The 144179-nt window shown below is 41.4% G+C and overlaps 2 protein-coding genes across 7 annotated transcripts in view; one reads left to right on the forward strand and one right to left on the reverse strand.

The window, feature by feature from the left end:
• The first annotated feature begins 1733 nt into the window (after positions 1-1733).
• On the forward strand, positions 1734-110500 carry naxd (NAD(P)HX dehydratase). Of its 5 annotated transcripts, none has more exons than XM_028799207.2 (11): positions 1755-1888; positions 27825-28205; positions 49737-49887; positions 62188-62233; positions 62344-62432; positions 81056-81164; positions 94036-94086; positions 97613-97717; positions 100579-100699; positions 102927-103047; positions 109105-110500. In XM_028799207.2, the coding sequence occupies exons 1-11, from the start codon at positions 1837-1839 to the stop codon at positions 109253-109255; spliced, it is 1377 nt and encodes a 458-aa protein (XP_028655040.1). In that variant the 5' UTR covers positions 1755-1836; the 3' UTR covers positions 109256-110500. The 5 variants fall into 5 exon arrangements, with proteins under 5 accessions (XP_028655042.1, XP_028655040.1, XP_028655041.1 ...); XM_028799205.2 differs by lacking the exon at positions 1755-1888 and adding an exon at positions 2165-3305; XM_028799206.2 differs by lacking the exon at positions 1755-1888 and adding an exon at positions 2167-3293.
• Positions 110501-120481: 9981 nt separating this feature from the next.
• cars2 (cysteinyl-tRNA synthetase 2, mitochondrial) overlaps positions 120482-144179 on the reverse strand; it is a 134679-nt gene continuing 110981 nt past the window's right edge. For both annotated transcript variants that reach the window (XM_051926344.1, XM_028799569.2), the window contains exons 13-15: positions 142600-142698; positions 123995-124231; positions 120482-120789 (exon numbers count right to left, since the gene is read on the reverse strand). In XM_051926344.1, coding sequence (XP_051782304.1) covers positions 120718-120789; positions 123995-124231; positions 142600-142698 — 408 coding nt within the window. In that variant the 3' untranslated portion in view covers positions 120482-120717. The remainder of the gene's footprint in view (positions 120790-123994; positions 124232-142599; positions 142699-144179) is intronic.

Genomic DNA, 144179 nt, shown 5'->3' on the forward strand with positions numbered 1-144179 from the left:
TCCGGCTGAGGACCATGGTCTCGGATTTGGAGGTGCTGATTCTTCATTTTTGGAGTCATGAGCTCATATTTTTGTCTAAAAAATTCATTAGTGTCAGAAAGGTATCTAATCCCTATCTGCCAATCCCCCTTAGTATATTGTTCTATATAGTGTGTATTGAGTGTTGAAATTTGGCCTGAATGTAACTCTTGTGCAGTAGGCATCCACTGAAAAAGGAAAAGGGGAGGAACGATCTTCTCAGTCTGTCAGTGGAGCAGGACGGTGACAGCAGTCTGTCACTGAAGCTGCTCCTCTGTCTGGAGATGATCCTGTTTAGTGGATGCAGTGGATTTTCCATAATTGATAGGAGCCTGCTTAGCGCCCGTCGCTCTGCCACAGATGTCAAACTGTCTAGCTCCATGCCAACAATAGAGCCTGCCTTCCTCACCAGTTTGTCCAGGCGTGAGGCGTCTTTCTTCTTAATGCTGCCTCCCCAGCACATCACCGCGTAGAAGAGGGCACTCGGCACAACCATCTGATAGATCAGACTGCTGTCACTGTCCTGCTCCACTGACAGACTGAGGAGATCGTTCCTCCCCCAAACTATGCGACTCTTCAATTCCACCTGGGGGGGTAAACGTTAACATTATATAAAGTTATTGTCTGTTTTTACCTGCATTGTTATCAATCTTTAATTTAATTTTTTTTTTTTTGTATCAGTATGCAGTGCTGGAGTATGTGAATTTCCCCTTGGGATTAATAAAGTATCTATCTATCTGTTTATCTGATTAAACAATTAGAACACCTAGAAAAGTAGAATGAAAATCAAGATGAAAATACTGTTAAAAAAATATACATTATTCCTATATAACTGCTTGGTACATTTTAATATTTTTTTTTAGCAAACTTGTTTTCTAATTTCTATATTGTTCCCTAAACACAGAACTTGGGAAATATCAGTTCACTTAATTAGCCCAGGAGTTCAATTAAAAACAGAAGCTGGTTGGAACAAAAACCTGCAGCCACTGCGGCCCTCCAGGAATGAATTTGCCCACCCCTGTTCTAACCCAATTGTTTCGTGAGAAGTCATTTAACCCTCAAGTGCCATTTTTCTGCTTTATTTTAGTGGTCTCTCTTTGAACCCTTAATTGCTTATTTTCGCCGTTTTTAGTTTCTCGTTACTAACAATAAGATGCAAATAACAAAGGTACCAGGAGTTCTCCGTGTGTATTTATTGTGCAATATTTGGTTTAATAAAATACTTAGAAGGAAACTGAAGAGACGGTGAAGAACTAAAAATGACTCCTCCGTTTTAGGCTTCAAATCATTTGGATATCATTAGAAAGGAAAAAAACAGAATGGTCCGACATTGCTGCGTTTAAACATTAACAAGCCATGGAATTGAACAAGATCTACGTATTATTGGCAAGGAATGTTTTCTAATTAAGCAACTGGGTTGGAACAAAAGCCCTCAAGGACCAACGTCGATCACCCTTGACTTACTCCTTGACCGAGTAACGTTCAATCACTGCGGTACGAGGTAGCCGCAAACAATGATTTTGCTTGCAAAGCGCACAAATACTATTGCTGAATTATATGAATACTCAGATAAACTTTGATCTGAAAAGCTTACGTGACTTCTTCTTTTTAAAGAAAACACACGCACTCTGCTGAGACTTTATTTACCTAGCCTGCCAGGAACGTCGTGAACAGACAGTTTGCGCAGCCGCCGTGGCTCCGACAGCTCGACCTTTGAACTTGGAATTGCGCAAGGCCCTTCCTGTTTGGTGCGGTAGTGTAGCGTAGGTGTCTGGCAGGCGGTGAGATCTGCTACGTTCCGCGGCTCTCCCGGTCCTCATGAGCCCGTGTACCGTTACTCTGGCTGGATTGTCGCGCGGTGCAGCTCTAGGTAAGGTGCCGCTTGTCCACTCCACACCACCCCCGCCCCCTTTCCCTTCAGCAATCCCAGAGCCAGTGTCTAGGAGAGCCGCTAAAACGGAGACTTCATCTAGAAGAGACCCAAACAGGAGATCCCCCACCCCAGAAAACCAAAGCCATGTTTGGGGGCCCACGGAGTGCAGTTGCGTGCCTGGTGGTGCTGCTCGCAGCGGTGACTGTGGCGCTCATCTGGCGCTACGCCGAAGGTACAGACACGACTGCAGCCGCTACGCTCACTTCGCAGTGCATGTCGCCGTCGCCGTTGGGCAGCTTATGTGATCAGTAGGGTCATTGATTAGAAATCGAACGACAGTCGTACGTACACGTCCCGTGCAGAATAAGAGCGACAGTCCCAGCAAGCGTCCACTACTCCCTGCGCCCGTGTGGCCAGTACAGGGCAGAGGCGGAGCGTAGGACCCGGCGAACGCGCGTCCCCTTCGCCCAGTGATGTAGTGCACAATGGGCTGTGACGTCGCAGGAACCGCGCACTCGGGAGTAGTAAGCAGCTTGACTCGGTTGTGAGGGTATCATTTCATTGTGGTCTAAAAAAAAAAAAAAATGGTGTAAAATCGTTTCGGCCGGCTGCAGCGGTGATATTTCCAGGGATTTTCCTCTGCATGATGGGGCTCATGGGCGAATCGAGAGATTCTTCGGCCTGAGCGGATTTGGCAAGCGAGGCCTTGGTCGTGCAGTGGCACCACACACTGATATGCAAATCCAGGTGTAACTTTGTGCATTTTGTGCACCGTGCCGCACGCTCACTTGCTGGGACAGAGAAGGAGCGAAGCAGATTGTGATCCAAGCAAGGACCGGTGGCCGCAATTTCACCATCCGTTCTTCCTCCCCCAGTTCATGCGCCACCGCCTCAACTATTATGCTAGCAAACACGAGGGGCTTCCTGTGGTCGGACGTGGAGACCCGAGCACTGTTGGACATCTGGGGCGAGCAGGACGTGCAGACTGCCCTGGATGGAAACTTTCGCAATAGTCACGTTTATAGAGACGTTGCCTGCAGGTTGGGAGAGATGGGCTTCGAGCGGACCCCCGAACAGTGCCGGATTCGAGTGAAGGGCTTAAAGCGGCAGTATTACCAGGCGAAGGAGGGTATGAAAAAGAACGGACACTACCGCAAGATCTGTAAGTTCTATGATGAAATGGACAGGATTCTCAGCAACAGACCGCACCTCGACCCTCAGGACATGATCGACAGTGTGGCCGTGGGGGACGACGCCATGGACGGCACGGAGGAGGAGGCGGAGAGTGGCGAACACTCGCACGAAGCCTATATGGAGGGCACCGGAGGCGAGTGCTCGTACGCGGAGCACCCAGTCAAGCTGGAGAGCCCATCCTTCCCCATTACGGTGCCAGCGTGCAACAGTGAGTATTGTAGTGAGTATTGGCGCCTTCCGGGGTAAGGGTGGGGGTGGCATTAGGGAGGGCGAGACAAACAAATGGATTGAAAGACAAACAAACAAGCGATATTTGTAAACAACACGCAGCCGCCAGACCACAATGTTTTATAGAAACATTTCAAACCACAAAACACTCGGAGGGGCCTCAACATGGACTGCCAGCCCACAGAGCGGCGCCCCTTTGATCGTACAGATAGGCGGGCATACAAAGCAGCAGGCGACGCGACGATCCCAAAAAGTTCATCCAAGGACGTCGGCTTCTGACGGGATCTCTAAATCACACTGAACAAGCCGCTAAGTGCTTTACATTCCGTTAAAATGGCTTGAGTTATAGGCCGTGTAACGCACGAGGTGTCGCGGCACCGTTAATGCTCTTCCTAAAAGTTGAAAGCCTGTGAACCCGAGCAGATAGCAGTGGCGAGACTAATGGCCAGAAGACTGTCCGCAGCTTACCGATGGTAAGGTGTGCTCATGCATTTTTATTACTTCGTTTCATTTTCACCTGTTTGCCTCCTGTCTGTTAAAATTTTAAGTATCTGTTCAATTTTATTGTCCTAAGAGAGAAATTTGGTTTGTCAGTAAATGCAGAACACAGCCATCAAACATAAACTTGGTACAAGAAAATAGATGTAGCAGTGAATATAATATTTTAGATCGTAAATATTACATTTACAGAATTAAACCAACATCGATTCAAATGATAACCATTCATCTAATGATTTACAGTGGGTACGGAAAGTATTCAGACCCCCTTCAATTTTTCACTCTGTTATATTGCAGCCATTTGCTAAAATCATTTAAATTAATTTTTCTTCCTCATTAATGTACACACAGCACCCCATACTGACAGACAAAAAAAAGAATTTTTGAAATTGTTGCAGATTTATTAAAAAAGATAAACTGAAATATCACATGGTCCTAAGTATTCAGACCCTTTGCTCAGTATTTAGTAGAAGCCCCCTTTTGAGCTAATACAGCCATGAGTCTTCTTGGGAAAGATGCAACAAGTTTTTCACACCTGGATTTGGGGATCCTCTGCCATTCCTCCTTGCAGATCCTCTCCAGTTCTGTCAGGTTGGATGGTAAATGTTGGTGGACAGCCATTTTTAGGTCTCTCCAGAGATGCTCAATTGGGTTTAAGTCAGGGCTCTGGCTGGGGGCCATTCAAGAACAGTCACAGAATTGTTGTGAAGCCACTCCTTCGTTATTTTAGCTGTGTGCTTAGGGTCATTGTCTTGTTGGAAGGTAAACCTTCGGCCCAGTCTGAGGTCCTTAGCACTCTGGAGAAGGTTTTTGTCCAGGATATCCCTGTACTTGGCTGCCTTCATCTTTCCCTCGATTGCAACCAGTCGTCCTGTCCCTGCAGCTGAAAAACACCCCCACAGCATGATGCTGCCACCGCCATGCTTCACTGTGGGGACTGTACTGGACAAGTGATGAGCAGTACCTGGTTGTCTCCATACATACCGCACATCTCCTCAGTGCAAGACACATGACAGCCCGCATGGAGTTTGCTAAAAGACACCTGAAGGACTCTGAGATGGTGAGAAATAAGATTCTCTGGTCTGATGAGACCAAGATAGAACTTTTTGGCCTTAATTCTAAGCGGTATGTGTGGAGACAACCAGGCACTGCTCATCACTTGTCCAATACAGTCCCCACAGTGAAGCATGGCGGTGGCAGCATCATGCTGTGGGGGTGTTTTTCAGCTGCAGGGACAGGACGACTGGTTGCAATCGAGGGAAAGATGAATGCGGCCAAGTACAGGGATATCCTGGACAAAAACCTTCTCCAGAGTGCTAAGGACCTCAGACTGGGCCGAAGGTTTACCTTCCAACAAGACAATGACCCTAAGCACACAGCTAAAATAACGAAGGAGTGGCTTCACAACAACTCTGTGACTGTTCTTGAATGGCCCAGCCAGAGCCCTGACTTAAACCCAATTGAGCATCTCTGGAGAGACCTAAAAATGGCTGTCCACCAACGTTTACCATCCAACCTGACAGAACTGGAGAGGATCCCCAAATCCAGGTGTGAAAAACTTGTTGCATCTTTCCCAAGAAGACTCATGGCTGTATTAGCTCAAAAGGGCGCTTCTACTAAATACTGAGCAAAGGGTCTGAATATTTAGGACCATGTGATATTTCAGTTTTTCTTTTTTAATAAATCTGCAACAATTTCAAAAATTCTTTTTTTGTCTGTCAGTATGGGGTGCTGTGTGTACATTAATGAGGAAAAAAAATTAATTTAAATGATTTTAGCAAATGGCTGCAATATAACAAAGAGTGAAAAATTGAAGGGGGTCTGAATACTTTCCGTACCCACTGTACATCGGTGGATGTAAAGTTGAATTTATTTATATGATAAATAGCAGTTAGTATGAAAGGAGTATTACAGCTAGGTGACGGCCAGTGCAATTGTCTATGCTGTGGTGTCATGAGCTGGTAACATCACTTCGAGAGAGGCCCACCAAATCAATAAGCTAATTTTAATAATAATAATTCATGTAGAGCTTTTCTCACTACTCAAAGCGCTCATCAGTTGCAGGTTAAGGGCCCAACAGAGCAGAGTCCCTTTTGGCATTTATGGGATTCGAACCGGCAACCTTCTGATTGCCAGTGCAGATCCCTAGCCTCAGATCCACCACTCCGCCTAAATTTAAAGGGTGAGCTCAGTTATAGGATGCATTCTGGATCCCCTGGAGGTAGTAAGAAAGAAGAGAATGGAAACAATACCATTATGAACAATGCTGCACATCCTCTCTCTGACACACGGACACCAAGGAATTTCAGCCGAAGTGTGCAAAGAAAAGCGTCTGGTGCACCTTTTATACCAACAGTAATATGCCTGTATAGCTCCTGACTAAGACTGTTAAGTCAGAAGATTTCTTTGTTTTTAATTTTCTTGCTTTTTAGTCGTTCTGGTGTGTGTTCAGACCATAGTGTGTTTGTATGTATGTATTTATTTAAAGGGCTTCTGTGAAAAACCAAATATTCCTATTGGGACAAAAAAAGTTTTGTTTGAACCAGTTGCTTTTTAGCCTTGGGACCTGAGACCTAGTGGCAACAGCTGAGATTGAGAATGTAATGGGCGAGTCCTGTCTGACAAAATACACTCTACTTTCTGCAGTGCAGTCATGCACAGACTTCTGGCCAACCGAGTTGAGGCTATTCGTACTTCCGGCCAAGGGCCCTTGGAGAACAGGGTAGTAACATTCAAGAAGTTGCCAAACCCAGTCACAGTAATAAATCTTACGCAGTTGTTGTTTTCATAGGCTCTTGCATGTTTTTGGACTCTTGTGGGTCCCTGTTCTGCCCTACTAAAGGTACATAAGTAAGTTGCACACAAATGAGAGCAGGAAACAAAAAGAGAACATTAAACCATCTAAAAAAACACTACATTTATTTTCAAACAAAACCTCACAGAATATGGAGACCGTTGCACACAAAACAGAAGCAAGGTAGGAGGACCACACTAACTTAGCCATCTAGAATCCATACGGGTAGACACAGGCCAGCTTAAAACAATGGCATTTCTTTTAACAAGCACACAAAAAAAAAAAACCAAAGCCAGGCAAACCCACCCTAACTCTCCATACCTTGCTGTGTTAAACCCAAATCCTCTCACCCCAAATTCCAAACAAGCTTCTTTTATAACCCACCACACCCACAAACTCAGGTGATTTAATCACAGTAGGCAACTTGATAGGTGGGTAATTAGGGCAGGACTCAACGAAGTCATCTGCACCAAAATAAAGAAAACAAGCCCTGTTTTCATCAGTGCTGTTCCACATGGCACATTTTTATACGGTACATTTGGCCCATACTGCCTTATTTACACCAGTGTGTCTCAACCTTTATGGTCCTGCATCTCAGTTTAGCGTTTTTTAAATTCATTGGCAACCCCATCGCAGCTCACTTAGAAATGGGGACATGCATCACACAGTCCTACCAGTCACTTGGATGCCCCACTCGGGGAATCAATGAATGCAGCCCGCGACCTAATGGCCGCAATTATTGTCACTACCAAGTGGTTGTGAAAGACTGGCTTAGGCAACCCATTCATGAACCAACAACGCAATTCGTGATGCACTGCCAAAGCAGTCCAGTGGTTAAGAAGCGTTACCTTACACTGGCCTGGAGCCTCATGCATAATGGCGTGTGTAGAATTCACCCTAAAACATGGCATACAGGCAAAAGTGGGAATGTGCGTACGCACAAAAAATCCAGATGCATAAATGTGTGTGTACACCAAGCTTCATGCACTTCCCCTTTACGAATCCTAACGAACGTGAAATTTAACACCTGTGCACATGCCCACAGCCCCACCCCAAATCTCCCAGAATTTGAATATTTTAATATGCAAGTCAATATTAATATCTCCTTCTGTTGAGTGTTTGGTTAAAAAAACAATGGAATAGGCATGTGAAAAAAGAATAAGTGAAGGTGAAGTGGAGGCAAGGAAAAATGTACTATTTGTTGGCTTACACTGTGGTATAAGCAACAAAAGTGTGACAGAAAAACTTGAAAGTTCAAGTTCAGAAAGTCGCACAGTACCCAGAAGGAAAAAAGTGGTCAGATTTCACAGTCGACGTGAAAAGGCAGCCCACCATCTGTTTATTTTGTATCGGTCAGTACAGTGATCCCTCGCTATATCGCGCTTCGCCTTTCGCGGCTTCACTCCATCGCGGATTTTATATGTAAGCATATTTAAATATATATCGTGGATTTTTCGCTGCTTCGCGGGTTTCTGCGGACAGTGGATCTTTTAATTTCTGGTACATGCTTCCTCAGTTGGTTTGCCCAGTTGATTTCATACAAGGGACGCTATTGGCAGATGGCTGAGAAGCTACCCAACTTACTTTTCTCTCTCTCTCTCTTGCGCTGACATAGGGGGGTGTGAGCAGGGGGGCTGTTCGCACACCTAGACGATAGGGACGTTGCTACCTTCTGTGTGCAGCTGCTTCCTGAAGTGACATGCTGCACGGTGCTTTGCATACTTAAAAGCTCAAAGGGCACGTATTGATTTTTGACTTTGTTTTTCTCTCTCTCTCTCTCTCTCTCTCTCTCTGCTCCTGACGGAGGGGGTGTGAGCTGCCGCCTTCAACAGCTTTGTACCGGCGGTGCTTCGCATACTTAAAAGCCAAACAGCCCTATTGATTTGTTTGTTTTTCTCTCTCTGACGCGCACTCCTTTGAAGAGGAAGATATGTTTGCATTCTGTTAATTGTGAGACAGAACTGTCATCTCTGTCTTGTCATGGAGCACAGTTTAAACTTTTGAAAAAGAGACAAATGTTTGTTTGCAGTGTTTGAATAACGTTCCTGTCTCTCTACAACCTCCTGTGTTTCTGCGCAAATCTGTGACCCAAGCATGACAATATAAAAATAACCATATAAACATATGGTTTCTACTTCGCGGATTTTCTTATTTCGCGGGTGGCTCTGGAACGCAACCCCCGCGATGGAGGAGGGATTACTGTATTACAAAAGCTGGCCCCCATGCTATGCTCAGGTGCTGATGGTGCTGCTTTTTTGAGCACGTCTTCGGGCGCTATTTGCACACACCTCTGCCTCGGAAACTACTGGGAGGCCATCTGGCTGTGTGCTGACAGACGCTGTTCTGGAGTCACAAAATGCAGTAGTGGATGCTGTAAGAGATGTGGCCAATGAACTAAGCAGTATGAGAGCTGTACTATGTTTTACTGACCACAAATTAAATTAATTAAAAATTAAAGGCTGCATCTGATTAGCTGTTTTTACATTCTGCTAATTACATTCAAATAAAGTTGTAATGCTGTCTGACTTTGCCGATTGATTGGTGGGTCAGGTTCATTATAGCACATTTCTTCAGGTACATGCTTGCAAACTTTGACAGTTTCTGTGGACTGCAGGGCAGCACACTAATAGAGTGGAAATGCTTTCTATTTACATAAGCAAATTCACTCGCTGAAGGTGCCTTTATATTGTAGTGCCGGCACTGGGTGCCACAACAGATCGATTCTCTGCTCTTTTCTTTGAGGTGATTTGCTGTCCTTAAAAGGACTGCTTGCCTTTTGCTGCACTAGTTAGGGAAAAAGCTCCTGCGACTGTACAGAGCTGTTGTTTTTATAGGTTCTCCAACTATACAGTCCGTCCATCCATCCATCCTCTTCCGCTTATCCAAGATCGGGTCGCGGGGGCAGCAGCTTGAGCAGAGATGCCCAGACTTTCCTCTCCCTGGCCACTTCTTCTAGCTCTTCTGGGAGAATCCCGAGGTGTTCCCAGGCCAGCCGTGTGACAGTCTATACAGTATCATATATATATATATATATATATATATATATAATATATATATATATATATATATAATATATAAATCTGTGTATGTATGTGCCCTGCCTGGGATATGTTTTCCTGCCTTGCGCCCTGTGTTGGCTGGGATTGGCTCCAGCAGACCCCTGTGACCCTGTAGTTAGGATATAGAGGGTTGGATAATGGATGTATGCATGTTCCAGTATCACTTCCGAACAGCTGGAGCGATTTTCACGAAACTTGGCACACGTGTTTCTCATTGGTCGACTTAACATACTGTAGGGTGAAATCAGCCCTAACCCACCTCCTCCTGCGTTGGGTGGGGGGTGATCTTGCAGTCATATATGCATTTTATTATCCAGTTGACACTCTGAATGACCACCAGAGGGCGAACTGCAGGTGACTGCCAGCATTCTTGATGTTTGTGCTTCACTGGCCCCCCTGTTGCTTTTGAAATGAAATAGAGTCGCTCTATTCCGAGCGTGAACTGGATGATAACATACATACAAGACCGCAAGACAAACACATTAGAGAGTCTTCATTGTTTAATTTATTTTAATTTTTAAAGTTGTTTTTTTTTAATTTTTCTCAAATAATTAAAAAAAAACAAAAAAACACTATTTTCCTCCCAGGCAATGCTGGGTAGTTCAGCTAGTATGATATAAAGCCCGCTCATTCTTTTGGTGATTCATCCCTGGCTGATGTAACTTGTCTGATGCTATTGCAACTGCAATGTGTGTGCAGCTGACCACTCCATTTACATTTGGAAAACTGGATGTTGCTGCGAATTGCGCTTTGATGTTTTGCAGTTCAACCACAGTGTAAGGAAATCTTATATATCTGGATGACAAGCGGATAATACCATCCTATACAGCTGGCATGGTGCAACTCGTTGACGTTTGTGAAATACCCGATGGGTCAGCAAATTCACGTTGGAAAGCTCCTGTAGTTAAAAACCTGAGAGTTGGCAGAACTTGCAGAGGAGCAGGTAGAGCACAATTCCTCAAAAGTCTGCATTTGTAAAGCCAGCAGCAGATCAGCACACAGCTCCAAGAGGATAGCTCCTGGAAATCAAAATCAACTTAGAAGCCAGTCATCATCATCATCTATAAATACGCACTCTCTTCTAACATTAAAGCAGCTATGGTAGTTGGAATAGTTTGGCCATTCCTTGCACCATTATATTGCTACAGAATGATTTCAGTTGGGTGAATTAAATTTGTATATGATATGCAGTTAATTTCGATGTATTTGATACAGCCCACATCATTGATGCGAATAAGAAAAAGAAAGGTAAATGACACAGAAACTGTAGCACTCCTTTGCACTGGGTGCTGCCAGTTTGCAAAACTGAGCAGAAACATGCGTACACAAGGTAGGGGGCTACCATAAAAATGTGCGTGGCTTTACGTCAAGTTTAGTTTTTATACATCTCAAAGTGTGTGAGGATACGGGCGAACACAACATTTTGTGCATATGCACTGTTTATACACAAGGCCCCTGGTGTGTGGCTGCCGAGACACAAGCATCAGTTTGTGCTACTCCATGCCGGCATGTAATGAATATATACTGGTGACCCGCAGAACCTCAGTTACAATGATCTGTACACTTTGTGAGCCTATGGCCAAACAGCCAGTCCCAAATAAAGCCATAAGTCAGGTGCATGACAGTATTTGCTTATTAAACAGGTCTGCCAGATTTACTACTAAGACCTTGTTATTTTTACTGCTTCATTTTCCAATTTGATTTGTTCTGTTTCTGTTGATGGCCTTGTGTGGTTACAATTTTAGACAATTTATTTTTGTATAGTGCGCCTGTCAGAGTGCAGGCACAGAGCGCTGTGACAAATTATAAGGTAAAATGCAAGTATAGATTATACTAATTACTAAATGCAGAACTGGTACATGTAAAGATACAGATTTGTTAAAACACACAAAGCAAAGTTGGAACTGATTAACATAAATGGAAACCAGCATTATCTGTTAATTAATTGTTGAACTATGGCCAACTGACAACTGAGTATACGAAAATTTTAAGAGAGAAAAGTCAAAGACACAGTCATGGAACTTTGAGTGGATTATGATGTTGCAATGGCCTTTTACGTTTCCCCCAAGTTCTAGGGGAACACCTGCCAACTATGCTGGACTGATTATTATGGCCAGAAATGTGACCTGATCTGTGAGGCAGCGGTGCCAACCACTGTGCCATGTTGCCTTCCTAAGATAAAGATATGCACAGGGTCCTTGATCCCTCTCTGCATCTCCCGAGCTCCTATTACTATGACTAACAAATACCCACTGAGCCTGTGCTGCAAGGTGTCCGTGTTATGCCAGTTCCATGATTTTTCTCACCCAGTTAGGTTACTTTTTTTTTTTTATCATTGTCTGCCAGGTTGAAATGGGCTTTCGTGAGTTGCGTTTTGTTTTTTTTTTGTGGATTTATTTAAGACTGCAGTTTTACCTTTTTTTTTTTTTTCATCCATCTGGCACTCATTCCCGTGCTATTTGGATTTTTGTTTTTTACCATTGCAAAATCACCAACCACCCTCCTATCCTGGTTGTGTGATTGTATATACCCATTCTGTCACTCTGAAATATCTCTGAGGGGGCACCTGTCTTGTGCTTTGATGGTATGTACTTAATCCTTCTTGCTCTGACGCTGCCCCCCTCTTTCTGGTGTGTCATTTTCTCTACCTCAGGTATCGGGCAATTTTTTCTTTGGTCAAATTTGCTATTTTTAAGCTGTCCTTGGGCTGCATGGCAACTCTTGACTCTGGGGACTGACTGTACCTGTCTCTACTCAATCTGCGCTACATAGCAAATACAGGGTCAAAGTCATGTTAACATTTGAATGGCGGAAACAGTTTATTCACAAAACATACATCATATGTGCAAGATGATTTACAGGAATGTCTCCACCTGTTGATCATCATGTTCAACACATGGCGCATACCTTGTCCACAAAATTGTATAGGGTGGTCCAGATCTAACTATGCAACTTTTAATGCAATGCAATAATTGCATAATTAGATCTGGACCACCCTGTATATAAGTATAACATAGCAGTTCCATTAGTGTTAACATAATTTTGACTCGCCCTGTAGTTTAACATGCTTAATCTAGCAATGAAGACACAGCATACAATGAATCTGTGCAGAACAATAAACTATTTTCATAGTACTCCCATTATGGTCAGCTAATGTACCTCTAATAAAAAGACTGCAGTTTTCTTTTTGTTTTTTTAACACAGGCTGGTTGCAAATCGAGTTGGATTATAGAGCAGATACAGACATCACACATAGGTGTATACAGGTGCTGGTCATAAAATTAGAATATCATGACAAAGTTGATTTATTTCAGTAATTCCATTCAAAAACTGAAACTTGTTTATTAGATTCATTCATTACACACAGACTGATATATTTCAAATGTTTATTTCTTTTAATGTTGATGATTATAACTGACAACTAATGAAAGTCCCAAATTCATCCATCCATCCATTTTCCAACCTGCTGAATCCGAACACAGGGTCACGGGGGTCTGCTGCAGCCAATCCCAGCCAACACAGGGCACAAGGCAGGAAACCAACCCTGGGCAGGGTGCCAACCCACCACAGGACACACACAAACACACCCACACACCAAGCACACACTAGGGCCAATTTAGAATCGCCAATCCACCTAACCTGCATGTCTTTGGACTGTGGGAGGAAACCGGAGCGCCCGGAGGAAACCCACGCAGACATGGGGAGAACATGCAAACTCCACGCAGGGAGGACCCAGGAAGCGAACCCGGGTCTCCTAACTGTGAGGCAGCAGCGCTACCCACTGCGCCACCGTGCCGCCGTCCCAAATTCAGTATCTCGGAAAATTAGAATATTGTGAAAAGGTTCAATATTGAAGACACCTGGTGCCACACTCTAATCAGCTAATTAACTCAAAAAACCTGCAAAAGCCTTTAAATGGTCTCTCAGTCTAGTTCTGTAGGCTACACAATCAGGGGGAAGACTGCTGACGTGACAGTTGTCCAAAAGACGACCATTGACACCTTGCACAAGGAGGGCAAGACACAAAAGGTCATTGCTAAAGAGGCTGGCTGTTCACAGAGCTCTGTGTCCAAGCACATTAATAGAGAGGCGAAGGGAAGGACAAGATGTGGTAGAAAAAAGTGGACAAGCAATAGGGATAACTGCACCCTGGAGAGGATTGTGAAACAAAACCCATTCAAAAATGTGGGGGAGATTCACAAAGAGTGGACTGCAGCTGGAGTCAGTGCTTCAAGAACCACCACGCACAGACGTATGCAAGACATGGGTTTCAACTGTCGCATTCCTTGTGTCAAGCCACTCTTGAACAAGAGACAGCGTCAGAAGCGTCTCGCCTTTGGACTGCTGCTGAGTGGTCCAAAGTTATGTTCTCTGATGAAAGTAAATTTTGCATTTCCTTTGGAAATCAAGGTCCCAGAGTCTGGAGGAAGAGAGGAGAGGCACAGAATCCACGTTGCGTGAGGTCCAGTGTAAAGTTTCCACAGTCAGTGATGGTTTGGGGTGCCATGTCATCTGCTGGTGTTGGTCCATTGTGTTTTCTGAGGTCCAAGGTCAACGCAGTCGTCTACCAGGAAGTTTTAGAGCACTTCATGCTTTCTGCTGCTGACGAACTTTATGGAGATGCAGATTTCATTTTCCAACAGGACCTGGCACCTGCACACAGTGCCAAAGCTACCAGTACCTGGTTTAAGGACCATGGTATCCCTGTTCTTGATTGGCCAGCAAACTCACCTGACCTTAACCCCATAGAAAATCTATGGGGTATTGTGAAGAGGAAGATGCAATACGCCAGACCCAACAATTCAGAAGAGCTGAAGGCCACTATCAGAGCAACATGGGCTCTCCTAACACCTGAGCAGTGCCACAGACTGAGCGACTCCATGCCACGCCGCATTGCTGCACTAATCCAGGCCAAAGGAGCCCCAACTAAATATTGAGTGCTGTACATGCTCATACTTTTCATGTTCATACCTTTCAGTTGGCCAACATTTCTAAAAATCCTTTTTTTGCATTGGTCTTAATTGATATTTTAATTTTCTGAGATACTGAATTTGGGACTTTCATTAGTTGTCAGTTATAATCATCAACATTAAAAGAAATAAACATTTGAAATACATCAGTCTGTGTGTAATGAATGAATCTCATATACAAGTTTCACTTTTTGAATGGAATTACTGAAACAAATCAACTTTGTCATGATATTCTAATTTTATGACCAGCACCTGTACACTGATGTATACACTGTAAATTATTCATGCATGCTGCAAGCCGATTGGGCAGCACCATAAATACGCTTTAGAGCAGGGGTCTCCAACCTTTTTTCCCCTGAGAGCTACTTTTACAAAATGAAAATGGCCGAGAGCTACTCATCTTTTCTAACGTTTATTCTCATAGCTTATTTCAACCCAAACAAACTGAATAGGCTTGTTTTGCCTGAACATTTACAAAATGGTGGTGTCCACAACTCACATTTTGCATTAAAACATCACAAAAAATATTTAGTTCACCTGCAAGTGCATTTTGTTTGTCTGTATGCATTTTCTAGTGTATCTCACACTATTAAATTAAAACATGAATGCTGTCAAAACAAACCAATGCAACTCCAAATACACAGATATGACTTACTAATTTGTCATTTTGTTTCATGTCACTGTGTCACTTTATTCACATGTCCAGTTGCGTGTGTGATGTGTTTTTTTAGTTAGTCAGATTACTGGCACTGCATGGAGTCAACAAGAGAGGCAGGTGTATGGTGGAGTGGAGGCACGTAGGTTCACTCTTATGGAGTCATTTAAATGTTCGTCTGTCAGTCTTGTTCTGAACTTTGATTTCATGACATTCATGTCAGAAAAGGCCGACTCACAGAGGTATGGAAACCAACATTTTCAGAGCTGCTTGGTGAAGATTCTTATAGTTATCTGACTCTGCTAAGCTCCAGAAATGCTGAGAATGCTGTCGAGACATTAACTGCACATTATTTGGAGCACTAATATATAAAATCCAATGTCTGTCGGTCTGTATGTCTGTCCGCTTTTCACGAGAGAACTACTTAACGGATTTAGATCGGGTTTTTTTCTATAATTTGCTTCGACATTCCGGTTGATTTTGCGACTTCTCTCATTTTGCTATGTATCATAGTTCACTTGCAGTACCGATTTATTTTTGCCAATCTGAGAAACACTCATTGGGGCGAGGAGAGGGGCCTTCTTCACTCACTCGCCAGCTTCCGGGTGTGGTCCTTAACTCCGCTTAGCTAGCAAATGAGAGAACAATTGAATTCAACTTTGTTTGATATTTAAAATAAAGTGTTATTTAGGTCTTGATAAGTTTGAGTCTGGATATTCTCTTAAGTGTATGCCGCATTGAAAAGATAGATTACAATTCAGATTGTGGATCACGATATGCTGTTTTGGAAAGATGGTTACTCCTAATATTTGACTTATCAAGTTTTCAAATTTATGTAGGATTCATTAACCCTTTGGCTAGCTACTTGGAAAGGGGTTGCAAGCTATCGGTGGCTCACTGGCGACATGTTGGAGACCCCTGCTTTAGAGTATGTATGTATGAAAGTTGTGCAATTCAAACCGGGCAGTGTATTACAAGTCAGTTAGTGATGTCCCTATCCAGTATTGGCTCAATGATGTCAAGCTGAGATAAAGCATTTCAAAGAATCATGGAGCACACAAAAGATTTTGGATAACAAGGTCACTTCCACACCCAGCAAATTCACTGTGAAAAACACTTTGAATTTTGCTGAGGAACACTTTCAGGTACAAAGGCAATACATTTCAAAGTCTGCTGTAATTTTTGTTTCATCCCATTCTTCGTTCTGTTCAACTTGTGAATCCCTTGCATTAGCAAAATGGAAGCAGTATTTATTGAAACAGAAGTGCCTCTGATCCCAGATTTGTTTAGAATCCGAAATCAGTAGGGTTCTGCTGTCACAGAATTGTAATTTTGATTCCAAGATTTGATTACAGTTGGTAAATTTTTTCATAAGGTCTGGATGCCACAGACACATTTAAACACACACACAACACATTATGCATGAAGGGTAATGTTTTCTTCAGACATGTCAGAGTGGTACTCATTTTCACACCATTACTGTATTTTTTTCCTATACCACGTGTAGAGAGGTTAAAAAAAAAAAAAAAAAGTTGCCCTAGTAATTTTTTTTTTTTTTTTTTTTTGCATATGGGACAGAATAATGTTTTACGTTCACTACCTCCTATAGCAAACGTATCTCCCTCTCAGATAGTAAAGTCTATCTAAGCTAATAGGATCCTTGGTTTGATTTCAACACATTTTTTTTTATTAAGCCCATAAGTCGTATCAGTCAGTTTATCAGTACTGCAGACAATTTCTTTCATAGCAAAGTTATAACCAACTTTATACTTTAAACAAACATGCACATCATTCAACTTTATGGAAGCCGAGAGAGGATATACAGTATCGTATTTTTTTTCAATTGTTTTCTCGAGATAACGGAGTAATTTTATTGAGATTTTGAGAAAACGAAAATTTGTTTTCTTGAGATAACAGAATTTTATCGCGATGTCGATAAAACGAAACTCAACAAAGTTCGTTTTCTCGAGATCTTGATTTAGATAGTGTCTTATCTCAAGGAAACAATTAAAAAAACAAAAATAACGATATTGCGAGTCCTTGTGACAACGCAGGTTCTACTTCATGCTCCCATTCAGCTTCTGGGAGCTCTTGAACCCGACACCGTCGGTAATGTCACTGATGAGCTGGACAGTGAGGCACAACAATGAAGCAAGGGGATGGTGCAAAAAGTGCAAAATGCTTTTATTAAAATCAGCAAAATCAAAATTGTTGAAATATAGTGCAGTCAGTCAAATAAATAATCCAATAAAAGCTGGGGAAAAACGTGGAGGTTAAAAATCCAAAAAGTAAATCCTTTTAAAACACAAGGTTAAAACAATGGCTGGAAGCTGTCCTTTTTAACACAAAGCCTGATGCCTTCTCCTACTGGTGACTCCCCTGCTTCTCCCATCCAGGCTATGTACCAGGGGAGCCACCCTACCTGCAGCTGACCTTCTTCACTTGACTGGTCTAGAAACTTTTCGGTCCCTGGCTCCATTCAGCTCTCACTAGACTGAGACTTGGGCTCCTCAGTGACCAGGACGCTCACACTGGGGCTTCTACTTCCCAAGTCCCTGACTCCCACTGCGGTGAGCCAACCTTCTCCCGGTCTCTCTTGGTCCCAACAAATGCTCAGCAGGTATGACCACTACCATCGGCCCCGGGTGTTGGCCATACACCTACTAGGGCTCGTCTCTTCCAGCTGCCTGCTTACATCCGTGAGACTGCGCTCGCTCGCTGTCACTGGCTTTCTCCGTCCTGCTTCCTGCCGCCTTCCTCACCCTTAACCTCCGTTCATTCTTTTCTTGTCGTTTCTTCCCTCTGTTTCCTCTTTCCTTCTCCCTTCCTAGCCGCCTCGCACTTCTATTTATTACGGGGACGTGGATCAGATGTGGCAATTAGCAGCTCCCGGCACCAATTACGGATGCAAACGACTCCTTACCTGTGCATTTAAGTGAGGACCGTCCACATCATGCATCACCTGGGAACCACTCAGCCACACATACCACGCACCCTCTCTAAGCCATGAGTGCTGCGATTTTATTTATTTAAAAAGTGGCCTTTTTGATGTGAGCTATGGACCCGCTACACCACAGTCCTCTCTCGGCTTCCTTACACATCTTGTGTTTTTTTTTTTTGTTTTTTTTTTCCCACTTTCTCAAACTCATGCATGTTCAGAAAATTGTTGATTGCAAATTTGCCCAAGGTGATTGTTGAATGTGTATGGGAAAAGGCTATAAAATAGAAATGGCACCCTCACTAGAGCTGTTTTGTGCCTTGTCACCAGTTTCGTCCAATTAGGTTCCGGCTCCCTTGCCCTTGAAGTTTGTTTATTTGTGTGTTCCTCCAGGCACAGAATTTCTTCCTACTTTCACAAATATTTGTGTGTGTTCAGCAAATTGTTGATTGCACATTGGCTGCACGTGAAGTGGATTGTGGGTGTGTACTACATTGGGTTGTAAAGTGGGTGTGGCATCCTGTTTAGGGATGTTTTCCTCCCCTGCCTATAGTGTTAGGTTCTCACTCACGAATGCCAATGCTAACGTAAACCTTATCAGGAAAGGTAGAGTGAAAAACATTATAAAGGGTGAGTCAAAATTATGTTAACACTAATGGATTATTTTTATCTCGACCACACCTTTTCAAGTCAATGGATAGGTCGTCTGCCATTCAAATGTTAACATAATTTTTGACTTGCCCTGTATTGTTAAAAAGGAGAGCTTTAGGCTCTAGCCACACTGTGTTTTCATTTAAAATATTTATTTTTAAATTTTGAGAGATCTTCATCTACACTGGTGTGTTAACATCATTTACGAAAGTATCACTCTAAAATGACAGATAATACATCTGTAGTCGCTTATATGGAGCATGCATGCATCGGTGGAAAAATCCTAGAAGGGATGATAATGCCACTGGCCACAGGATTCATTGCAAAATTGTACAGACTGGTAATGAGCAGAAGCCAATCCGGGAAGGGGTAACTTAATAAGCATGAACCAATTGGAGAGCGATTAGGCCCTGCCTTTTCAAAGTTTAGTGTTTTCACTCATCCACACTGCAGTACCAAGCTGGGGTTTTCAGAAGTTTCCAGCTCTGGAAAGCGTTTTTGGGAATTAAAGATCTAGGGGTAGTGTGGATGAAAAGGCAAAAACAGACCATAATATCTGTGTTTTTAAACAAAAGAACGTAGTAATGTGAATATAGCCAGATTTTTATGCAGAAGTACAGACCTGGTGAAAAGTGTTGGTGCCCTTTCAGTATTTTAGAAAAGTTCATGGAAAAATTGTGATTCTAAATTGACAAAAGCAATTCGCATTCACCATTTCTTTATTCAGTATTATACAGTTGACACTTTGCTTTTGATTCAGGACTTACTTTAAAAATAAAATGAATGAAAATGGCATGGGCAAAATTAGGGGGACCCCTTAGAAGTTATAGGACATAACTGGATTGTAGTGATATCTCAAGCAGACTAGTTCCTCTGATTAGTATCACAGGTGACTTCAGTCACTTTGACTATTTGAAAGGAGCAAAGCCCTCCCTTAACATTAGAATTACCAAAGCCTACGAAAACACTTCTAAAACCGTCCCACCTTAAATCCCTTTGCACCTCGCGCTATAGCAGAGGTGAACTCAGATGATGAAGAGGGTTCTGCATCGGACAAAGAATGCACGTCGCACTTTTGCTGTCGCTGTACTTTGTATATGTACACAGGAAGCACTGCAGTCTACTTGTGACTTTACGCTGTAGGAAGATAAGTAAATAAATCAAGGTAAATAAAGTAAATAACATTCGATAAATTTAATACATTTACATCGGCTGTTAAAGACTCAAATCAAATGTATGTTTTTATTCTAAAATAGTAAGAATTGGAGCAGTTCACTTCTCAAAACGGAATTGTGTGGGATCGAACTCGTGATCTTTTGATTACCAGTCAGCAGCTGTTACCGTTACGCCACCAATGCAGTCGGGTTAAAGACGCGTCAATGTCGCACCTTAATGCGGGTTCTTTTTCTGCAGTTATATTCTTGAATAAAAGCACACTTGTTCTGTTATATTTGTACCTTTTGTGAAAGTGTTTGATATTTGGACTTCAGGCTTCACACATTATATGCTTCATGTCTACAGTTTTTCAATTATTACTAAAACATGAAAAACGTTTCTGTTTTAATGATGTGTTTACTGTACATAGATTGTTGTAGACACGGAACACACATGAAATGCATGTGTTCCAAATAACGATGTAGTATTTACTCTGGTCTATACAACTCTTAAGCAACTCACACGCAGGTAAAAAGACTTTGCACAACCTTGTGCGGCGTTGGGGGATATGAGAGCAGGCTGCTTGCTGCTTATCAACACATTTAAAAGACAAAAGACGCTGACGGAGAGGTGTGAAGGGATTTAAGGCTTTGGTAATTCTAGTGTTAACTGTGTTGTCATTGTGTGTATCACACTGAACATGGACAATTGAAGGAAAATTATAGAGACTTGTCTGAGTAGGAAAGGAAGAAGGTCCTAGCCAAGCATTGGCAAGGAAAAGGCTACAAGACCACCTTCAAAAAGCTGCTTCATGTTCCTGTGACCACAGCAGCTAATGTTCTCAAGACATTTAAGCACCATGGGACCGCAGACAGCTTCCCTGGATGTGGTTGCAAGAGATTGGAGAGAACTATAGTTTGAATGGTGGAGAAAGAACCAAACAAAACATAAAGACACAGGTGTGCTTTATACACCTAAGTATCTTTGATTGATTGTTATCTGTGTACCACATTGGGGGCACAGACAATCTGTGGGAGCCAGAATTCTGGCTGGGTTGAAGGGGATCAAATACTTACTTTTCTCAATGTCATGCAAATCGATTTATAACTTTTATGTATTTTTTCTGGATTTTTGGTTGATATCCTGTCTTCTCTCTGTTAAAGTGAAACTACCATAAAAATTAGAGACTGTTCATTTCTTTGTAAGTGAGCAAACCGGAGGAGCGGAGTGGTGGCTCTGAGGCTAAGGATCTGCGCTGGTATCCAGAAGGTTGCCGGTTCGAATACACGTCACTGCCAAAAGAGAACCTACTCTGCTGGGCCCTTGAGCAAGGTCCTTAAACTTTAATTGCTCCAGGGGCGCTGTACAATGGCTGACCCTGCGCTCTGACCCCAAGGGGTATGTAAAAACTAACAAATTCCTAATACAAGAAATTGTATAAGGTGAAATAAAGATAAAAAGATAACCTACAAATTCAGCAGGGGATCAAATGCACACACATACAGTGGGAGAAATAAGAGTGTGTGTATGTATATATATATATATATATATATATATATATATATATATATATATATATATCTACACACACAATGGGGCAAAAAAGTATTTAGTCAGCCACCAATTGTGCAAGTTGAGAGAGGCCTGTAATTTTCATCATAGGTATACCTCAACTATGAGAGACAAAATGAGAAAAAAAATTCCAGAAAATCGCATTGTCTGATTTTTGAAGAATTTATTTGCAAATTATGGTGGAAAAAAGTATTTGGTCAATAACAAAAGTTCATCTCAATACTTTGTTATATACCCTTTGTTGGCAATGACAGAGGTCAAATGTTTTCTGTAAGTCTTCACAAGGTTTTCACACACACTTGCTGGTATTTTGGCCCATTCCTCCATGCAGATCTCCTCTAGAGCAGTGATGTTTTGGGGCTGTCGCTGGGCAACACGGACTTTCAACTCCCTCCAAAGATTTTCTATGGGGTTGAGATCTGGAGACTGGCTAGGCCACTTCAGGACCTTGTAATGCTTCTTACGAATCCACTCCTTCGTTACCCGGGCGGTGTGTTTGGGATCATTGTCATGCTGAAAGACCCAGCCACGTTTCATCTTCAATGCCCTTGCTGATGGAAGGAGTTTTTCACTCAAAATCTGACGATACATGGCCCCATTCATTCTTTCCTTTACACGGGTCAGTCGTCCTGGTCCCTTTGCAGAAAAACAGCCCCAAAGCGTGATGTTTCCACCCCCATGCTTTACAGTAGGTATGGTGTTCTTTGGATGCAACTCAGCATTCTTTCTCCTCCAAACACGACGAGTAGAGTTTTTTCATCTGACCATATGACATTCTCCCAATCCTCTTCTGGATCATCCAAATGCTCTCTAGCAAACTTCAGACGGGCCTGCACATGTACTGGCTTAAGCAGGGGGACACGTCTGGCACTGCAGGATTTGAGTCCCTGGCGGCGTAGTGTGTTACTGATGGTAGCCTTTGTTACTTTGGTCCCAGCTCTCTGCAGGTCATTCACTAGGTCCCCCCGTGTGGTTCTGAGATTTTTGCTCACCGTTCTTGTGATCATTTTGACCCCACGGGGTGAGATCTTGCGTGGAGCCCCAGATCGAGGGAGATTATCAGTGGTCTTGTATGTCTTCCATTTTCTAATAATTGCTCCCACAGTTGATTTCTTCACACCAAGCTGCTTACCTATTGCAGATTCAGTCTTCCCAGCCTGGTGCAGGTCTACAATTTTGTTTCTGGTGTCCTTTGACAGCTCTTTGGTCTTGGCCATAGTGGAGTTTGGAGTGTGACTGTTTGAGGTTGTGGACAGGTGTCTTTATATTGATAACGAGTTCAAACAGGTGCCATTAATACAGGTAACGAGTGGAGGACAGAGGAGCCTCTTACAGAAGAAGTTACACGTCTGTGAGAGACAGAAATCTTGCTTGTTTGTAGGTGACCAAATACTTATTTTCCACCATAATTTGCAAATAAATTCTTTAAAAGTCAGACAATGTGATTTTCTGGATTTTTTTTTCTCATTTTGTCTCTCATAGTTGAGGTATACCTATGATGAAAATTACAGGCCTCTCTTATCTTTTTAAGTGGGAGAACTTGCACAATTGGAGGCTGACTAAATACTTTTTTGCGCCACTGTATATAAATAAATATAATAAATGATTTTGTTCTTGTAAAAGTGAAAGGAGAATCCCTTGCCATTTAGGTGATGAAAAGCATATAGGTGTGAAATGTAGCATGTTTGACAAACCCGAAGATGCTGTAAATCAGGGGGACCTGCTCTTAATGAAAAGCTAGAGTGGCTTCTTTTCAAGGACAGTGCATGAATTTGGAAAGAAGGGTTACAACTGAAATTTCAAGTGGAAATGGTGTGCTGATAAAGCAAAAACAGGATCAGTAAAATGGGCAGCAGACCGTGGAAACCCATCCCCCACCACCGCTCATGCTGGCAGATTATAGTTTAAAGGTTGGACTGCAGTAAACAGATTTGTGAAGCTCAGCAGTCAAAGGTTTCTTTCGAAATACCAATGCAGTCCTAATTTTGCTATTAATATAAAAATTGGAGTGGCTTGTTGAAACAGTACTCTCACATGAGACGTTTATCTTCCCATAGAGCCTTTGATTTGCTGTGCTTATTTAAACATAACATTCCCAAACCTGATTAATTTAAAGTATTTTTTACTCTCCAGACTGCAGGTTGGACCAAACTATCTGATGGATTGCATATTTTGTACCCTTGCCATATAGTTTGAAGGAATGACCAGTAAAGACATGAAATGTAAGGGCTGCCATTACCATCATTATGTGGTATAATCTGTTTCATATAAGGGGCCAGTTTTTCTTCTGGTGCATTGGCCAATAATCCTCCATCGCAGTTTTTAACAACTTATTTAGTTTAGGGTCAAGGGAAGGCCGCGCCTATCTCAGTTAGGCTCAAGGCAGGAATCAACTGTTTACTGGATACCAGTCATTCACAGACCACACCTGTCCACAATCTGATATAAGGTAATGTTGCAGCAGTGCAGTTACCGATTTCATTTGCTACTTCAACGACAATTAATTTAAAACCAGCTTCATATTTTCTTCTGATCGAACGCTCCATCATAGAGAAGGGATGCTCTTACGATAAAGGTGTATGAGGGTGTGAGACGCACAGAACAGTGCAAATGTTGTTTCAGAATAGTTTGGGTATTACCGTGTGGTCATGTAGGCACAACAGAGAGAGGTTAGGAGAACACACTAATAACACCACATTGCCGCACCCACATACAGTCATGGCCAAAATTATCTGCACCCCTGGAATTTTCCCAAAAAATGCACCATTTCTCCCAGAAAATTGTTGCAATTACAAATGTTTTTGTATATACATGTTCCTATGCACATAAAGGAAATAAACAACACAAAAAAAACAGCGGAAAAAAAGCCAAATCTGACATCATGTCACACACAACTCCAAAATTCTGCCGGACAAAATTATTGGCACCTTTTCAGAATTGTGGGTAAATCGTTTTATTTGAAGAATATGATGCTTGTTTGAACTCACCTGTGGCAAGAAACAGGTGCTGGCAGTATAGCAATCACACCTGAAGCCAGTTAAAATGGAGAAAAGTTGACTCAACCTTTCTGTTGTGTGTCTGAGTGTGTCACACTAAGCATGGAGAACAGAAAGAAGAGCAGAGAATTGTCTGAGGACTTGAGAACAAAAATTGTGGAAAAACATCATCAACCTCAAGGCTACAAGTCCATCTCCAGAGATCTTCATGTTCCTTTGTCCACTGTGCGCAACATAATCAAGAAGTTCACAACACAAGGCACTGTAGCTAATCTCCCTGGGCGTGGACGGAAGAGAAAAATTGATAAAAGACTGCAACGAAGGATAGTCCGAATGGTGGATAAACAACCCCAATCAACTTCCAAACCTATTCAAGCTGTTCTGCAGACTCCGGGTGCAACAGTGTCAGCTCAAACTATCTGTCGACATCTGAACGAAATGAAACACTATGGCAGGAAAGCCAGGAGGACCCCACTGCTGACACAGAAACATAAAAAAGCCACACTGGAGTTTGCCAAAATGTACTTGAGGAAACCAAAATCTTTCTGGGCGAATGTCTTGTGGACAGATGAGACCAAGGTAGAGCTTTTTGGTAAAGCTTATCATTCTACTGTTTACAGAAAACGGAATGAGGCCTACGAAGAAAAGAACACAGTACCTACAGTCAAACATGGTGGAGGTTCTAAGATGTTTTGGGGATGTTTTGCTGCCTCTGGCACTGGATACCTTGACTGTGTGCAAGGCATCATGAAATCTGAAGACTACTAAAAGATATTGGGGCGCAATGTAGGGCCCAGTGTATGAAAGCTGTGTCTGCGTCAGAGGTCATGGGTGTTCCAGCAGGATAATGACCCCAAACATACCTCTAAAAGCACTCAGAAATGGTTGAAGACAAAGCGCTGGAGAGTTCTGAAGTGGCCAGCAAGGAGTCCGGATCTAAATCTGATTGAACACTTATGGAGAGATCTCAAAATTGCTGTTGGGAGAAGGCATCCTTCAAATCTGAGAGACCTTGAGCAGTTTGCAAAAGAAGAGTGGTTGGAAATTCCAGTTGAGAGGTGTAACAAGCTTGTTGATGGTTATAGGAAGCGCTTGATTTCAATTATTTTTTCCAAAGGGCGTGCAACCAAATATTAAGTAGAGGGTGCCAATAATTTTGTCCAGCCCAGTTTTTGAGTTTTGTGTGACATGATGTCAGATTTGGCTTTTTTCTGTTTTTTTGTGTTGTTCCAATGCACATAAAGGAAATAAACATGTGTATACTAAAACATTTGGTAATTGCAACAATTTTCTGGGAGAAATGGCGCATTTTCTGGGAAAATTCCAGGGGTGCTGATAATTTCGGCCATGACTATAGGAAAAAAAGGCAGTGTGCTCCATGGTTACTCTGTCAGGTGTGTGTTCGCATATTATAATCTCTTGGACCGATAGCGTGAGTTTTCCGCATTCGACTTATACGACTGACATTATAAAACACCAGAAATTATACGATAAAATCAAGTCCTGACTTATTCGAGGGAGAACTTATCCTTGAGTATATATGGTAAGTACTTGATAGCATTCATTATAGCATGAAACATATACAGTAATTTGTTAAATCAAATGGGCAGAAGTACTTCTCCAAGACATGTTCCCAGATTACCCGCCTGTTATACAGCAGAACTCTTTACACTCCTGTCAGTTTATGAGAACTACAGACAATTTCTTTCATAGCTAAGTTATAACCAACCTATAGTTTAAAGAAACAAACATATAATGCACATCAGTACTTGAATGAAACTCGGAATACTATCAGAAGCGTGCTGTAATTAATGTGTACAGTGACACTTTTCTCTTTTAATTTTGGACTGTTGATATTAAGAAAAGTGCAGGCATTTTAACTTAGTGGACTCTTATGAAAAATGACAAAAAGGTTCACCTGCCTGTTAAAATGTTAATAGCTTTAAAATTTGTGGCTAGTCATGACGTGCTCCATGGCTTGTTACTTTCGAAGAGCCTTCGTGTACAGCTCCTCTAGAGCTAGAGGTGTCCAAATTTAAGATCCTGTATGTTGTGCTTACTTGGCTGTTAATGCTAACTTGTGGGTGGATGCTGCTTTTAGACTTTATTATGAGACATTTCACATAATGTAGCAATATATATTGCACTCTACACCATTTTATTTGCGTGGTTTGTGTTTTCTATCCATTTGTTTGTACTATTTCTTCTTGTGTTACATGTTTGGTTTTGCCATACAGTGGAACCTCGGGTCACAAATGTCTCGGACCACGTACAAATCGGGTTACAACCAAAAAGTTCACCAAACTTTTGCATCTGTTCACGACCACACACTCTGGTTTCCGCACATGTTCAGTCTCTCCTTGTACATTCCCGAGGGAGGGAGAGGGAGAGAGAGAGAGAGAGAGAGCCCAAGCAGAAGAAGTAAGCAAACATTTAGTTTACTATTACATTGTGCATTCTATGGTATAATTAACTATTTCTGTGCTTAAAAATCTTTCAAAAAATATATATTTACATACAGCTCGTACGGTCCAGAATGGATTAATTGTATTTACATATAATCCTATGTGGGAAATTACTTTGGGTCACGACCATATCGGGTTGTGACCAGAGTTTTGGAACGAGTTACAGTTGTGACCCAAGGTTCCACTGTATTTTTATTTTAAAAAACTGCAGTAAATAAAACTCTTTTCAGTGACACAGTCAGAATTAATGAGAGGCTTATAGCTCATGTGACATATACTTATAAATAGTTTGTTATACACAATGAAGAAAGTACTAACAAAGGAGGACTTCTCCCCACATCTTTCCTCCATACATTTGTTTCCGTGTGCTTTACCCCAGTAGTAACCACAATGAAGCCTCTTTCAGGGAACTCTATGGTCATACACACTTACTTTTGGGTTACTTTTTTTTTTTTTTTTTTTTGCATATTTTTATCTACTTGGCACGTTGCTTCCAATAAATATAATTCACTAGTACATTGTAGATCATGTTTTATATTAACTCACTCTAGGCCTATGGTAAGGAATGCTTCGGGTTGGAACTATGATACACTCCTTTGCTTTATCCAGTAGGCCATGCTAACTACCTTTAGGCTCATGAAAATATTTCTGATTACAGAAGTATCTGTAAAACTGTTCTGATTTAAAGAAATACTGCTGAATGTTTAAGAATGCAATGAACTGACTTTTGTCTCAGTTTTTCTACTTTGTACTTGCAGGTGTGCTACAGAGACAGAACAATGCTCAGACCAACACTCCTCCAATGGCACGACCCAAGAGATCGAAGAAGCGCTACACCAATTTGTCACTGGATAAGCTAATGGAAAAATTTTTGGAACAGAGCATGGAGGCAGAAGAGAATTTTTATAAGTATGAAGAGCAGCGATTAAAAGTGGAAGACAAACGGCGAGAAGCAGAACATTCACGTGAGCTCCAGATGCTGCAGGTGTTGGGGCAGATGTTTGCTGGCATTGCCACTTCATCACCTGGCATCCAGCACTCTCAGACTCTTTCCTCTGCCACGTTACAGCGTCAAAACAATCATCACCACCCAGACCACATCAGTCAGAATGTGGCAGCTGCTCCAGCTCAGCCCTTAGGTACCTGCCATTTGCGTTGCTTGCTAACATCGCTGGAATGTTTTGCACCAGTTTGCCCCTAGGAAAGTAGTTATTATCAAATCGATTAGTCTTTGAATGAAACAAATCCAACAAAAATTGAGATTTACTTGATATAGGTCAATGCTTTGTCACAAGGTCTTGAGTGTAGTTTGAATTATTGTTTATTTTAGATTTACTTTTAATACATATTGTCAGTTTTTTCATTGTTATCATTTTTTTCCTTTTTTCTATCAAGTATTTCACAACTCTGAGTGCAAAAATTTGTAATTTTTTAAGATATTTTTATATGTCAGTCATGCCTTAGGCATGGATTGCCATCTCACTTTTTTGTGTACTACTATGATTAGACTGAATATCATTTTCTTAATTGTCCCAAAGGCATTCACTGATGTAGTTACATGCAGTTTCCACAATACATTTATGTTGTGGTGTGTTGACCATCTAGTTGAGGCTCCATCTCTCTGGTGTGTTGTAAAATTACATGGTGAATTGAAGGAAAGTGCCTTCCAGAGAGTGAGTGGTTCATCCATGGACTATACTACAATTAAATTGCGCTGTTAATTAATTAATACAATGTTTACAATACTAGTAACTTGATGCCCAAATCAAAATTGGTGAAGAAATCTGATCAGATGTCTATGGTGTTTACATTACATAGTATCGGTGCGGCCTGAGCATTTACGTATATATTCACCTTATGTGGTGTGTATGTGCTGAGCATGCATTGATGCAGGTATGATGTAAGCTTAAATCCTTGCATCTTTTTTTCTGCTGATGTTCTACGATTTTCTACATTTTAAAAGCAGAACTTTTTTTTTCCTAACGTTACATCCACACTACTGCATTTTATTAAATGAAAATGATCTCTTTCCGTAGTAGCATTTTCAGATCGTTTAAAAAACTATCTATGCCCTTTACTAAACGACCAAAAATACATATGACGTAACTCTTCGCATATACTGTCCATGCTTGCATCAGCGGAATCTTGACTTTCAGAAAGCATTTGATAAGTTGCCAAATGAAAAATCGGCATCCTCACAGAGGTGGAAGTTCAGAGTGTGGTGTGTAGATGGGTGCAGAATTGGCTCAGACACAGAACACAGAAAGCAGATTTTGATGGAGTAAGGAACCTATTGGAATCGGCTGATGTTAAGAGTGGGGGTCAGTGCTAAGGCCACTGCTACTTTTAGTTATATATATATATATATATATATCCATCCATTTTCCAACCCGCTGAATCCGAACACAGGGTCACGGGGGTCTGCTGGAGCCAATCCCAGCCAACACAGGGCACAAGGCAGGAAACAATCCTGGGCAGGGTGCCAACCCACCGCAGGACACACACAAACACACCCACACACCAAGCACACACTAGGGCCAATTTAGAATCGCCAGTCCACCTAACCTGCATGTCTTTGGACTGTGGGAGGAAACCCACGCAGACACGGGGAGAACATGCAAACTCCACGCAGGGAGGACCCGGGAATCGAACCCAGGTCCCCAGATCTCCCAACTGCGAGGCAGCAGCGCTACCCACTGCGCCACCGTGCCGCCCCTATATATATATATATATATATATATATATATATATATATAAAATATAATATATAAATATAAAGGGCGGCATGATGGTGCAGTGGTACTGCTGCTGCCTCGCAGTTAGGAAATCTGGGTTTGCTTCCCGGGTCCTCCCTGTGTGGAGTTTGCATGTTCTCCCCGTGTATGAGTGGGTTTCCTCTGGGTACTCCGGTCTCCTCCCACAGTCCAAAGACATGCAGGTTAGGTGCATTGGTGATTCTAAATTGTTCCTAGCGTGTGCTTGGTGTGTGTGTGCGCCCTACCTGGGGTTTGTTTCCTGCCTTGCGCCCTGTGTTGGCTGGGATTGGCTCCAGCAGATACCCATGACCCTGTAGTTAGGATATAGCGGGTTGGATAATGGATAGGTGTGTGTGTGTGTGTGTGTGTATATATATATATATATATATATATATATACAGTATATCTATTATAAAAAAAATCCTGGAAAGGAAAAGCAGGAAGACGAGACGTGATCTTCTCGGAAAACAATTAAAAGACCCGCGAGACGCAAACAATATCAAATAACAGCACAGAACACTCAGTCATGTAAAGGCATGTAGCACACACAGATCCTGTGCTCTCAGCACATATAAAGCGTATAAGGACAATACATTCTAGATGAAACGTCAATGACTATGGAATTCGAAAGGCTCAAACAAATGATGGCGCGATACACATGCAGAGAAAGGTAAAGAATATGAAAGCAGTAAAATTCGAAAGTATTGTAGCGTCCCAGCCAGGTTGATGCCTTTTTTGTATTAAGTGACTTGTTAGGTGCGCTTGAGGGAGGGTGGAGTACAGCACGGAAGACTGATAGCAGCAGATGATCCGACAGCACCTCCTTAGCATGCGTTCAAGAGCCCTCCACCCCCGACAATGCGAGCAGCGTTACATGTCCTGAGAAAGAGATTTAACCACGCCCGGGGCCAGAAATAAAGGACAAGTATTGTTTTTTTTTTTTTTTTTTTTTTTTACAACGTCACGCGAGATACGGCAGTGAGCCATCATTTAAAACAAGTCTATGGACATCTAACCTAGCAGTTGTTGGACTGCTGTTGGCAGACACGCTTCATGTACTCCAAGCTCTTAAAACGACAAGAGACAAGCAAAACACGCAGCTCACCAGCAGCAAAAAGCCTGCAGGTGATCAGACTGCTTCTTCTTAGCGTGCGTTCAACCAACCTAACCCTTGCCACCATGCCCCCCCCCCCCCTTCACAACTCGAGTGACAGAGATGCGAAGTGGCAAAAGGACAGCTGCTGTACAGACTTTGAAAAGATCGGGCAGCGAGACAAGCAGAACAGGCAGCTCGCCAGCAGCAGAAAGACAGCAGATGATCTGACTGCATCTCCTTACCGTGCGTTCAGCTGCACCCCCTTCACAACGTGAGCAGCGTTATACGTCCTGCGAGAAAGAGATGTAACCACGCCTGGGGCCAGAAATAAAGTATTGCTTTTACTACAGTTTTACAATAAAAGTGGAAATAATGCATATGCAACAATTCCCATGAAACTAACAATCTCTTTAAATTGTATATCCGGTAAACCAAACCCGGGGATGGGCAAGTGAAGCGAGCAGGGCACAGAGCCCCCTAGTTTATATATAATATATATACTAGCTGATTTCCCAGTGGCTTCGCTCACTGAATGCAAGGGAAAAAAATAAAATGTAGTCTATAACTTATTAAACAGTAACACATTAACATTTTAAGAAGTAAAGTTACATTGAGCACTACTGGAGTGGTTTGGGGTAAACTACATTTTAAAGACGCTATAACACAACAGGTAAGTAGAACTAACAGCAGCTAATAAGTAGTACTAACAGCAGCTAAAATGTATTTGGATCATCTCTCAGTAGTAGATCCCTTTTGAAAAGCGCTGCACGACGGCTGTGGTATAGAAATTACATTTTCTATGTGAACGTCCAAATTTCTGCCTGTGGTAATGTGCCTTACTGGAATTACCAGCAATTAAAGAAAATTAGTTTTGTGTCCTTTGCAGTGTTAAGAGAGAAAGGCTTTGGTTTGGGATAAAGGAAAAAAGGTATAAAGAAAGGAAATTTGCCTTTTTCTTTTATATAGTGTAGAGAGACGTCTTCGCTGACAATATGAGTGCCTTTTGGGGAGCGTCGCGGCGGGTCTCGCGTAGACTGGAGAGACGGCCCTGCCATTAACCGGCCGGGATGGCACTGTCGGTCCTCCACTCCTGTGCGTGCCTCCCGCAATCTATAACCCTATACATGCAAAAGAAAGTGCGAAGCGCCTTAATATTAGTTTGCCACGGTCTAGAAAGGGGATCCCGTGTTTGCAGTTGTCTGGGACATAGCTCAGGGGAAGGAGGAAAAAAATTAAAAGTGCTTACTTTCACTTAAGGCAGAAGCGTAGTCACCGTCTCATCGGCTGATCAACTTTTATAGTATTTTTGCAGGGCAGGAGACACCACCTTTTGCAGACACGTTCACGTCATCGCGTGCCTACGGAGGGATGACGTGGAACAGGTTAATTGGTCGGTGCGAGGGCGGCAAATACAAAAAGGAATTACAGCGCCTGACAACCTTGCACTATGTGCCTGTGATTCAAGAGAAAAATAATTCTGATAAATGTGGACGCTGCCCTTCCGTGCTTAATGGGCAGAAGGTCCAAACAATTCCCAAGTCCAACACTTTACTTGAAGAAGTCTGTACATCTTCTTAGATGTAAACTCTCCATCTTCTTAAAATAATTGATTACAAAAGCAACCTTGAATGTTGCGGGGTTTTAGTGACCTGAACTCACCTTAAGGGATAGTAAGTAGTCGTGCAGGGCAATTTACAAACAGAGTCCTGCTTCGATGGCGCCGTTTACACTCATTCGCAAAGATTTCCACTCTCCCAGGAGCTGACGGGGCACTTGAAGTGTCACAAACAGTGCGAGAAGAGAGGACGCTGCCCGAAACTGTGAAGCTCTCGACCTGGCAGAGCAGCCCGATATTCCGTGCCTCCCAGCGTCCACTTTGTTCTCAACATAATTTCCGTATCGCGTGGTCATACGTCATTTCCGTTTCAAATGTGAAAAGAATATATATATAGATACACATACAAATGTATACTCATTTTTTCTGTTGATAACCCTTCATGATGAAATTCTTCAATAAGATTTGGGCTTTGTCTTCTTTAATTGGGGACATAAAGTGAGGAAAACATAAATATTTATAAGCGCTGATAGAGCAGAAACTGTGTCTGTCAAAAGCATTCACATGAATGAGAGGTGAGATTACCTTGTACGTGGTTGAAAATGGTTGAGAGGAGGATGTGACTTGAAAAAATCTCTTCAAAAAGTCTTGTCTTGTCGCAGGATTTTTTTATTACGATGTAGAGATTTGAAAAGGATATATAAGTAACAAGCTGGTTAAGTTTGCAGATGATACCAAGCTAGGTAGATTGGCAGATAATCAAGAATCCATTGAATCATCACAGAGGGACTTGGACAACACATAGGCTTGGGAAGGTTTCTGGTGCTAACAATTAATTTGGGAAGTTATCTGAACTATTCTGACCTTTATCAGAGCCTTGAGAATGTTTTGTGAAGTTTTCTGTGCAGGCTTTCTTAAAATTTGTGTGTATACACTAACATTTTTCAAGTGGAAGTTTTAGCCAGGCAAGTTAGAGTGCTAAAGCAATTATTAGACTATCCAAATTTTCACTTTGTGTCATAAGCAAAAGCAAGTAGCATTGTATAAGCTTTTTAAGACACCAAGTAAAAAGTTGTTTTCAGTTTTAAAAGTAGTTGAGCATAAAAATGTTTAATTCCTAGTATGAAAACAAACTCAAAATTATAATTATTTTATGGTGAAAGTGGAAAATAACACCCATTCAGTTCAATTCATTTTTGCATATTGCTGTTCATGACATACATGCTTGGAGCTGTTGAATGTGTCGATGGCCCTAATGCAGTAACAGAAATAATTAAAACATACATCATGTACTGTACACACTTGAACACAAAGTCAAGTTACAACTATTTTAATTTGATGAAGAAAACAAATTATATTAATAGAAGTCTATTAACATGTAATTTTCAGCTGCTCCTCCCAACAGAGGAGAACAACACAAAATCATTCACAGCGTATCCTCCTCAAGGATTCAAAACTGCACAGCATTTGTCACTGATATAAAACAAACAGAATGAAAAAGGAGAAGTGGGTTTTGAAAAATTCTAATGTGAAAGCTGGTTCTCTTTTGTAGGTGTCAGTCAATGAGAGTTTCATGTGTAAAGTGCCTTTCATAGCATACATTATCTCAAGTCACTTGAAAAAACAGGTCATGGTACGATTTAAACTAATAAAATTGCATGTGCAGGACATTTGCACATTGATTTCTTTAAATGTTAAATGAATATTATAGAATCCTTTTAAATATGTTTTTTTTATCTCTGTTTTGTGCTAATAAAATGACAGAATCATTGACAAATCAGGAAAGATTGACTGGGCAAAATATGAATATACTAGTCGCACTACCTTTTGAAAACAGGTGATAGAATAAATAAAAAGTATTTGCCACCTCTTGCCCTACGTGTACCTTCAGCACCTTTCCACTGTATCCGTGGCATTCCTTCACTCAAGTGTGTTCCTGTAAAACCTGCGTTTCATTATTTGCGAGGCACCTTTCTCACCTCCCATATTTGAAGATGACTGTCAGCGTGCCTCTTACGGCTTTACTCCTCCTTGTGCGTCTCACACTCGCCTCTTTTGTCACATTACCATAGCCATAGACTGGCCAGTCAGATTTCTAAGGAGGACTGGAGACACAGACCTTAGGGTTTTATTATATAACTAGTCATTTAGCCCGTTACAATAACGGGCGCTAGAACAGTAGCTCATAAACATTAGTAGGAACAGTCTATATTAAATGGCAAGGGACTTTGACCTCATTCTTTTTGTTGGTCGTATTTTTCTTTCTTTCAGCCTTTCTTTTGTTGATGTTTACTTGCTGAGCTGACCGTTCTTCGTGGGCTGCCGCCGTGTATTGTGTGTCTTTAATTTTCTGTGACAGTAATACTGTCTTGTACGGCTCTATTCAGTAAGGGCGCGCACAAAAAGGCGAGCTTCAAAAGGGCGATGTCAATTGAGCACGGCGAATAAAGGCGTTCGTAGATAATTTAGTTCAAATGGTTGTGGAATATGTGAAGAGCAACAGAGGTGCAGATCTTTATTTTCACGCGCCTTTATTTGCTGCGCCCAATTGAGGTCGCCCTTTTGAGGCTCGCCTTTTTGCGCGCGCCCTTATTGAAGGATGCCGTCTTGTACGTCCGCTGGCTTGTACGTCCGTAATATACCTTTAATTTTCTCTGGCAGTAATACAGGCGTGCGCGTCGGTAATATGCCTTTAATCTCCTCTGACAGCAATACTGGCTTGTATGTGGCTGAAATATGCGTCACTGCATTGTGTACCTTTAATTTCCTCTCGCAGTAATACTCGTTTGTATCTCCGTAAAACGCCTCTAACTTTCTCTGACAGTAATATCGCGCATCGCACCGTGCCCCGCGCATGCGCACTTCATCAGAAGACACACACACACGGACACCTGGACGCACATAGGGATTTTATTTATATATATATATAATATAGATAGATAGATAGATATATAATATAGATAGATAGACTAGCTGAATACTTGTGCTTCGCTATGGGATAGCATCAGGAAAAATGTGTTCTAAAATGTACAGAATGACAGTATATGTTCTGTAAAGGTCATAAGGCAAGATTTAGCACATAAATGAAACAAAATGGGTTACTAATTCTTGAAATGGTTTACTCAAATATAAGCTGTTTTAAGTATATACATTTCGGAGAGGTAGTGAGGCTTGCTGTGGTAGGTGTCGCTGGTCCGTGTTATGGTGTACGGCTTGAACCTCCACCAGTTATTAGAGACGTGGCTAAAAATGTCAACCCGCAACTGAGTATCCAGAGAGGAGGTGCCACTCACAAGGGAGGCCAGTGAGGAGAACAGGCACGCGCAGTCACTGCTCATCCGCACCCAGCGGTGGTTGACCATTACTTCGTCAATATAAATCCTTTCTTCCTTTTTACGGGTTTATTTAAAGAGGTATAAACTTAATAGAAGAATTTGTGAAGAAAGTATGACAAAGAATAAAATTTTGAAAGTATGAAAAAGTATGAAAATCAAAATCCTAAAAAAAAATAAATAATAAATTTGCTTTTATACCTTGGAATAATCTAAATTATTTTAAAAAGACAAGTAAATGGTAAATTATAAACGCTTTGTGGAAACTGTAAAATATCTAAACAAAACTTGTACTCTTCAGAAAAATGAAAGTATTTTTAATTTACTTTAAAGAAATTTATTTTAGAAAGAAATGGAGTGAATGGGTCTAAAAAAAAAACTAGAAGAAATTTCGCGCTTGGACCACAAAATTTTTTAAACCGTTTCTTAGTGAGCACCTATGGGCCAAGGGTAACCTACATTGCAAATTTCAAGTCTCAAGTCGTCCTGGTCCGGCAGATTTTGTGATGAGTGAGTCAGTGGTATTGGCTTTTATGTATATATAATAGATAAGCTGTTTATGAAATGTAAAAAAGTGTGCTTTTGTTGAATATTCTGCTTCTTAAAGTGGTTAACGTTACGGCTGCACTAGAGTACATCAATACTGTGGGTTTTTTTTTTTTTTTGTTTTGTACCATGCAGTTTATACAGATGATGAAAATAAGGCATTATTTCCTATCACTTGTGACTGTTAAGCAGGCACAAATTGTATGTGTCAGCAAGACTCTCTGCTCACTAAAATCATATGGCTGCTGACTTATTGTCTTCTATTATTCATCCTCTAATCTCCTGCAGTAACTGTATATGTTTTCAACATATGAACTCATTGATTCCTAAACCCAATGTCAGCCTGAAGCCCATCTCCATTGCAGAACTGACATCATCCAAGGTAATTCTTTGTGTTTTTGTGAGATTGCTCTTTTGAAGTTGCATTTAAACTTCCAAAGTTGGTCCTTCTGGTTGTAATTCAGATACACTATGGATGAACGTGTAATTTGTGATTTTAATATACCCTAACCCAGCGTTTCTCAACCTTTTAAGAATTTGAGGCCCGAGTTTTCCTAACAGTTTTCATCGCGCCCCCCAAACGTTTTTTTGAAACCCTAATAAAATTTATTCCTATGTTTTTTGCTGCCGATACACTGCTACAAGTTTAAAATTTCCGTACGAATAGCGAAATTACACCACATATGGCAACATTCGCGCCCCATTTTTTGTTACTTCCCCACAGTTTGAGAACCGCTGCCCTAACCCCTATCTTCTTGTATAATATGTTACCGTGGCTGTTAGTTTGTTTGTCCAGGATTTTAAATCACCTGTAGCTCGCAAACCATTTGACCAATTGACCTGAAATTTGGTACACATATACTACGTTAAGTTTACTATCTGCTTTCAGGGGGATGATTTTTATTACTCTTTTTATTTTATTGTAGAATCAACTCTCGGCAGCACGCAGCTGTGCGGCACATGCGTACTGGCGCCATTCTCATCGCTACCACCTTCGCTGTCACTTCCCACAGCTCTTCATATCTTAAATCACTCTTGAGGCAGATTGAAGACTTAAGTGCCAGCATAAGTGAAAAATTAAGAAAAACATACTAAGTCATTGCAACACAAACACTGACTTAATCAGTTTTAACATGAGAAGGAGCAGGCCGCTAGGGTGGAGAAAAGAAGAGCTGCTCAGGAATCAGCAAGCGCATCAGCCTCTGAGCAAATGAATGATAAACATACAGAGAAAGAGGATGAAAACTAGGAATGGTCAGGTCAAGTGTATTCTGTGCAGTGCAACGTTACTGGTACAGCAGAATACACCTCACTGGGAGGTTGGATTTAACATACGTTGTGTCAGACTCATGATCATGTAGTGATCACTTGTTTCTGTAACTCAAATCTACACTTCGAACAGAAGAAATTTGACAAATGAGAGGAGACCATTCAGTCTGTCAGGCTCGTTTGTGTAGCTAATAGCTAAGCTCTCCCAACATCTCATCCACATACTTAAAGGTTGTCAAAATTTCTGGCTCAACTCCACATCTTAGTAGTTCGTTCCAGATTTCCAAAACTATTTACATGAAGAAGTGCTTCCTGGCTTCAATCCTAAATGCATTTCCGTTTAATTTCCACTTGTGTCTAAGTGTGCGATTCACTGTTAAATTGAAAGAATTCTTATGGATCTACTTTATGGAATTTTGAAGACTGGATGATGCCTTTATGCAGTCTGCTCTGCTCGAGACTAAACACATTTAACTCTGAGTCTGTCACAGTACTTCATGTCATTAGTTCCTGGGATGCCCGTAGTTGCTCTCCTCTGCAGAGCTTGAAGTGCCACTCTGCCTTTCTTGTAGCATAGAACTGCACACAAAACTTTGAATGCGTTCTCACTGGTGCATTATATAGCTTATACTCAATGTCCCTAAATTTATATTCATTTCTACAATATAATGTAATATTGCATAGAAAAAGAAACTGTCAACTTAAATTCGTAAATCTTTTTCAGAGGTTGCTTCCTGTAGCTCAGTGTCTCCATCTTGTATTTATAATTGACATTCCTTTTGTTCACGTGTAGCACTTTGCACTTTTCTACTTCAGCATTTACCCCAAATTTTCTGAATTCTTTTTGTTGTCTCCGCACTGTCTTCCATTCCTCCAGTTTTATTTTTAACGGCGATTTCACAGAAATACTTGCAATACCACAATCTGTCATTAATATCAGTTACAAAAAGTAACAAACCCATGACAAGACCCCTAGTGCTCGACACTGATGACCTCATTCCACATGATAGTGATGCACTGATATGATGATTCTGGGCAATACCAATAACCAATATGTTTTCTCCATCTTTTCCAATACCGCTAACCAATGGCTGATTTAATTTTTTTTCTTGTTTACTTCAGGTTTGAATATTTTAGTTGTGCTGAAAATGTATTATGTATGATCAAAGAAATAGCAGCAGCATGTGAAACAGAGATGAACACCTTGCTGACTTTTACGCTCTTCTTTGCTATAGATTCCAGTTCATGTACAAAAATCTGCTTAACATAAGCATTCTGGGTAATTTAAGTACATCAAGATACCATGCAATTACACAACATGGCATTGGATATACAAACAAAAAAATGAATGCATATTCTTTGTGCGATAATCTGACACATTATTTTAAGTTAAACTAAAATGAAAGATACAATGAGGCCAGTACCCCTGGGCTTAAGTTGGCTTCTTTAAAAGCACAATTTGTGTGTTTTTTTTTTTTTTTTTAATAAAATGTAGCATTTCTGCCTTTTCACCAGAAAGTCTGATTCTCTTTTCACTCACTACATTTGACACAACTGAAAAAATGCATTCACTGTCTACAAGGTGCTGATAGGTACTTGATCACTGCCTTGGCTAAGGTGTGGAAATGGGCCGCATTGCTTTTCCAATATTGAAGGGGCGCATTTATTTTTGGAAGATCTACAGGACGGTAGTGAGACCAGCTATGTTATATGAGTTGGAGACGGTGGCACTGACCAGAAAGCAGGAGACAGAACTGCAGGTGGCAGAGTTAAAGATGCTAAGATTTGTGTTGTGTGTGACGAGGATGGATAGGATTAGAAATGAGGACATTAGAGGGTCAGCTCAAGTTGGACGGCTGGGAGACAAAGTCAGAGAGGCGAGATTGCATTGGTTTCGACATGTGCAGAGGAGAGATGAGAGGTATATTGGGAGAAGGGTGCTAAGGATAGAGCTGCCAGGGAAGAGGAACAGAGGAAGACTTTATGGATGTGGTGAGAGAGGACATGCAGGTGATGGGTGTAACAGAACAAGATGTGGAAGATGATCCGTTCTGGAAACCCCTAACAGGAGCAGCTGAAAGAAGATGATTTATTTGTGGAGATGGGGGCTCGCTGAGATAGTTAGTTATTCAGCTGAAAGAAATAAAAAACCAACAAGTTCAGAATCATTTGCCTATATTTTAATACAAAATAATAAATCATTATTAGGTTGGCCAGTTTTGTGGTAAAGAAAAAACAGGACAACCTCTGTACCAACCACCACCATTAATAAAAAGATTTTGAAAGCTTGATGTATAATGATTTAGGTAATATAATGGGCATTCTGTATGCACTTTTAAGACCTGTTCCACAATTAAACACTTTGTACCGCAAGTGTGCCTTGAAATATTGAGAGAATGCTGTATATTTCAGGGTGATTTTATTTTAAAACATTAAAACTGGAGTAGATCTTGTTTTAGATAGATAGATAGATAGATAGATACTTTATTAATCCCAATGGGAAATTCACATACTCCAGCAGCAGCATACTGATACAAAAAACAATATTAAATTAAAGAGTAATAAATGCAGGTTAAAACAGGCAATAACTTTGAATAATGTTAACGTTTACCCCCCGGGTGGAATTGAAGGGTCGCATAGTTTGGGGGAGGAATGATCTCCTCAGTCTGTCAGTGGAGCAGGACATTGACAGCAGTCTGTGGCTGAAGCTGCTCCTCTGTCTGGAGATGACACTGTTTAGTGGATGCAGTGGATTCTCCATGATTGGTAGAAGCCTGCTGAGCGCCCGTCGCTCTGCCACGGATGTCAAACTGTCCAGCTCCATGCCTACAATAGAGCCTGCTTTCCTCACCAGTTTGTCCAGGTGTGAGGCGTCCTTCTTAATGCTGCCTCCCCAGCACACCACCGCGTAGAAGAGGGCGCTCGCCACAACCGTCTGATAGAACATCTGTAGCATCTTATTGCAGATGTTGAAGGACGGCAGCCTTCTAAGAAAGTATCTTGCACAGAGAATCAGTATTGGCAGTCCAGTCCAATTTATCATCCAGCTGCACTCCCAGGTATTTATAGGTCTGCACCCTCTGCACACAGTCACCTTTGATGATCACGGAGTCCATGAGGGGCCTGGGCCTCCTAAAATCCACCACCAGCTCCTTGGGTTTGCTGGTGTTCAGGTGTAGGTGGTTTGAGTCGCACCATTTAACAAAGTTAAATTTTAGTTAAAGTTGTTTTAAAATCCTTTACAGTTTGGATGCAGGGGACACGTCATTTCACAAGGTACATAACTTGAAGCTGCATTTTAGCATTGTGACCACTAAATTAAATTCCTCCTACTATTTTCCCGCAGCAACGCGACTGTCCAGAATGGAAAAACCCACGAAGTGCGACACTACGACAGTTTTATAGGCAGTCTGGCAAACATAAATTGTAAGAACCTGATGAAAAAGGCGAGGTGTTCCTTTTCATGTCGGCTAATGTTTGTCCTGCACTCTTAGGTTATACATGGTCCCAGCAGGCCACCTCACAGTGCCCACTGTGAGTTAGTAGCATTTGCACAATGATGCTGATTGGATATTTGGAAGCTACAGAGGAGGATTTGTGGGTTACAAAAAAAATAAATAATCCATAACAAAGTTTTATTTTTTTGTTTGTTTGAGATGCTTGGTCAACGTAATTATTATGATTATTATTAATAATTTTATGATTCAGATATTTTACCCCTGCAGCAGTTGAATGTAATTTTGGAGCCACATATGAATTTACTTCAAGAATTTCTTCATACATCTCCAACAGCGAAGCAGCAATATCTCTCCATGTGCAAATCATTTTCTCTTTAATTTTGCTGTTTCTCTCTGCATCTCCTTCACCAGGTGACACCTTGACCAGTTGCTTCTTGTGCATGTTTTTTGGTGTCTTGGACAAAAAAAAAAATCAATTTTCTGCCATTGATTAAGGACAGTAGATAGATATTATAGTAACTTGAAGAATGCGCCACTGAAGCGTTTTGTGACAACCTCTGAAAGTGTGTTTATTGTTGTCTGAACTCCGGTATCTTGCCACACTTGCTAAGCAGACGTTTAAGCACTTCAACAGACAGAATCACATCCACAAAGATGAATGTGCAATCATGTCTTTAGTAAGTTGTTTGGATGGTTCAAGCAGAGTAGAGTAGTCATGTTTTCCACAAGTCCCCACTGATGCTGTATGAGAGATGTAGGAAGCTCATATTCAGTACCATACTTGACAAGAGTCCCTTCTGATCAACCAGACTTTTCAGCTTACAAGACATGCTATTCCAACAAGTCGGGACATCTTACTGAAGCATTCTTGTTGGGCTATCTAGGTCTGTTTGTATTTCTATCAGCCTCAAAATGCCAAGTTGTGAGTGCTTAAAATGAGTAACTATTCGTCTCTCAATGGGTCAGAGACGCTTCTTTGGCTCAGTAAGCCTTCATTTATAGTGAGCTGCAAAGTGTGAGCCATGCAGCCTAAACTTTTAATGCTGCAGCACTTTCTTCAATAGCTTTTGCCATGTCGTGAGCATTGTCATGAAGCACACAATGTGCACGTTACTTTTTGAAATGTTCCACTTTGCTAACCTGGAATTGAAAGCTTGTGCGATGACAGTTGCTGAATGAGGACCGGAGAACTCATTCGCATGCAAATCAATCCAGTGTTCCTTTAGACCCAACATGCTCATGGGGCTGACCTCTGAGCTCCATGTATCAGTAGTGAAGCAAATGCTGGTGACAGTGTTTCTTAAAAGCTCGTGGATATGTGTAGCAATTAAATAATGCAAGCATTGACACATCTGCAAAATATCGCCGCCTTGAACCAATGTGCCAAGGTTGTAAATGGTGCAGTGGCCAACAAAATCCCTCATCCTCAACTAGGGATAAAGGTTTGCCAGCGAGTGCAATCATTTCCATTATTTTAGTACTTATACCTTTAGCTCTGGTGCTGTCTTGAAGAAACGTCTTCCCGTTTTGAAGGCTCGGCTGTATGAGACTACTGTTAGCGAGTTTGGTCCCGTCTGATTTGACTTTTGTTTTGGTAGCATTAGCTGCTAGAAATTCTGTGTTTGATTTGCTATGCTGGTTTTTCAGTCGGGTAATTAAATTTGTGGTGCTGAATGATTTAATTCTGCAGCCTCCTTGCGTTATCTCATTTTTGAAGGTAGAGCAGATAGCAACTCTGTTTTCTTCTTTTTCACAGAAAATTTAACCACGCAGCTGATGTGCTGCTTTAGTAATGATAGTTGTCCTGCAAATAAACACATATAGTGCCTGTGTGTTTTTTGTGTGGAGTGTATGTAAGGGAGTGTGCTTGCATGCTTGTTTTTCTGCAACTTAATCTCTGCCTCAACGATCAATGAAGAAAAATTAAATTGTTTAGTGAACGGACAAGGTTGGCAAACCTAAATTGTATCGGTCAGCAGTATTGGCTAAAATGTTGTCATTTTTAATTAACATTGGCCTATAACAATATAATTCCTGATGTATTGTGCATCTCGGTTCTCCTCTTATCAGTAATCTTTGTCTTCTGTCAGTTAATCAACCATTTTTTTTAGGTTTAATTCCAGTTTCGTTCTCTGCAACAAACCCTAAAAAAGTTATTTTTTGTATGGCACTCTTCACTGAGTGCAGATGCAGAGCGTGGTGAACAATTCTCAGTTTGAATACAAGTATAGGTTTTACTGGTTACTAAATACAGAACTGGCACAAATATAAATGTAGATTTGCTCAAACCCACAAAGAACAAGATAGAAACTAATTAAACCTAAATGGAGGCAATCACTATCTGTCCATTGGTTAACTGGTGAAACAGGGCCTGTTGGCAATGGTGGAGATTTAAATTGTAAAAGAGAAAGTCAAAAATAAAGTCACAAACCTGGAGACCTCAGCCAACTGGCCGCTGTACCCGCTCCTGGGTTTTCTATAGCAGAGTCTGTTCTGGCCGTTCAATCGGATGAGAGAATCTTTCCAAGGATTCCAACACCCTTTTATGCCAGATGACCTTTCCATATGCAGGAGAACAGCCACATCCAGATACCGGGAAGAGAAACCGAATAAAGGAGGGTTAGTAACAGTTTAAAAATATTGTTGTATTTCTGTACAAATGACTAACAAACAGAAGTGCAGTATTCACAGCTAAGCAAGTTACGGTATGTTGGATTAAATTCTTGAGTCTTCAGCCTGATTTAAAAGCTGAAGGGGCATCTCTTATAGTAGCAGGCACCCCATTCCACAGCTTCAGGACCTTGTAACTAAATGTTTGACCTACTACAGTTATAATATTAATTCTGGAAGTTTGTAAATAATGATAAGCACAGATTAGTAATCAGGGTCTTGGCCATTTAAGACTTTCTAATTTAAAAGGAGAATTTTGAAATCAATTCTAAACTACACTGGGAGCCAGTGTAAGGATGTGAGAATTGGGGTTCAGTTTGTATTTTTTAGTTCGTGTAATAATTCTTGCACCAACATTATGAATTAATTGGAAACTACAGTGATCCCTCCTTGATCGCTAGGGTTGCATTCCAGAACCCCCCGCGAAAGGTGTAAAAACCATATGTTTATATGGTTATTTTTATATATTTTAAGCCCTTATAAACTCTCCCACACTCTTCTAAATATTTCCCACACAGTTATACAGCATAAACACTTTGTATTCTCTTAGATATTAGGTAAGATTCATTGAAATTATGTATGTAAACACACTGTTTCGATACAGTAAAACCTAAATATTATTTTAGATATCGAGCGTCTCCGATATTACATATGTTACAGCCATTATGATAGACAGGCCACCAGCAATAAATTCATACAATGCAAGAAAATTTGTATACAGTAAAGTGTGTGTACAGTGACACTAAATGTACGTAAATGTACTAAGTACTGAACGTATAAAATTATAGTTACCAACAATGACACGACGACTTGTCCAATAATGATGAGTTTAATTTTACTGCACAACAAAGGAGAGCGTTACAGCTCTTCTAAAGGAACCTCTTCAGGCAACTGTGTAGCACCACCATTGTTCTTCCGGCAGTCTTCAATCCAAATCCCTAAAGCAGATTCCGTCCGTACTTCCGCCTTATTACGTCCACTTACAACTTGTTTTGCGCCCTGGTTAAAGGACACTGTGGCCGTAGATCTTATATTCTTTTCCTCCTTTTTAAATAAAAAGAATCGTGGACTCATTGATGCCGTAGTGGCACCCTACAACGGTGTAGCTGTTCCCTTCCTTCAACATATCCAAAACTTTTACCTTTTCGGCAATCGTTAGTATCTTCCGTTGGTGCTTGGGCACGGCCCCTGAAGCAGCAGCAGGAGCAGATCGATTTGGAGCCATAACGAAAGGCTTGACTGTGCACAAAGATAAAAACAAAATAGCACAAAAGTTAACTCTTTACACAGCGAAATACGTTGATGCTGAATGAGTGAGACTAGACTTCCTGGTCAACGCAGCGTAATCGAATTTGGCACTCCATCGCTGAGCCAATCAGCGCACAGGAACTTAACTGCGTGCTCTGATTGGGTAGCTTCTCAGCCATCCGCCAATAGCGTCCCTCGTATGAAATCAACTGGGCAAACCAACTGAGGAAGCAAATACCAGAAGTAAAAAGACCCATTGTCCGCAGAAACCCGCGAAGCAGCGAAAAATCCACGCTATATATTTAGATACACTTACATATAAAATCCACGATAGAGTGAAGCCGCGAAAGTCGAAGTGCGATATAGTAAGGGATTACTGTACATAAAGAACTATTTGAACGGCCAGTAAAAAATTATCCCAATCAAAATAGAATTGTGACAAGAAAAGTTATTTTATTTCCCCTAACTGAATGAGAAATGAAATTTTGATCAGTGATATCTCAGTTTTTGATTTGTTCCAACCAACCTCTGTATTTAACTGGACTCCTGGCCTGATTACGTGAGCTGTTGTTTCCCAGTTTCAGCATTTTGAAACCAATGTAAAAGTAACAAAACTTTAAGTTTGGTACGTTTTTAGTAAAATGTACTAAGCAGTCATATGGGGACAATGTAGTTTTTACTTTTTAGCAATGTTTTCCTCCTACTTTTCTTGGTGTTTTTATTTGTTTAATCCATTATTTACTAATTAGTGGGCTTGACAGTAAAGGAGTTGCAGTCTTTCATCATTCATGCTGCTTGCCTGGGTCTCTACTCTGCTGGTTTTTAAATTATCTTTGTTAGGGTACAATGAAGGGAGCAAATTAAATGAAAAAAGGGCACAAAAAACAGGAAAACAATGACACAGAGTTAAGCTAAAGCTTAAAGCTACGAGGGGGCTTCACTCGCCAACCCTCCAGCCCCAGCAGATGCTACGCACCTGCCACTTCGCATCTCTGCTGCTCACGTTGTGAAGAGGGGGGCTGAACGCACCCCAAGGAGATGCGGTCACTCCTCCGAAAACCTCTCTGAAACGGTGATTCAATGGGAAACACACAGTTTATTTATTTATTTATTTTTTTACCTCCTCTTTGCTCAATCAGCTGCTGGTTTGCTGCTGTGCCACGTGATCTGCATCTCGCGCTGCGCTCTTCTGACATCACCTATGTCCATATATTCGATCTCTTTTTGCTTTTACCTTTTCATCAATATCGCATTGAATTTTGATTCCGTGTTTGGAATTACATCATGACAACGCAACAATAACTACCAATGAGTGAATATCGTTTCTTTCTCTCTCCAAGAAATATGTCTGACAATAGCATTCACACAAATGAGAAATGATTTCTCTCACAGGATTTCACTTTCACCAAACAACAAATCTTTTAATTCTCGTGGATACGCCTCTTCATTGGGAAGAAACACTACATTTTTTTTCGACTGATGGCAACACAAATTATACGATCTACAAGTCTCCGACTTAAAGTTTAAATCTGAACAATATATTCGATCTCTTATCACTGTTCCGTTATTTCACTGAGTGATGATTTCCGTTTGTTTGAACTAATTCGATCTTTACTATCCTTTTTTTTGAGATTATTCAAATTTTTGTGCTTCCATTATCTCTAACCTGCTCTGCATGTGTACCGTGCCAACATTTTTGAATTCTTTATGACGTTCTACTTTGTCATCGACTGTTTGTTTTATTTCCGGCCCCGGGCCTGGTTAAATCTCTTGGCACAAAGTCTTGTGTCATGGGACTTGAAAGTGTCTCTCTGAGAAAATCACGTGTCGTCTCCTTCCAACCTTCCAAGATTTTTTTTTTGTAATGGAGAGATAGCAAAAATTGTAATATTTCTAAATGTTCTATAAATATAAAAGTCATACCGTTGTGCTTTTATGAATCCCGAATAAGAGAAGAGAAAAAAGGCAAGCTAATTAAATGGGATCAGTTATTATCGCTGATTGAGAATCTGGTTGGAACAAAATCTTGCAGCCACAGTGTGTCCCCGGGACCGAGTTTGGGAACCACAGCTCTAGGTGAAGAAGACAAATTTGGAAAACCCCTATGGCATCCTTCCTTTCATTTCATGTACAGAAAGCCACCCAAGAATCTCCTTAGTGTTGAGGTGTGGTTTCACTACAAGATTTGAGGTTTGAATGCATGTCTTGGCATAACTTAACAGTGTTTTAGTGCATCGTGGCAAAATCCGTTGCTGAGAATGTTGTATCTAAAGGGTTTCGTACAGTCTATGCACTTTAAACTTTCGGGGTTGTGGTGTTCCATTTCTATTCATTTGGTAGATCAGTGGTTCTTTTAAACTTGTTTTTTCTCCTGACCCAATTGATTTTTTTGTCTTGGTATCTACAATTGGGGAATCAACTTGAGGACCTGTTATCACTTTATCAATAAGAAGTATTTTTTTTCTTTTGATCAGCATTACTAAAAAAATGTAATACAATAAAATGTAAGAACTTCCAAGTGGTGAATCCCTTTTTTTTATTAATATAGGTACTGTATTTAGCTGGTAACCCACTCCTGTCTGTACTCTAATACTCTGTTTTGTCACTGAAATATTTCATCACCCTACACATTACAGGTGAACATTTTATGGGCTGTTGAAGAAATGGCTTATATGCAGCTATGAATATCCCCTATTAAGACAAAAGGCGGTAGCTGTTTGCTTGTTGGGAATACCAACTGAATTTGTCCTTTTTCCACCAGTGTTTTGGATTCTTTACATTTTTTGATTCAGAACACATATTTTGAAAGCCTTTCTAAGATGAATATACATCATTGAACGAAACATAAGACAGCACAAGAAACACTCATGGAGTTCCTGTGCGAATGGCTGTTTAGATTTGTAGAATAAACTACCCCTGAATGGACCTTAGTGAAGGAGGGTTAAAAGTCCATGATGGCTGAAGTTCTTTATGATACTGTTTCTTTTTAGAAGGTAGCACGTATTTTGTACAATGGAATTAGTGCCTGTCTCATATTATGTGTGTCTTGAATAGAAGGCAGCTGTGTGCCAGCAGTATATTCATGTATCTGAATTTCCCCAAGGGATTAATACAGTTCATCTAATCTATGGTATATACTCGCGTATAAGTCGGGTCTTGAAACCTGAAAAATCGATCATAAAATCAGACCACAACTTGTATGCCCGTTCAAAAATTTGACACTTAATTTTTTTTTTTTTTTAAACATCTTCTTGCCTCAGATCTCGCATGAGTTTCTCAGACTCATCAAATTTTGTTGCAGCAGTGCAGTTACCAATTTCTTTCGCTACTGCAACAACATTTAATTTAAAACCAGCTTCATATTTTCTTCGGATTGAACACTTCATTTTACATAAGGGATGCTCTTACAATAAAGGTGTAGGAGGGTGTGAGATACAAAAAACACAAAACCGTGCAAACGCCGCTTCGTAATAGTTTGGGTATTACCGTGTGGTCACGTAGGCACAATAGAGAGAGAGAGAGAGAGGTTAGGAGCACGTGTTACCGCACCCACATAGGAAAAAAAGGCCGTGTGCTCCATGGTTACTGTCTCAGGTGGGCGTTAGCATATCGTAATCTCTTGGACCAATAGTGTGAGTTTACCACATTTGATTTATACGACCGGCGTTATAAAATACCAGAAATTATATGATAAAATCAAGTCCCGACTTATCCGCAAGTATATACGGTAATTTTGTGCCAAATTCAAAACTCCCTGTAGTAGAGTTTAATTCAGTCAGCGCGGATGGATCCTGCTGTGCGCCTGTATATGTAGAGACATCCAGGCTTTCCACAGGTGTCTAAGGAAGTAAAGGTCTTCTTGACGATAGACATGATGATTATTCTTCCAAGCTATCAGTGATTTTTGACTCCAAGAAATGTAAGACAGCTTTAGCTTTCAACATATGGCAGTGTATTCTCTTTCCTGTAATCTGTGACCCAAGCTTTCACTTTGCTAACATTAAGAAAGAGATTGTTGTCCTGGCAGAACTGAGGCAAGAAGGAAAATGAATCTCACTAAGCTGTGTCATCAAAGTTGGTGATTATGGACCTTGGCATACTATGACACTGCACTTCAGACTTCAGAGACCTGAGCGTACTGGGATGCCTGTGTTTCCAGTCCATTTGTAGTAAATGATATTGACAGTCTGCTGGTTTCTGCCAATTAGGAAGTCCAGAGTCCAGTTTCAAAGGTGGCAGTAAGTTCCATTTGAGGTGATCAGCTTAAAAGGTGCGACAAAGTGAAATGCTGAGCTGCCCCCTCTTAAAAGCCCTCATTATGCGGTGACGGTATAGTTAATACTTTGAAATACAAATTTATATTACTGTCTCTTAAATTAGTCAGGGTAAACAGAGTGTAGTTTTCCTGCAGTGACTGCTTGTTTTCACTTGTGGCTCAATGACAGATGGTAACATCAGAAGCCTGCATTGTAGTATTGTGTTAAAAGGCATAAAGCTGGAAACACACACAAAAAAAAAAAACCTGTGACCCAGTCTTTGTTCTTAAAGGGAAGTTGTTATTTCTGCTTCATCTGTGTGCTTCAAAAGCCTTCACACTTTAAAAAAGGAACTTCTGTTTTAAGTTCTAATTTCTTGTGGATCGGGTGCACTTTGTACAGCGTGTTTTATTTTTTTTCTCTCTCCTTCCTCCCATGCTATTTGCAAGACTTTAACAATATGTATAATATGTTTGTTTTGCAGTAATCGAGAGAGCCTTCTCGCTCAGTAATCCACATGCAACGAGGACCATGGAAAACCTCCTTCCCCTTGTACGAAACGTCATACCTCCTCTGACATCAAAAAAACACAAAGGTCAAGATGGACGGGTTGGTATCATAGGGGGATGTCAAGAGTAAGTTATTTATCTATATATTGTGCTGTCTCCTGAAATGTTCTTGAATGCTGCATTGTCCGTTGTTTTCTCCCTGAAATGCAGTCCAGAGAAGCCAGAAAAACCTTTTACCAGAATCTGGTGCTTTTATGACTTTTTCTCACCTGTGTAGCTGATAAGCCACCATCCTGTTCATAGGTTACACACCTTCACCTTTTTGTCCTTTCCCGAGATTTGTGCTGTGTCTCCACAGACAGGTTTAGGCTGAGTCGAGCGTGTGCCAGGTTTGGTCTTGAACTGATGTTCCAGGCTGCTGGCCTCCACCATCCTGCTGCTTTGGTGTTATTCTGTCAAAATGCTGCAGGTGTATCCAGATTGCAACCCATTTAAAATCGGGAGCACCTCTTGCTACATTATTTTTTTAGTGGTGTGAGATCAGTTGATATAATAGATTCTGAAAGTGTTCAGGCCCCTTGACTTTCTGCACAGTTTACTGTGTTGTAGATCTAATTTTAAGAGGATAACTTTGCCATTTACACCCATCCCTCGGTAGCCCATAATGATAAATTAAAAACATGCATTCAGAAAGGATTGCAAAAATATTAAAAATCAAAAACTGACGTCTGAAATAATATGGGTGGCTACTGAGTGTACAGTAGACTAATGGGCAATAATGCCAGATGTATCCACTTAACACAATAAAAGTGTGCAGAAAGTGAAGGAATCTGGATATTTTCTGAATCTACTGTATTTTGATGGTGGCACATAAGAAGAACTTTATTTTCAGAGTATTGCAGCCAGCAGCTTCAATGTGTCTATTTTGTTTAAATTACCTGTATATAACACTGTTATTGAAAGTTAGGTTTTAGCCATGTGCAGTGCGCTCCACTGATTTTGGTACCCCTGTGAAATAAAAGCAAAATGGGCTATGAAGAAAACCTCCTCTTCCTCCTCCTCCTTCTTCTTCTCCTCCTTCTCATTCTTGTTCTTCTTCTTTCAGCAACTCCCATTTAAGGGTCACCACAAAGGGTCATCCGTCTCCATCTATCCTTGTCTTTTTTTTTTATCATTTTCTGCCACACCAACTGCCTTCCTTCACCACATCCATAGCCCTCCTCTTTGTCCTTCCTCTTTTCTGCTTGCCTGGCGGTTCCTTCCTCAACATTCTTTTCCTGATGTTACCCCCCATCACTTCTTTGCATCTGCCTGAACCATCTCAACCTACCCTCTCTCTCACTTGGTCTCCAAATTGTTGTAGCTGTGTTGTCCTTCTAATATACTCATTCCTATTCCTGTCTACCCTCGTTACTCTGAGTGAAAATCGTAGCATCTTCAACTCCACCACTTCCAGCTCTGTCTCCTGTCTGTTCATCAGTGCCACCATCTCCAAACCATACAACATACCTGGTCTGACCACCGTTTTTATAGACTTTCCCTTTCACTCTTGCAGTCACAAATCACTCCTGCTACTCTTTCCCCACCCAATCCACTCAGATGCACCTCTCTGCCACACTCTCTGATGCTTTGGACTATTGAATCCAACTGTTTAAATGTGTACACCTTCACCATGTCTGCTCCTCGCAATTGCACCCTTCCATCATCTTCCCTCTCATTCACTCACATGTACTCCATCTTACTCCTACCGACTTTCATTCCCCTTCTCTCCAGTGGTACCTTCAGGTTCATCTCAACCTGCTGTCTACTCTCACTGCAGATCACAATGTAATCTGTGAACATCATAGTCCACGGAGACTTCTGTCTAACCTCATCTGTCAACCTGTCCATTACCATTGCATAACTCCTCTTTTGGCACCTTAAGCCCACAAACACGCAGTGCAGTTCTTTCTGACCTTATCAGTACTTCTCCATCAACACTATTAAAGCAAACATCGCATCTGTAGTATTCTTTCCTGGCATGAAACCATAGTTCGGCTCACAGATCACCACCTCCTCTCAGCCTAGCATCCATCACTCTGTCTATTCTCTTGATGTTTGTTAAAATTTTGAATGAAATATTCAACTGAAGTAAAAAAAAAATTGAAAGGAAAAATAAATTCTTTTCAAAACTTTACATTATTGCACCCCAAGAAACTCGTATGAGTAAAATTTAACTAAAGTTTATTCCCATTCATATGTATTTTTAAGTTCATCTGAGTGAGTAGGAACACTTACGTGGTCATCCTCAAGATAAACACAAAAATGGTTAAGTGATCACAAAATCAGGGTATTGCCGTGGCCATCACATTTCCCTGACCTGAACCCAAACCTGTGGGGTGAGCTGAAGAGGTGAGTCGTCAAGCATGGGCCTAGAAATCTGGACGATCTGGAGGAGTTCTCTATAGAGGAATGGCCTTAGATCCATTGCTGTGTTTTCTCCAGCAGCCATACCACATGTGCTTCAGAACAGGTCATCTACCTGAAGCTAAGCATGTTCCGGCCCGGCCAGTACTTGGATGGGAGACCATGGCCTGGTCATTCTGCCCCCCTAATCATCCCCTGTCTCTAACTGGCTGGCTCACCACTTCACCACCTAATTGTTAATGTCTGGTTTGTGTACTGGTGCAAAAATGGCTGCTATTTCATCATCTAGGTGGTTGAAGTGGCTCCCCACTCACTGAAGCATTTTGAGCAGTGAGAAACTTCCTATATAAATGTAAAGAATTATTATTATTAAACACAGAGACACAGAATTCAGTAAAGGAATCCCGATAATTCTATTTGAGAAAAATATTTGTTTAATGATAAGAATTAGCTGTGGTGCCTGTTGAAGACTAATAATGGAAAAATTTAAAAATATTTGCTCTTTCGCTATGCGTGTAGTTTCAGCGCCTTTCCTCTGTATCCGTGTGTGACTGAGCCTTCACCGGAGGAGTCTCTCTCTCTCTATCTCGAGTTCATTCCCTTAAAGCCTGCTTCTCAATTTTGAGGCAACTTTCTCACGTCCTGTTCGCTTTTATACTTGTCATCTTTGAAGGAAATTCTCTCAGTATGTGCATCTCAGACTCACGAATCCTCTTTCATTTGCAACACCAAAGCTAAACTGACCAATCAGATTCCTACAAGGAACTGGACGCCCAGACCTTAGTGTTTTATTAGTTAGTAGATTTATTTTACTTCAGTTAAGGGTCAGATATGTTTTAATATTTTGAATGAAAGATCAAGAGGAGAATACTGAACTTTTTTCACAGCCCATTTTGCTTTTATTTACTAAGTGTGCCAATATTAGTAGAAGGTACTGTAATTGACAAAATGAAGGAAATGTAAATTGCCTAGCCATAGTGTTGGGGACACTATGAGCTTCCTGGACCATTTCAGTTACTCAGTTCCTCAAGCATCTTGGAAGTGTTATTACAGGAGTGCTATATCATTCTTTCATAAGGAACTCCATCATTTGGAGCTTCGATGACACTAGTGGAAAATGTTCAAAGAATACAGAATCTCCCATAAGAGCTCACTTCAGTTAAGATCTGCTGAATGGCTCACATCATTGTTAGGCTTTTCAAAATATTCATTGACCACACATTTACTATAAATTATTGTCTTCCTGTGAAATTCCATTGCTGTCAGGCCAGAAGTGCATTATCATTGGATAAAACTTACCAATACTAATTGTAGTAATCTTTTGTCATTTTCTTTTCTCTTTGTGAGAGTCGTTTGTCTAAAAACAAATAGGAAAGTTAATCCCACACTAGATGAGTTCAAATACATGTATAGGAATGGATTTAGGACAGCTTCCACAGGTAGTAGACAGATAGATAAATCAAATGGCACTTATTCCTATTTAGTGGTTTCCTTAGCATTTTTTTGTTGAAAGCAGACCTGGCACATACTAGCAGTGTAGCAGTGGCAAAAAAGGGACCAGCTTTCCAAAGGCACACCATGTATGCAGTGTTAGGTCAGGCTGATCAGCCTGGCATCAAACCAGCAGCCCGACATTTTGCACAGAAAATGTGCATCCGATGAGTACCATTCAAAACGCAGTAAAACACTAAGGCGTTACATTTTACAAACATCACCTACAGTCTGTTTTTCATTCTTTATATTTAAAATTTGCAGTGGTTGTATTGTTGTTTTTTTTTTAATTACTGGTTTCTCAGTTTTTCAAATCAAACCATTTCAGAACAGGTCCACTAGATACTTTCACTGAGGGAACACTGTGCACCAAACGTACAGACTTGTTCTGTTGCGGGTCACACATCATTTTTAGGCCGTCGTTTTGTGAATTTCCCCCTGGGATTAATAAAGTTGTCTGTCTGTCTGTCTGTCTGTCTGTCTATCTATCTAATTTTGTGCAGGAAATGAAACCCTTATGATAAAGAGTAAACCAATGGGTGTCTTCAGCAAGAAACGACCAGAAGGACATGAAGTTTCGTTTAGCATATCAGCTGACCCCAGGGGTTCACCTGCTAATGGGATGTGGGTTTCACAAAACTTTGAAGAAAATTTGCTGATCACAAATATAAATAATATTTTTAATATTTGATTCTTTACTGGTGGTACTAACCCTTTAAGAGCCACTCTCAGAAGGTTAAAAATTATAAATCTCAAACATAAGAACATGGGGTATTGTTTTACCATTTAAGACTATTTCAAGGTCAGTGATTATGAATGTGGTGTTATTTATTTATTTACTAGCTGTGTAAGCTCATGCTGTAAAAAGCCCGGGGTTCCTAGAAACTATAGAAATCATCAGAAAAAAAAATTGAAATATAGAGATGTCAGGTAATTGAAAGGATCAGGTCTAGATAGATAGATAGATAGATACTTTATTAATCCCAATGGGAAATTCACATTCTTCAGCAGCAGCATACTGATACAATAAATAATATTAAATTAAAGAATGATAATAATGCAGGTGAAAAAACCGACAATAACTATGTATAATGTTAAATGTTAACGTTTACCCCCCCCGGGTGGAATTAAAGAGTCGCATAGTTTGGGGGAGAAACGATCTCCTCAATCTGTCAGTGGAGCAGGACAGTGACAGCAGTCTGTCGCTGAAGCTGCTCTTCTGTCTGGAGATGATACTATTAAGTGGATGCAGTGGATTCTCCATAATTGATAGGAGCCTGCTGAGCGCCCTTCGCTCTGCCACAGATGTTAAACTGTCCAGCTCCATGCCAACAATAGAGCTTGCCTTCCTCACCAGTTTGTCCAGACGTGAGGCGTCTTTCCTCTTAATGCTGCCTCCCCAGCACACCACCTAGGTGTGTCTAGGCGTCTCTCTCCTAGGAGGTTTCGTTTTTCTGATGTGCTCGCCTCGCTTGTTTATTAGCGGCGGGAGGAAAAGTAAAAGGGATACCATTTTGCAGATGTTAGCGGCTAAGCGACTTTGTCTTTCTTCGGAGGTTTATTTTTTTAGACTTGCTCGCCTTGGTTGTTTATTAGCGGCGGGAAGAAAAGTAAAAGGGATGCTGTTTTGCCGATGTTAGCGACTTTGTGTTCCTTCTGAGGTTTCGTTTTGCAGATGCACTCACCTCGGTTGTGTTATTAGCAGCTAAGCGAGTTTTTTGTTTCCTCGGAGGCGGAGCCCTTTACCCCAACTCCACCTCTCACTTCCGGGCCAAACAGACGCACACACTTCCACACATAGACGTTTATATATAAGATTTAATTTTTTCTATTATAATTAGACTGTATACATTTGAAGCACACATTCTAATGTTTCACATATTTGACTTGGCTGTTCTTGTTAGTTATACTTCTACCTTCTGAAGTAAATCATTATATTTTTAATGAACTCCGAATTAGTGCGTCTTACAATAATTCAGATTTTTTTGTGAATATTGCTGTTTCTGGTCCTTGCCATTTTAAACGTAGTTTGTTGACCACAGCCATATTGTTGATTGAGATAGCTTCTGCTGCTGGTCATGTGTCATTGCACCGCTACTTTGAAAACATTACACGCACACTATTTAAGATGTAAGGAGCTGCTAAGATTCACACTGTCAATGTGACGATGATTTATTTATTTTAGTGGAGGAGATCCCAGGGACAATCCCAGCCTTGGATCGACCCACACACACTCACAACAGAGACCCAATAAAGCACACTGGGGAAATGAAACAATAATATAATGAAATTAAATTAAACAAATGGAAACAGTAATACCAACCCTGACCCCTTCGGCGATATTACATTTAACATATAAATACAAACAACACAACGCAAAGTCCATGTAAAAACCAAACCGGATGAAATGAGAGGTTACGAAGTTAAGTCCAGCGATCTGTATGTTGGAAGGGTGAAGGAAAACACAATCATACTGGTAGTTACTGAAAGGATGAAGTCAGATGGATGGATCAGGAGCGCTCCTTTTCTTCCGGGAAAGCCAATGGATCCAAACACAGTCCTCAGTGCACAGGTAGACAGACGATCCAGACCCCAACAAATGAATACAGTCCCGGACTCAATGATTAAATAAGGCTCAATTAACACTGGAATTACCAGAGTCTACGAAAAAACTCGTAGATCCAGCCCACCTTAAGACCATTCTCACCTCTCTTTTGTCTTCTAAATGTGCCGATTAAGACGAGCAGCAAAAAGCCGGCTATTCCATCCCCCACCATCGCAAAACGTTCACTAAGTTTTCCCAGCTCATGCCTTGTTTGATTATCTGGGAGTGACTGAACTGGAGTTTTAGAGTGGAAATAATAGATCGTTATTTGGAACACACGCATTTCATGTGTGTTCCGTTTCTACAGTAATCTCTGTTAACACATTGTTAAAACAGAAACTTTTTCATATTTTAGTAATAAAATGTTACAAAATGTAGGCATAAACTATAGAATATGTGAAGCCTGACGGCCAAACATCAAATAAACACTTTCACAAAAGGTTCAAGAATGTCACAACACCTTATGTGGTGTAATGCTGAGATTTGCTGACTCGGAGCACGGCAGTCCTGCCGCGCCGTAGAGACCCAAGTTCGATTCCCTGCTGTGGAGGAAGTGTTTTTTTTTTTTTTTTTTTTTTTTCTTTGTAGCCTCAAATGGACGTAAAATTTATAAATTGGTATGCACTGTAAATCATTAAGTTTAAAATGTTGATCGCGGTTATTTCTGTTGATTAATTCATGCTTTTTTACAGAGTCAGAACAGGAGCTTATTCAGCTTCTGATCTGACTCTAAGTAACAGCGCCAGTATAAATCACACCCAATCTGACGCTGTTCGTTTTCAAATAATATTGCATTACTTCGACGATATTTTCTAATTGGTACTATTCGCTTCATAAAATGATTTCTTCAAAATGTCACATATATTTGTTTTGAGATAATGAATAGAGCTGCAAATTACAGGTAATAGGAACCACAGCACAGAGAGGCGTGTACACTGTAACAAGTACACATGTCGTAAATGTAGGAAGGGCGCTCCTTGGGTGAGCTATAGCGCATCTTTATGTGAAAACAGCAGTGTCAGATGGGGAGTGTCTGATGATTGCATATATCGCTGAAGTTACTGCTCTTTACTATGCTTTCCTCTGCATGTCCTGGAGTACAAAAGAAACCGCATACAGCAACATGTGGGGACTGGCAAGATTGGGGGGAAAAAAACACGGCCGTATGTATCGTGATACACTGCAGAGCTATAGTGCGTCTTTATGTGAAAACAGCAGTGTCAGATGGGATAGGGAAGGATCCTGAACGCGACTGAGAGAATGAAAAGTAAATTTAAAAAAACAAAAACAAAGCTAACCTTTACAAATATCACAAGTTACACCAGCTGTTACAGACTGAAATTAAATGTATCTTTTTATTCTAAAATAGTAAAAATAAGAGCAGTTCACTTCTCAAAAGGGAGTCAAACTCGTGACCTTTTGATTCCCAGTCAGCAACTGATACTGTTGCGCCATGGGGCCGTCGTAATAAATGCGTGTCAATGTCGCACACTAAGGTGTTTTTTTTTTTTTTTTTCTGCAGTTTTATTTTTGAATCAAAGCCCACTTGTTCTGTTATATTTGTACCTTTCGTGAAAGTGTTTCTTTGATATTTGGACTTCAGGCTTCATACATTATATAGTTTATGCCTACATTTTGTCATTTACAACTAGAATATGAAAAACATTTCTGTTTTAAAAATGTGCTTACACAGATTACTGTAGAAATGGAACACACATGAAATGCGTGTGTTCCAAATAACGATCTATTATTTCCACTCTAAAACTCCACTTCACTTCCAGATAATCAATCAAGGCATGAGCTGGGAGAAGTTTGTGCACATTCTAAGTCGGTTGTGGGATGGAATAGTCGGCTGTTTGCAGCTTGTCTTTATCTGCACACTTAGAAGACAAAAGACAATGGCAGAGAGGTGCGAACGGATTTAAGAAGCGATTTAAGGTGGGATGGATCTACGAGTTTTTTTGTAGGCTCTGGTAATTGTGAATTTCCCCTTGGGATTAATAAAGTATCCTATCTATCTATCTATCTATCTATCTATCTATCTATCTATCTATCTATCTATCTATCTATCTATCTATCTATCTATCTATCTATCTATCTATCTATCTATCTATCTATCTATCTATCTATCTATCTATCTATCTATCTATCTATCTATCTATCTATCTATCTATCTATCTATCTATCTATCTATCTATCTATCATATACTGCCTTTTACATTATCATTCTATCTATCTATCTATCTATCTATCTATCTATCTATCTATCTATCTATCTATCTATCTATCTATCTATCTATCTATCTATCTATCTATCTATCTATCTATCTATCTATCTATCTATCTATCTATCTATCTATCTATCTATCTATCTATCTATCTATCTATCTATCTATCTAATTGTAGCGTTAACAGCGGCAGTATGACAGATAAACGTAACACACAACGTACAACAACAAAACCTTTTTTCTCCTTTTGGCCACCTGCCCGCCTTTTAACCTCATTTGACCACCTTTGACCCCTTCAGCCCCTGCATGGACTGCTGGGAGATGCAGTTCTTACTGATTACAGCACTGCTACAGCGGTATAGTGAGATCGAAAACTTAAAAACAAATCCTTACCTGTGAAATTAATAAGTTATTAAATGGACTCTGGTAAAACTTCAGCAGTGTTCTCTTTGGATGTGGGACTCTGCCAGGACTTTAGTTTGTCTCGTATCCTGTTTGTGATTTTCATGGACAGGATATCAAGGCACAGCCAGGGAGGGAGGAGCTCCAGTTTGGTGGTTTTAGAATTGTCACTTCTTTTTGCTGTTGTTCTATTGACTTTATTGGGCTCTGAGCTCCAGCATGCATTGGAACAGTTTGTGACCAAGTGTGGAGCAGCAGGGATGAGGATCAGTACCTCTAAATCTGAGGTCATGGTCCTCAGTTAGGATAAAGGAGGACTGTCCTCTCCGTGGGAGTGGGAGGTGAGTTACTGCCTCATGTGGAGGACTTTAAGTACTATGGGGTCTTGTTCACGAGTTAGGGGAAAAGGAATGGTGAGACTGACAGACAGATCAGAATGGCATTGCAGTTCTCTGGTGGGTATACTGATCCATAGTGGTAAAGAAATAGATGAGACAGAAGGCAAAGCTCTCAATTTATCAGTCGATCGATGTCCCTACCCTAACATATGGTCATGAGCTTTAGGTAATAAGTGAAAGAATGAGGTCATGGGTAGATTTGGCCGAAATGAACTTTCTATGAAGGTTGGCTGGGCTCTCCCTTAAAGAAATGGTGAGTAGCACCGACATTCAGGACAGGCTAGGAGTAGAGTTGCTGACCCTCCGTATCATGAAGAGCCAGGTGAGATGGTTTGACACCTGATACAGAAACATCCCGGATGCTTCCCTGTGGCCATTTTACAGGCACAACCAGCTGGGAGCAGACTCTGGGGAAAGACCCAGAGCTCGCTGGGAGGATTATATCTCCCAGAAGGCCTGGAAATGCTTTGGGATCCCACCGTAGGAGTTGGCAAGTGTGGCTGGGAAAAGGGATGCGTGGGCCTCACTGCTTAGACTGTTGCCCCCGCAACCTGGCTTCAGATAAGCCGTGGAAAATGTATGGAATGAAATTCTAGATACCCAGGAACTTTGCTCTTAAATTTTCATACAAGATGTTTGCCTGACATTCATGATCCGTTTTCTATTGTTAATTCCTGGTTTTGACTCTTTTGTTACTACTTTGACCATTTTCTTGCTTTTGCCTCTGCGAGTTATATCTTCATTTCTTGGGTTTATGTGTTATTTACTCTTCTTTGGATGTGCTTTTCATAACGGAAGGTCCCTGAACATGGGTCATCTTAAAAATGACTCATGTACTGGAAAATGACAGCCTTACTTAAGCAATCAAGACCAAAGGCAGCTGTTAACATCAGGAGGCTTTCAGGTCCACTTTTCCATCCGTTTTATTTTGACAACTGCAAGTGTTAGTGTTAGATCTGTCTTTCAGTACTGACATATGGTATGAAGTAATGGCTTGTTAATGGGGCAGACGGGGTAACTTTCTCTTTTCTGCACTACCCACTACATTTACAGGTGCTGGTCATAAAATTAGAATATCATGACAAAGTTGATTTATTTCAGTAATTCCATTCAAAAAGTGAAACTTGTATATTAGATTCATTCATTACACACAGACGGATGTATTTCAAATGTTTATTTCTTTTAATGTTGATGATTATAACTGACAACTAATGAAAGTCCCAAATTCAGTATCTCGGAAAATTTGAATATTGTGAAAAGGTTCAATATTTAAGACACCTGGTGCCACACTCTAATCAGCTAATTAACTCAAAAGCCTTTAAGTGGTCTCTCCGTCTAGTTCTGTAGGCTACACAATCATGGGGAAGACTGCTGACTTGACAGTTGTCCAAAAGACGACCATTGACACCTTGCACAAGGAGGGCAAGACACAAAAGGTCATTGCTAAAGAGGCTGGCTGTTCACAGAGCTCTGTGTCCAAGCACATTAATAGAGAGGCGAAGGGAAGGACAAGATGTGGTAGAAAAAAGTGGACAAGCAATAGGGATAACCGCACCCTGGAGAGGATTGTGAAACAAAACCCATTGAAAAATGTGGGGGAGATTCACAAAGAGTGGACTGCAGCTGGAGTCAGTGCTTCAAGAACCACCACACACAGACGTATGCAAGACATGGGTTTCAGCTGTCGCATTCCTTGTGTCAAGCCACTCTTGAACAAGAGAGAGCGTCAGAAGCGTCTCGCCTTTGGACTGCTGCTGAGTGGTCCAAAGTTATGTTCTCTGATGAAAGTAAATTTTGCATTTCCTTTGTAAATCAAGGTCCCAGAGTCTGGAGGAAGAGAGGAGAGGCACAGAATCCACGTTGCTTGAGGTCCAGTGTAAAGTTTCCACAGTCAGTGATGGTTTGGGGTGCCATGTCATCTGCTGGTGTTGGTCCATTGTGTTTTCTGAGGTCCAAGGTCAACGCAGCCGTCTACCTGGAAGTTTTAGAGCACTTCATGCTTCCTGATGCTGACGAACTTTATGTAGATGCAGATTTCATTTTCCAACAGGACCTGGCACCTGCACACAGTGCCAAAGCTACCAGTACCTGGTTTAAGGACCATGGTATCCCTGTTCTTGATTGGCCAGCAAACTCGCCTGACCTTAACCCCATAGAAAATCTATGGGGTATTGTAATGAGGAAGATGCAATACGCCAGACCCAACAATTCAGAAGGGCTGAAGGCCACTATCAGAGCAACATGGGCTCTCCTAACACCTGAGCAGTGCCACAGACTGATCGACTCCATGCCACGCCGCATTGCTGCAGTAATCCAGGCCAAAGGAGCCCCAACTAAATATTGAGTGCTGTACATGCTCATACTTTCATGTTCATACCTTTCAGTTGGCCAACATTTCTAAAAATCCTTTGTTTGCATTGGTCTTAACTGATATTCTAATTTTCCGAGATACTGAATTTGGGACTTTCATTAGTTGTCAGTTATAATCATCAACATTAAAAGAAATAAACATTTGAAATACATCAGTCTGTGTGTAATGAATGAATCTAATATACAAGTTTCACTTTTTGAATGGAATTACTGAAACAAATCAACTTTGTCATGATATTCTAATTTTATGACCAGCACCTGTATATTACCAGTTGTAGTCTTTGAATTTGTGCATAACTTCTTGTGTGTTTAATTGTAGTCTTGACGTAACAGTGGATTAGATTATCAAAAAATGTGTGCTGTTTTAGGATCCTATTGCTTTCTTGTTCCTTCAAGTAAAGAAAAAAATTATGCAGTACTTTTTATTAAAACATTACATCAGATAAAAGGCAGCTGTTGAAGATTAACACTTGATAAAATTCCCAATGAGCGTCTCACGTCATGTTTCACCTCCATCTTTTCACAGATACACAGGAGCACCATATTTTGCAGCAATATCTGCACTTAAAGTGGTAGGTACCTCCAGAAGCCATTCATTTTAAAAATGTGCTTTAGTAAAATGTTTTTTTGTTTTCATTTTCTAACTTCTTCTGTTTATTTCTTTTCTTTATGGATTTTCTAGGGTGCAGACTTGTCACATGTTTTTTGTACCAAAGATGCTGCAACTGTTATAAAGTCCTACAGCCCTGAACTCATCGTACATCCAGTTCTGTAAGTTGTGTCTCTGCTTCCTTTTATTAATATGCATCACTCTTTTAGAATTGTAAATGTCCATCTTATGGAGGAAGGATAAAGCTGAAATCTAGTGGATTCAGAAATTGTGCTGACCTCTTCACATTCTGCACCCTTTGAAATTAAATCTACAACATAGTAAAAGGGGTAAGTGTGCCATTTTTCCCCCCATCAGTCTATACTAAATAACCCAGAATGACAAAGTGAAAATATGTTTTCATAGAAGTTCGCAAATTTATTAAAAATCATAAACTGAACTTTCTCATTTGGAGACATATTCAGACCTTTGATTCAGTCGTATTGTACAAGGCACTTTGGCACCAATTCCAGCTTTGAGTCTTCTTGGTTACGACATCCTGCCCACTGTAGGGCTGGTATTAACTCTTTCAGGGCTGATGTTGACTCACCCTTACGTTTTAGTTTGACTCTGTTTGCTAGAAGGAAAGTTACATAGCTTTGTTGATTTGACCTCGATTCCCAATGCATGCACAAGTAGCGAAGAGCAAACAACCTCTAAAATGGCACCGACTGGTGAGAGACTAAAGCGAATGTGCAAAGCAAAATACTCCATGGACATTTTACATAATTTCGTTGAATAGGACTCTGACTTGTCAGACTCTGAGTTTGATGCAAGTGATCTGGAGGTGGCCCTCAAAAACGAAAGTGAGGTACCAGTATCATCTGATCAGTCCCCGGCTGATCGTGGTGATGACTAGAGGTACAAACCATATTGTTGTCACACTGCGACTGCCACCCACCTGCTGTGTGAAGACAGCCAGACAGCTGGCCCACCATGCATTCCTGCTGACCATCAAGGTGCCCCCACATAGTCACTGCCGCCAGAGATGCCGGACATGCGCCAACAACAGCCACAGCACATGGCAAGAGACGTTTTATGTTAACTTATGTGTGAAACTTTTGCTTTGTGAGCTTTTCAGAAAACTGAGTTTTTTGGAAAAAATATTCAGCCTTCAAAGAGTTGAGCAGTGCCTGGTCTTCACCAGACATAGAGTTTGCAGTTCTGCCCAAAGAGTTCAGTTTTTATTGTCGAACCAGGCGATCTTTCTCCTCACAGTGCTTACAGTGTCCTTTGGAAAACTCCCAAGTAGGTTGCCATATGCCTCCCTTGAGAGTGGCGTCCATCAATCATAAAGGCCTGGTTGATATGGAGTACTGCTGAGATGGTAGTTCTTCTGGCAGGTTTTCCCACCTCAGCTGTGTTAGAGAGACCATTGAGTTCTTGACGACCACCTTGACCAAGGCCTTTCTTGCTTGATTACTCAGTTTGGCCAAACAACAAACTCTGGGAAGAGTCCTGGTGCTTCCAAGCTTCTTCCATTTCAAAATTACTGTGGCCAGTGTTCTCCTGTGAACACTCAAAGCTTTAGAAATGGGTTTTATATCCTTGTCCTGAATCTGCGCCTCACCACAATTTTAGCACGGAGGTCCACAGAGAGTTCCTCGGACTTCGTGGTTTGTTTTTTGTCCTGACATGCTGTGTGAGCTGTGTAACCTTCTGTACACAGGTACACGTGTGCTAGGGATGTTCCGATTGATTGGCTGCCAGTCTAAATTGGCCGATTTTTACTTTCTTGTATACAGAGTGTAGAGAATGTATAGGAATCATGAAAAAATTGACCTTGAGATTTTGATGAATCTTGACATTTTAGACCTTCCTGAGTCCGAACATATCATTTTTGAAATCCTGTCTGTCTGTGTGTAAACACGTTTAACTCGAAAACACTTTGACCGCAGTCAATGAAATTTTGTACACCTGCTTTATATCAAAAATAAGGAATCCTGTCAACTTTTGGGCCACTTCTGGCACCTGGAAGTGGTACTTTAACTGAAATACTTTCACGAATTTTCAAGTAAATTTATTGTTATAATTACAGATAGATGATTCAAAATATATATATTGTGATACGCAGCCTGGACACAGACAGACGGACACCATGTTAAAGTCCACCACACGTTTATTTACACTATATGCACAGTCCTTAAATGCACAACCCCAGTGCCGCAGCACCAATCACCCCAATAGTCCAGACCACTGTCCACAATGCCTTCAGTCCGCCTCCTTCTCTCTGCTCTCAGACCTTGTCCTCTTCCACCCGACTCCAGCCCCGAATGAAGGGAGGCGGCCCCTTTTATAGTCACCCGGATGTGCTCCAGGTGGTTCCCGGCAATCTTCCACCAACACGCCCCTGTGTGGCGGAAGTGCCGGTTGTCTCTCCGGAAGCAGTCTGGGTGTCTCATCTCTTTTCCCCCCCCAGCACTTCCTAGTGTGGCAGAAGTGCTGGGGTCTCGAGTCCTCCAGGCATGGAGACGCCCCCTGGCGGTGACCACGGGCCCCTACAGGGTTGAGCTTCCAAGCCCCGTACCCATGGCCCCCAATATAACCAGGGTGGTTGCCCCCTCATGGTCCAGAGGAGGCATGAGCCCTCCTCCTGTCCTGCTGGGTGCCACCCCCAGCCGCGTGCCACAATATTTATAATGATAAAAAGCAAACAGATATGAAATGGGAGAAAAATGACTCAACCGGAGTAAGTATTTTTATTTAAACAACCATCTGAATTTTTTGTATCATGGAAATATAAATGTGTACATGATATTAAAAACTGTATTCAATATAATGCATATTCTTTCAATAACTATTATTTTAATTTGTACATCATCAATTTAATAATAACATGTAAACATTTAACATGCCATGTAAATATAAAGATGTAATGGGAACTATAAATTGCTACGTCCCCATCATCTTCCTGGTAATACATTTAATCTTTTTTATTATTATTATTAAATGTAGCTAAATGCAGTTTTACCTCTAGAAATTTATTGCAACAAATATTATATAATACTGACACTTTTTTTTTTTTTTTTAATGTCTTTTGGTGACTATAACAACAATCATAAAAAACTTCCGCCACAGTTTTTGACCTCTCGAAGTGCAAAAATATCATTTTAATAGATAGACAGATAGATAGATAGATACTTTATTAATCCCAGTATGAAGTTTGATTATAAATAGAGGTAAATGTTTGTGTATTGTTATTATCAATTAGTTATGATGAGAAACAGAGATATGATATTTGAAAAATATTGTGCAGCTGGAAGTGGTTCTGATGAACTTTCCCGCAATCTCCATATACAAGAAAGTCGAGGGGAGCACACGCCTGATTTTTACTAAAAAAGACTCGACTGATAAATTGGCCGATCACAAACAGTATTTTCAGCCCCTGCTTTTCTAAGCATCATGGTAATTTAGTTGTAGTGCTCCTTTATGCAAGATATTATTGTTTTAACAGAGAGCGAGAGAATGGATTATTAACCTTTATGTTTAACAAAGTGGAGTAATAAACTGAATATGGGAATCGGAGAATTTCTGAATTAATTAAAGTAGCTTTTCTTGCCTTGCTATTGTGTCCTTTAAATTAAAACGGACACCGTTCTGAGTTTCAACAGTGAGCTGTTTTTTAAATGCAGCAGCCTTCATTTTTAATTGGGGAAAAAAAAAAATAAATCAAATTTGAAATTGCTGCTTAGTAAACAATAGGTTTTCTTAAAGATTTGTACCATGTTTATTATTTGTGTAACTAAAATGGTAATCCATATTTATAATTAAACCTCAAGAATTGGGAATGTCTGGCAGATACACTGAAGAAAAAAAACACTTGTTAAATATAGTGTGTGTGTGTATATAATATATATATATATATGTATGTATGTATGTATGTATATATATATATATATATATATATATATATATATATATATATATATATGTGTATGTATATATATATATATGTGTATGTATATATATAATATATGTGTATGTATATATATAATATATGTATAATACACATACATACATTTATACATGCAGCCTTCAACTTTTGGTGGTCTATGTGAGTTAGAAGCTGCAGGGCGACTATTTCATTTTTCCTTTAAGATTTATCGTAATGGCATTCTTTATGTAAAATGGGTGTTGAAGGTCATCCCGTGAGACGATTACGGTTTACACACATCCTCTCAAGTGGTCGCGGGCAATATATATATATATATATATATATATATATATATATATCCATCCATCCATCCATTGTCTCCCGCTTATCCGAGGTCGGGTCGCGGGGGCAGCAGCTTGAGCAGAGATGCCCAGACTTCCCTCTCCCCGGCCACTTCTTCTAGCTCTTCCGGGAGAATCCCAAGGCGTTCCCAGGCCAGTCGAGAGACATAGTCCCTCCAGCGTGTCCTGGGTCTTCCCCGGGGCCTCCTCCCGGTTGGACGTGCCCGGAACACCTCACCAGGGAGGCGTCCAGGAGGCATCCTGATCAGATGCCCGAGCCACCTCATCTGACTCCTCTCGATGCGGAGGAGCAGCGGCTCTACTCTGAGCCCCTCCCGGATGACCGAGCTTCTCACCCTATCTTTAAGGGAAAGCCCAGACACCCTGCAGAGGAAACTCATTTCAGCCGCTTGTATTCGCGATCTCGTTCTTTCGGTCACTACCCATAGTTCATGACCATAGATGAGGGTAGGAACATAGATCGACCGGTAAATTGAGAGCTTCGCCTTGCGGCTCAGCTCCTTTTTCACCACGACAGACCGATGCAATGCCCGCATTACTGCGGATGCCGCACCGATCCGCCTGTCGATCTCACGCTCCATTCTTCCCTCACTCGTGAACAAGACCCCGAGATACTTGAACTCCTCCACTTGGGGCAGGATCTCGCTACCAACCCTGAGAGGGCACTCCACCCTTTTCCGGCTGAGGACCATGGTCTCGGATTTGGAGGTGCTGATTCTCATCCCAGCCGCTTCACACTCGGCTGCGAACCGATCCAGAGAGAGCTGAAGATCACGGCCTGATGAAGCAAACAGGACAACATCATCTGCAAAAAGCAGTGACCCAATCCTGAGCCCACCAAACCGGACCCCCTCAACACCCTGGCTGCGCCTAGAAATTCTGTCCATAAAAGTTATGAACAGAATCGGTGACAAAGGGCAGCCCTGGCGGAGTCCAACTCTCACTGGAAACGGGTTCGACGTACTGCCGGCAATGCGGACCAAGCTCTGGCACCGATCGTACAGGGACTGAACAGCCCTTATCAGGGGGGCCGGTACCCCATACTCTCGAGTACCCCCCACAGGATTCCCCGAGGGACACAGTCGAATGCCTTTTCTAAGTCCACAAAACACATATATAAATACAGTGGTGTGAAAAACTATTTGCCCCCTTCCTGATTTCTTATTCTTTTGCATGTTTGTCACACAAAATGTTTCTGATCATCAAACACATTTAACCATTAGTCAAATATAACACAAGTAAACACAAAATGCAGTTTGTAAATGGTGGTTTTTATTATTTAGGGAGAAAAAAAAAAATCCAAACCTACATGGCCCTGTGTGAAAAAGTAATTGCCCCCTGAACCTAATAACTGGTTGGGCCACCCTTAGCAGCAATAACTGCAATCAAGCGTTTGCGATAACTTGCAATGAGTCTTTTACAGCGCTCTGGAGGAATTTTGGCCCACTCATCTTTGCAAAATTGTTGTAATTCAGCTTTATTTGAGGGTTTTCTAGCATGAACCGCCTTTTTAAGGTCATGCCATAGCATCTCAATTGGATTCAGGTCAGGACTTTGACTAGGCCACTCCAAAGTCTTCATTTTGTTTTTCTTCAGCCATTCAGAGGTAGATTTGCTGGTGTGTTTTGGGTCATTGTCCTGTTGCAGCACCCAAGATCGCTTCAGCTTGAGTTGACGAACAGATGGCCGGACATTCTCCTTCAGGATTTTTTTGTAGACAGTAGAATTCATGGTTCCATCTATCACAGCAAGCCTTCCAGGTCCTGAAGCAGCAAAACAACCCCAGACCATCACACTACCACCACCATATTTTACTGTTGGTATGATGTTCTTTTTCTGAAATGCTGTGTTCCTTTTACGCCAGATGTAACAGGACATTTGCCTTCCAAAAAGTTCAACTTTTGACTCCTCAGTCCACAAGGTATTTTCCCAAAAGTCTTGGCAATCATTGAGATGTTTCTTAGCAAAATTGAGACGAGCCCTAATGTTCTTTTTGCTTAACAGTGGTTTGCGTCTTGGAAATCTGCCATGCAGGCCGTTTTTGCCCAGTCTCTTTCTTATGGTGTAGTCGTGAACACTGACCTTAATTGAGGCAAGTGAGGCCTGCAGTTCTTTAGACGTTGTCCTGGGGTCTTTTGTGACCTCTCGGATGAGTCGTCTCTGCGCTCTTGGGGTAATTTTGGTCGGCCGGCCACTCCTGGGAAGGTTCACCACTGTTCCATGTTTTTACCATTTGTGGATAATGGCTCTCACTGTGGTTCGCTGGAGTCCCAAAGCTTTAGAAATGGCTTTATAACCTTTACCAGACTGATAGATCTCAATTACTTCTGTTCTCATTTGTTCCTGAATTTCTTTGGATCTTGGCATGATGTCTAGCTTTTGAGGTGCTTTTGGTCTACTTCTCTGTGTCAGGCAGCTCCTATTTAAGTGATTTCTTGATTGAAACAGGTGTGGCAGTAATCAGGCCTGGGGGTGGCTACGGAAATTGAACTCAGGTGTGTTACACCACAGTTAGGTTATTTTTTAACAAGGGGGCAATTACTTTTTCACACAGGGCCATGTAGGTTTGGATTTTTTTTCTCCCTAAATAATAAACACCATCATTTAAAAACTGCATTTTGTGTTTACTTGTGTTATATTTGACTAATGGTTAAATGTGTTTGATGATCTGAAACATTTTGTGTGACAAACATGCAAAAGAATAAGAAATCAGGAAGGGGGCAAATAGTTTTTCACACCACTGTATATATATATATATATATATAATATATATATATATATATATAATATATATAAATACAAAATATATATAAAATAAAAATATATCAAATGATATAATAAAAATCGTATATCATATTCTAATCAAAATGAATATAGTATTTTGCTTCATATTTCAACTATATTTCACCCAGCCTCAACCACTGGTCCTAGAAACATGACATTTGGAGGATACGTTCCTTTTATGACGTAGGCACTCACTAAGAGAGGATTTTTTCAACTTCTGCCCCTGAGGCGGTGAAAAGGCAAAAGTATATTTTTTACAAATTTGATCATCATACATTATAAAGTAATAATTTTTTGAGAAAATCTAACAAGCAACTTTAATAAACAATTATTGATGAAATTTGAAATATGAAAAATTCAATAAAAAAAGATTAATCTTGATAATAAAAAGTATAAAAGGACCCTTATGGAAACGATGCAATCAAATATGATTTAGTACATATAACCAGAAATATAAAGACCTGATATATTTTCAAATATTAAAAATATACTATGTGAACTTGAAATTACGAGAAACATTTTCTTTTATACCATGTGTATTCTACAGTAGGTAAATATTTTTGTACATATTTTATTAGAGTATGTATTGTAAGGATATTTTATCTATTGTATTTTTATGGACACTGAACAATAAGCCTACACAATTTAATTTTGTTAATAAAAAAATAGAAGTTAACACCTGTGGTCTATAGTTTAATAATATAAATACCAAAGTTAACACTTTAATATATGACATAACAGATCTATGTGTCTGGTTATGTAGGATCTTAGTGTAAAAAGTTTTTTAAAGGGACAAAGGAAAGAAAATCTGAATCAGTCGATCAAGTAACATGAAATCAGTGATCGGTCTCGGCTTTTAAAAACCTGACGTGAGCATCCCTAACATGTGCCCTTCTAAACGATGTCCAATCAGTCCAGTTTGCCACAGGTGGACCTGAGTGAATTTTGAGTACCACAGCAAAGGTTCTAAATTATTATTGGAATAAGAGATTTCAGTTTTTGATTTTTAATAAATTTAAAAACCTTTCTGAAAACGTTTTCACTTTGCCATTAGGTTATTGCGTATAGATTGGTAGGCCAAAAATGAAGGGGGTTTAAAACACTTTTTGGATCTTTTGTATGGGAAATATATAAGGTCATGCAAAAAGTGCTTTTCTAGTGTGTTTTCTTTATTTCATGAAGTCTTTAAAGATTAACCTCATCAAAGAGGTGGGATGTATTAGCCTTTAAATGTCTTAATCCACTGAAATCTGTTCAGATACACTGAATATCATGGAAATGATGCTACTCAGTCCTCACCTTGACTTTTGTTCCTGGATAAATTTATCATATTAGACTGACCAGCTCTTTTAGGCCGGGTATACATGGAGACTTTTCCTTTTGTGTTGTGATCAGGTGCCTTCTCTCATTTAACATCTCACTTGTACTGATAGCTGATTGTAAGTACAGTGCATCCGGAAAGTATTCACAGCGCATCACTTTTTCCACATTTTGTTCTGTTACACCCTTATTCCAAAATGGATTAAATTCATTTTTTCCCTCAGAATTCTACACACAACACCCCATAATGACAACGTGAAAAAAGTTTACTTGAGGTTTTTGCAAATTTATTAAAAATAAAAAAATTGAGAAAGCACATGTACAGAAGTATTCACAGCCTTTGCCATGAAGCTCCAAATTGAGCTCAGGTGCATCCTGTTTCCCCTGATCATCCTTGAGATGTTTCTGCAGCTTCATTGGAGTCCACCTGTGGTAAATTCAGTTGACTGGACATGATTTGGAAAGGCACACACCTGTCTATATAAGGTCCCACAGTTGACAGTTCATGTCAGAGCACAAACCAAGCATGGAGTCAAAGGAATTGTCTGTAGACCTCAGAGACAGGATTGTCTTGAGGCACATATCTGTGGAAGGTTACAGAAACATTTCTGCTGCTTTGAAGGTCCCAATGAGCCCAGTGGCCTCCATCATCCGTAAGTGGAAGAAGTTCGAAACCACCAGGACTCTTCCTAGAGCTGGCCGGCCATCTAAACTGAGAGATCGGGGGAGAAGGGCCTTAATCAGGGAGGTGACCAAGAACCCGATGGTCACTCTGTCAGAGCTCCAGAGGTCCTCTGTGGAGAGAGGAGAACCTTCCAGAAGGACAACCATCTCTGCAGCAATCCACCAATCAGGCCTGTATGGTAGAGTGGCCAGACGGAAGCCACTCCTTCGTAAAAGGCACATGGCAGCCCGCCTGGAGTTTGCCAAAAGGCACCTGAAGGACTCTCAGACCATGAGAAAGAAAATTCTCTGGTCTGATGAGACAAAGATTAAACTCTTTGGTGTGAATGCCAGGCATCACGTTTGGAGGAAACCAGGCACCGCTCATCACCAGGCCAATACCATCCGTACAGTGAAGCATGGTGGTGGCAGCATCATACTGTGGGGATGTTTTTCAACGGCAGGGACTGGGAGACTAGTCAGGATAAAGGGAAAGATGACTGCAGCAATGTACAGAGACATCCTGGATGAAAACCTGCTCCAGAGCGCTCTTGACCTCAGACTGGGGTGATGGTTCATCTTTCAGCAGGACAACGACCCTAAGCACACAGCCAAGATATCAAAGGAGTGGCCTCAGGACAACTCTGTGAATGTCCTTGAGTGGCCCAGCCAGAGCCCAGACTTGAATCTGATTGAACATCTCTGGAGAGATCTTAAAATGGCTGTGCACCGACGCTTCCCATCCAACCTGATGGAGCTTGAGAGGTGCTGCAAAGAGGAATGGGCAAAACTGGCCAAGGATAGGTGTGCCAAGCTTGTGGCATCATATTCAACAAGACTTGAGGCTGGAATTGCTGCCAAAGGTGCATCAACAAAGTATTGAGCAAAGGCTGTGAATACTTATGGACGTGGGATTTCTCAGTTTTTTTATTTTTAATAAATTTGCAAAAACATCAAGTAAACTTTTTTCACGTTGTCATTATGGGGTGTTGTGTGTGGAATTCTGAGGAAAAAAATGAATTGAATCCATTTTGGAATAAGGCTGTAACATAACAAAAGGTGGAAAAAGTGATGCGCTGGGAATACTTTCCGGATGCACTGTAGGTATACACTTTGCAATTTTACAGGCTCGTGAACGGCAGGAAACAATTTGAAGAACTCTGCACGATTACGTGGTGAGGCTTTAAGGTAACCATGCGATTTGACACTGAACAGTGACCTGATTTTTCACTGTCTGTGTTTTTATGTTAGACTAGATAGATAGATACTTTATTAATCCCAAGGGGAAATTCACAATAGAAAAGAGAAGAATAAAAGTAGAAAAATAAAGTCGTACACGGAGCTGCTGAAAAGGCTGCCACTCTCGGCGGCGCCTGAGTCACAGTATATGACTAAATGTACAGTAGCTTAGCTCGGTATCCGTATTTGCTTTATTACCATGAATCTTATGACTAGCGGACTGTATAACTAATGCTAATCTGTTGTCACAAACATGCAGTTCTACCTGGAATTTGTAGCTGTAGGCCCTTGTCCCCTTTTAGATCTTCTTTGAAAGTCATGTCATATTTCTTGGACAGAATATCATATAGGGGGTGGTTTTCTTGACGGATCAGTCCGTCCTCTTTCCCATACGTTCACAAATGTTTTGTTGCTGTTCTTGCAAAAAGTATAAATATGGGGCCACTTCCTGTTTGTCAATAAAAATGGAAATGCTGAATAGGACCACCTACACCTGATGAACTCGGGCTGAAAGTGCCTACAGTTTTTTTGTTTTGACATGTTACTAAACTTTTGGGAGTCCGTATGCCACTTGGAACACATCTCATGCATTGTGAGTTTCAACTTTACAACTTTCAACCACTTCCTTGTGGTTCTGTGCCAAATTTAAAAAAAAATATATTGGATGTCTGTAAGTCTACTTAAAATTGCTTAAATATACGCTCATCCCGAGTGACATTGGAATGTTTGCTTCTCTACAAAGTGCTTCTAGGAATTTTCTTCTAGGAAGTGGTGCTTTTTCTTTTTTTTTTTTTTTGATTGGTTGATGTGTTATAGAGACTGCAATGAATGAGAGCCCGGTCTTTATGATCTTCTGTCTGTCGCTCTTATCTCTTCACATACTCAGTCATTTTTAATTTAAATCTGAGTGTTTGTTAGTTTAGCATATGATTAACTGAACAGTGCCCATGTACATGGTGTTTTGAATTCTATTAACCAGGTAACTTTGATTTTGCATTAATGTCGCCACTTTCCGATCAATCGGACTGCGTCTGCTGTTCTCTATAGGGACGTTGTAATTATTGCACTTTAACAGGTGCATACACTCGACATTCTTGAACTTTGTTCCATTTGAGTTCATTGTCTCTGACAAAGCGAGATTGTTTGCTCTGCCGCAATTTCCCCAAAAATTAGGTTAATTCTTGTCACCTCTAAGACCATCACTCACCTGAGATCAGTTTATCACTCACGCCCCGAATTTCTGAATCGAGTCAAGCTGGCTCCAAAGTGTGAGCATGTATTTGAGGTGAGAGTTATTCGTCATTTGTCAGAAAGCATTGTGTCAACAGAGTCACTCTAGTAACAACACTGGAGATTTAAATAATTGTTAAATCACAGAAACTGAGTGAGTTCAAACTGGTATTACTCTAAAATACGTGTATTTTTTAAAAAAAATATTGTTACATACATCAATTCTGGAAAATAGTCTTGTGCACGACATTGAAGTACATTTAAATTAAGCCATGCTTTTGAATTGAGGCCCCTACTAACTCCCAATGTCCAGTTTAGATAGATAGATAGATGTGAAAGGCACTATATAATAATGTGGAAGCTGGCCCGGACACAGACAGGCAGACAGCGATGGTTCAACCCACACACGTTTATTATACATAATTTCTATTTACAGTGAAGCACACAACCCCAAATAACTCCCCCAAAAGTCCAAGCCTTTATCCAATGCCTTTTTCTTCAGGCCGCCTCCACTCCTCTCCAACAAGACTTGGTCCCCTCCTCACCCGACTCCAGCCCTCGAATGAAGGGAGACGGCCCCTTTTATCCCCTCCCGGATGTGCTGCAGGTGCCTCCCGATTAGCTTCCGATTAGAAGCACTCCGGGTGTCCCTGGTGGTCTTCCCCCCAGCACTTCCGGGTGTGGCAGAAGTGCTGAGGGCCAGGGCTCTTCAGGCATTGGGGCGCCCCCCCTGGTGGTGACCACAGGCGCCTATAGGATTGAGCTTCCATGCTCGGTTCCCGTGGTCCCCAAAGACACCAGGGCGGTCGCCCCCTTGTGGTCTGAAGGAGGTGCAATCCCTCCTCTGGTTCTTCTGGGCATCCCAGCTGGGTGCCACCCCGAGCCGCTTGCCACAATAGATAGATATGAAAGGCACTATAAAATAGACAGGCAGACAGACAAATAGACTGACAGATGTACTTTATTTGTCCCCAAGGAGACATGGCTATGGCCATACCTCAAGATGTAATATGGCGTAATCATAACATAGCAGCAGTGGCAAATTTACAGTTCACAGGGCACTACGGTCAGAACTCTGTGTTAATTCATTTTCCACCACTTATGTGAAACATGGCTGCTGGAGCAACAGTCTTAGCAGTGAGGCCTAAACATTCTTTTTCCCCTAAACACATTTGCCAACACTTGGAACCGCATACTCTCCCAGCACTCTCTGAATTAATTATTATTATTATTATTAGACATTTTTATCTAGGGAGATTTACAATATTTGAGATACAGCAGCTCTTTAAATAAATGAATACATAAATATATATATATAATATATATACACCCACTATGGTTCGAGCACACAACAGAATGAATAAAAAGGAAGAAAATGTAAAAAAAAAAAAAAAAAGAAAACTTTTGCCTTGGCAGTCCCAGTCCCAGTGAGACATTATACAGAAGTGTTGCTGTTGGCATAAATGATCCCCAGTCATGTTTCTTGACGCACTTCTGCTGAATAATTCACTCACTGACAGTCCTCAATGTTGGTATGTCACAGAGAGAATGTGCACAATTGTTTATAAAGGCACTCGGTTTTGTTCTAATTCCGTTTAATTGGCTTTCTAATTTGGTGGACCTCTCTTGAAGTGATGTGACCAGCCCAGCCCACTACAATGTAGAAAATCACTCTGGCCATGACTGAGTTGTAGAAGATGTGAAGCATGTCACTTCCCACATTAAACAAATACACTGTTCTAATTTCTTACATACGGTGGACCGGGTTCAGAACACAGAGGAGCTGTCATTGATGCAGACCCCCAAAGTGCTTTTAATTAGTCCGGAGTCCTGTCTTTAATTTAAAAACTTGTTTGAGCAGTTATGAGCATATGACGGTAACACAAGTTATGTGACTTTTTTTTTTTTTTTTCTCCAAGGACTCGGCGACCACTACAAATATTATAAATAACCAGTAATGGCATATCATGCAGTGAATACACTCGACTTGACCATTCCTAGTCTTCATCCTCTTTCTCTGTATGTTTAGCATTCGTTTGCTGAGAGGTTGATGTGCTTGCTGCTTCCTGAGCAGCTCTTGTTTTCTCCACCCTAGCGGCCCGCTTCTTCTCGACTTTCTTCGGCATCTTTTTGCATTAAAACTAATTAAGTCAGTGTTTGTGTTGCAATTACTTAGTACGTTGTCTTTAATTTTTCACTTAAGCTGGCACTTAAGTCTTCAATCTGCCTTAAGAATGATTTAAGATATGAAGAGGTAGTGGAAGTGACCGCGAAGGTGCTAGGGATAGATGCAAAGAGCATACAACTAGACTAGTCATACGCTGAAATATTGAATCAGTAACATATCAGTTACCATTTAAGTGTTAAGCACTGTACTGTATGTTGTTAAATTAATATGTATAAAGTAAATAACTAAAAATGGGAATACTTTGTTGGATAAAACCATTAGTTAATAAAAAGGATGTCTTTATCTTGAATCCAGGATTCTTCCACTCCCTCTGTATATCAAAACACTTCTTCACACCAGGCCCCTGCTAATCTTATTGATGGTTTTCTAGATTTCAGCCGATTTAAGGAGACCCTTGGGATGGCGTGGAGTAGAGTTAGCTGCACATTACCAATGATTTTCCTATACGTGAATTTCCCCTTGGGATTAATAAAGTATCTATCTATCTATCTATCTACCTACCTACCTATCTGCCTGCCGGCCGCCCATAGGGAATGATTACTTTTTTCATGATTTCAAAGTGAATTCAACTGTCTGTTGATATATATATATATATATATATATATATATAATAAATGTAATATACATACATACATACACTCACCGGCCACTTTATTAGGTACACCTGTTCAACTGTTTCTTAATACAAATATTTAATCAGCCAATCACAAGGCAGCAACTCAGCTCGGCATGTAGACCTTGTCAAGATGACCTGCTGAAGTTCAAACTGAGCGTCAGAACGGGGAAGAAAGCTGAATGTGGCATGGTTGTTGGTGCCAGATGGGGGGTCATAGTATTTCAGAAACTGCTGAACTATTGGGATTTTCACGCACAATCATCTCTAGGGTTTTACAGAGAATGCTTTGAAAAAGAGAAAATATCCAGTGTGTGGCAGTTCTCTGTGTAAAATTGTCTTGTTTATGCTTGAGATCAGAGGAGAATGGCCAGACTTGTTCGAGCTGATTGAAAGACAATAACTCAAATAACCACTCATTACAAGCATGGGCTTAACCAAAATTGGACAATAGAAGACTGGAGAAAACATTGCCTGGTCTGACAAGTCTCGATTTCTCCTGCGATTTTCGTATGGTAGGGTCAGAATTCGGCATCCTCAACATGAAAGCATGGATCCATCCTGCCTTATAACCATTGTTCAGGCTGGAGGCGGTGTAACGTTGTGGGGGATATTTTTTTGGTATAAGCCTACCTGAGTATTGTTCCTGACCATGTCCATCCCTTTATGACCGCAGTGTCCCCATCTTCTGATGGTGCTTCCAGTAGGATAATTCACCATGTCAAAAGGCTCAGATCATTTCAAACTGGTTTCTTGAACATGACAATGAGTTCACTGGACTCAAAAGGCCTCCACACTCAACAGATCTCAATCCAGTTGAGCACCTTTTGGATGTGCTGGAATGGGAGATTCTCATCATGGATGTGCAGTCGACAAATCTGCAGCAACTGTGTGATTCTATCATGTCAATATGGACTAAAATCACTGAGGAATATCTACAGCACCTTGTTGAATCTGTGCCACGAAAAATTCTGGCAGTTCTAAAGGCAAACGGGGGTCCAACCCAGTACTAGCAAGGAGTACCAAATAAAGTGGCTGGGCTCTGTGTGTGTGTGTGTGTGTGTGTGTATGTGTGTAATATATATACAGTAATCCCTCCTCTATCGCGGGGGTTGCATACCAGACCCCTCCGCGAAAGGTGAAAATCCACAAAGTAGAAACCATATGTTTATAGGGTTATTTTTGTATTGTCATGCTTGGGTCACAGATTTGCACAGAAACACAGGAGGTTGTAGAGAGACAGGAACGTTATTCAAACACTGCAAACAAACATTTGTCTCTTTTTCAAAAGTTTAAACTGTGCTCCATGACAAGACAGAGATGACAGTTCCGTCTCACAATTAAAAGAATGCAAACATATCTTCCTCTTCAAAGGAGTGCGTGTCAGGAGCAGAGAATGTCAGAGAGATATTGAGAAAAGCAAACAATCAAAAATCAATAGGGCTGTTTGGGCTTTTAAGTATGCGAAGCACCGCCGGACAAAGCAGCTGCAAGGATGTACAATGTAAAGGTAGTCTTTCAGCATTTTTTAGAGGAGCGTCCGTATCCTCTAGGCCAGTGTGCGAACAGCCCCTCTGCTCACACCACCTCCGTCAGGATCAGAGAATGTCAGAGCAAGAGAGAGAGAGAAAGAAAAGCAAACAATCAAAAATCAATACGTGCCGTTCGAGCTTTTAAGTATGCAAAGCACCGTGCGGGAAGCATGTCGCTTGACAAAGCAGCTGCACAGAAGGGAGCAATGTGAAGGTAATCTTTCAGCATTTTTAGACGAGCGTCCGTATCGTCTAGGTGTGCGAACAGCCCCCCCTGCTCACACCCCCTCCGTCAGGAGCAGAGAATGTCAGAGCAAGAGAGAGAGAGAAAGAAAAGCAAACAATCAAAAATCAATAGGGCTGTTTGATCTTTTAAGTATGTGAAGCACAGTGCGGGAAGCATATCGCTTGACAAAGCAGCCATATGTTAGCCCAGCAAGGAAGAGAGCAATGTGAAGGTAATCTTTCAGCGTTTTTTGAGGAGCAGCCGTATCCTCTAGGGGTGCGAGCAGCCCCTCTGCTCACAATATATTTGAGGAGTTTTATTTAATACGTAATATGCGCTGTGGTTGGGTAGCTTCTCAGCCATCTGCCAATAGCGTCCCTTGTATGAAATCAACTGGGCAAACCAACTGAGGAAGCATGTACCAGAAATTAAAAGACCCATTGTCCGCAGAAATCCGCGAACCAGCAAAAAATCTGCAATTATATATTTAAATATGCTTACATATAAAATCCGCGATAGAATGAAGCTGCGAAAGTCGAAGTGCGATATAGTGAGGGATTACATATATATATATATATATTCATTGGTCTGAATTGCAATTTGAATTGTTACCTACCAGGTAATGCTTGTGGTTGGTTGGCCAGTGGGCAAACATTTGCCTCATTCTCTCAGTTGTGAGAAACAGATCATAAGTACTGTATGTGATTCAGTCCCTGCCAAATAATACAAAGAGTACACGACACGTGTTTTGCCCTAATTGAGGCCCCCTTAGGTGTACACACCTTCCCCTTATGGGCGCTGATGTCCAAGGTTTGATCTCAAATATTCATATATATATATATATATATATATATATATGTATATTGTGGAACATGACCCGGACACAGACAGGCAGACACGTTTAAATCGCCCCACACACGTTTATTTACAAGGTGCTCCATATTTACAATTAAGTGCTCACAGTTCCCAAAGTCCTGGCCACAACACAATGCCTTCTCTTCAGGCCGCCTCCTCGTCTCTCCTCCCAGACCTTGTCCTCTCTTTACTCCCGACTCAAGTCACCGTATGAAGGGAGGCGGCCCCTTTTATATGCTCCAGGAAGCACACCGGGTGTCCCTGCTCCTCTTCCCCCCCCCCAGCACTTCCGGGTTTGGTGGAAGTGCTGAGGTCCAGGGCTCCCAAGGCACTGGGCGCCCCCTGGCGGTGACCATGGGCCCCTACAGGGTTGAGCTTCAAAGCTCTCTACCCATGGCCCCCATAGCAACCGGGATGGTCACCCCCACGTGGTCTGGGGAAGGCATAAGCCCTCTTCTTGTCCTCCGGGGCGTCCCGGCCGGGTCGCCCCACCAGCCACCTGCGACAAATATATATATAGAGAGAGAGAGTAATGTGCCCAGGAAGATTATGGGTTCACTTCCCGGTTCCTCCCTGTGTGGATAGCGCTTTGAGTACTGTGAAAAGCGCTATATAAATGTAATGAATTATTATTATCATTATTATTATTTACTGCTAATCGAGTTGAGGTACTTTGTACTTAAGGCCTAGGGTAAATGTCTGTGTCATTCAAAATGATGGGGCATCACAAACATTTTTAGTAATAAAATGCATTGCCTTTGTCCTACCGACAGATGGTGCATCACAAACATTAACGCTGCTTTCATGAATGCCATTCCAAATGACATAACAGACACACATGCATTGCATGATGCACTGCAAACATTAATGCTGAAGTCAATGTTGATTACAGCAGGGTAATAATGTTCTAGAAATTGCTAAAACCATCCGCAGTTACATAAAATGTTTTGTTCTGAGACCCTGTAAAATAATATTTTTTCTACCTCTTGGGGGACCCTTGAAGATTTGTTTTCGTGGACGCTGCTCCACATGGCTAATTCTTATTCATTTAGTCTGCACCACCTTTTTTAAATTCTTAGACTACCACTAGCAGCTATTGCAAACTGGTACAATCTGGGATTCTCCTTGGTGAAACAAGCTCACTTAGAAAAGGGAAAACATATCCTGCAGCGATCCTGATCAGTTAGACAACCCACTGTGACCCATTCATGAATCAACAATGGCAACCTGGATCGTGACCCAGTGGTTGATAAACCCTGCCTTGCACTGAGCCTGTGGGTGCTGAGACTTAGATTGGTTTGTGCTGCTCCACACTGTCAGTTAAAGTATGGCAACCGGTGACCCACAGAGCCTTATTTTCAATGACCTGTACACTTTGTAACCGACTTGGAGCCACATGGCTGATCCTAAATGTATCTGTATGTCGGCACATGACTGTACTTATACATACAATTATCTCTATACAGTTATATTGGCTTTTGACTTGCTTATATGTGAAGTTATCCTGTAACGTGTGCTATTTCCATATTATAACATATAAAGGATATTTGAAGTATTTGTTGATTTGTTTACAGCAATTACATATGCAGAATGGGTTAATGCCATTGGTCCCATGTAACCCTGCGATGCTGCTGTTCTCATGTAACTGATTATCATTTTCTTTTCCTCATAAGCCTGTGATAATTTTCCAGACTAAGAAGAATAATTGTGATAAACATATATTGAATTGAGATTTCAAAACTACAAACTTGATTTTTTTTCCCCTCTTTTTGTAGATGTTGTGCAAGCTTCTTATTTGCACACCATCTGAAGTGCTGTAAGCAGTTAACAGTTTGACTTTGCTATCTCTTCTCCTGTAGAGACGCCCCTAATGCTGTTGATGAAGTTGACAAGTGGCTATCTCGGCTTCATACGATAGTAGTAGGCCCGGGATTAGGCCGCGATGAACAGCTACTTGAAAATGCCAAGGTAATGTCATCTCATCTTAGTGTTAGAGTGTCAAAGTAAAAACCGCCCACGGCTCCTTTAAAGGCCACACGAAAACTTAAGTCGCTGTCTTGCTGTATACGCTGACTGGAAGTGAATGTAGTTTGGGGCCATTTTTGATGGACTGAAATCATAAGTTGTGTATCTTTATATAAATTAAGAATGTTTACACAGTAGGAGATTTCTTTATTCCAAAAATTGATATTTTAAGATAAAATAAAATAGGCATTGTTGTATGAATGAGATGTTAAAGGGGCTCATGTCTACTGCATTCCGTTACTAACTTTTCCATTCTGCTTGGTCTGCCATTTCTAAATCTCAAGACCACTCAAAACCTGTACAGTAAACTATAGATAAAATGCAAAATTCAGAATGTCTAGAGTCTTGGCCAAAGTCTAAAGTACAGGATGGGCCATTTATATGGACACACCTTAATAAAATGGGAATGGTTGGTGATATTAACTTCCTGTTTGTGGCACATTAGTATATGTGAGGGGGGGAAACTTTTCAAGATGGGTGGTGACCATGGTGGCCATTTTAAAGTCGGCCATTTTGGATCCAACTTTTGTTTTTTCAATAGGAAGAGGGTCATGTGACACATCAAACTTATTGGGAATTTCACAAGAAAAACAATGGTGTGCTTGGTTTTAACGTAACTTTATTCTTTCATGAGTTATTTACACGTTTCTGACCACTTATAAAATGTGTTCAATGTGCTGCCCATTGTGTTGGATTGTCAATGCAACCCTCTTCTCCCACTCTTCACACACTGATAGCAACACCGCAGGAGAAATGCTAGCACAGGCTTCCAGTATCCATAGTTTCAGGTGCTGCACATCTCGTATCTTCACAGCATAGACAATTGCCTTCAGATGACCCCAAAGATAAAAGTCTAAGGGGGTCAGATCGGGAGACCTTGGGGGCCATTCAACTGGCCCACGACGACCAATCCACTTTCCAGGAAACTGTTCATCTAGGAATGCTCGGACCTGACACATTGAACACATTTTATAAGTGGTCAGAAACTTGTAAATAACTCATGAAAGAATAAAGTTACGTTAAAACCAAGCACACCATTGTTTTTCTTGTGAAATTCCCAATAAGGTTGATGTGTCACATGACCCTCTTCCTATTGAAAAAACAAAAGTTGGATCCAAAATGGCCGACTTCAAAATGGCCACCACCCATCTTGAAAAGTTTCCCCCCTCACATATACTAATGTGCCACAAACAGGAAGTTAATATCACCAACCATTCCCATTTTATTAAGGTGTATCCATATAAATGGCCCACCCTGTAGATCAGTCTGAGGTGGAAAGGTGAATAAACAGCTGCAGGCTATAAAGCAGCAATAGACCGTGCCCAAACATGAATATTGGAATATGGATTTTGACCATTTTAAAGAGATTGTTATTGATCACTGTGAATAAAATATTGAATGCATATGGAGAAATGATGCGGACGAACGTGAGTGTGTAGGGTCATGCAGTAATGGCAGGAACACAACTTTACCACACAAATTAATAACCTAGAGAAGAATTTTTTATTAAACTCAAACTTTGTGGTAAAATTCATGTATTGTGAGTATCCTGGTGAAATAAGGAGGAAAACAACATGACTGTCTTGTGTCTAATAAATTTCAAAGTATCCTGAAGCAAGTTAGTTGATAATTCATGAATTCTGTATGAAAGAGAGCTATCTGTAATACCTGGCTCGCTGCACTACCATGATAAGGTAAAATTTTTCTTCCTTGCAAGAAAAGATGATCAGAATTCAGAAGTTTAGCCTGATGGGAGAGCTGAATGTCTAGGATCAGTGGTAGCCCAAGATGGAGAATCCACACTAAGTTTGTAGTATGGATAGAACAATTGGAAGAAGGCATTTTTTCAAAAGAATTAAGGTGAAGGTTAAAGGTCAAGTTTTTAAGACAGTGGTAAGGGCAGCAATGATATATGGAGCCGAGACAAGAACAGTAAAGGGAAGCACAGGAGAAGAAGTTAGATATGGCATAAATGAGAATGTTGAGATGGACAGCATAAAAAAATTAGACAATCGGAGGTACAACAAAACTGGGAAAGATATCTAAGAAAGCACATGAAGGTTGGTTGAAGTGGTATGGACAAGGAATATATTAGCAAAAGACTGGTGGGAACGGAAGTCCAGGGGAAGAGAATCAATGGAGGCCTAAGCGGAGGTAGAATAGATATTTGTTGTTTTTTCAAATACAGTGCCCTCCATAATGCTGAAATGGGTGGGGGGGGACAATGTGTGAAAAGTGTTGTGTGACCGAAATGTTTGCAAATCCCTTTGAATGAATGTCTGCCGTGTTCACTTTAATTATGTCAGAATTGTGTGATTTGCAATTTTAAAGTGTGGAGCAGGAGGGGAACTCAAGGAAAAATGGGGGTTTGTCCCAAACATTATGGAGGGCACTGTATTTTTGCCTCTTTCATCTTTAGATACTCTGTATTTTTAATTCTTTATCAAATTAATATCTTGTATATTAGGCCTGTAAAAATGTATTTTTTATTATTTGTATATTATTATCTATTACTTAGCAAGAAATAGGACATAATAGTAGTGTAGCTCTCATGACTTTGAGGGGCATTAGAAACTATCTGGATTAATAGCACAGAGTTTGTATTTGTTTGAATGTTCCATGTTACGAAACACAATAAAAGGAGAATTGTAACAGCCCACCCACACCGGCAGCTACCCTACCAAAACTATTGACTTGGCTACTGAGGCTTCTCAAGATAACAACAAGCCCGTACTCCTTACAAATAGTCCTTTTTCACCCAAACGACAAAATGACAGGCACTACAAGTCAGCAGTGTAAAATCAAGTGCAGATATACTGACAGTGGATAAATATCTACAAGGACAGACAAATTCTCAGTCCATACAAATAAAAGGCAAAGCCCTCACCGACTCCTCACTAATTCTCCCACTTTCCATATAGGTGGGAAGCTGAAATTTAGTGTGCGCATTCCTTGCAGTGCACTTACAAAAGTTAGGTATGTTTCATGTCCTATCGCAACACCCAAGGGGGGGGGGAAACACCTGTACCCCCTAAACTGTATATATAGATAGGGGAAACCCCTCCTCACTATTTCTGCGACTTCCAATATATGTAGGAATCCCAAATTTCTCATGCCCATCCTTTACACTGTAATTACAAACATTAAGTATGTTTCATTTCGCGCATAACAAACTTTCAAAAATAACATCGTCTTTTTGGCGGTTCTCACCATTATGCCGTAAGGAACTTTCGGAACTGACCTCTCCTTTTGGCGGTTTCATTCCTTATTTCAGTTAACAGATGATTTATTTCACAGCAGAGACGCACAATGGCCGCCCCGGTCCCCCTTCCTTTTTCTGCACGGCTGCTGTCCGTGGTTGGCTCCCTGCCTATACACATTAACGACATCCCGCGCTCATGTGCCTCCTCACTCGCTTCCTTACTTTCCTCAGCTGTTCGTCGTGCTCACTGCTCCCTTCTTCTTTAGTCCACCACTTCAAGCCTGTTATTGTTCACCTTGCTTCACGTCTTCCTGCTGGTGACTCCTGCCTTTTTCATTTCGTTTCTTCACACTCTTAAACCTCTGGGCAGGCCTTCGCATACTCTACTTTTGAAAGTCGGCCCACCAATTATGTTACTATGAAACTTATAACCACCAAAACTTTGTAACAGCACCAGGCTTGAGATCAAATCTCTGCACAAGAACCTCATTGAGATTGGATTTATTCCTCACATCCCTCTCTTACCTTCTGACCTCCCATTCCAATTCAAACGCCTCCAATTTCCAGTAAGGGTCTGCTTGGCTATGACAATAAATAAGTCACAGGGCCAGACTCTAAAAAAGGTCGCCATTGACTTGACACAAGATTGCTTCTCCCGTGGCCAACTGCACGTTGCATGCTCAAGAGTAAGCTCAGCAGACAGCTTGGTCATTTTACAGCCCAAGGGCAGAACTGCAAACGTTGCTTACAAAGAGATCCTTACATCCTAAAATGTGCATTTCTCATACACAACATTTACAATCATGAATGAAACTCTTGACAATCCTCATATTCACTGTCAATACTGAAATAAGCCTACGACAATTACATTGACAATTACGTTATTTTTAAAATGTTTCCTTTTTCATAACTTCTTTAACACACTACTTCTCTGCTGTGAAGCGCGGGTATTTTGCTAGTACTATATATGTGCACACAATTAACCACTATCCCAAAGGCACAAGTGATTGATTATACAGTATATATATGTGTGTGTGTGTGTGTATATAATGAACACATGAATAAATAATAATAATATTTACAAAAACCCTCCCTTGCCCCTAAACAATAAATGAATAGACACGGAACACAAACACAGATTAATGATAAATGGCAGTAGAAGTGTAAGTGGTAAAGGAGTCCAAAGCTAATAAAGTATGGCGGTAATTGAATGTTGGCTAAAGTGATATTTTGCTTCTTCCCGAAATACAAAACGACCTCACAGTGAAAGTCCATGGCAGTGGGGTTGGTAGGAATCCAAACCCCGAGGTTTGTCTACACTGTTGTCGTGATAATGATCCGGATACAGAAAAAGCAAGCAGTGGAACTTCACAATGAACGGACGTGATGAGTTGGAAAATGAATGCGTAAATCGGCTTTCTTTCTCTCTCTCTCTCTCCACTCCTCTTGTTTAAAACTGAATGTCCCGGATGTCTTTGGTTGATTAAACAGGAAATTCCCGTCATGGGGTTGCGGACTCCCTTCATTGTCCTTCCCAACGTTTACTTACACACACATACATGATAGTAAACGGGACGATGAAACAATACCTAGAATTATGTAGCCCCACTACAGAGCCACCATTTTGCCTCTTAATTTTGCGTATTTGGAAGGAATGTATAAACTAAAAAGTCTGTGCAAAACAAAGTTTCATTTACAATTCTAGCATAAAGTGAACCTAAGCAAAGATGAACTGAACACAACAGTGGAATAGTTGAGCAGCCAGAGACATCAGAACTACTCCATTTATATGGCTGGATGGCTGTAGAGCTAATGCGTTTTTGTGGAATGAGCCAATGACTAAACAAGCTGCAGGGCGAACGTCACGGAGAGGATGGCTAACCTTAGTTGTGATGGTCTCTGGCTTTGCCCGCATCCTCTCTAATTTGGCCTGTGTGTCCAGGGTCAGTTCTGTAAAGCTGCTGGCTTTCCTGTTCGGTTTATTCAGTCTTCTCATGTTACTCCCTCAGCAGGCCACGGTGTTCAACAGTAATTAAGTGATTAATGGGTGATATCAATAAAAGGAAATAAGAAGATAATACTGTGTGCAGTTCAAATCTCACAAGATTTCTAATATTTGTCGTTAGTCTTGAATTAAGACGGCAGATCACACAGCTCTATCTTTATAAAAAAAGAAAAGGTTAAAATCTGTGAAAGATCTCGCACATCTGAAGATGAAGCAGGTTTAGAGTCTGGCACGCTTTTCAAGATGGCATTAAGTCTTTGCATTTTGTCTGAGGTTACACTACTGCCAACCGTTAATGCAAACTGCTTTTGAGAGAAGAACGATAGAAGTTAAGAAAAATGTATTGGTTTTTATCAGTGAAATCCCAACAGATAAATATTGAAATATATTTTAAGTTTCATAACAAATATAGAAGGTGCATGTACCACTATATTGAGTATATATTGAATTAGAATTTTCTTTTCATTTCTCACTGGTGCTGGTCTTCCATCTGCATGATGTTTGCATCAAGTTGAGTTTTGCAAGTCCCTAAAGTCCTGCTGTCTACCACACTACTTGGTCATTTATTCCATGTGTCTGTGGTTCTCTGTCTGAAGAAAAATCTCAAGCTGTGGAAATGCTTCTCTGGGAGCAGGCCATGGAAGGCTTGTGAGGGAAAAATAAATGGAAAAAAAATAACAAGAACATCAGAACGGTCCGGACGTGAACAGGCCATTCAGCCTGACAAAGCTCACCTGTCCTGTCCACTGAATTCTTCTAAAATAACATCAAGTTGTGTTTTGAAAGTCCCTAAAGTCTTATTGTCTACCTCACTACTTGGTCACTTATTCCATGTGTCTGTGGTCCTCTGTCTGAAGAAAAACTTCCTAATGTTTGTGAGAAATTTTACCCTCAACAAGTTTCCAACTGTGTCCCTGTGTTCTTGATGAACTCATTTGAAAGTCACCGTCTCAATCCACTGGACTAAGTACCTTTATAATTTTAAACACTTCAGTCAGGTCTCCTCTTAATCTTCTTTTACTTAAACTATAAAGACTCAGCTCTTTTAATTTTTCCTCATAACTCATCCCCTGTAGCCCTGGAATCAGCCTAGTCGCTCTTCTCAGGACCTTTTCTAGTGCTGCTATGTCCTTTTTGTAGTTTGGAGACCAAAACTGCACCCAGGACTCTAGATGAGGCCTCACCAGTTGTGTTATGAAGCTTGTGCAGAACCTCCTGTGACTTGTACTCCACACATCATGGTGCTATATAACCAAACATTCTGTTAGCCTTCTTAATGGCTTCTCAACGCTGTTTGGCAGTTGATGATGATGAGTCCACTATAACTGCTAAATCCTTCTCATAAGGTGAACTTCAGATTTCAGACCCCCCATTGTGTATGGAAACCTCACATTTTTACTTCCTATGCGTAATTCTTTCCATTTACTGACATTAAATTTCATGTGCCACAAATCGGCCCAAGCCAGACTGCTGTCCAAGTCCATCTGTGATGATTCATCGGATTCCAGATTATCTGCCAATCCACTTATCTTGGTATCCTCTGCAAACTTGACTAGCTTTTTACTTCCAAATCATGAATGTACTCGTGCATTAAAAATAGCAACGGCCCCAGCACTGACCCCTGCTGGTCACCACTCTTAACTTCACCCGATTCTTTTATAAGGTTCCTCGCACCATCACCCTCTGCTTCCTGTGTCTGAGCCAATTCTGCACTCATCCACACACCACACACACCCTGAGCTTCCAGTTCTTTTAGTTTGATGTCCAGCCTCTCGTGATGCCATATCAAATGGTTTCTGAGAGTCAAGAAAAATTTTAATTGTGTACAAACATCAGTTCATTTTCTGAACCTGTCCACTTAAATCAAGAAACATCTTTTTGAAGATATTCCTCTTATACCCTCGTTTTTAGTTAGCTGTGGCATAACAATGTAAGGAACCATTTGAGTGTTGAATGCTAAGATGAGTTCTAGCTAGAAGGATTTCAAAGTGAATATTTTCAAAAATGTCTGCAAAATTAGTGATATCCATAACCCCATTAATAGTCTGCTGTGCGGTGCTTTGCTAAAGTATTCAATCATCTTAAAAGTCATCTCTATTCTCTGGTTTTTTGTTTTTTTAAAGACATTTACTCATATTCCACCAATAAGCAGTTTATTTTTAAAGTAAAAGTAAATAATTTATCAAAAGTAAAACTGGAAAAACACAGCTTGCTGTTAAGAATTCAAACTGTTTGAGCTTCAGGTGGTGTAAAGTGTTTGCAAACAACTCACTCATCACTAATTCTCCAACTTCCCGTGTAAGTGGAAGGCTGAAATTTGGCAGGCTCGTTCCTTACAGCTTACTTACAAAAGTTAAGCAGGTTTCATTTCGAAATTCTACACATAACGGTCATAACTGAATCCTACTTATGTACATATATACGTCCATAGCCTGCAACTCGGTCGCCGTGTGAGGCGGGGTTGCGTCCCCCGGCCTCCCACGTAGTTGGCTGCCTGCCTATTTTACACGTTTGGAGAACCGTCAATGCCTCTTAAACAGCTTAGATGAAACCAGTTGTATGCTTACAGCGCTTGACAGATGCCGAATGTCACTTCAACACAACAAGTCCTGCAAATACTAACGTAATTGAAACAAACCATGAAACTCAAACCGATTATGACAGCAGCAATCGAAGCTGTGAGCAAACAGTAAAAAGGAGGCGTGTCAGACGTTGTGGTACATTTTCTGATGCAGCTCGACGGAAACAACTTCGTGACGCTGCCGCCAAATACTCGCAGGCAAATCCACAAGTTCATTGACACGCTGTCACTAAATATTCGCAGGCAAATCCACGAGTTCATAGAGACGCTGTCACTAAATACTCGCAGGCAAATCCACAAGTTCATAGAGACGCTGTCACTAAATACTCGCAGGCAAATCCACAAGTTCATAGAGACGCTGCCGCCAAATACTCACAGGCAAATCCACAAGTTCATAGAGACGCTGCCGCCAAATACTCACAGGCAAATCCACAAGTTCATAGAGACGCTGTCACTAAATATTCGCAGGCAAATCCACGAGTTCATAGAGACGCTGTCACTAAATACTCGCAGGCAAATCCACAAGTTCATAGAGACGCTGCCGCCAAATACTCACAGGCAAATCCACAAGTTCATAGAGACGCTGTTACTAAATATTCGCAGGCAAATCCACGAGTTCATAGAGACGCTGCCGCCAAATACTCACAGGCAAATCCACAAGTTCATAGAGATGCTGTTACTAAATATTCGCAGGCAAATCCACAAGTTCATAGAGATGCTGTCTCTAAATACTCACAGGCAAATCCACAAGTTCATAGAGACGCTGTTACTAAATACTCACAGGCAAATCCACAAGTTCATAGAGACGCTGCCGCCAAATACTCACAGGCAAATCCACAAGTTCATAGAGACGCTGCCGCCAAATACTCACAGGCAAATCCACAAGTTCATAGAGACGCTGTCACTAAATACTCGCAGGCAAATCCACAAGTTCATAGAGACGCTGCCGCCAAATACTCACAGGCAAATCCACAAGTTCATAGAGACGCTGTTACTAAATATTCGCAGGCAAATCCACGAGTTCATAGAGACGCTGTTACTAAATATTCGCAGGCAAATCCACAAGTTCATAGACACGCTGTTACTAAATATTCGCACGCAAATCCACGAGTTCATAGAGACGCTGTCACTAAATATTCGCAGGCAAATCCACAAGTTCATAGAGACGCTGCCGCTAAATATTCGCACGCAAATCCAAGAGTTCATAGAGACGCTGTCACTAAATATTCGCAGGCAAATCCAGAAGTTCATAGAGACGCTGTTACTAAATATTCGCAGGCAAATCCACAAGTTCATAGAGACGCTGCCGCTAAATACTCACAGGCAAATCCACAAGTTAATAGAGACGCTGTTGCTAAATACTCACAGGCAAATCCACAAGTTCATTGACACGCTGTCACTAAATATTCGCAGGCAAATCCACAAGTTCATAGAGACGCTGCCGCCAAATACTCACAGGCAAATCCAGAAGTTCATAGAGACGCTGTTACTAAATATTCGCAGGCAAATCCACAAGTTCATAGAGACGCTGTTGCTAAATACTCACAGGCAAATCCACAAGTTCATAGAGACGCTGTCACTAAATATTCGCAGGCAAATCCACAAGTTCATAGAGACGCTGTCTCTAAATACTCACAGGCAAATCCACAAGTTCATAGAGACGCTGCCGCTAAATATTCGCACGCAAATCCAAGAGTTCATAGAGACGCTGTCACTAAATATTCGCAGGCAAATCCAGAAGTTCATAGAGACGCTGTTACTAAATATTCGCAGGCAAATCCACAAGTTCATAGAGACGCTGCCGCTAAATACTCACAGGCAAATCCACAAGTTCATAGAGATGCTGTTACTAAATACTCACAGGCAAATCCAGAAGTTCATAGAGACGCTGTTACTAAATATTCGCACGCAAATCCACGAGTTCATAGAGACGCTGTCACTAAATACTCGCAGGCAAATCCACAAGTTCATTGACACGCTGTCGCTAAATACTCACAGGCAAATCCACAAGTTCATAGAGACGCTGTTACTAAATATTCGCAGGCAAATCCACAAGTTCATAGAGACGCTGTTACTAAATACTCACAGGCAAATCCACAAGTTCATAGAGACGCTGTTACTAAATATTCGCAGGCAAATCCACAAGTTCATAGAGCTTCTGTTTCTAGGTACGATCCCAATAATAAAAAGCGGTTCATACAAAAACAACAGGTTTGGCTCAAAAAACCCGATTGTGGATTTGCATACAGCCACCGAAACTTTGTAACGGCACGAGACTTCAGGTCACGTGTCTGCAAAAGAACCTCATTGAGGCGACTATTTTTACTGGTGGTGGCTCAGGGGAGAGAGTTTTTATTCCTCACATTCCCATTATACCCTCTGATCTCCCATTTCAATTCAAACGCCTCCAATTTCCAGTAAGGTTCTGCTTCGCAATGACAATTAATAAGTCTCAGGGACAGACCCTACAAAAGGTTGGCATTGATTTGAGGCAAGATTGCTTTTCACATGGCCAACTGTACGTTGCATGCTCAAGAGTAAGCTCAGCACACAGCTTGGTCATATTACAACCGGAGGGCCGAACTGACAACGTGGTATACAAAGAGATCCTTAACAAATAATTATTGGTATATTTTCCCTCAGTTTAAAAAGGTTTACTTTTCTTCTTAATAACAATGTTAATGCAGTACTTTGCCGCTGCGAAGCGCGGGTATTTTGCTAGTATATATATATATTTTTTTGCGCTGTCCTTGTATTCTGTTTGTCTGGTGTTTTTAAGCAAAATGTTATTTTGTTTTTATGTATAGATAAGGGAGCTTCGCTCACCAACCCCCGGGTTTGGTTAACCAGATATACAATTTAAAGAGATTGTTATTTTCATGGGAATTGTTACATATGCATTATTTTCACTTTTACTTTAAAACTTCAGTTAAAACAATATTTGGAATTAACTTTTCTTTAAGATCGCATTGAATTTTGAGTCTGTGTTTGGACTTGCATTGTGACAATGCAACATATAACTGCCCATGAATGAATATCGTTTCTTACTCTCTCAAAAAATAAACCGACTTTTTCGAATGTTTGTCCCTGTGGTTTGTTAATTATCACAGCAAAAGCTATTCTAACGGGAAACTATAAACGTTTTAATACGAATGGCATATCAAGATCTCCTTTGGTGTCTCATGTTATCCCCTGAAGATGTACTAGATGACCTTTCTTGTTGCCTCTTAAAATTTTACATGTCAGAATTGTTCGACCAATTTTGAACACCGCTAATCTTGTCGTATCGCATAGCCCATCACTCAGACATAAATTACGCAGTAACATTACGATACGTCCTTCTCTCAACAGTAATTTGACCGGTGGAAGACCTGACGGTGTTAACGGTTGTAGTTATTCTTCATGATATTGTAAGTTGATGTTTTCATCTTCTGCACCATCGCCACCGACTGTTCCATCATAGTCTACTGATGCACATGTAACCAATTTGCCGTGTAACCGATCAACAATTTTCGCGTTAATTTGTTTGACTTCATTGTTTCTTGCTGCCATATTTAGATGAATGGGTGATTCTAAACTGTGTGTGTGTGTTCATAAGTAAGCCCTTTAGTGGATTATTGTTTGTCCAGGTTAAGTGCCCGGAATTCCCCTGATGACTGTGGTTTTGTTTGAAATTAGTTGTAAGTAGGGTGTGACTTGAAAGAATCTCATGGTAAAAGTCTCCATCTTGCGGGACTTCCTTCCAAAAAGTCTCTTCCAAAAGTCGCGTCTTGTCCCAAGATTTTTTTATTATAATAGAGAGAAATACATCAAAATGACTGTCAAAGGAAATCCATTAATTTAGATCTCACAGATTAATTTGCTTCTACCTGTGAGCAAACTCAATAGGGTCACATTTTCTTGACATAAAAATCCCTGTATGTAGGGGTCCTTAGCCAGGCTGTGATCCCACTCTGAAGATGAAGATTAGTGCGCAGACCACAGAAGTAAGGAGACACAGTGAACCAAATGGGTGTGAAAGGATTCCACACGACACAGAGAAAGGTTTTGGGGGCAACCACCCGTATACTTCAGACAGGCTGCCAAAATGGAAGTTTGTGGTTCAAAAACGGTACCGGTGTTAACAGACTTCAGTCCAACACAGAACAATACAGACAGGCAAACATGGCGGTTTTAAAGCCGGGCAGGGGAAGTGACATCATCGGGACCAGAAACTGGAAGTGAAGTCGTCAGGGCCACAAACAGGAAGTGATGTCTTCGGGCCCAGAAACAAAAGTGACATCATCGATTCCAGGCAAAATTTCCCGTGGTTGGTCTGTCGATGAAAAAGAGGAAGGATCAGTGCACTCTGCCACCCCCTGGTCTGGCATGGAACTACCCCGTTGTGAGCCCTTCAGCTCTCTCCCATGCACACGTGTGTTACAAGGGGTACTAAAAAATATCAATGGAAGTCCCAGTGAGCCCAATCATCAGGACAGGTAGGGTGTGACACCCCACCTGGTCACTGTATAAGGAAGGCTGTCGGTCGAAGCGTTTCCTCCACTTTTTTAACAAATGGCTTCTCCTGCTCATGGGGAGAAGACACCAGAAGTATTGAGAGCTTTGGGATTCGATGCTGAAAGGCGTGAATTCATCTCCTCCTCCTCACAGTATCCGACAGGTACCTGTATCTTAGACTACCCAGAAGAAGCAGGGGGACTGACTGAAATTCTCTGCTTTGCCGTGTTTAACATAGTTTGTGTGTACATCTGTGTAAATGTTGTGTGCTTTAGCAGTTCAGTGCCTTGTAGATTTGTACGCACGCTCTGATGCGGTACTCTGACATTTGCTGTTCAAATCTAAAGTGAATGAAATGGTTGATTCTTGTGTTCTTGACGTTAGCAGCACAACTGCCACAAATAACAAATATGTCGTGCAAACAGCTGCTGTCTTGGTAAGAGGACTGGTATATCTGATACTAAGATTACTTTGAACACTCATTTACATCTGCGTTCATTTTGCCATTGTTTGTTCTTTTGTATTTTAGGGTATTATAGAAAAATCCAGGGGCAGAGGTATCCCAATTGTCATTGATGCCGTAAGTTGCCTTTTTTTTCTTCAAATAGTCACTAATGCTTTTATTAAGGTGTAATTGTGTCTGTCTGTGTGTCCATCCGGTTGCTGTGTCTCATTCCAACAGATGGCGCATCCCAAACATTAATAGTAATATGCACATTTAACATTGCTTTTACAAATCCTATACCCAATAGCATAAAATGGAGACATATGTATTGTGTGGTGCACAGCAAACGTTAACGCTGAGGTTGATTTCTTAGATTTCAAACTGTCTTGGACAGGTAACGCAGCTTAGACAAATGTATTGGTCCCCTCACAGCTCATTGAAAAAGTGTTGTGTGCCTCCTGAACAGTGACAAAATGAAAAGCCAGTGTCCCCTGTGTACCTACATGCCTTTGAGATGTCATTGAGTAAAGCAAAGCAAGTGTGACAACAGATCAAGTGTAGCTTACTCTACAGTTGTGCTTGGAAGTTTGTGAACCCTTTAGAATTTTCTATATTCCTGCATAATAAAACATCATCAGATTTTCACTCAAGTCCTAAAAGTAGATAAAGAGAAACCAATTAAACACATCAGAGAAAAAAATATTTATTTATTGAGGAAAATGATCGAATATTACATATTTGTGAGTGGCAAAAGTATGTGAACCTTTAGGATTAGCAGTTAGTTTGAAGGTGAAATTCGAGTCCGGTGTTTTCAATCAATGGGATGCCAATGAGGTGTGAGTGGGCACCCTGTGTTATTTAAAGAACAGGGATCTGTCAAAGTCTGCTCTTCACAACACATGTTTGTGGAAGTGTATCATGGCACGAAAAAGGAGATTTCTGAGGACCTCACAAAAAGAGATGTTGATGCTCATCAGGCTGGAAAAGGTTACAAAACCATCTCTAAAGAGTTTGGACTCCACCAATCCACAGTCTGACAGATTGTGTACAAATGGAGGAAATTCACGACCATTGTTACCCTCCCCAGGAGTGGTCGACCAACAAAGATCACACCAAGAGCAAGGCGTGTAATAGTCGGCGAGATCACAAAGGACCCCAGGGTTACTTCTAAGCAACTGAAGGCCTCTCTCACATTGGCTAATGTTCATGTTCATGAGTCCACCATCAGGAGAACACTGAACAACAATGGTGTGCATGGCAGGGTTGCAAGGAGAAAGCCACCGCTCTCCAAAAAAAAACATTGCTGCTCGTCTGCAGTTTGCTGAAGATCACGTGGACAAACCAGAAGGCTATTGGAAGAAGGTTTTGTGGACGGATGAGACCAAAATAGAACTTTTTGTTTTAAATGAAAAGCGTTCTGTTTGGAGAAAGGAAAACACTGCATTCCAGCATAAGAACCTTATCCCATCTGTGAAACATGGTGGTGGTAGTATCATGGTTTGACCTGTTTTGCTGCATCTGGGCCAGGATGGCTTGCCTTCATTGATGGAACAATGAATTCTGAATTATATCAGAGAATTCTAAAGGAAAATGTCAGGACATCTGTCCATGAACTGAATCTCAAGAGAAGGTGGGTCATGCAGCAAGACAACGACCCTAAGCACACAAGTCGTTCTACCAAAGAATGGCTAAAGAAGAATAAATTTAATGTTTTGGAGTGGCCAAGTCAAAGTCCTGACCTTGATCCAATTGAAATGTTGTGGAAGGACCTGAAGCGAGCAGTTAATGTGAGGAAACCCACCAACATCCCAGAGCTGAAGCTGTTCTGTACAGAGGAGTGGGCTCAAATTCCTCCAAGCCGGTGTGCAGGACTGATCAACAGTCACCAGAAATGTTTAGTTGCAGTTATTGCTGCAATGGGGGGTCACAGCAGATACTGAAAGCAAAGGTTCACATACTTTTTGCCACTCACGTAATGTAATGAGACTCATGTAATATTCGATCATTTTCCTTAATAAATAAATGACCAAGTATAATAATTTTGTCTCATTTAACTGGTTTCTCTTTATCTACATTTAGGACTTGAGTGAAAATCTGATGATGATTTAGGTCATATTTATGCAGAAATATAGAAAATTCTAAAGGGTTCACAAACTTTCAAGCACAACTGTACAAAGATCTTCTAAAATGGCCTGGAAACATTTGTTGGGACCCCTACAAAAGATCACAAATCATTGGATTCGAGTGATTTTTCAAACTCGCTGTTTTGTTGAATTAATTTCACACACGTCTCCAATCGTACAGTCCGTCAGTCGGCCAATTTAAATGGAAAAAAGTCCTCACTCTGCTGTTTGTTGTTATCATGTGTCCCACATTGAACAAGGACCAGTGAGAGCAAAGCAGAGAGTTGTCTGAGGAGATCAGAAAGAAAATGAGAAACAAGCATGTGAAAGGCTAGAAGATCACCATCTCCAAGCAGCTTGATGTTCCTTTGACAACAGTTAAAAATATTATTAAGAATTTGAAGGTCTAAGGGACAGTAGCCGGCCTCCTTAGACACGGACGCAACAAGGAAAATCGACCCCAGAGTGGGCAGAAGGAGACTGAGAATGGTAGACAAAAAGCCAAGGAAGACTTCCAAAGAGAGACACAAGCTGAACTCCTAGGTCAGGTCCGTCAGTGTCTGATTGCACCATCCCTTGCTATCTGAGTGGGTTTGGAAGAAGTCCCAACGGGAATTCGCTGTTGAACGCCAGACTGGAATTTGCCAAAATGAATATTGACAGGCCACAGTGCTTGTGGGAGAATGGCCTCTGGACAGATGAGACCAGACTGGAGGTTTTTTTTTGGCGAGTTACATCAGCAGTGTGTCCACAGATGGAAACAATGAGGCTCTTAAAGAAAAGAACACCAAAACTACTGTGAAACATGGAGGAGGCTCGGTTATGTTTGGCATGTGTCTGGCACGGGGTGCCTCGAGTCTGCAGGGAAGAATGAAATCTCAAGACTATCAAGACATTGTGGAGCAAAACATCTTGCCCAGTGTCTCAGTGTCTGTCTCAGTCGCAGCTCATGGATCCTCCAACAGGAACCAAAAACATGGCTGAGAAAAACACATTGGACTATTGTGAAGCGGCCTTCTGTGAGCCCTGATTTGAATCTCATTGAACATCTCCTGGCTGCATGTTTCAGATCTTTCCATAGAAGACCCCCCTTCAAACCTGTCATAGCTGGAGCAGTTTGCTTGGGGCGAGTGGGCCAGACGACCTGTGGACAGGTGTGGACGTCTCGTGGGGAGCTCCAGGAATCACTTGATTCCAGTGATTGCCTCTAAAGGTTGTGTAACAAAATATTAGGTGAAGGGTCCTATCGTTTGTGGCCACGCCATTTTCATTTATGTGATTTGTTTGAAATATTCTGTTGAATAAAAACTCAAAAGCAAAGTCTGATTTTCTTTTTTGTTAAATACGCAATAAACAGTGCTGGGTGGCAATGACTTTGGTCAGTTTTAAAGTTCTTCCAGAGACAATCGTGGGGTCTTCTTTTTACGTGGAGGGGTACCAACAAAGTTGCCCATGTCTGTGTGTATGTGTGTATTTATGTATGTAAATATTACTTAATTATCTTTTAAGTAATAATTTCATTCCTCTTTTTTTAACAGGACGGATTGTGGCTTATTGCTCAGCAGCCATCTATCATTCAGGGCTACCAGAAAGCCATCCTTACTCCTAATTTTATGGAATTCAGTAGGCTGTATGAAGCTGTGGTAAGAATATTTTTTTCGGCCTAATACCACAGTCTGTGCTAGTAAGAGGCGTACATTTAAAGATGACTCCAGTAGAAAACGTTTTGATTTATGAATTAACATTGACCACCGACATCTCACTGATTTTTACTTTACTGGACTTCCAAGCAAAAATTCTTCATAATATTGTAGAGTACCCAGGATGAGGTGGGTCGCCAGTTGGTCTGGGTCTGCAGAGTGCTGGCTTTGTCTGTTGTAGCTAGTAATGGACGCCTCAGATATTCTGTGCGCTGGAGTTTTTGTTTTCCTTTCCTTCATTGTCGGTTTTTGTATTAATGGACTTTTATTCTTCTCACTGTAATGTTAATGAATTGTATGCTTTTATTTTTGACTAGCCGTACCCTGTGGCTCCTCCCGCGTATTAGTGAAACAGGACAGTGAGGACAGCCCGGTCCGGCCCCCGACTCCTGACGTCACTCTTCACCGTCCCCTTGGCCCGCATCCTCGGTCTCAGATTAACACGAATCTATTGCTCCTGCAAGTGAACTGTGATTCTTAGCGATGAGTGAAGTCACAAAATCAACCGAAATGTTCAAGCAAATTATAGAAAAAAAACCCAATCTAAATCCGTGAAGTAGTTCTCTCGCGAAAAGCAAACAGACAAACAGATATTGGATTTTATATAAATCGAGACTAGCTGTCCCCCACGGCTCCACCCGTGTAGTAGTGAAACAGGACAGTGAGGAGGACCCTGCCCGGCTCCCTACTCCTGACGTTATGCTTCCCCCTCTCCTCTGCCCACAGCCTCTGTCTCGGATTAACACAAATTAATCGCTCCTGCAAGCGAACTATGATTCTTAGCACAATGAGAGAATGTTCAAGCAAATTCTAGAAAAAAAACCCAATCTAAATCCGTTTCGTAGTTCTCTCGTTTGCTAGCTAAGCGGAGGTAAGATACGCCCCGAGGCTGGTGCATGAGTGAAGAAGGCCCCTCAGCCCGCTGCGTCTCTCTCAGATTTGTGTAAATACATCGGTACCGCAAGCGAACTATGACACTTGGCGTAATGAGAGAAGTCACAAAATCAACCGCAATGTTCAAGCAAGTTCTAGAAAAAAAGTCCATTAAGTAGTTTTCTCGTGAAAATTGGACAGACAGACAAATGTTGAATTTTATATACAGTAATCCCTCAGTTATCGCGGGAGATAGGTTCCAAGGCCGACCGAGATAACTGAATTTCCGCGAAGTAGGGACACCATATTTATTTAATTATTTAACGTGTATTTGGGCGTTTTTAAACCCTCCCTGTATTGTTTACAACCCAACATTTACTTTATTAATAACAGGGACAACTGCCAAGCAATATGAAATCGGTAGATAAGTTTACACTTACTGTATAGTGAAGTACACGTAGCAGCTTGTAGGCGGTCATGACGTCGTCGACCTTGTTGCAAAGATTCCTAAAGCAGATTCCATCCAGACTGCTGCCTTATCACGTCCACTTGCAACTCGTTTTGCGCCCTGGTTAAAGGACACTGCGGCCGTAGATCTTATATGCTTTTCCTCCTTTTTAAATAAAAAGAATCGTGGACTCATTGAAACTTTTACCTTTTCTGCAATCATTTGCATCTTCTGTTGGTGCCTGGACACAGCCCCTGAAGCAGTAGCACGTTAATGCTGAATGAGTGAGATGAGACTTCCTGGTTAATGAAACACTCCGTCGCTGAGCCAATCAGCAGCACACAGGAACTTAACTGCGTGCTCTGATTGGGTAGCTTCTCAGCCATCCGCCAATAGCATCTCTTGTATGAAATCAACTGGGCAAACCAACTGAGGAAGCAAGTACCAGAAGTAAAAAGACCCATTGTCCGCAGAAACCCGCGAAGCAGCGAAAAATCCGCGTTATATATTTAGATATGCTTACATATAAAATCCGCGATAGAGTGAAGCCGCGAAAGTCGAAGCGCGATATAGCGAGGGATTACCGTATCGTGAAGTAGAAGAAGACACAGAGAACACAATTAAAGGTTGGGGAAACCGTCCCCGTATAGTGTGTACAGCTCAGGCCAAGCAGTGGCACTGAGGCACCGGTCATTGGCATACCAAGTACACAATCAGACAGTGAGACTGTTTCCAGAGGGAGTTTTTATGAGGTGGAACCAGCAATAGTACAATCATGGAGGAAATGAGGGTGACGTCAGTGTGGGGAGCCAGACGGGAGGACCGGACATGAAGTCATCACGGTTACTGTAGACAGATGTAGAAGTGCGTTGTTGGTGCAGCGTCTGTTTACGTTTTGTCAAGTTTCGTTTCTTCGTTTTTCCTGCTGAAAATAAGAGAAAGGCATTAGCGCGCTGTCCAGTAGTCCCCTCCGGCGGACTTCTATGCTCTGTCGGGCCCGTTGGCTGCCCCCTATTCGCGCGTGGGTGACAATATGTAGAGATGGAAATGGTGACGTTTGCATTATAGCTGTTACAGCACTCATAGCCTGAACTCTGCAGTGCAAAAATAAATGGAATTAAGTTGAATCGGGTTTGCATCCTAAATGGTAAAACGGTCGAGTCGGTGGCACCAGAGTTTCTCTTGAAATGTTTTACTTTTGTGCTCCAGGTGCTCAGTGTAATTTTTTCTTATTCCATTTGAAACTGTTATTTGAAAATGTCCGTCACCTGTGCAAGCTGCTGGTCTGTCCGATTGTCTTGCTTCTTTTGACTGTGTACCCTGGAAATGCGGCTTTGTAGATCAGCCTAATAGTTGTAGTAGTAGTCGTATTTATATTATTATTTATATTATTAGTCGGTCAAGTGTGCTCCTTTCAAACTGCAGACTGTGATTTCCTGTAACGTGAAAACGCTACACTCCTTACTGTGTACTGTCATTCTAGTGCAGAGACTCCATGGACAGCAGCGAGCGACAAAGGGCGGTTCTGAGGTTAAGTCAAGCCATGGGGAACCTGACTATTGTGCAGAAAGGAGAAAAAGACTTCATCTCAGACGGAGTGAAAGGTAAGAACGTCACCCAGCTTTTACAAAAAAGACGGGCAGAAAAAGGGCAAAGGCTGATTTATGCCCCTACACTGAAGACGTCACCATCGATAGCAGTTTGTCCTTCTGTGTGGCTCCACGTCGCAGTCACGTGTCTGAACACTAGCTGGTGGGGTTTGTAGCACACAAGAACAGCGATGGATCCATTAACATGCAGGCAGTATTTTGCCCTCCAGGATCGCCGCTTTTCTTGCTACACGTTTTCTTCCATAGGTGAACACATCTCACCAACTATGGAAAAACCTCGTATGTCGCGTTTTCGGCAAATTCAGAAAATGATGTCACCCCTATAATTAACGATCTCTAGATTTCTTTTCCTGAGCTTCATGTACACAGTATTGTTTTTTTTTTTTTTTTTTTTTTTCACGAATCAACAACACCTGCCATTTAAATCTCACAGTCGCAGCATTTAGATCCGACGTTTTCATTGGTAGGCGGTCTTTCCTCATTGGTCAGTGGAGTTGCTAGGTTTTTGTCTTGCAGTATGTCAAATATACTGTGTCCATACTAGCTACTCCCATTGTGCTATGACTGGAATGAAGACATATTTGGCCATCAGACATCGAATAGAGCCAACTATACTTCCTTAGAAGACTGGCATCCTTCAACATCTGTAATAAGATGCTGCAGATGTTCTATCAGACGGTTGTGGCGAGTACCCTCTCCTACGCGGTGGTGTGCTGGGGAGGCATCATTAAGAAGAAGGACGCCTCACGCCTGGACAAACTGGTGAGGAAGGCAGGCTCTATTGTAGGCACAGAGCTGGACAGTTTGACATCTGTGGCAGAGCGACGGGCGCTGAGCAGACTCCTGTCAATCATGGAGAATCCACTGAACAGGATCATCTCCAGACAGAGGAGCAGCTTCAGCGACAGACTGCTGTCACCGTCCTGCTCCACTGACAGACTGAGGAGATCGTTCCTCTCCCAAACTATGCGACTCTTCAGTTCCACCGGGGGGGGGGGGGGGGTAAACGTTAACATTATACAAAGTTATTGTCTGTCTGTATACCTACATTGTTATCACTCTTTAATTTAATATTGTTCTTTATCAGTATGCTACTGCTGGAGTATGGGAATTTCCCCTTGGGATTAATAAAGTATCTATCTATCTATCTATCTATCTATCTATCTATCTATCTATCTATCTATCTATCTATCTATCTATCTATCTATCTATCTATCTATCTATCTATCTTGTTATATAGTGCCTTTTACATTATCTATCTATCTATCTATCTATCTATCTATCTATCTATCTATCTATCTATCTATCTATCTATCTATCTATCTATCTTGTTATATAGTGCCTTTTACTTTTATCTATCTATCTATCTATCTATCTATCTATCTATCTATCTATCTATCTATCTTGTTATATAGTGCCTTTTACATTATCTATCTATCTATCTATCTATCTATCTATCTATCTATCTATCTATCTATCTATCTATCTATCTATCTATCTATCTTGTTATATAGTGCCTTTTACATTATCTATCTATCTATCTATCTATCTATCTATCTATCTATCTATCTATCTATCTATCTATCTATCTTGTTATATAGTGCCTTTTACTTTTATCTATCTATCTATCTATCTATCTATCTATCTATCTATCTATCTATCTATCTATCTATCTATCTATCTATCTATCTATCTATCTATCTATCTATCTATCTATCTATCTATTGCTCACGTTGTGAAGGAGGGGGCTGAACGCATGCTAAGGAGATGCGGTCGGATCAGCTGCTGTCTTGCTGCTGCTGAGCTGCGTGTTCTGCTTGTCGCGCTGCGCGTCGATCATTTAAAAGCCTGTACAGCAGCTGTCCTTTGGTCTCACTGCCTTGTCTTGCGGGATGTTAAAAGTTTCTCCAAGAAAATCACATCTCGTCTCCTTCCAAGATTTTTTTTTATAATAGAGAGATAAAAAGAAACAGTAAACCAAATGGAAAAATAACAATGTGCAAGAAGATCCGACGTCAAGGCTGCATGTACATCTGTGGGGTTTGTTTGCAATGCACCTGGACATGCTCTGAATTTGCCCCCTTTTTTGCAGTCTGGCATCAGAAATGTCCGCGTTGAGGCAGATGTTGAAACGAACTAAGGAGTGTTAATGTGGACATAGAGAAGTTGTAACAAACACCTGCTGAAGCTGATTCTCTCTCTCTGTCTGTTTTTTTTGCAGTTGTTGCTTGTAGCCTTGAAGGCAGCAGTCGTCGATGTGGGGGTCAAGGGGATTTGCTGTCTGGCTCCCTGGGGGTCTTTGCACACTGGGCTTACTTATCTGGAACAGAAAATATAAATGGGTAAGAGTCTGTAACTGCTATACTAATAATAATAATTCTTTGCATTTATATAGCGCCTTTCTCACTACTCAAAGTGCTCAGCAATTGCAGGTTAAGGGCCTTGCTGAAGGGCCCAACAGAGCAGAGTCCCTATTGGCATTTACGGGATTCGAACCGGCAACCTTCCGATTGCCAGTGCAGATCCCCAGCCTCAGAGCCACCACCCTGCCTCTACCACTGCTGGATTACGCACTGCCCCTCTACTGTGGGCACTAGGCTGCCATCCCACCTGCTTTTAACAGCAAAAATAAGAATCGTAACCTTAAACTGAAAATGAGTGCTTCATTTATATGAAATAATTAAAACAGTCGACATGAACTTCTGTTTGATGACACATTTGTTAGAAATGAGGCTGTTTTTTGAAAAAAGAATCCAAGCGTATGCTTTACTTCTCCTCACAGGTGGCGCAGTGGTAGTGCTGCTGCTTTGCAGTAAGGAGATTGTGGGTTCGCTTCCCGGGTCCTCCCTGTGTGGAGAGCACTTTGAGTAGTGAGAAAAGCGCTATATAAATGTAAAGAATTATTATCTATGCAGCTGTATGGAGGAATATTTTCAACAAAATAAAATAAATATGCAAGTAAATATATATTATGTGGCGATAAATAACATGAAGTGTGAGCATAAGTGTCACAAATGTATTTTTCTTACTTATTTCTTTATGTATTTAATTATTTCTTCAGTTATTCATTTCTCTGACACTGCGCATGTAACGTAAAATTAGCCCTAAAATGAAAAGCTGTCACTTTGACTCGTCAGAGTCGGGAGGGCGGGCTCTAGTGAGTATGGAAGTTCCTGAGGCTCAAAATTGTGATTGTGAGCGCAGGATACGAGTGCAAGAGAAAGTGGCCCAGAATTCCTGCTCAGAGCGTATACTTTAATTGAAGAAACCCTGAATTTGTCCTTAGGTTTTCTGCATCTGAAAGGTCTTTTGTAAAGGTGGACCTTGATGGCTGGCAGCTTACATCTGCTACAGCAGGGGTGTCCAAGTGTCCAACTCCAGTCCTGGAGGGCCGCAGTGGCTGCAGGTTTTCATTCTAGCTGTTTTCTTAATTAGTGATCTGTTTTTGCTGCTAATTAACTTCTTTTGAATTAATTTTAATTGGTCGTCTGAAACCCCTCTTAAACGGTGAAACAATGGGAAACAAATAACAGTTACCTCCTCTTTACTCAATCAGCTGATGGCTTGCTGCTGCTGTGCCACGTGATCGGCATTTCATGTGGCGCTTCGAACGTTTATTGCGGGATGTGAAAGTGTCTCTCTGTCTCTCTTCAAAAGATCACGTCTGGTCGCAAGACTTTTTTTTATAACAGAGACATGTCCACTATCCTCGCTTTGATTTTTTTTTTTTTTATGTGATCTTCTTTCAGCTGCTCCCGTTAGAAGTTGCCACAGCACATTGTCTTCTTCCATATCTTTCTGTCGTCTCCATCTTGTTCTGTCACACCCATCACCTGCATGTCCTCTCTCACCACATCCATAAACCTTCTCTTGGGCCTTCCTCTGTTCCTCTTGCCTGGCAGCTCTATCCTTAGCATCCTTCTCCCAGTATACCCAGCGTCTCTCCTCTGCACATGTCCAAACCAACGCAATCTCGCCTCTCTGACTTTGTCTCCCAATGTCCTCATTTCTACTCCTGTCCATCCTCGTCACACCCAATACAAATCTTAGCATCTTTAACTCTGCCACCTCCAGCTCTGTCTCCTGCTTTCTGGTCAGTGCCACCGTCTCCAACCCATATAACATAGCTGGTCTCACTACTGTCCTGTAGACCTTCCCTTTCACTCTCGCTGATACCTGTCTGTCACAAATCACTCCTGACACTCTTCTCCACCGATTCCACCCTGCCTGCAGCTCTTCTTCACTTCTCTTCCACAATCCCCATTACTCTGTACTGTTGATCCCAAGTATTTAAGCACATCCACCTTCGCCAACTCTACTCCTTGCATCCTTACCATTCCACTGACTTCCTTCTCATTTACACACGTATTCTGTCTTGGTGGTCCTACTGACCTTCCTCTCCTCTCTAGAGCATATCTCCACCTATCCAGGGTCTCCTCAATCTGCTCCATACTCTCACTACAGATCACAATGTCATCAGAAAACATCACAGTCCACAGGGACTCCTGTCTAATCACATCTGTCAGCCTGTCCATCACCATTGGAGATAAGAAAGGGCTCAGAGCCGATCCCTGATGTAATCCCACCTCCGTCACTCCTACTGCAGACCTCACCACTGTCACACTTCCCTCATACATATCCTGTACAACTCTTACGTACTTCTCTGCCACTCCTGACTTCCTCATACAATACCACAGCTCCTCTCTAGTCACCCTGTCATATGCTTTCTCCAGGTCCACAAAGACGCAATGCAACTCCTTCTGGCCTTCTCTGAACTTCTCCATCAACATCCTCAAAGCAAACATCACATCTGTGGTGCTCTTTCTTGGCATGAAACCAAACTGCTGCTCACTAATCATCACCTCACTTCTTAACCGAGCTTCCACTACTCTTTCCCATAACTGAAATTGTTCTTTCTCATGGCCTTTGGAGATCAGAGCACAGGGTCATGTACACATGGTAGCCACAAATCTGCTTGTATTTGGCGTTACAGTCCCAAAGATGGGTTACAAGAACTGATATGTGGTGTCTGCCTCAAGATCACAGGTGGCACAGTGGTAGTGCTGCTGCTTTGCAGTAAGGAGACTGTGGAAGATTGTGGGTTCGCTTCCCAGTTCCTCCCTGTGTGGATAGCGCTTTGAGTACTGAGAAAAGCGCTATATAAATGTAATGAATTATTATTATTATTATTAAGATCGCCTACTACGTTAGCTCATAGCATGTCCTTCTAATTAAAACAATAGGGCCGTGACACACTAACTCACTCACTCACTCACACACACACACACACACACTCACTGACCCCTCACCTTGTAAGAGATGTATATAATAGGTTCAGAAAAGGACTCGACCTTAGACATAATTTGATCCCCAGTCCTGAAATCCCCTTTTAAAAAATTATATATATATATATATATTTTGCCTGCACTGGCACTTTGAGGCTAATGGGGTTTGGGTTTTTCTTCTTCAGTTAAATATCAACAGAAAATGGTTCATTCTGCCCTTGGAGATGTATTGTTACAGCATAAAAGTTCATTTTCAAAATACTGAATGGATACTGTAAATATGTGAACAAATCTTTTGTTAAGCAGAAAATCAGGATGACTTTCAAAGGGATTGAATACTTTTGCACAGCAGCGTGTGTGTGTATACTACCGGTCAAATGTTTTAGGACACCTCAGTTTTTTCAGTTTTTATGAAAATGCACACATTAATTAATGTCTTAATGTTTCACGTAATCAAGGCATAGACAGAATAAACAATGGCAAATAAAAATAACTCAAGGAATCGTGAAGTGTACAAAATTGTATTCAAATTTTTGATTCCTCAAAGAATCCCCCTTTTGCTGATACAGTGCATCCAGAAAGTATTCCCAGCACATCACTTTTTCCACATTTTGTTATGTTACAGCCTTATTCCAAAATGGATTCAATTCATTTTTTTCCTCAGAATTCTACACACAACACCCCATAATGACAACGTGAAAAAAGTTTACTTGAGGTTTTTGCAAATTTATTAAAAATAAAAAAACTGAGAAATCCCATGTCCATAAGTACTCACAGCCTTTGCTCAATACTTTGTTGATGCACCTTTGGCAGCAATTCCAACCTCAAGTCTTGTTGAATATGATGCCACAAGCTTGGCACACCTATCCTTGGCCAGTTTCGCCCATTCCTCTTTGCAGCACCTCTCAAGCTCCATCAGGTTAGATGGGAAGCGTCGGTGCACAGCCATTTTAAGATCTCTCCAGAGATGTTCAATCGGATTCAAGTCTGGGCTCTGGCTGGGCCACTCAAGGACATTCACAGAGTTGTCCTGAAGCCACTCCTTTGATATCTTGGCTGTGTGCTTAGGGTCGTTGTCCTGCTGAAAGATGAACCGTTGCCCCAGTCTGAGGTCAAGAGCGCTCTGGAGCAGGTTTTCATCCAGGATGTCTCTGTACATTGCTGCAGTCATCTTTCCCTTTATACTGACTAGTCTCCCAGTTCCCCATAGCATGATGCTGCCACCACCATGCTTCACTGTAGGGATGGTATTGGCCTGGTGATGAGTGGTGCCTGGTTTCCTCCAAATGCGACGCCTGGCATTCACACCAAAGAGTTCAATCTTTGTCTCATCAGACCAGAGAATTTTCTTTCTCATGGTCTGAGAGTCCTTCAGGTGCCTTTTGGCAAACTCCAGTAGGCTGCCATGTGCCTTTTACTAAGGAGTGGCCACTCTACCATATAGGCCTGATTGGTGGATTGCTGCAGAGATGGTTGTCCTTCTGGAAAGTTCTCCTCTCTCCACAGAGGACCTCTGGAGCTCTGACAGAGTGACCATCGGGTTCTTGGTCACCTCCCTGACTAAGGCCCTTCTCCCCCGATCGCTCAGTTTAGATGGCCAGCCAGCTCTAGGAAGAGTCCTGGTGGTTTCAAACTTCTTCCACTTACGGATGATGGAGGCCACTGTGCTCATTGGGACCTTCAAAGCAGCAGAAATATTTCTGTAACCTTCCCCAGATTTGTGCCTCGAGACAATCCTGTCTCGGAGGTCTACAGACAATTCCTTTGACTTCATGCTTGGTTTGTGCTCTGACATGAACTGTCAACTGTGGGACCTTATATAGACAGGTGTGTGCCTTTCCAAATCATGTCCAGTCAACTGAATTTACCACAGGTGGACTCCAATGAAGCTGCAGAAACATCTCAGTGATGAGCCGAGGAAACAGGATGCACCTGAGCTCAATTTTGAGCTTCATGGCAAAGGCTGTGAATACTTATGTACATGTGCTTTCTTAATTTTTTTATTTTTAATAAATTTGCAAAAACCTCAAGTAAACTTTTTTCACCTTGTTATTATGGGGTGTTGTGTGTAGAATTCTGAGGAAAAAAATGAATTGAATCCATTTTGGAATAAGGCTGTAACATAACAAAATGTGGAAAAAGTGATGTGCTGGGAATACTTTCTGGATGCACTGTATGCCAACCAAACTGCAGTAACCCTTTTGATTCAGAATGCCAGTCACCAATTCTGCCTCCAGCAAAAGAACCCCAGACCATCACACTTCCTCCTCCATATTTGACAGTTGGTGTCACACTCTGAAGAACCACAACCGTCATCAAGTCAATGGCGTACAAACACTCTGCATGATGAACTGAATTGTTCAGTTTTTGACTCATCGGTCCATAAGACTTTCCTCCAGTCTACAGTAGTCCACAGCTGGTATTTCAAGACAGGCTGGCATTATAACTTAATAAAGGAAAATTTTAATAGAAAAAAAAAATAGAACGGACAGGCGGATTAGTAATTACATTCGGGACTATTAAACAGTCAATGTAGCAAAATGACAGCAGCAGTAATTCACGCAAATAACAATTTCTTTTAGGCACATTGGTCTCTCAGGACACGGTGAGTTTGAGACCCCCAGCTGCTTCCCCCCGTGTGATGAACTCTAGTGTGATTAACGCCTCTCCTCCCCTGTCCAATAAAAAAAAGCTATTTAAAATGTCCTTTATTCAGTCATAGTGTTAGTTGTATGTGCCATCTGTTGGAGTGAAAGATGCAGTGCGTTTGATTAGCACATGTGACAGACCGCTCCGAATGAGCACGTCGAGATACGGTAGTAGATGCGCTTGAGGAAGTTTGTCGTGAGTGAAGGACGCCAGTTCCTCTTTGTTGAATTCTATCGACTTGGCTGACGCCTCTGCACTGGACCATCAGTCCACAGTTTAGTTTTGAATTGTTTTTCAATATCTGATTTTATTTCTGACCCAATTTTTCTTTCAAAAGGTTTTGTGGGATACTCCTCGCCCTCCTGGAGCAGGTGGTCAAAGTTGTGCCTTTGTAGATTTAACCAAACCCTTGCACAGAGGCAGAGGCCGCACGCGTAACCCTTTGTCGTGTGTTGTGTTTCTCAGGTTCAGCCCGTCCATTGTTGCTGCTTTCGGAGCCTGCAGTCTGACGCGACAGTGCAACTCCCAGGCTTTCCAGAAACTCGGGCGTGCAATGACCACCACGGACATGATCTCGGAAATCGGCGTCGCCTTCAAAAAGCTCTTTGAGACGTAGGCTGCCCTTCAGAAGAGATTTGGTTTGCGAAAGGCCTGCCGTCTGTTCCACGTAGAAAACAAATTTCAGGTGCAAGACTTCTGAAGTCCCGTGAAAGCTTGGTAGCAGTTTGGAAATTGTGTACACTTCGAAGACCTTTTAGCTGTAGATTTTCAGAGCATTTAACAAGGAAATTATCTTCCTACTTACTGGAGAACTGCAAAGTTTTCGTTGTTTCCTCTGAAGTTTATACTAAAAATTTAACTGTATAAAATTATCTGTGAAATTTGTCCAAATTGATACTTTTATTAAGCTTCTATATAGTCTGAACACAATGTGTTCTCAATCCACTTTGAAATCTGCACTTCATACACTTTAGCAGCCTCACCCTGTACGGCGTTTTCAGAATCCAAGAAGGAACGCAAACACTAGGATTTCGTTTTTGAACTTTGAGCGAATGGCAACACCTCGACAAGAACGAGTAAAACGGTGAGAAGCCGCGTTGCGCTTCGGGGACTCGAAACGTTTTAATGACATTTGGGCTGTGCTGAGCTTAACTCGCCAATTTGAAACGCAATACGGGACGGGTGATCTCCACGACAATTCGACAAAAGCGTTTTATTTTTTGAGGCGTACAAATTACCCCGCTTGTGGATGCCGTTCCAAAAAATACGTGACGAGTCCAATGTGTCGGCCTTAACCGGCCCAGTTTTATTCCCAATTCAAAATTTTGACCAAAAAAAGCGCCAGCCGTCCATCGAGAAGCCATTTCGTATGCACTGCATGATGGCGGACGCGCCCGTCTCATTGGGCTGATGTCCTTCCATCTTCGCTATTTTGTCTACTGACATTTCTGATCTCCTCGACTTGGATTCTTCTACACGGTGATGTTGCGTAACGAAGTGCCGACTTTTGCTTTGTTTTTGTTTTTTTTCCTTTGACGGTCGTTCCGACTGACTTTAATTTCTTTATCGTCAGGATCAGTTACTAACTGTGTTTTGAAAAGTTGTTTACTGTAATTCCCAGTTCTCTATAGCCTACAGAAGAACTACAGGGTCATTTTTCCAACGGTTAATTAATCACAGCAAGCCTGACCTCGGCTACGTGATGTCGACTCATGAGAACACATTTGCAGTTGTCCTTTAAGTAAGAAACGTAGCGGAAGAACTGTAGTGACCTGTAGCCTATGGATCTGTTTGGTTTTATTTTTGATGTAAACAACTTTCCATAACAACATATAGAAAATAAAGTTTCTTTTGAAATCCACTTTTGTGTTTTCTTTTTATTTGACTCGTTGACGTTACCCTGCCGATCGAAGGCGTTTTGTTGGTGCAATGATAAGGAAGGCAGACTCGGTTACGGGACGCACTCTGGACACGCTGGAGGTAGAAGTGGAGGACAGCACTGAACCAAAACTGAGTGCCATTGTGACCGATGCTGCACATCCTCTCTGAGACGCACCAACGTGGAGGACTTTCAGACAACAGATCATTCAGCACAAGTGTGAGAAACGCAACAAGGGGGTCGACATCCCTTCAAGAAACACCCACTGAATCAATAAGCCGACTAGGGAGGCAGGCAGGCTAAATTGTGGGACACTCTTCGGACCCGCGGCAGGTAGTAGTAGAGGAGAGAAATACGACAAAAACTGATGGCCATTATGAACAATGCTGCACATCCCCTGTGTGACACGACAACGCTGAGGACTTGAAGTCAATGAATCGAGAGACGTTTGTCAGGAAATGTGACTGGGGGGTCAAAATCACTCCGGGGGGGGGGGGGGGGACCCACCTATTCAGCGCGACTTCTAGACAACAGAAGTGTCAGAAAAGTCTACTGGGCTGCACGTCCTCTCTCTGACACTTTTTAACATTTAGGACTTATTATTAAAGTATTAGGTTATTAAACTGCGGTGGGCTGGGGCCCTGCTGCACCCTGTGTTGGCTGGGATTGGCTCCAGCAGACCCCCCCCATAATAATAATAATTTTTTAATAATTCTTTGCATTTATATAGCGCTTTTCTCACTACTCAAAGCGCTTAGCAATTGCAGGTTAAGGGCCTTGCTTAAGGGCCCAACAGAGCAGAGTCCATATTGGCATTTACGGGATTCGAACCGGCAACCTTCCGATTGCCAGTGCAGATCCCTAGCCTCAGAGCCACCACTCCGCCTATGACCCTGTAGTTAGGATTATAGCAGGTTGGATAATGGATGGATGGATGAATAGATTATTAAACAGAAGTGCGTCAAAAAACATGAGTGTGTGGGGGGGGGGGTCAGTGAATTACCAAGCTGACTAAGGAGGCAGGCCTAATTATGGGAAACACTCTGGACCCCAACACAAGTCCTAGTGAAGAAGAGAAATGAAGACATTACTGATGGCCATTGTGAGCAATTTATGACGCACGAGCACAGAGGGCAACGAATTATTGAGAACTGTGTCAAAAAACACTAAGGGGGGGGGGGCTGTTCACCCACGTAATCAACAAGCTAATTAAAAGGGCAGACACCATTATGGGATGCACTCTGGACCCCCTGGAGTTTGTAATAGAGGAGAGAATTAAGACAAAACTGAGTGCCATCATGAACAACGCTGCACATCCCCTCTCTGTGACCTACCAACACTGAGGACTGTCAGACGAGAAACGTCCATCAAGAGACGCCACGGGGGCTCCTTCATGACTTTACAGTGCCTCGCCAGGACTGCCCTCTGCTCATAGCCAAGTCCGACATTTTGATTTCTTCCTTTTTTGGTGACTCTGGTGAGTATTTGGGGGTGGTGGTGGTGGTTGTTTAATTTTCCTTAAATAATGTTTGTTTATTCATTGAATTTTTGTAAAAAGCTGAATTGTCCCCTTTAGATAAATGCTGCTCTATCTAATGATACTTTTTGTTTTAATAGAATGGAAAGAACATTTTAATGTCTGGAAAACATTTGGGATTAAATCACTTAGAGATCTGTACATAGACAATGTCTTGGCATCCTATGAACAATTACATTCCAAATTTAATTTTCCAGCAACACATTTCTTTCAGTACCTTCAAATTAGAAACTTTGTTAAACAGAACCTGCCCAATTTCCCTCACCTCACACCTTCCTAAATTTTGATCAGACGTGAGGACTCGGACAGCATTTCTATTTTACAGTCCCTCCCTTTCAAAGACCCAAGAGGGCAATGGGGAAAGGATCTCTCACTCAACATATCAGAAAAAGAGGGGAAGGCAGCAATGCACAGAATTCACTCGAGCTCCATATGTGCAGAGCACTCAATTATTCAACTTAAAATTATACATCGAGCACATGTGTCACGCTTAAAATTGTCCAAAATGTTTCCAGGGCGAGATCCGACCTGCGTACGTTGCAATCGAGCTCCAGCCTCACTAGGCCTCATGTTTTGGGCCTGCGCCAAATTAACATCATTCTGGACCAAAATCCTTAAATGCCTATCAGACAGCCTGGGCGGGTCACAATCCCTCCTAATCCACTAACAGCTGTGTTTGGTGGGCTCACCGAGGGGCTTAGACTGGAGAAGGACAAACAAACTGTAATGGCCTTCACTACACTATTGGCACGTTAGGCTTATCTCGCTCAGCTGGAAGAATCCTAACTCTCCTCTGTTAAGTCAGTCAGTAACTGATGTTCTCTACTATTTGAAATTGGAAAAAATCAAATTGTCACTTTAGAGGGTCTGTGGAGAACTTTTTCAGAACCTGGCAGGATCTCATCAATAACATTTTAGAATTAGCATTTAAAGTATTGAGGAGGCAGATTCTCTCCCCTCTTTTACTCCATTTATCGTTTACTCTGCTGGCCGAGCTCTCTTTCTCAGGGGTGGCGGGTGATTTGTTTCAAACCTTTTCTTTGAAAACTTATTTGATTTTAATGTTAGTTAAAATTATTAATATTAGTTCTGGCGCCGCCGAGAGTGGCAGCCTTTTCAGCAGCTCCGTGTATGACTGTATGTGTACTTTTCTACTTTTATTTATTGATCACTCCTATCACTTTATTTTATGTTGATTCATTCCCCGGACACACTTACTTCTACAACGTGGGCATGGATTTTACACGCCGAGACTCGTCTATTCAAGTACTCAACTTCGAGCGCTGAGAACAAATGCCAGTGCCGGTGTGGTTCCCTATTTACCTGACGAGGTAAGTAGGCGGTATCGTGGCAGCAGAGCGGGCACTAAGCTAAAAATGAAGCGGCTTGCGAGAAAGTGGCGTTTTAAGCCTTCGGTGCCTTCTGTGATTCTAGGGAATGTGAACTCAATCTCAAATAAGATCGACGAACTGGCCGCGCTGGTGACAAATGTCAGGACCTACAGAGAATGCAGTTTGTTGTGTTTTTGTGAAACATGGCTAAATAACACCATCCCAGATGCCAACGTGGAGCTACCCGGGTTTAGCACAGTGAATTTCCCCTTGGGATTAATAAAGTATCTATCTAATAAATTCAATAAATTAAAAAAAAAAAAATGGAAAGAACAAGAAATGACTTCCAGTGTGTTACACCTGCAGATAAATTACTGGCATGTATGACCAACCTGTGCCATTCTACAGCAGCAAGATACGTAAGAGAGGATTAAAATACACAATCTACATTACTAAACGAAGGTTGTATATATGCACAGGTGCCAAAAGCGCACAGCACCTCAGAGTCAAACCCAGCGTCTTCCCAGAGTCAGGAGGTGGCGCCCAAACAACGCAACACAACCTGTAAACTAAACTAAACTCACCCTCCATGATTTTTCATCCCTCCAAAGATCAGAGGGAACAGAAAGTGATTGCCATTCTTGGATTTGTGATTCTTTAGAGAATCGGGGGTTTACTACTTTACTAGAAAACACAAAGTGCCATCCCTGATTAACGCCGACCCCACCCCAGCTCTGTTTTCAGATCAGCTGTCCACTCCTGACACCACACACAGTTCCACAAACTCCCCTGATGTTCTCCTTACCCTCCCGTGTGTCAGCTTTTGTGACACACACACATACAGTGAGACCCCTTCGAGTAAAAACAGGATTTTGGAAATTCCGTGCAAATTTATGAAAAACAAACTCAAGTATCTCACGGACACGATGACACTTGGCTCCAGCCAGTGCATTCCAGTCTACTGATCATCGCTGAGATGTTTCTACGTCTTATTGGAAGTCCGGCCGAGCGGGGACGGCACAGACGCCATTTTAAGAAGGTCCTATGGTTGAGCAAAAACTCAAGTCAAGGAATTGTCTGCAGCGCTCAAGAGAGAGGACTGGGTGAACCTGCAGATAAACCTGAAGATGTCAAAATGATTTGATACGTGGACAATACGTCTGTCCTGAAATCTTAATGATGGCTGGGCTAGCTTGATAAAGGACTCTATGCTAAACTTCCAAAACAACTCCGTAATGGCTGAGGACAAAGGGCTGCACCTCCGACTACCCTAACAAAGGCCAGAACTCCACCGTATACTGGATGACCTTCTGCTCCCAGCTCACTACCTTTGAAAGGACTTTGAACAAATCTGACTAGCAGGCACTGGTGGCCCTCCAAAGGCTCCCACTAACCACCCTAACCTAAGCCAGGAGCCTGCACTTGCTGGGGACCACGGTGCACAAAAATGGCCATCCAAATCTCAGAACACAACTTGTCCACCAACAGGGCTGGAGGAATGTCTGCAGGTGATGGTGACACATGGAAGTGGAGGAGGAGGTTCTCTAAAGGTTTGTGGGGGGCTGCACTTCCACAACCAGAGCTGATGAAAAGGATGAGGAGTTCCATGTGTCCTCTTTAATCATCTGAAGGTCTTTTTTCCAAGTTTGAGCAGCAATAACTTGGCAGCTACTGGATAAAAGCGTCAAGTCACAAGTACAAGTGTCAGAAAACAAGGTCTCTGTGACTTGGGTGAGTAGCGCAGCAATTGGGGAGAGCCTCATAGGGGGGCTGCTGCTCCTCCAGATCAAGAAGAGCCAGTTGAGGTGGTCTGGGCACATCCCATAATCATCTCTCTTTGCTGGCTTGGGAATTCCCCAGGAAAAGCTGGAATCTGTTTTGGGAGGCAGGGAGTCTGGGCTGACCTGTTTGGTTTGCTGCCTCCCTGACCCTCAACAGGGAAAGCAGGTTGAGAAGATGAGATGAAAGAGTTAAAAAGGAAAATAACATGGCACCTCAGCAACAACGGTCACAAACTTCTCTCACTGGAGCTGTTGGTGGTGTGTTGTGTTTAGGGGGCACGCGCTTGAAGGAATGTTGACCCATCTTTTTGTAAAATAAGAAAGTGAAGACCTTGGTGTGTATTACAGCAACTGAAAGGAGAAGTCGTCACCCCGTGAGGGTTTTCACATTTTGTTGTTCTGTACCACTGAATCCCACTGCGTTGGATTTGGCTTTTTTGACAAAAGGTGAAGATCCTTTAATGCCAAAGTGAATGCAGATCTCTAAATTAATTACAAATATAAAACACAAACTAACTGACCTCATAAGTATTCACCCCTTTAACACGGCACCCCTAAGTCCTCACTGGCCACAGTCTTTAAAAGTCCCATCATTCATTAGTTCAGTGGTGGTCACCTGGATGAGGGTTCATTTGATTGTTTAAATACACGTGAATGTAGAAGGTCCAACTTGTGGGGAGTCAGTATGGTGGACCTACTTACACAATGAGGACAAAGGAACACAACAAGCAACTCCATGAAAAGCGTAAGTCAGGGGATGGAGATAAAAAGATCTCCAAGTGACTGAATGTCCAGTTCAATCAATCATAAAGATATGGAGCACAGCTGGAACTCTGTCAACAAAACAGAAGACGATGAGTAAGGGAGGCCAACTAGAGACCTTCTGAAAACTCTTAAGGGAGTGACGAGCTGCAGCGGGTGACACTGGAAAGACTGAGCAGACAACTAATGTTGCCCAAGTGCTTCATCAGTTGCAGCTTTATGGGAGGGTGGTCAAGAGCAAAAAAGGAGACTAAACATCAAGCATACCAGCCTCAACATGAAGTAGAGTGGTGGCATCATCAAGCTGTGGAAATGCTTCTCTGGGAGAAGGCCTTGGAAGGCTTGTGAGGGAAAAATAAATGGAAAAAAATAACAAGAACATCAGAACGGTCTGGACGTGAACAGGCCATTCAGCCCGACGAAGCTCACCAGTCCTGTCCACTGAATTCTTCTAAAATAACATCAAGTTGGGTTTTGAAAGTCCCTAAAGTCTTACTGTCTACCTCACTACTTGGTCACTTACTCCATGTGTCTGTGGTCCTCTGTCTGAAGAAAAACCTCCCAAGGTTTGTGTGAAATTTCTCCTTCACAAGTTTCCAACTGTGTCTCCGTTTTCTTGATTAATTCATTTGAAAGTCACCGTCTCGATCCACTGGACTAATTCCCTTCATCCTTTTAAACACTTCACTCAGGTCTCCTCTTAATCTTCTTTTGCTTAAACTGTAAAGGCTCAGCTCTTTTAATCTTTCCTTATAACTCATCCCCTGTAGCCTTGAATCAACCTAATTGCTCTTCTCTGGACCTTCTCTAGTGCTGCTATGTCCTTTTAGTAGCCTGGAGATCAAAACTGCACCCAGCACTCAAGATGAGGCCTCACCAGTGTGTTATAAAGCTTGAGCAGAACCTCCTGTGACTTGTACTCCACACATCAAGGCGCTATATAACCTGACATTCTGTTAGCTTTCTTAATGGCTTCTGAACACTGTTCGGCACTTGATAATTTCGAGTACACTACAACTCCTTAATCCTTCTTATGAGGAGGACTGTCGATTTTTAGTCTGCCTATTGTGTATTCATTCACAACTCACATTTTTACTTCCTACATGTAACACTTTACATTTACTGACATTAAATTTCATCTGCCCAAGTCTGTCAGCTGTCCATGTCCACCTATGATGATTTAACGGATTCCAAATTATCTGCCAATCCACCTATCTATATTCCTATCCAAATCATTTCTATATAGTGTTAAAAACAGCAGCGGCCCCAGCACTCTTAACGTCAGCCATTTCTGATGAGGTTCCTCGCACCATCACCCTCTGCTTCCTGTGTTGGAGCTACTTTTGCACCCATCTACACACCACACCCTGAACTCTCACTTCTTTTAGTTTGATGCCCAACCTCTCATGTGGCACTTTATCAAATGCTTTCTGAAAGTCCAGATCAATAATATCATCTGCTCCACTCTGGTCGTATCCTTTTGTTGCCTCCTCATAGAATTCCAGCCTGTTAGTAAAACACGACCTCCCTCTTCTGACCCCATGCTGACTGTCCTGTCCTTGCCAGGTGTTGCTCAAACTTATCCTTAATAATTCCTTCAATTAATTTTCCTGTGATGCACGTTAAGCTTACTGGCATATAGTTACTTGGATCTGCCCTGTCACCCTTCTTATACAGTAGTGTGAAAAACTATTTGATTTCTTATCTATTGCATGTTTGTCACACAAAATGTTTCTGATCATCAAACACATTTAACCATTAGTCAAATATAACACAAGTAAACACAAAATGCAGTTTGTAAATGGTGGTTTTTATTATTTAGGGAGAAAAAAAAATCCAAACCTACATGGCCCTGTGTGAAAAAGTAATTGCCCCCTGAACCTAATAACTGGTTGGGCCACCCTTAGCAGCAATAACTGCAATCAAGCGTTTGCGATAACTTGCAATGAGTCTTTTACAGCGCTCTGGAGGAATTTTGGCCCACTCATCTTTGCAAAATTGTTGTAATTCAGCTTTATTTGAGGGTTTTCTAGCATGAACCGCCTTTTTAAGGTCATGCCATAGCATCTCAATTGGATTCAGGTCAGGACTTTGACTAGGCCACTCCAAAGTCTTCATTTTGTTTTTCTTCAGCCATTCAGAGGTGGATTTGCTGGTGTGTTTTGGGTCATTGTCCTGTTGCAGCACCCAAGATCGCTTCAGCTTGAGTTGACGAACAGATGGCCGGACATTCTCCTTCAGGATTTTTTGGTAGACAGTAGAATTCATGGTTCCATCTATCACAGCAAGCCTTCCAGGTCCTCAAGCAGCAAAACAACCCCAGACCATCACACTACCACCACCATATTTTACTGTTGGTATGATGTTCTTTTTCTGAAATGCTGTGTTCCTTTTACGCCAGATGTAACGGGACATTTGCCTTCCAAAAAGTTCAACTTTTGTCTCATCAGTCCACAAGGTATTTTCCCAAAAGTCTTGGCAATCATTGAGATGTTTCTTAGCAAAATTGAGACGAGCCCTAATGTTCTTTTTGCTTAACAGTGGTTTGCGTCTTGGACATCTGCCATGCAGGCCGTTTTTGCCCAGTCTCTTTCTTATGGTGGAGTCGTGAACACTGACCTTAATTGAGGCAAGTGAGGCCTGCAGTTCTTTAGACGTTGTCCTGGGGTCTTTTGTGACCTCTCGGATGAGTCGTCTCTGCGCTCTTGGGGTAATTTTGGTCGGCCGGCCACTCCTGGGAAGGTTCAGCACTGTTCCATGTTTTTGCCATTTGTGGATAATGGCTCTCACTGTGGTTCGCTGGAGTCCCAAAGCTTTAGAAATGGCTTTATAACCTTTACCAGACTGATAGATCTCAATTACTTCTGTTCTCATTTGTTCCTGAATTTCTTTGGATCTTGGCATGACGTCTAGCTTTTGAGGTGCTTTTGGTCTACTTCTCTGTGTCAGGCAGCTCCTATTTAAGTGATTTCTTGATTGAAACAGGTGTGGCAGTAATCAGGCCTGGGGGTGGCTACGGAAATTGAACTCAGGTGTGATACACCACAGTTAGGTTATTTTTTAACAAGGGGGCAATTACTTTTTCACACAGGGCCATGTAGGTTTGGATTTTTTTTCTCCCTAAATAATAAACACCATCATTTAAAAACTGCATTTTGTGTTTACTTGTGTTATATTTGACTAATGGTTAAATGTGTTTGATGATCAGAAACATTTTGTGTGACAAACATGCAAAAGAATAAGAAATCAGGAAGGGGGCAAATAGTTTTTCACACCACTGTATAATGGGATATTATTTGCCATTTTCCAGTCCTTTGGAATCTCTCCAGTGCGCAGTGACTTCCTACAAATATTTGTCAAGGGTTTATATCTGAACTCACTAGCCTCCTGAAGAACTCGAGGGTAAATATGATCTGGTCCTGGTGATTTGTTTGACTTCAGCTTATTTAATCTGAGCAGCACTTCTCCCTCTACATTTCCAAACCTCTCAGTACCTCCTTAGTAGTCCCTGTTACCGCTCTGAGGTTATCTACTTGCTCAATTGTAAACACCTCAGAAAAACGCAAGTTTAGAGTGTCTGCTATTTCACTGTCTGTATTTTTTAATTCCTCATTACTATTTCTGGTGCACTTCACCTCCTCCTTGACTGTTCTTTTACTACTAAAATCGAGTCTCTTAGGGTGGGTCGTCTTTCGCCTTATCTGCTCTATTCCTCTCCAACTGTCTTTTAGCCTGCCTGATATCCTTCTTAATGGCTGCCCTCATGTTCTCATATGCCCTACAATTCACTTTGGAGTTATTAGACTTATACGTCTTATTCGTCTGTTTTTTCCTTTACAACTTTTTTTTTAAACTCTATGTTAACCTACTACAGAGTTTATTTAAATTTCCTATTAATTCCAAATGTAGGTATGTATCTGTCCTGCATTACATGTACAACATTTTTAAAGCTGTTTCACTGCTCCTCAACTGCCTCCACATTTAAAAGCTTATCCCAGTCTATCCTCTTTAGACAATGCAGCATTTGTTCAAAATTTGCCCTACCAAAGGTAAACTTAACTGCAAATTAACATTTCCATTTAAGAAATAATTGTACGTTGTTTGCTGTTGCAGTTGCATTTAATGTTTGTTACTTCAAATGTCAACAAAACATGGATGGTGTGTGCAGACTACTGCGTGGACCTGTGACTGCTGGGAAGCGGAGGCTAATAAGTGGCAGCATCTGAGTAAAGAGCAGGGCGCTGCACAGCAGTGGAGTTCAGGTTACACAAAAATGCTAAACTAACATGGTGTCTGTCCTCAAGTTCCAGTTCAGGGTCAGGGTCAGGGTCAGAGTCACCACAGCCTACTTCAGCATCAGAGGGCAGAAAGCAGGAACCAAAGGCAGATGAATCCATAGTCCATTGCAGGACCAATTTTCAGCTACCATTTAACCTCTGTCACCCGTCTCTGAGATTAAGGAGGAAAACCCGCACAGATAAAAAGAGAGAACATGCAACTGGAGGCGCCGGAGGTGGCGTACAAGAATATTCCAGTTTTTGAAGATCTTACCTAATTGGGTTATTTTATTAGAAAAGCAATAGCAAGTCCAGACAGCACAGATCCTATGGCTTTGAGAGGGCCGACTGGATCCACCAGCCATCACTGGCATGTCCCAATCGACAAACTCCTCAGAGATAAACCTGGAACTCAATTGAGAGCTTCTCTGTTTGACACAGGAGGTACCAGCATATGGATGTCAGGAGCAGCTTCATATCCAGAGCTCTGGCGGTGCAATGCCAAGTCTTCTCACGTCTCTTTTTTCTCCAAACTTTCTTTGTTACTATCTGCCATCTCCCACGTGGAGGTGTTTCCTCTGTCCTGTAATGGGAAGCAGAGTGAAAAATATAAAACAGAAGAAAAGAAGAAAACACAGAAAATGCTAAGAGAATCCCTAGAGATGGATGCAGTGGGCTTCCAAACCTTCTGTCTTGTGCTTCAATGTCTGACTGCATGTCTTTAATTTAGCATAATGGAAGTCAGTTTCGGTCTGGCTGTCCTACTAAAACCACAAACCAGATACTTTGTAAAAGGCAGCTAAGTGGCCTCTCGAGTTGGCACCCAGCCTGCCACATGGCTGACATACTTACTGACCGTTTGGCAAGACTCTGCTGATTTCACAACCGCTTGAAACCACAGCTGCGGAGACGGAGTTGGAAGCAAAAATTGGGTTAAAGAAGTCGGAATCGCAGTTGGAATTCCAACTCGGACTAAATGTAAATTGTAATATAATTTGTTACATTTCCAATTTCACATATGCTGGTTTGATTAAACTAGTTTTTCTTCTAGACTTTTGATAACAACAAAGCTTACTTATAATTTTGCAACTTTACTTTTATGTTTAAAGTTTTTCAGTGTTTGTAAGCCACAAGAACATCACTACACCTTTAAATCCAAACTTTAGCAGTTTAGGGTGCTTAAAACTTGTCTGGCAGTGATGTGCCTTGTGTCTTATATGCTGTGTGCTTTCAATCAACATAGTAACACTAATTATAAATAGAGGAGTCTGAGCCGGAGTAGGTGGTACCATAAAAAGTGGAGTCAAAGGTGCCATAAATAGAGGAGTGGGCATCAGTGGTACCAGAAATCGAGTATTCAGACCTGGAGTTGGTGGTACCACAAAAAGAGGTAGAGGAGTTGCAGTTGGTGGTACCATAAATAGAGGAGTCAGTGGTACCAGAAATCGAGAAGTTGGAGTTGGTGGTATCAGAAATCGAGCAGCCTGAGCTGGAGTTGGTAGTAACATAAATAGAGGAGGAGGAGTCGCAGTTGGTGGTACCATAAATACTGGAGTCAGTGGTACCAGAAATCGAGAAGTCGCAGTTGGTGGTACCAGAAATCAAGGAGGAGTTGCAGTTGGTGGTACCATAAATGCAGGAGTCAGTGTCAGTGGTACCAGAAATCGAGAAGTCGCAGTTGATGGTACCAGAAATCGAGGAGGAGTCACAGTTGGTGGTACCAGAAATCGAGGAGTTGGAGCTGGAGCTGATGGTACCACAAAAAGAGGTGGAGGAGTTGCAGTTGGTGGTACCATATATAGAGGAGTCAGTGGTACCAGAAATCGAGGAGGAGTTGAAGTTGGTGGTACCATAAATGCAGGAGTCAGTGTCAGTGGTACCAGAAATCGAGAAGTTGCAGTTGGTGGTACCAGAAATCGAGGAGGAGTCACAGTTGGTGGTACCAGAAATCGAGGAGTCGGAGCTGGAGCTGATGGTACCTCAAAAAGAGGTGGAGGAGTTGCAGTTGGTGGTACCATAAATAGAGGAGTCAGTGGTACCAGAAATCGAGAAGTTGGAGTTGGTGGTACCAGAAATCGAGCAGCCTGAGCTGGAGTTGGTAGTACCATAAATAGAGGAGTCAGAATTAGGGTAGGGGATATTAGCCTGAAGGCCATATCAGAAATGCATGGGTACACTTACTCTACCAATAAATCTTTTATTTTGAAGGAAATACCCATCCTACTAATTGTTTTAGTTCTGATATCTATATTTCAGTCCTACATATATCCTAATTTATGAGTTTGAATATATCTAAATTCTACAAATATTGTGTCATATACTTTTGATACCTAATAAGGGGTTTAATTTCAATACCCCCCATTGGTCAAATTTAAACAATTCAAATTATAATTAATCTAGATATTAAACATTCTCTCTACATGGATATCAAGACAACACCAACAGCAGATCATAAGAACAAATATTTAGATGCTACCCTCATATTTACAATTCCAACACTACAAAACCATTTAAAAAATTGGGATCAAGTATAACTAATCCTGTCCCATTCTGTATTACTCCTGGAGGGCTACACATTCGGATACCTATACCAAAAAACAGAGTTAGTGTCAGTGGTACCAGATATTGAGAAGTCGGAGTTTGTGGTACCAGAAATCAAGGAGCCTGAGCAGGAGTTGGTGGTACCATAAATAGAGGAGTCAGTGGTACCAGAAATCGGGAAGTCAGAGTTGATGGTACCAGAAATCGAGGAGACGGTACTGGAATTGGTGGTACCACAAAAAACGGTGGAGGAGTCGCAGTTGGTGGTACCATAAATAGAGTAGTTGGACTCAGGAGTTGGTTGTACCACAAATCCGAGTGGTCAAGGGTACCATAAATAGAGGAGTCAGAGGTGCCATAAATAGAGGAGTCAGTGTCAGTGGTACCGGAAATTGAGGAGTCGGAGTTGGCGGTACCATAAATACAGAAGTTAGAACTGGAGGTGTCATAAATAGAGGAGCTACGGTATAAGAAAACAGCCTTAAATATCCTGATTGTTCCACTGGTAAATAAGTCCAAGAAGACACACATACTGTGAAATTGAAAGTCGACATGTTTTGTGAAGATAAAGGCTGACTTATATTTCTGCCCAAGTCTATGCCGTCAAAAGCAGTTTACACATCTGCGTCGCACCACACAGCTGGCACAAGCCTGTATGCTAGATGGCAGTGATGATCCATTACAGTGCAGGTAGTTTTTACCCTCCAGGATCACCACTCCTCTTGCTACACATGTTCTTTCATAGGCAAACATATTTGCTCTTCATTTCTCCACTTCTTCGTACATTCGCCAACTTCCAAACTGAGATTAGCCAAAATTTCGCACCACAAATTGACTGCCATCTGTTTGCCTTTGTAGTGTTGCGGAGAGTTATCATATAAATGTGAATATTTTCTAACTTCTTTGACAAATCTTTTCTCCATCTGCTCCATGTTTACTTTAGAATAGCGTAAGATGAACATAAATATGTTTCAGGAAATAATGTAGTTACCAAACTGGCCAATCAGAGTCGGGGGTGTTGGCATAGGGTTCTTCTTGAGGAGGTGCGTGTCAGGCTATTCTTTTGTTCTGCTGTAGGTTACACGGCGTATGGCGTAGGCCCAACGCAGACCTATAAATCAGCCTTAAGCTATGCTTGTGTGTAAACAGATCCTGAGAACATGGACACACAGAATCTGCTGATATTCACCATTTGGTCGGGTTATCAAGCATTAGCTCAAATAAAGGGTAAAGATCTCATAACCAACCTTTATAACAATTCCAAGAGATGCCATATCCTGCCGTAGTACATCACAGGCTTTCAGGAGGGGCTCCCGCTCTTGCAGCAGTCGTCGTCTTTGCTCCTTCAGTTGGGATCGGTCATCCCTTGATGTTGTTTCGCAAACATCTGTAGCCAAGGCATAATTCCTAACATTTCTTCGGAAAGTCACTAATTGCTCCACCACACCGTGTAGATTTCCACCAATACTTTCACCAGATCTGAGCTACAAATGGACAAAAGAAGACAGAAAAGATGATGCCATGATAAACAGGAGCTCTACGTTTGTCTTTTACATTTACATTTATTCACATAGGGCGCCTTTATCTAAGGCAACTTACAAAACTGGTCAAACATCAGGACCGTTTTGAAACAAGTGCTGGTGGAATAAAAGAACATTAGATATTTGACAAATGACAGACCACCATTCAGTTCCTCCAGCCTGTTTGTTTAGCTAAGATGTCCCAATACCCCATCCAGGTATTTCTTAAAAGCTGTCAAAGTGGTAAACGGGACTACTAAGGAGGTTCTGAGGGAGTTGGAAATTGTTGAGGGAGAAATCAAACAAATGACCAGGACCAGATATTTACCCTCGAGTTCTTAAGGAGGCTAGCGAGTTCAGATATAAACCCTTGACACGTATACTTAGGAAGTCACAGCACACTGGAGAGATTCTGAAGGACTGGAAAATGGCAAATATCACATTATACAAAAAGGGTGACCAGGCAGATCCAAGCAACTATAGGCCAATAAGCTTAACGTGCATCACAGGAAAATTAATGGAAGGAATTATTAAGGAGAAGATTGAGCAACGCATGGCGAGGACAGGAGTTATTAGGAACAGTCAGCATGGGTTCAGAAGAGGGAGGTCGTGTTTTACTAACATGTTGGAATTCTATGAGGAGGCAACAAAAGGATATGAGCAGAGTGGAGCAGATGAGATTATTGATCTGGACTGTCAGAAAGCATTTGATAAGGTGCCACATGAGAGGGTGGGCATCAAACTAAAAGAAGTGGCAGTTCAGGGTGATGCGTGTCGATGGGTGCAGAATTGTCTCAAACACAGGAAGCAGAGGGTGATGGTGTGAGGAACCTCATCAGAACTGGGTGTTAAGAGTGATGTTCCACTATTTTTAATATATATATATATATATATATATATATATATATATATATATATATATATAATGATTTAGATAGGAATATAAGTAACAAGCTGGTTAAGTTCCAGATGATACCAAGATAGGTGGATTAGCAGATAATTTGAAATCCGTGTTATCATCACAGGAGGACTTGGATAACATACAGGCTTGGGCAGATTTGTGGCAGATGAAATTTAATATCAATAAATGTAAAAATGTGAGGTTTGAATACACAATGGGGGGGGTCTGAAAATCAAGAGTACACCTTATGAGAAGGATTTAGGAGTCATAGTGGACTCTAAGATATCAACCTTCTGACAGTGTTCAAAAGCCATTAAGAAGGCTAACAGAATGTCAGGTTATATAGCGCCTTGATGTGTGGAGTACAAGTCACAGGAGGTTCTGCTCACAATTTATAACACACTGGTGAGGCCTCATCTGGAGTCCTGGGTGCAGTTTGGGTCTCCAGGCTACAAAAAGGACATAGCAGCACTAGAGGGGGTCCAGAGAAGAGCGACTAGGCTGATTCCAGGACTACAGGGGATGAGTTATGAGGAAAGATTAAAAGAGCTGAGCCCTTACAGTTTAAGCAAAAGAAGATTCAGAGGTGACATGATTGAAGTGTTTAAAATTATGAAGGGAATTAGTCCAGTGGATCGAGACTGTGACTTTAAAATGAGTTCATCAAGAGCATGGGGACACAGTTGGAAAGGGTAAATTTCACACAAACATTAGTTTTTCTTTACACAAAGAACGATAGACACTTGGAATAAGTGACCAAGTAGTGTGGTAAACAGTAAGACTTTAGGGACTTTCAAAACTCGACTTGATGTTAATTTGGAAGAAATAAGTGGAGAGGACTGGCGAGCTTTGTTGGGCTGAATGGCCTGTTCTCGTTTCGATTGTTCGAAAGGTCCAAAACTGATTATCCCGTGTGAAGAGCTTCAGAGTTCTGGTGGGGTACTTGACCATTCTGCCCTGGCACTGATCTGACATTTAAGCACAGTCCTCATACAGTGCCATGAGAAAGTTTTTGACCCCCTTAGTGTTTGTCCTGTTTTATTGCATTACAATATGAATTTCCTTTTGGATTTTTTTGTAATGGACTTAACAATATAGTCAAAATTGTTGAAGTGGAATGAAAATAAAGCACCTTGTATATTTATTTAAAATAACAAGTAAAAGCTGAAAGGTTGTGAGTGCATATGAGTTAATTTGCTTTGCTATGACACAACTAAATAAGATCTGGTCTGATCAATTAACTTCAGAAGTCACATGATTAAGGTCCACCTGTGTGTGTCACATGATCGGTCACATGATGTCTGTAAAAACAGGCCTGTTCTGAAAGGCCCCTGACTCTGCAACACCACTAAATAAGCAATATGAAGACCAAGGAGCCCTCCAAACAGGGCAGAGACAAAGGTATGGAGACGTAAAGATCAGGGTTAGGTTATAAAAAAATATATCAAACTTTGAATATCCCACGGAGCACCACAAATTCCATTATAACAAAACAGAATGAAAATGGGACAACTACAAACCTGATAACTCACCGACTGGGCAAGGTGGGCATTCATCAGAAATGCAACAAAGACACTGAGGATAACAATAAAGGATCCACAGTGGAGATGGGAGTATCTGTCCATAGGACCACTTTATGTCGCACAATCCACAGAGTGAGGCTTTACTGAAGGGTGGCCAGAAAAATGCCATTCTGTACAGAAAAAAAAATAAGACCTGTTTGGAGTTTGCCTAACGGCATGTGGCAACATGGAAGAAGGTCCTCTGGTCAGATGAGACTACAATTGATCTTTCTGGCCATCATGGAATGCCATGTGTGGCACAATCCCAACACTTCCCATCACCCCGAGAACACCATTCACACAGTCAAAGCATGGTGGTGGCAGCATCAGGCTGAAGGGACAGGAAAACGGGTCAGGACTGATGGAAGGATGGCACTAAATACGGGCAATTCTTGAGGAAAGCCTGTTTCAGTTTTCCAGAGATTTGAGACACTTTCCAGCAGGACAATGAATGACCCCAAACATACTATTAAAGCAACACTGGAACGGATTAAAGGGAAACATTGAAACGTCTTAGAATGGCCGAGTCAAAGGCCAGATCTCAATCCAATGGAGAATCTGTGGCATGACTTGAAGATTGCTGGACGCCGACACAACCCATCAAACAGCTAGGCCTTGAGGAATGGGCGAAAATCCTAGGGCGAGATGTGGAAAGCTAACAGAGACATTCACCAGGAGACCTGCAGCAAAAGGGGGCTCTATAAAGTGTTCACTTTGGGGGGGTGAATACCTATGCACAGTCAGGATTTCTATTTTTACTTTCTCATATACGAAGTATAGGGAAAGTATTGTAATCGTCAGAAGATTCAATGTGGAGATTTTGATGAATCTCAAATGTTTCAGACCTCCCCGAGTCCGAAAATACCATTTTTGGAATTCTGTCTGTGTGTGTGTAAACATGATAATTTGAGTACGCTTTCACTCAGGTCAACCAAATTTTACATACAAGTATTAGGTACAAAATGTTGAGTTCCATCAACGTTTGGGCTAACAAGAAATGGTACTTTTTTATTCATGCGACTGCAGAGTCCAATTTATTCAACTTTACTTTTATAATAATTGTTCAATATATTATTCATTTTATATGATTTGTTGTTGATGGTTCTTTAATGTACATAATATAAAAATATAATCATTGTCTTGTGGTTTACTCCTCAAATATCCATCCCCATATCTGAGTATATGAGAAAGTCGAGGGGAGACCACTCCCAGTTTTTTGTTTAAATTATAGTTTGTTACCATAAAATATATTTTGTTCCTTCACAGTGGCAGACATGTTGTGTAAATCAAATGGTCCTCAAAAATCCATTTCAATTCCAGGTTGTAATGCGACAAAACAGGTCAAACACTGAGGGGGGGGGTGGGGGTGAATACTTTGGCAAGGCACTATATTGTCAATAGTACAGAGGTCAAGACTTTGGGAAGGCCATTCCAAACTCTTAATGCCAGCCTGATTTAGCCAATCCATATCCAGTGGTGACGATTGTTTAGGGGCCATTGTCCTGTAGGAACATCCAGTTGTGTCCAAGTTTCAATCTTTATGCTGATGGTTGGAGGTTATGTTGAAGAATTCTGAGTTGGTCCTCCTTCTTCATTATCCTATCCACCAATTCCACTGGCAGCAAAACAGCCCCAGAGCAAGATGTTACCACCATGATGCGTAACAGCTGGCAGAATTTTCTTGGGGTTGAATGCCACACTTTTGCTCCTCCAAACACACCTCTGGTTATTGTGGCCAAACAACTCAATCTTTGTCTCATCTTACCATAAAGCTTTCCTCCAAATCCTTTTCTTTTGTCTAAGTAATCAGCCACAAAGTTAGTCAAGCCTGAAGATGTCGATTCTGAAGCAGCAGGGGCTTCTTTCCTGGACGGCAGCCTCTCAGCCCATGACAATATAAAACTCGCTTGACTATATGCAGATGATATGGTACTGTAAATATCAGACCCACAAAATACTGGGCTTGCAGTCCTAACAGCACTAACAGAATTTCAAAAGATTTCTGGTCTCAGAGTTAATTTGACTAAAAGTGTGCTTTTTCCAGTGAATTCTCAAGCACACAATATTAGACTGGACACCTTCCCTTTTATCATCGCAGATCAGTTTAAATATCTGGGGGTAAACATCACAAGAATTAAGCAAGAGAATTTTTTTTTTTTAAAACTAAGTAAGACCTGGTTTAATGAAAACACTCGAGCTCTTAAATTAGAGTGTCGCAAACTGGAACGCAGATGGAGAACAACAAAGCTACAGGTCTTTCAAATTGCATGGACAGAGAGTGTTAATAAATATAAAAAAGCCCTCTTTAAAGCTCGGTCAGAATATTATTCTACATTAATAGATAGCAATAATAAAAATCCTCAAGCACTGTTTAGAACAGTGGCTAAATTAACAAATGGAAATTCAGATCAACAGTGCAAAATACCAACAGACATTAGCAGTACAGACTTTATTAACTTCTTCAATGAGAAAATTAAAAATATAAGATCCCAGATCTCTGCATCACAGTACAAACCAAATACTAGCTTAGCAGACCCTGTCTCACATTGCACTCAGCACTTTAGTAATTTTAATCCTGTAACTGAGCAGGAAGTCTTAAGTTTAATTTCTAAAATGAAGCCCACTACTTGTTCCCTAGATCCAGTGCCAACAAAACTAGTAAAAAGTGCAATGGATGTTCTTGCAGCGCCTATCCTAAACATTATCAATAGTTCATTATTGCATGGCACAGTACCTGATACACTAAAAGTGTCAGTCATTAAACCATTACTTAAAAAGTCAGACCTTGACCCACATATACTAAATAATTATAGGCCTATTTCAAATTTACCGTTTCTCTCTAAAATACTAGAAAAAGTAGTCGCCAGTCAGCTTCAGACACACCTTATGCATTACAATTTATTTGAGAAATTCCAGTCTGGTTTTCGCACTGGTCATAGTACAGAAACGGCACTAACGCGGGTTGTAAATGACATTCTGATATCCTCTGATGAAGGAAACTCATCTGTAATTATGTTGTTGGACTTAAGTGCAGCATTTGACACCATCGACCATTCTATTTTACTGCACAGGCTAGAAAATGATGTTGGGCTTACAGGCACCGTGCTCGCTTGGTTTAGTTCTTACTTATCAAATCGATTCCAATATGTACAGAAATGTGCTGACAGTACTCCATCATTATACACAGAAGTTCAATATGGTGTCCCGCAGGGCTCAGTACTGGGACCTTTACTGTTTTCACTGTACATGCTTCCACTGGGATCTATCATTAGGAAACATAATGTTAATTTTCACTCGTATGCAGATGACACCCAGTTATACCTTTCATTTAAATCAAATGAAGTTTCTCCAATGTGGTCTTTAATTAGTTGTGTTAGTGAATTAAAGGAGTGGATGAATAAGAACTACTTGTCTTTAAATACAGATAAAACAGAGATGTTAATTGTTGGAGGGAATGATGCTGATCACAATAATATTTTGTCATCATTTAACTCAATGGGAATCCCAGTCAATTTTACTGAATCAGCCCGCAATCTAGGAGTTATCTTTGACTCTAGCATGTCATTTAAAGCGCATATTACAAAGTTGTCCAAAACATGTTTCTTCCATCTTAAAAATGTTAGGAAATTAAGGCGCTTTTTAAATAAACAGGATTCTGAGAAACTAATTCATGCATTTATCTCTAGTAGGATTGACTACTGCAATGCGGTGTTCACTGGATGTTCAAACTGTTCTTTATACAGCCTCCAGTTAATCCAAAATGCGGCTGCGAGAATTATTACAAGAACAAGAAAATACGAACACATAACTCCAGTTCTTAAATCCTTACACTGGCTCCCGGTTAAGTTCAGGGCAGATTTCAAAATCCTTCTTTTAACATATAAATCATTAAATGGTCGAGGTCCGGCTTACTTGTCTGAACTTATCATGGCTTACAAACCTGAGCGCACATTAAGATCTCAAGATGCCGGTCTGCTTATGATTCCAAGGATTAATAAAATAACAGTGGGGGGTCGAGCTTTTAGTTACAGGGCCCCTAAACTGTGGAATGGTCTGCCTGCTACTATAAGAGATGCCCCTTCGGTCTCAGCTTTTAAATCCTGGCTGAAGACTCACTACTTCAGTTTAGCACACCCTGACTAGAGCTGCTGATTAACTGTACAGACTGCATCTCTGTTGTTAGTCATTAGCACTTAAATATAAGTAACATGACAGTTATAATTGTATACTAACCCTCACTTATTCTGTTTGTCTCTCGGTACTCAAATGTGGCACTTGGTGCCACGGCCCACCTGCCAAGTTGTTTTGCCTGCCTAAGGAAAAGTCATCCCAGATGGAGGATCGCAGGAATCGTGGGAGAGAGGGGTCCTTTCATCGGATTGGCTGGCCCAGCACTGTTTCAGCTGTGGAATGGCCAAATGGGGGAGGCAGCTTGAAGGATGAGGTCTCCAGGACTCTATACAAATACAAATCTTATTATGGGATATATCATCTACTGTTAAATTCTGCTCTGTACTTCAAAAATTTATATATATATATATATTTTTTTTTTTATTTCTTACTATATTGAGAAATTGTTCTGTGTACTGTACTGTATTGTATTGACCCCCTTCCTTTGACACCCACTGCACGCCCAATCTACCTGGAAGGGGTCTCTCTCTGAACTGCCTTTCCCAAGGTTTCTTCCATTTTTCCCTACTAGGTTTTTTTGGGAGTTTTTCCTCGTCTTCTTAGAGAGTCAAGGCTGGGGGGCTGTCAAGAGGCAGGGCCTGTTAAAGCCCATTGCGGCACTTCCTGTGTGATTTTGGGCTATACAAAAATAAACTGTATTGTATTGTATTGTACTTGCATAGATGGTCAACCCTTCATCTCATTTTAACTGGAAGAATTAACGTGAAGATGAATATTCTTTCTAAGCTTTTCTTTTTATTTCACAACATTCCAATATACATCAATAAATCATTTTTTAAGCCATTAGATAGATAGATAGATAGATAGATAGATAGATACAGTGGTGTGAAAAACTATTTGCCCCCTTCCTGATTTCTTATTCTTTTGCATGTTTGTCACACAAAATGTTTCTGATCATCAAACACATTTAACCATTAGTCAAATATAACACAAGTAAACACAAAATGCAGTTTGTAAATGGTGGTTTTTATTATTTGGGGAGAAAAAAAAATCCAAACCTACATGGCCCTGTGTGAAAAAGTAATTGCCCCCTGAACCTAATAACTGGTTGGGCCACCCTTAGCAGCAATAACTGCAATCAAGCGTTTGCGATAACTTGCAATGAGTCTTTTACAGCGCTCTGGAGGAATTTTGGCCCACTCGTCTTTGCAAAATTGTTGTAATTCAGCTTTATTTGAGGGTTTTCTAGCATGAACCGCCTTTTTAAGGTCATGCCATAGCATCTCAATTGGATTCAGGTCAGGACTTTGACTAGGCCACTCCAAAGTCTTCATTTTGTTTTTCTTCAGCCATTCAGAGGTGGATTTGCTGGTGTGTTTTGGGTCATTGTCCTGTTGCAGCACCCAAGATCACTTCAGCTTGAGTTGACGAACAGATGGCCGGACATTCTCCTTCAGGATTTTTTGGTAGACAGTAGAATTCATGGTTCCATCTATCACAGCAAGCCTTCCAGGTCCTGAAGCAGCAAAACAACCCCAGACCATCACACTACCACCACCATATTTTACTGTTGGTATGATGTTCTTTTTCTGAAATGCTGTGTTCCTTTTCCGCCAGATGTAACGGGACATTTGCCTTCCAAAAAGTTCAACTTTTGACTCATCAGTCCACAAGGTATTTTCCCAAAAGTCTTGGCAATCATTGAGATGTTTCTTAGCAAAATTGAGACGAGCCCTAATGTTCTTTTTGCTTAACAGTGGTTTGCGTCTTGGAAATCTGCCATGCAGGCTGTTTTTGCCCAGTCTCTTTCTTATGGTGGAGTCGTGAACACTGACCTTAATTGAGGCAAGTGATGCCTGCAGTTCTTTAGACGTTGTCCTGGGGTCTTCTGTGACCTCTCGGATGAGTCGTCTCTGCACTCTTGGGGTAATTTTGGTCAGCCGGTCACTCCTGGGAAGGTTCACCACTGTTCCATGTTTTTGCCATTTGTGGATAATGGCTCTCACTGTGGTTCGCTGGAGTCCCAAAGCTTTAGAAATGGCTTTATAACCTTTACCAGACTGATAGATCTCAATTACTTCTGTTCTCATTTGTTCCTGAATTTCTTTGGATCTTGGCATGATGTCTAGCTTTTGAGGTACTTTTGGTCTACTTCTCTGTGTCAGGCAGCTCCTATTTAAGTGATTTCTTGACTGAAACAGGTGTGGCAGTAATCAGGCCTGGGGGTGGCTACGGAAATTGAACTCAGGTGTGATACACCACAGTTAGGTTATTTTTTAACAAGGGGGCAATTACTTTTTCACACAGGGCCATGTAGGTTTGGATTTTTTTTCTCCCTAAATAATAAAAACCATCATTTAAAAACTGCATTTTGTGTTTACTTGTGTTATATTTGACTAATGGTTAAATGTGTTTGATGATCAGAAACATTTTGTGTGACAAACATGCAAAAGAATAAGAAATCAGGAAGGGGGCAAATAGTTTTTCACACCACTGTAGATAGATAGATAGATAGATAGATAGATAGATAGATAGATAGATAGATAGATAGATAGATAGACTTTATTAATCCCAAGGGGAAATTCACATACTCCAGCAGCAGCATATTAATGCAAAAAAAAAAGCAATATTAAATTAAAGAGTAATAAAAATGTAGGTAAAACAGACAATAACTTTGAATAATGTTAATTATTCAAAATAATTATAATCGATTAGATTCAACTATAACCTCATTTATTTGGAATTCAAAACATCCATGTATCCAAAGAGCGACCCTACAAAGAAAGACCTAAGGCAGAAGGTGGCATGGCTGTAGCTAACTTTCAATTTTATTACTGCAGCAAACATACAAACTATAAAAACCTGCGCACAAATAGATGAACATACACAGGCATGGTCCACAGTAGAAATAAAATCCTGCAGTACTTCTTTATATTTTTTGCTTTGTACCCCAATAAATGCAAGTTATCGCAAATACACTAATAACCCAATGGTGCTTCACTCACTCAGAATGTGGAACCAATGTAGGAAACATTTTAAGATAAAGAAGCTTTTATCGGTGGCACCTCTGCATGACAACCACCTTTTCCCACCCTCTCAAATGTACGCAGTTTTTAATGTCTGGAAAACACTTGGGATTAAATCACTTAGAGATCTGTACATAGACAATGTCTTTGCATCCTACAAACAATTACATTCTAAATTTAACTTTCCAGCAGCACATTTCTGTCACTACCTTCAAATCAGAAACTTTGTTAAACAGAACCTGCCCGACTTTCCTCACCTCCCACCTCCCTCTATGCTGAAAAAAATATTGATCAGTCTTGAGGACTCTGACAACATTCCTGCAATATATAAAACCATTCTAGAGTCCCTCCCTTTTCAAGATCCAAGAGGACAATGGGAAAAGCATCTCTCACTCAATATTTCAGAAAAGTAGTGGAAGGTAGCAATGCAGAGAATTCACTCGAGCTCCATATGCACAAAGCATACAATTATTCAAGTTAAAATCATCTAACGAGGACATCTGTCTCATTTAAATTTGTTCAAAATGTTTTCAGGGCAAGATCCAACCTGCGAACGATGCAATCGAACTCCAGCCTCACTAGGCCTCATGTTCTGAGCCTGCACCAAACTAACATCATTTTGGACCAAAATCTTTGGGCCTTGGGGTCACAGTCCCTCCTAACTGACTACCAGCTGTGTTTGGTGGGCTCACAGGGGGGCTTAAAGTGGAGAAGGACAAACAAACTGTGATCACCTTCACTACACTACTGGCACGCAGACTTATTTTGCTTCACTGCAAGAATGCTAATTCTCCTCTGTTAAGTCAGCGGGGTAACTGATGTTCTCTACTATTTGAAACTGGAAAAAATCGAATTCTCACTTAGAGGATCTGTGCAGAACTTTTTCAGAACCTGGCAGGATCTAATCAATAATATTTTAGAATAAGCATTTAAAGCACTGAGGAAGCAGATTCTCTCCCCATTTCCTTTTCTTCTCCATTTATCTTTATTTACTTATTAATCCATCTATTTACTTATTTTTTACTAGCTTTAAGTTTTACTCTGCTGGCTTAGCTCTCTTTCTCAGGGCTGGGGGTTGATTTGTTTTCAATCCTATTTTTGTAAAAATTGATCTATTTGTATGGAATGTTGTGTGATTACAATAAAAATAAAAACTCATTTGACTGTGGACAGCAACACTGGTGTTCTTGCACCTTCCTCTTCTGTCTCTTGGTGCTTCTTGGATTACATTTGACCATTTAGAAGAATTTCCTCTCAGCTGAGGGTGACCATTTTGGGTCTTCTTCCAGACAAAGTCACCACAGCTTCAAATAACCATTTGAACAGATGATCTTGGAATCTGAAGCTGTTCAAAAATGGCTGCCTTGTGTAAATCTACGATCCTCTTTCTCACGTCTGCACTGAGCTCCTTGGACTTTCCCACCGTGATGTGTGTTGGTCAGTCAGTCCGACGAGGGCCATCAAATGAAAGAAGCTGCTGGCGGAGACAATCATGGCCACTAACAGGCGAGTAAAGGAGCGCCAAGGTAGGACACATTTTGGACCTTTCAGCACCACTTCATTCATCATCTAAGGAGGTGTATGGCTGTTTTTGACCCTGTGATGATTTCAGTAAGCCCAAAATAAATTAAAACCTGTGTGCTAAGGCACGGCCATCAGCAGTGTTTCTGTCTGTGGAGAGAGTGTCGGCCACATCGAGAGGTTTACTTACCTCGGCAGTGACGTTCATGTCTCTGGTGACTCTTCCTATGAAGTCAGTAGACGGATAGGGACAGCACTGGGGGTCATGAGGTCACTGGAAGGGGATGTGTGGCGCTCCCGATATCTCTGTAAAAGGTCGAAGGTCTAAGTCTTTAGAGTCCTGGTGCTTCCTGTCTTGCTGTATGTTTGTGAGACATGGATGCTATCCAGTGACCTGAGACGAAGACTGGACTCCTTCATGTGTGTCTCTTCAGAGAATCCTTGGGTATCGTTAGTTTGACTTTATGTTGCTCATCCATATTACTAAACGAGAATGGTAAACCGGATATGGACGCAGGGACCTGCCCGTGGACGCAAAAGACATACTGCGCAGGCACCACACAAAGCCCCCCCCGCACCAGAGCAAAACGGGAGAGACTACGAACCGTCAGAGTAGGAAACAAAGTAAAACGTCATAAAGAGGTTAATGAACAGGGACAAACACATGGAGAGCAGGTTACAGAACAAAGCCCCCCTCCCCAGAGTAAAACAAGAAAGACTACGAACCGTCTGACATGCCGCAAGCAGGATAAAGCGAGGTCAGAAATAAAACACAGAGTAGGAAACAAAGTAAAACTTTATAAAGGGATTAAAGAACGGGGACGAACACATGGAGAGCGGGTTACAGATGATGAAAACTGGAATGCAACAGCTTCAAAAAAACTGACAGTGGGGAGACCCAGAGTGACACGGGCGAACGCTCCGTATTAAACATACGTCATCATCACATGTCCAAACTATACAGCATAGGGGAATCACATTACAGTGATGCATTATTAACAGTACGATAAACATCACAGTATCGCAAACAAATGAAAATTATTACTCGAAAAAGGGAAAATATATTCACCACGGACCAGGTGTCATTGAAATAAAAGCAGAATAAAGCAATATCAGAAATGAAAGACAGAGTAGAAAGCAAAGTAAAACATCATAAACAGGTTAAACGAGAGAGCCAAACACATGGACAGCAAGTTACAGATAATGAAGACCAGAATTCAAAAGCTTCAAAAACAAAAGCTCGACTGACCGAGATACAAACTGAAACGGGAAACACTACGGGGTCCGCAGTAGTCCACAATGCACCGCATAATAGTACGGACGGAGCTCCGTATTAACAGTGGGGGGCCCCAGAGTGACACGGGCGAACGCTCCGTATTAAACGTGCGTCATCCTCAAAACGCCGGGGGTAGGCGAGCGAAGCGAGCAGGGGGCGGAGCCCCCTTGTGGAGTCCTGAATGAGGGTCATTACCTGCACTGTGAGGGAGTGTCAGTTACGACACTATGGTCATGTGGTGCAAATACCCGAGGGTGATCACCTCACAGGACCCTCATTGTTGAGGACCCAAGTGGATCGACCAGGCCAAGGGCATGCCCACGTAACACCTGGCTGCGGCAGATAGAGGGTCATTTCCAGAGGATGGGACTGGACCACCTGTCTGCCAGGGGGGTTGACAACCAGGATCCTGAGCTGTTTTGTCGTGTGGTGGGTGCAGCAACGCGCTGTACCAGTGCGTGCCTCCCAACCTGACTTGACCTGACTTGTGACTGTGGTAAGTGTGAGATTATTCTTTTGTATGTTGTACAATCATTCTACCACAGACAAACAACAGTTGTAGAAATGACTGGAAGCACAGCTCTGCCCTGACACACATACAGGTCTGAAAAGCTGGTAGAGACTTGCACTATAAGAGAGTTCAATTTTTCATTTTTAACGAATTTGCAAACCTTCCTGGAAACATGTTTTTTAATTTGTAATTATGGGTTATCGAGTGTAGAATGACTGACAAAAAATGGCAAATTTACCAATTTAAAATTAAATCTCCATCATAATAAATATACAGAAAGTGAAGGGGTCTCAATACGCACTGAATCCACTATACAGTATTTGAAACTGAGGGGCTGGAGTACAGAGTGCATTACATTATAGGCATCCTTAATACCCAAACCTTTGTTTTATTATTAGTGGGTGGCACAAGTATTAAAGAACCCCAAACCTGATAAGCATGAGGCGTCAACGTTTACTACAAAGGCCTACTAAAGCATAAATTTAAACAGGTAATTTCAGTCTGGGGGACTGAGAGACATGGCAGGCACCAAGGCACACGAACACGATTGTGGTCACAGTTTAAATGGATTAGTGAATGGGCTTGGAAAGAGGTGACCTGCACTACAATGACTACCACAAAACAACAACATTTATTTCTAGAGCACGTTTTCATACAAATGCTGTAGCTCAAAGTGCTTTACAAGATTTAAATTAAGAAAAAAGAAAAATATAAAAATAAGATTAGGCAATACTAATGAACAAAGAATAAAGTAAGGTGCGATGGCCAGGGAGGACAGAAAAAACTCCAGATGGCTCCAGGGGTTCCGAGGCCATGAGACCACCCAGACCCCACTAGGCATTTAAAAAGACTTCATGTTAACAGGCGGCCTGTCTACTACTGGTGGGATAAGTTCTGAAAGGATTTGTCTTGGTTTCATTTTTTATTACACAAATTCTGTGATTTTGGCAGGGGTGCGTAGAATTTTTATATCCACTGTATGGAAGGGGGGCAGTGTAACTAAACATATACATTACATCTCTCGGCAGATAGCAGGCAGCAGCATCCACACAAGCCGAGATGGTGAACTGAACTAGGAATAACAAGACAAGCCTCTGCCCAAAAATCTTTCAAGACGTGAAAGGAAACCAAATTACCTGGGCTGGGACAGTCTCTGGAGCTGTGAGTGATGGAGTAATATTTGGGACAAATAAATAATTGTAAAATGTGACAATAAATAAATAAAAACACAATGATATGTGAGCGTAAACAACTGAATGTTTCAAGAAATGCTTTTTGTTGCTCATGTCATTGAGGGCAGAGTGGTGACTCTGTGGCTAAAGGTCGCCGGTTCAATTCCTGTTACTGTCAGAAGGGATCCTACTCTGTTGGGCAATTGAGCAAGACCCTTAACCTGAAAATTACTCCAGGGGTGCTGTATGATGGCTGACCCCATGCTCTGCCCATAAAAAAATAAAATAAAATGCCATGCAAAAAGTCAATTCCCCCACCCATAAACACCGTCCTCTCCCCCAGGGATTAATCATTTTTTAATTTGACATACTGTAACGGCCAACCCCTTACCCAGCCGGCAACTAACACCTCCAAGACCTGTGGCCTGGATAATTTACTGAGATGAATCTAACTATCAAGCCGTACCTTTAACAAATTACACTTTTCCCCCACAATCGACGGTGTAAATATAAGTACGCAAAAAGCAGATGATGTAAAAATAAACTGATTAAATGTATTAAATAAATCCACAAGACAAATGCAAAAATAGATCCATAAATATAAATATCCCTCCACCACATCAACAATGAGACAACACCATATATAAATACAACAAAACCCTCTCTTGCCCCTGTAACATATAACACACAACACAAATAACAAAAATGAATGATAAACTGAATGACTGTGAACTTGAGTCCGGTTATAAAACTGTCCTGAATACAGATGACCGAACTAGTGGTAAATGAGTCGTTTGATTTTCCCGGCAAATGGAACAACCTCACCGTGATTCCTCGGCGTATGGTGGATGGCGAATCGACCCTGGGGTCTCAGCAGATGAAGGATGAAAGCAGTCCGGCAAAATGAAAAACAATCTGGTACAAAGGCGCGATGTGGAAAAGCAGCAAGTAAGTTGAAACGTGGTTGAAAACGAATGGTCTCCTTTCTCCCCTCTTCTCTCTCCTTTCTGATTACTTAAATAGTCCTTGTGACGACTGTAATTGATTAATTAAAAACAGGTGTTTTCCAGGCTAGAGGCTGTGGTCTTCATCATCCGTCCCCCTTTACGGGGACGGCATTTCCTGATATACACACAAACAGCAAACGGGACAATGGAAACATGACGCACTCAGAACTGACATTTGACAACACTAACTATGTAGCCCCGCTACAATACTGTCATGTCTACTACTACAATACAATAATGTCACCGCACACAGCATAAAAACACGTAATACAATGAACACTGTTGCACTCACCCGTCAAAAGTTGTGAGGGTGGGCTCTAGCGAGTAACGTGTTTCGATTGGTGAATTGTCGACAGTGCAGACTTAAATCTTTGGGTCACGTTAATGGCAGACACTTCAACTGAGGGATCCTAATGATCAATTCAGAGCCTTTTAAATTAATGGAGGTGCTCTCTGCAGTCATTCTGGTGACTTTGTGATGGCTACAGAATCACATTTTTGTTATTTTGATTAGTATGTGTATACGGGTAAGCCTGATTTACGCATGGCTATATGGCAGGGCTACTCAATTACAAATTCAGTCGGGCCAAATTTTCAAATCAAGCAATTTAGCTGGGCCAGACATTTTCAGCAGCCGGTAAGCAGCAGGTAATAACAAATTTTGAACAAACACAAATGAAAGTATTGAATAACAAGAAATGTTTATTCATTGTTTCCCTTTTATATTTGGCCACAGCTGACACAGATGCATTAAAAAAAAAGCTATAACGCAACAGAATCTGAGGTAATAGGAATACATTTTTTCCACTTTTTAAACTTTTTGGTCATATCTGACCCAGGCACTTCTCAAAAATGAAGTGCACAGTATTAGCAATGACATTTGCTTCCCTTTTCAAACAAAATAAACATTGTGGTCATATATGACCCTGGCACACCATAAATTACAATTAACAGAACAAAAAAATAATAATCAAAGCTATCAGTGCCCAGACCCCTAACAAGTGATAACATCCATCCATCCATCCATTATCCTATCCGCTATATCCTAACTACAGGGTCACGGGGGTCTACTGGAGCCAATCCCAGCCAACACAGGGCGCAAGGCAGGAAACAAACCCTGGGCAGGGCGCCAGCCCACCGCAGCAAGTGATAACCCACTTCACGCCCAACCTACCTTGAATGGGGTCTCTCTTTGAACTGCCTTTCCCAAGGTTTCTCCCATTTTTTCCTACAAGGTTTTTTTGGGAGTTTTTCCTCGTCTTCTTAGAGAGTCAAGGCTGGGGGGCTGTCAAGAGGCAGGGCCTGTTAAAGCCCATTGCGGCAATCCTTGTGTGATTTTGGGCTAGACAAAAATAAACTGTATTGTATTGTAAATCACCCCATGTGCGTTTAGGCATGGCTTTGTTACACATCCCACATTATGGAGTGGAGTCTTGGGGGGGAAAGCACTTAGTAAAGATTCAAGGCCAAGAGCAGGTGAGAGGTATGGGGGGGCGGAAGGTGACCCGTTTTTATTATTCTGGAGGTGTCCCCGTGAGCCAGACATTGTTTATAGTGCGGCACACTGAATTAAAAGCCTGCTGGCATTTTGAAGATTCCCCTGGAGAAGCGGCTCCAGTGTGTCTTATTTGACAGCTTGTCACAATATTACAGACTACTGCACCACTTCTAGACACACAACTGACGCACTGCATTGTGGGCTGAATGTTGCAAAGCTATGCAAAGTGTTGCATTCACGTTCCGTACAGTCTGAAGGCTCGTGAAATGTGTTTTTCTTGGATTTTCTCTGCTTTGGACTGGGCCACCTGGAGGTTGTTTCTGGGCTGCACGTGGCCTGCAATTTGAATAGGCCGAGAATATGAGTCCAGGACCCTCTGCAGATGTGTAAAAACTGACGATTCCCAGGACTTACCGTATATACTCGCGGATAAGTTCTCCCACGGATACGTCGGGGCTTGATTTTACCGTTTAATATCCGGTATTTTATAATGTCGGTCGTATAAGTTGAATGCGGAAAACTCACGCTATTGTTACAAGAGATTATGATATGCTAACGCCCACCTGAGAGAGGAACCACGGAGCACATGGCCTTTTTATCTTTATGTATTGTGCCTACGTGACCACACAGTAATACCCGAACTATTCTAAAGCGTCGTTTACACTGTTTTGTGTTTTTTGTATCTCACACCTGCGGTGGGTTGGCACCCTGCCCGGGATTGTTTCCTGCCTTGTGCCCTGTGTTGGCTGGGATTGGCTCCGGCAGACCCCCGTGACCCTGTGTTCGGATTCAGCGGGTTAGAAAATGGATGGATGGATGGATGGATGTATCTCACACCCTCATACACCTTTATGGTAAGGGCATCCCTTATCTACGATGGAGCGCTCAATCAGAAGAAAATATGAAGCTGGTTTTAAATTAAAAATCATTGAAGTGGTGAAACAAATTGGTAACTACACTGCTGGAACAAACTTTGATGTGTCTGACAAACTGATGAGAGATTGGAGGAGGCAAGAAGATGTAAAAAAAAAAAAAAAAAAAAAAAAAATGAAGTGTCGTATTTTTGAACGGGCGTATGACTCAGGGTTTGATTTTATGAGCGATTTTTTGGGTTTCAAGTCCTGACTTATACACGAGTATATACGGTATATGAAAGCATAAAGACGTGTGCCTGAAGCAAACACAAGGGCTGACACAGGAGGACTGAGGGTTGGCTGGGCTTCAGTACACCACGACTCCGCAGCATCGGCTTGTTGTTTCTTGAGTGTACTTAGAACACAGCACTGCACACAGAAATATTATTTGTTCTTTTTCGAGAATATTCTGGATTTTGTTTTTCTGCATAACTTTAAACTGATAAGACAGGCTGTTTGCATAACATTAGATACTTAAAACTGCTTAAAGTAGTTCAGGGTGGCAGGGGGCTACAACCTACCCCACCAGGAAAGGGTGTAATGTTGAAATCAATCATGGACGGGGTCACCATTCCATTGCAGGGCCCATTATGTACTCACTCACACTGAGCTAATTTACCTACTGTTTAGGGAAGGAAGGAAAAGCACAAATACAAAGGGAGAGTGCACAAGTATCACACAATCATCGATTTGGCATCAAGATTTGAACCAAAGAAACTTATACACTCAAGAAATGTGTACATTTATCAATAAAGCACAGCTACAAGAGGATTTTATAACAAAGCATGAGCAGCAAATGAAAAGGCAACTAACCTTATTCTCCGTAACTGACACACCAACCGATTCCAGGAAGCACTCTATGTAAGAAGTAATTGCTCCAAAAACTACTGGGCTTCTACAGCATGCGTCTTCCTGTTAAAAGAAAAGTTATGTTTTTAAAGGACATCGCTTAATTGGTCTCTTGAATGTACACAAGAAGACTCTCCTGACATGGAGCAGTTGGTCAGAATTACAGATCAATGTTATTCGCATTAACTGATTTTAAAATGTGGCACCCCTCAAACACCACTTATTTATACAACCTGTACAAAGTCTTCAAACTTCATACATCATTAGGTCTTCATGTGAGCACCACATGTTGCCCTACTTCAATTCCATTTGGGCATGGAGAAGCACACTCAACATTTTAAAATTGGGTTTGTCGCTGTTCTCATGCATTCTCACAATTAAACCTTCCCGTGCTGTTAGCCTGTGATTGCTTGTACTTCACCGATTTTTAAACTTGTTCTTCAGAGTAACATCATTTGACTGCTATAGATGCACAGAGAAGCCATCTTGTTGGAAACGAGAGCCCAACAGAAAAACACAAGTTCAGCAAATGAAAGGAGGCAATTTGGTTCATCACACTGGTCGATTGCGATAACGGCAAAGCTGTCCTAATGTCCCATGTAGATACATTTACGTGGCGTTAACTACACAAGGCGGCAGTTTGTTTCGCATTTTCACATCTGCTTTTGTGAAGAATGACCTTATGGATTTTGTCTAAATGCACTTCCCATAATGTCCATTATGTGTCCTTATGTACACAATTCATTATCTTGTATATAAACGTCTACGCGTGGAAGTCTGTCTGTCTGGCCCGGAAATGAGAGGTGGAGTCGGGGTAAAGGCTCCACGTCCAAGGAAACTGACACTCGCTTAGCCGCTACTACAGAAGCGAGTCGAACACATCGGCAAAACGGTATGCCTTTTACTTCTCCTCCTGCCGCTAATACACAAGCAATGTGAGCATGTCGGCAAAAAGAAATCTCCTAGAAGAGAGACGCCCAGAGTGGTTCCTTTCAATTACCTGACATCTCTACATTTCAATTTTTCCTCTGTTGATTTCAATAGTTTCTAGGACCCCAGGCTTTTAACAGCACGGGCTTACACAGCTAGTTTAATAATCATAATTCTTTACATTTATACAGCGCTTTTCTCACTACTCAAAACTCTTTATATAGTGGGTGAGGAGTCACTTCTACCACCACAAATATGTACCATCCACCTGGATGATGCAACTGCAGCCATTCTCACGTCATAGCACTCACCACACATGAGCTGTTAGGTGGTGAAGTGGTGACAGAGATAGCCAATTAAAGGGGATGACTAGGGGGTAAGAATGACTAGGCCGTGGTGGGCAATCTAGCCAGGACATTGGGGTGCACCTTTCTATTTACAGAGGATGCCCAGGGATTTTTAATGACCACAGAGAGTCAGGACAGCTCCATTTTAACAGTACAGTGTCCACATCACTGCACTGGAGCATGGGGGTCCACATTCAGGTGTTAGGGTAAGTGCCCCCTGCTGGCCTCACCAACACCTCCAACAGCAAAGTGAGCTTTTCCAATTTC

Source organism: Erpetoichthys calabaricus, chromosome 4 (genome assembly GCF_900747795.2).
Source record: "Erpetoichthys calabaricus chromosome 4, fErpCal1.3, whole genome shotgun sequence".
In the NCBI taxonomy this organism is placed as follows: Eukaryota; Metazoa; Chordata; class Cladistia; order Polypteriformes; family Polypteridae; genus Erpetoichthys; species Erpetoichthys calabaricus.

Coding starts and splice junctions, on each gene's coding strand:
- naxd (XM_028799205.2), top strand. CDS start 2,792: ATGCTAGCAAACACGAGGGGCTTCCTGTGGTCGGACGTGGAGACCCGA. Junction 3,306..27,824: donor GTGCAACAGTGAGTATTGTA/GTGAGTATTGGC, acceptor TTGTACTTGCAG/GTGTGCTACAGAGACAGAAC. Junction 62,433..81,055: donor CTCATCGTACATCCAGTTCT/GTAAGTTGTGTC, acceptor CTTCTCCTGTAG/AGACGCCCCTAATGCTGTTG.